The sequence below is a fragment of the Anomaloglossus baeobatrachus genome, assembly GCF_048569485.1.
Source record: "Anomaloglossus baeobatrachus isolate aAnoBae1 chromosome 5 unlocalized genomic scaffold, aAnoBae1.hap1 SUPER_5_unloc_11, whole genome shotgun sequence".
NCBI lineage: Eukaryota > Metazoa > Chordata > Amphibia > Anura > Aromobatidae > Anomaloglossus > Anomaloglossus baeobatrachus.
In genome coordinates this window covers 100,225-244,403 of record NW_027441786.1, presented here as the reverse complement: position 1 = coordinate 244,403, position 144,179 = coordinate 100,225, and the positions used below count along the sequence as shown (strand labels likewise).

At 47.1% G+C, this 144,179-nt stretch overlaps 1 protein-coding gene and 2 long non-coding RNA genes across 3 annotated transcripts; all 3 read left to right on the top strand.

Moving 5' to 3' along the window:
* Positions 1 to 13,494: 13,494 nt before the first annotated feature.
* LOC142258805 (uncharacterized) lies at positions 13,495 to 15,004 on the top strand. The gene is made up of 3 exons (XR_012727872.1): positions 13,495 to 13,593; positions 13,890 to 13,992; positions 14,323 to 15,004. It is a non-coding gene; the product is annotated as an uncharacterized LOC142258805 (long non-coding RNA).
* Positions 15,005 to 51,406: 36,402 nt separating this feature from the next.
* LOC142258796 (uncharacterized) lies at positions 51,407 to 116,873 on the top strand. The gene is made up of 7 exons (XM_075331390.1): positions 51,407 to 51,569; positions 51,699 to 51,878; positions 51,960 to 52,083; positions 52,167 to 52,280; positions 54,098 to 55,486; positions 74,099 to 74,107; positions 115,927 to 116,873. The coding sequence occupies exons 1-7, from the start codon at positions 51,492 to 51,494 to the stop codon at positions 116,802 to 116,804; spliced, it is 2,772 nt and encodes a 923-aa protein (XP_075187505.1). The 5' UTR covers positions 51,407 to 51,491; the 3' UTR covers positions 116,805 to 116,873.
* LOC142258806 (uncharacterized) lies at positions 97,508 to 98,883 on the top strand. Its single transcript, XR_012727873.1, has 3 exons — positions 97,508 to 97,589; positions 97,673 to 97,770; positions 98,432 to 98,883. It is a non-coding gene; the product is annotated as an uncharacterized LOC142258806 (long non-coding RNA).
* Positions 116,874 to 144,179: the final 27,306 nt, after the last annotated feature.

The window sequence follows — 144,179 nt, the reverse complement described above, 5'->3', positions numbered from 1 at the left end:
CCTTCTCTCCATCTACCTGATGATCCTGAGGAACATCGGGATATTCTTGTTTACAGTACTGTGGGAGAAGAGGACGGGGACATCTCTCTGGTGTTGTCCTCTTACTGGATAAAGCTGGAGGAGACACATACAGGGACTGAATTCATTCCTTACATACAGATAATTATAGGCCGTGTGTAGTTAGTCCTGTCTATTACCTGGTGATGTGAGGGGCTGGGGAACCTCCATCATGACGTCCTTGTACAGATCTTTGTGTCCTTCTAAATACTCCCACTCCTCCATGGAGAAATAGACGGTGACGTCCTGACACCTTATAGGAACCTGACACATACAATGATACCGTCACCCCCCGATCCCTTCATAGCGTTACTGTATAATGTCCCAGCAGTGTCACCTCTCCAGTCAGCAGCTCAATCATCTTGTAGGTGAGTTCTAGGATCTTCTGGTCATTGATGTCCTCATGTATCGGGGGGTGAGGTGGAGGCCCCGTGATTGGGCTCAGGGGTCTTCCCCATCCCTCAGACACAGGGGCCTGACAGCGCTCACTAGAGGTCTTCTTCACTACTGTGTAATCCTGGTTATGGAGAGACACAGTAATAAATCTCACTCCAGACATTTCCAGAGTCCTCACCTCTCCAGTTCTGTCCATCTGTTATTCCCATAGATAAGAATGATGTAATGTGACGTCATCAGAATCTCTCACCTCTCCAGTAAGCCGGAAGAGGATCTCTAGGGTGAGGTGTAATATCCTCTCCGCCATCTTGTCCCTGTCCATATCCATCCTTCACGGGGCAATCAGGAGAATTCTCTTCTATAGAGCGATTGTTCTCCCCCAGCATCTAATGTGTATGGAGCCTGAGCCCAGTAATGGGGAATCTCCACACACCTCCACCTGCAGAGCCGCACACTAGATATATGGCTGCTCTGTGCTTACAGGACCTGTGATGATGTCACATGGAGGGGAGGAGTCAGGGGTCACATGATCAGCTCCTCAGTGTATGTTAGTGATCGTTTCACAGTTGGCGGTGTTGTGATGTAACGCTTTGAATTGATGGTTCTCCACGTTGTAGGAAATCCTCATGGGTAACGCCATCTGCGTCCCAAACACTGAGGCCAGGATTTCCCGGCTGAGGACGGGGTCTTGAATGTCTTTTTCTGGGGCGGGCCTTTGTGCTGATATTCCATGGACTGACGTTTCGGCTCCGGTCCGTAGTGGTGTACACAAGCTTCATCTCCGGTCACAATTGAATGCAGAAAGGCGTCACCTTCATTCTCGTAACGTGAGAGGATTTCCTGGTAAATGTCCGGTCTGTGGCTTTCATGTCAGACGTCAGCATCCGGGGCAGCCATCGTGCACAGATCTTCCCATAACCAAGCAGAGCAATAATGTGACTACACGTTCCTGTGAAATGCCGATTGTGCTTACAACTTCTTTCTGAGTGATAGGACCATCATCCTGAGTCTACGTTTTCCATGTGTAACTCCGTGGTTGCTGTCACAGGACGTCCAACTCTTTTTTTGTCACACAAGTCAGATGTTCCCGCCTCACCATTTTTAATCTTACTACTGGCCCAACGACGCACAGTGCACATCAGCACAATCACCATACACGGCTTGTATTCTCTGATGGATCTCCTTTGGGGTGACACCTGCTGCTGTCAAGAATTCAATGACAGCACGTTGCCGAAATCACATTGACCGATCGTCTGCACAGGGTTCATTCTTTACACTGTAATAACACAACCGTTCATTGATAAGGTTTCCCGCCAACTGGAGCTATAGAGGAGAGTCTACTGAACAGTCCAGTACCTGCCCCATACCAGCGCTGCCATCTGAGAGGAGTTATGAAGGTGGAGGCATTACTTTTCATTCAACCCTTGTATTATTGTGTTTTTGGCCTTACAGCCCCATTTCTCTGACCTGCGCTCAGTCCCAGGGGTCCTGCGCTCTCTGTGTTATAGATTTGGGGCGTCTCCGTAGATGCTTTTCCAGGTCTTTCCCTTACACCGTGCTGACACTGTTGTATATTTTCTCATATATCAGACTCGAGTGTTGAGCCGAGTGTCATTCACTATAATTAGATTCCATCATATGCAAGAATCAAATAACAGGTGCGGAGAAGATGGAGAGATTAAAGGGTTTATCCAGCTTTTTAGTAACTATTACGCTACATAGATACATGTAGGTTGATACCAACTTCTTACCTGCTCTTCTGTGAGCTCCTCTCTCTTTGCACAGAGGTCATGTTACATAGTTGCATAGGTTGAAAAAAGACCTAGGTCCATCTAGTTCAACCTTCCTCCAACAATTTTACATTTTGATATTAAGTCATTTATAACCGACAATGTTGTGTACTGAGGAAATCCAACTCTTTTAAAAGCTGTTATAGTATCTGCCATTACTACCTCTTGTGGTAGGGCATTCCAGAGTCTGACTGATTTAACTGTAAAGAACCCTTTCCTGTTTAGCTGCCGGAATCAGTTTTCTTCCACTCGCAGTGTATGCCCCCTGGTCCTTAGTATTGTCTTTGGAAGGAATAAGTCATGCACCAGTCCTTTATATTGGCCACACATGTATTTATACATATAAATGAGATCTCCTCTGAGACGTCATTTTTCTAAGCTAAACATATCTAACTTTTTCAACCTCTCATCATATGGGAGGTCTTCCATTCCTTGTAGTAGTCTAGTTGCCCGCCTTTAAACTGACTCTAACTTCTGTATGTCCTTCTTAAAATGTGGAGCCCAAAACTAGATCCCATATTCCAGATGTGGCCTTACAAGTGATTTATAGAGGGGTAACAATACATTGGGATCACGGGATCTAATATCTCTTTTTATACACCCTAACATCTTGTTTACTTTAGCAGCTGCTGCTTGACATTGAGTGCTGCTGCTCAGCTTATTTGTAATCAGAATACCCAAGTCCTTCTGTTCTTTAGCCCAAGATTACTTCCATTAAAGTATATGCAGCTATAGGATTACTCCGTCCTAAGTGCATTACTTTACATTTATCAACATTAAATCTCATTTGCCAAGTATCTGCCCATTCTGACATCTTATCCATATCGTTTTGTAATATTTTACTATCAAGGTCAGTTTTTAATATCCTACATAGTTTGGTGTCATCAGCAAAGACTGACACTTTACTATCAATCCAATCAACAAGGTCATTAATAAAGAGATTAAAAAGGATTGGTCCTAGCACAGATCCCTGCGGTACCCCACTGCTAATTATAGCCCATTTAGAGAATATACCATTTAAGACTACTCTTTGTTTCCTATCTTTTAGCCAATTCCTTACCTATGAGCATATAGTTTCCCCTAGTCCCTACTACTGGAGCTTTGCTATAAGGCTATTATGTGGTACAGTATCAAATGCCTTTACAAAGTCCAAATAAATCACATCAGCTGCATTACCAATATCCAGGTTTGCACTTACCTCCACATAGAACCTCAACATGTTGGTTAGACATGACTTATCTTTCATGAATCCATGCTGTCTGTCAGTTATTATATTATTTTTTGCAATATTTTTGCATGTCATCTCTTAAAATGCCCTCAAAAACTTTGCATACTACTGATGTCAGAATTACTGGATGGTAGTTGCCTGGATCCACCCTCTTACCTTTCTTAAATATCGGTACCACATCAGCAATCCTCCAATCCTGAGGAACCAATCCTGTTGCAAGCGAGTCTAAGAAGATGAGATACAGTGGTCTGTCAATTACTGAGCTCAGTTCCCTCAATATTCGTGCATGAATGCCATCTGGCCCAGCGGATTTGTCAATGTTTAATTTACTCAGACGCAGACGTACTTCTTGTGTTAAATTAATATCAGGTGGTGAACTTTGATTTTTGACTGGTTGAATGATCCCTGAAACAGTCTGTTCCTTGCTGAACACGGATGAGAAGTGACGGTTTAATATCTCAGTCTTTGCTTTGTCCTCTATAATTAACTTGTTACTATATTTTAATGGACCAATACCATCCTTTGTTTTCTTTTTTGGCATTAATGTATTTATAACAAATTTTGGGATTTATTTTAATGTCCTTGTCGATTTTTGTTTCAGTAGCTAATTTTGCTTGCTTTATTTCTTTTTTACGTTTCCTATTGAGATCCTTATGATCTTGAAATGCTATTTCTGTATTCTCACCCTTCAAGATTTTGAATGCCATTTGTTTTTCTTTTATTATACTTTGTACAGTCTTATTTATCCATAGAGGTTTTGTTTTTATTCCTAGACATTTTTTTACTAGGAGGTATAAGTATTTTACAGGACTCTAGTAGTATATCCTTAAACTTACCCCATTTATGTTCGGTATCACCAGTTACCATGACTTTGTCCCAATCTACACAATGAAGCTCTTCCTTTAATTTGTTAAATAAGCTTTCCTAAAATTCTAGGTTTTAGGATTTCCCCTTTTAAATGTTCTATTGAATATTACTTTGAAGCTTACCATATTATGATCGCTGGTTCCCAAGTGCTCTCGGACCTGTAGATCTGAAATTGTATCCGGTCTATTTGACACTACCAGATCTAGCAGATTATCTCCCCTTGTCGGTTAATCTACCATCTGAGAGAGGAAATTGTCTTGAATAGTAGATAAGAACTTACAACTTTTAGCACAACCAGAAGATTCCATGTCCCACTGAATGTCTGGATAGTTAAAATCCCCCATAAAAAGGACCCAATTATTATTATTATTATTTGATGACGTTTTAATTTGTTGCAGCATTTCACCCTCTACCTTTCAGGTATGTTAGGAGGCTTATAGCAAACTCCAATTAGTAGCTTTCCGTTATTCCCCTCCCCATGTACATTTTCCCATACTGATTCTGCATTGTTGCAGTTCCCCCCAATGTCATCATTGAGCACAGGTCTTAGGTTAGATTTTATAAATATACACACCCCTCCACCATTTTTGTCTTTCTTGTCTTTCATGAATGTAGTATAACCCTCTACGTTTGTCACCCAGTCATGGCTCTCATCCGGTTTCCGTAATGCCCACCACATCATAATCCATGCTTGACATTGGTCTCCAATTCATGCCAAAGGGAGAAGAAAAAGAGTATACCCACAGAGGGATCACCAAGAGATTATAAAAATAGAAAAATCTTTATTACAATTAGGAATACATATGGAACTCCACGCTGGGAGTAAACACACAAAGGACAATTAAAAACATTTAAAACAAACACATATCCCCTATGCCAAAGCACATATGAAATTGGTACTGAATAGATCAATATTATACACCACCCCTTAAATAAGTACAACCAGCAGTGCTATGACCTACTGTAAACTGGACACAGTGATATTTATTACGGTGCTAGAAAATAATAATATACAATATATCCGTATCAAAAAGGCTGAAAATACCCTTAGAAACACATTGGTAAGGTCACAGATATATGAAGCACTCCCATAGCATCTATAGTACAGGCAAAAAAAAAAAAAAAAAAAGGGTGAGTCAGGCTCAGGTTTAGCGTGTAATAAAGCACACAGGGTGTAACCCTGAGCGACAGAGCCTAAACCACAAGATATTATTGATAGGACTTCTGAGAAAGGCTTGGCTATATTTTAGTGAAGTATATAAACAGGATTAGACATAACATCCATTCAACAGTTAAATAAGCCAGATGAAAAATATTAAAGCAGTGCACATTGTCTGTATAGATCAATCCCTGTACAGATAATCAATTCTAGAAACTAGTGCATTCAGTTGGAGCACACAAACGGCAAATAGGGCATAAAGTAAGACTTAAACACAAAAACAGCAGCACATTGGATACGTGCTGCTGCTATGTCAGCTAGCCGAACATTGATACCAAAAACCTTTTCAGTGGCCCAGGTGTTACAGAAAAGCCCATACTCACTATCCTAATAACCAGGGAGCACAGACAAAAACCAGGTTGTAGGAAGGGGGGGAAAGCTTTGGCAGAGTTACCCCACGCGTATCGCCTCCAAACAGGAGGCTTCCTCAGGGGAAGAAAAATAGACAGTGTGTAGTCCAAAGTGTGTCATATTTAAATCATGCAGCAAATTGGGTAATTACTCACCAGCTTGCAGCTTGAGAGAGTGCAGCATTATAGTATAAGGTGTTTCTGCATGGCGGCCGCCATTTTGGCCGAATCACATGATTCGGCTGAAAACCCTCCCTAAGTCTCTACAGCTCATGCGTCCACAAGATGGCGCTGTTTAACATCAAAACTCATATTGCTCTGATGTGCAAGTCCTTATAGATGGAACATAATGGTATATAGGTAAAGTAACACATTTTGATTAAGTAGAATAACTTTACAGGGATAGGTATATCACACTCGGCGGCGCATGCGCAGTAACCGTTTATGGGAACTTAGTGCATAACTTGAGGTGTCACAGCACACTCGTACAGGAAATATCGGTAGCCACCAATATAAAACCCTAATAGTATAGAGAGCTTATTTATGCTTATTTTCTTTTATTTTACCGTCCCACTTCGGATATATAAGGTATTATAGATAACACCCAGCAATAAATACGTGTGGTTAGTACAGGAAAACACAGAAAAAAAAAAAAAAAAAATTGGTATACCCAACTTGGCGGCGCATGCGTAGTAGCAGTTTATTGGGACTTAGTGCATAACTTAAGATGTCCCAGCACACTTGCACAGGGAATACCGATGGCCACCACTCTAAACCCCTGATGGTACACAATACTTATTTATGCTTATTTATGCTTATTTTACAGCCCCACTTCAAATGTATAGGGTATTATGAATAACACCCAGCAATATATAGATAGAATACAATTCTGTTCAACAAAGGTACAGTCCGCCAGCTTATGTGGCATATGTGCAATAACAATTTTATTGGGACTAAATACATGGCTTGTCAAAGCTCCCCATACCATGTGCAGGGAACACCAGTGACAACCACTGGAATACCCCATCACATGTGAGGCTTGTCAAACAGCCTCATCAAGCCTATAAGACAGATGATAGAGGAAGTTTTAGGGATCCATTACAGTCTGATATCACTCAAGGTGCATAGTCTAAGGGGATGGGCCCAGACAGAAGTCATCCTCCAATCCCATGAAAGATAACATTCTGGTACGGCTCCGTCAGTAGAACTCTAGAAACCTTAGGGGTACATCTTGAAATAGTGTAAATACATACAATGTTAAGGTCCCCATACAAAGGCTAGAAGAAAAAAAAAAAAAAAAAATTTGTCAAGTGCCCTACACACAAACACAGTATAGATGTAACCAACAAGGAATCAATTATAACGTCCAGGACAGTATCTTCACTCTCTCCATGACCAGAAATAATGTCCTGCAGATATTGACGAGCGATAGAATGCTCCCAGGATCCTCACTTTGTTGGAGAAGCCTCAGTCGCTAAAAGGTAAGGAACAGAAATTCACAAATGGTCAGAGATCACAAGTCTTTGTAGAATCCAGTATATAACAATTCCTCATTTAACCCATGGGGGGCCAGACTCTTGAGGTTGTAAATCCATTTGGATTCCTTCTGCAACAGCTCCTTTATAGGGTTCCCTCCCCTAATGCCTGTTTTGACTGAATCAACAATCATAACTCTCGCATTGGTATAGCGACCCCCATGGTATGTTAAAAAATGTGAGGCCACAGAGGTGAGTGTCTTCCCTTTCTTCAAATCCGCAGTAGCTGTGTTTATGTTGGAGAAGTGTTGTTGAATTCTCTTTCTTACCTCTTGGCTTGTCTGGCCTACATACAGCTTTGGGCAATTGCAGATGAGTACATAGATCGCATTTCTGGAATGGCAATTAAAATAGGCACTGCTGGAAATCCGCCTAGGAAAGATCGATAAGAGGACATGATCACTCGCCTGCATGTGCGGACACACTGAGCAAGAACCACAGGGAAAGGTACCTCTCAGTCTGGTACCCGTCCCCAGGCTCTGTACCGGTCTTTTAAAATGGCTACTGGAGAGAATACCACCCAAATTCTGGGCCCTCCTGGCCACCAAACTCGGTTTTCCCTCCAAAAAAGGGACCAATTTTCTATCGCTACGTAGAATGTCCCAATTTGATTGAAAGAGTTCATAAAGGTCCTGCCACTGATTATTGAAGGCAGTGATCATACTCACTGTTGCTCCTTTCCGTCGAACTTTTGGCTGTAGTAGGGTCTCCCGTGTTAGGGCTTTGCAGTCCTGCAGAGCACTTGAAACCACGTTCCTCGGATAGCCTCGTTTCCGAAATCTATTGGACAAGTCAAAAGCATGTGACTCAAAATCAGTAGGCCTGCTGCAATTTCTTTTCACCCGCATAAATTGACCCTTTGGTATCCCATTTTTTACGTGGGCCGGATGAAAGCTGTTATAATGCAGCAGGCTATTCGTAGCCGTAGGTTTACGGTACAGGGTAGTACAAATTGTGTCATCCTCCCTGGACACTCGAAGATCTAAAAATTCAACTGAATCTTGCGAGATGCTCGAGGTCAATTTGATATTCAAGTTGTTATTATTAAGAGTGAATATAAAGTTCTCACACTCTTCCACAGAGCCAGACCAGAGGATCAACACGTCATCAATGTATCTGAACCATCTAATGACGTTGATTTTGAAATTGTCCATAGTATACACCTGTGTCCCCTCCCACCACCCTAAAAAAATATTAGCATAAGGTGGCGCACAGCACGCCCCCATTGCTGTGCCAGACGTCTGGCGGTAGTACGTCCTATCGAAAACAAAATAATTCTTATCCAAGACCAGATGAAGTAGGTCCAGTAGGAAAGAATCATGCTTTCTATTGCCAGTTGTCTTCTGGTCCAGAAAGAAGGAGACGGCCTGTAAGCCTAGGGTATGTCGGATTGAGGTGTAGAGTGACTCTACATCCAAAGTGACCAGAAGGGTATTGGGGGGAACCCTAAGACTGTCCATCTGTTCTATCAGGTGTGCAGAGTCCCTGACATACGAGGGAGAAGATTGCGCCAGTGGTTGGAGGTACAAATCTAGGTAAATGCAAGGCCTTTCAAATAAGCCACCTATTCCTGAGACTATCGGCCTACCGGGAGGTTCCGACCTACCTTTATGAATTTTAGGTAGCATATAGAAGGTCGGTGTAACCGGATACCGAGTAGTGAGAAATTTCCTCTCTTTCAAGGATATAATGCCCTGGCCATGGGCTGCAGAGGTAAGTCTATCCAGACTCTTTTTGAAGGTAAATGTAGGGTCTGAGGGCAGAGCCGTATAACACTCACTGTTGGAAAGCTGTCGTTTGGCTTCTCTGATATACATGTCTATTGGCCACAGGACAACATTTCCCCCCTTATCTGCCTCTTTTATGAGGAACTCCTTGTTCTCTTTAAGTTTTGTTAGGGTCCGTCTTTCCTCTGATGTTAAATTATTGGCCCTATTATTATCTACATGAAGCCCCTCAATCTCCCTGCAGACTTTACTAAAGAAGATGTTAATGGCTGGGCATAATGAAAACGGCAGTGTTGCCTGGGACAGCAATCGTCCAGAAAAGGGGATCTTCTTACCTTGTACATTTTCATTCTCCTCCAAGAGGCCCAAAAGATCTTCAAAAATTTGTCTGTCCTCAGGTGGCAGTGTATCCACAAGCTCTGGTTGGCTATCCAGATATTTGAACGTGAGCTGCCTACAGAATAAGTAAAGATCCTTTGTCACTGTAAATTTATCAAGCTCATTCATCGGGGCAAATGATAATCCCTTAGAGAGTAACGTACATTCCACCTTTGACAGTTGATAACTAGAGAGGTTTATAATCTGTAAGTCGAACTCGTTACCGCTACCAATTCCGCCTCCTGCTCCTTGTCTCCCTCTGTGGTGGAGTCTGCCATAATTGATTCCTCCTGCCTCTTCTCCTTGGGTTTGGGTTTACGGCGACCCCTCCTGGTACGCCTTCTGCGTCCCTTGAATCCGTGGATAAAAAATCACTTGAGGACGGCTCTGTTGTCACTTTAGCTGCACTCGGTGCGCGATTAACTGGTCGGCGTTTGTTCCCGCGATGCGTCCACCTAAATGCCCTATTCTCGGCGTGGTCGCCTTTATCGCGCTGAAACTTGTTTTTCTTTCCCTTGATGATGTCCTTTTCGAACACATCAAGGATACTTTTCAGCCTACTCTGGAAAGGGGTCACTACAGTTACAGTATCCAGTTGAAGCAAAATGTGCTCTTTATTCTTAATTTCCTCCTTCAATTCTATCAGGAGAGAGCGGTCATGTTCGATCAACATGTCCATAAGAATAAAGGAACAGGTTTGTAAGCCCTTTTCCCAGGTAAGTCTGAACTGTCCATCAGTCTCCCAAGCTGGAAAAATCTGGATACGTAATCCCCTTGGGGTAATTTTCAACTTCTTATATTCTTCTAGCGTCCTCACATTCCACCATAACTTAACTACCCTTTTATGTAAATCTATTAATTCCTGACAAAGCTGCTGGTTCTCATCACGTGAATCTGATGAAGCACCTGCTACACCCGTATCTGGAGCTGCACCAAATACATCCAAAGATTGATTGGACCAATATTGTTCTCTCGCTGCTATGTCCATATATTCACAAAGTTATACTCAAATAATACACAATATCTTAATATAATATCGTCAGCAAAAAAATAAATTTGCTTAGGCGTGCCTCCTTCCAAGAACGGTGACAGGGCGCACCAATAAACACTATTTAGATGAAGGGGGGAAGGGCACCACCTAAATGGGATCTCCGGGTATACGGATACATATGCCAAAGGGAGAAGAAAAAGAGTATACCCACAGAGGGATCACCAAGAGATTATAAAAATAGAAAAATCTTTATTACAATTAGGAATACATATGGAACTCCACGCTGGGAGTAAACACACAAAGGACAATTAAATTTTAATTGTCCTTTGTGTGTTTACTCCCAGCGTGGAGTTCCATATGTATTCCTAATTGTAATAAAGATTTTTCTATTTTTATAATCTCTTGGTGATCCCTCTGTGGGTATACTCTTTTTCTTCTCCCTTTGGCATATGTATCCGTATACCCGGAGATCCCATTTAGGTGGTGCCCTTCCCCCCTTCCTCTAAATAGTGTTTTTTGGTGCGCCCTGTCACCGTTCTTAGAAGGAGGCACACCTAAGCAAATTTATTTTTTTGCTGACGATATTATATTAAGATATTGTGTATTATTTGAGTATAACTTTGTGAATATATGGACCTAGCAGCGAGAGAACAATATTGGTCCAATCAATCTTTGGATGTATTTGGTGCAGCTCCAGATACGGGTGTAGCAGGTGCTTCATCAGATTCACGTGATGAGAACCAGCAGCTTTGTCAGGAATTAATAGATTTACATAAAAGGGTAGTTAAGTTATGGTGGAATGTGAGGACGCTAGAAGAATATAAGAAGTTGAAAATTACCCCAAGGGGATTACGTATCCAGATTTTTCCAGCTTGGGAGACTGATGGACAGTTCAGACTTACCTGGGAAAAGGGCTTACAAACCTGTTCCTTTATTCTTATGGACATGTTGATCGAACATGACCGCTCTCTCCTGATAGAATTGAAGGAGGAAATTAAGAATAAAGAGCACATTTTGCTTCAACTGGATACTGTAACTGTAGTGACCCCTTTCCAGAGTAGGCTGAAAAGTATCCTTGATGTGTTCGAAAAGGACATCATCAAGGGAAAGAAAAACAAGTTTCAGCGCGATAAAGGCGACCACGCCGAGAATAGGGCATTTAGGTGGACGCATCGCGGGAACAAACGCCGACCAGTTAATCGCGCACCGAGTGCAGCTAAAGTGACAACAGAGCCGTCCTCAAGTGATTTTTTATCCACGGATTCAAGCGACGCAGAAGGCGTACCAGGAGGGGTCGCCGTAAACCCAAACCCAAGGAGAAGAGGCAGGAGGAATCAATTATGGCAGACTCCACCACAGAGGGAGACAAGGAGCAGGAGGCGGAATTGGTAGCGGTAATGAGTTCGACTTACAGATTATAAACCTCTCTAGTTATCAACTGTCAAAGGTGGAATGTACGTTACTCTCTAAGGGATTATCATTTGCCCCGATGAATGAGCTTGATAAATTTACAGTGACAAAGGATCTTTACTTATTCTGTAGGCAGCTCACGTTCAAATATCTGGATAGCCAACCAGAGCTTGTGGATACACTGCCACCTGAGGACAGACAAATTTTTGAAGATCTTTTGGGCCTCTTGGAGGAGAATGAAAATGTACAAGGTAAGAAGATCCCCTTTTCTGGACGATTGCTGTCCCAGGCAACACTGCCGTTTTCATTATGCCCAGCCATTAACATCTTCTTTAGTAAAGTCTGCAGGGAGATTGAGGGGCTTCATGTAGATAATAATAGGGCCAATAATTTAACATCAGAGGAAAGACGGACCCTAACAAAACTTAAAGAGAACAAGGAGTTCCTCATAAAAGAGGCAGATAAGGGGGGAAATGTTGTCCTGTGGCCAACAGACATGTATATCAGAGAAGCCAAACGACAGCTTTCCAACAGTGAGTGTTATACGGCTCTGCCCTCAGACCCTACATTTACCTTCAAAAAGAGTCTGGATAGACTTACCTCTGCAGCCCATGGCCAGGGCATTATATCCTTGAAAGAGAGGAAATTTCTCACTACTCGGTATCCGGTTACACCGACCTTCTATATGCTACCTAAAATTCATAAAGGTAGGTCGGAACCTCCCGGTAGGCCGATAGTCTCAGGAATAGGTGGCTTATTTGAAAGGCCTTGCATTTACCTAGATTTCTACCTCCAACCACTGGCGCAATCTTCTCCCTCGTATGTCAGGGACTCTACACACCTGATAGAACAGATGGACAGTCTTAGGGTTCCCCCCAATACCCTTCTGGTCACTTTGGATGTAGAGTCACTCTACACCTCAATCCGACATACCCTAGGCTTACAGGCCGTCTCCTTCTTTCTGGACCAGAAGACAACTGGCAATAGAAAGCATGATTCTTTCCTACTGGACCTACTTCATCTGGTCTTGGATAAGAATTATTTTGTTTTCGATAGGACGTACTACCGCCAGACGTCTGGCACAGCAATGGGGGCGTGCTGTGCGCCACCTTATGCTAATATTTTTTTAGGGTGGTGGGAGGGGACACAGGTGTATACTATGGACAATTTCAAAATCAACGTCATTAGATGGTTCAGATACATTGATGACGTGTTGATCCTCTGGTCTGGCTCTGTGGAAGAGTGTGAGAACTTTATATTCACTCTTAATAATAACAACTTGAATATCAAATTGACCTCGAGCATCTCGCAAGATTCAGTTGAATTTTTAGATCTTCGAGTGTCCAGGGAGGATGACAGAATTTGTACTACCCTGTACCGTAAACCTACGGCTACGAATAGCCTGCTGCATTATAACAGCTTTCATCCGGCCCACGTAAAAAATGGGATACCAAAGGGTCAATTTATGCGGGTGAAAAGAAATTGCAGCAGGCCTACTGATTTTGAGTCACAAGCTTTTGACTTGTCCAATAGATTTCGGAAACGAGGCTATCCGAGGAACGTGGTTTCAAGTGCTCTGCAGGACTGCAAAGCCCTAACACGGGAGACCCTACTACAGCCAAAAGTTCGACGGAAAGGAGCAACAGTGAGTATGATCACTGCCTTCAATAATCAGTGGCAGGACCTTTATGAACTCTTTCAATCAAATTGGGACATTCTACGTAGCGATAGAAAATTGGTCCCTTTTTTGGAGGAAAAACCGAGTTTGGTGGCCAGGAGGGCCCAGAATTTGGGTGGCATTCTCTCCAGTAGCCATTTTAAAAGACCGGTACAGAGCCTGGGGACGGGTACCAGACTGAGAGGTACCTTTCCCTGTGGTTCTTGCTCAGTGTGTCCGCACATGCAGGCGAGTGATCATGTCCTCTTATCGATCTTTCCTAGGCGGATTTCCAGCAGTGCCTATTTTAATTGCCGTTCCAGAAATGCGATCTATGTACTCATCTGCAATTGCCCAAAGCTGTATGTAGGCCAGACAAGCCAAGAGGTAAGAAAGAGAATTCAACAACACTTCTCCAACATAAACACAGCTACTGCGGATTTGAAGAAAGGGAAGACACTCACCTCTGTGGCCTCACATTTTTTAACATACCATGGGGGTCGCTATACCAATGCGAGAGTTATGATTGTTGATTCAGTCAAAACAGGCATTAGGGGAGGGAACCCTATAAAGGAGCTGTTGCAGAAGGAATCCAAATGGATTTACAACCTCAAGAGTCTGGCCCCCCATGGGTTAAATGAGGAATTGTTATATACTGGATTCTACAAAGACTTGTGATCTCTGACCATTTGTGAATTTCTGTTCCTTACCTTTTAGCGACTGAGGCTTCTCCAACAAAGTGAGGATCCTGGGAGCATTCTATCGCTCGTCTATATCTGCAGGACATTATTTCTGGTCATGGAGAGAGTGAAGATACTGTCCTGGACGTTATAATTGATTCCTTGTTGGTTACATCTATACTGTGTTTGTGTGTAGGGCACTTGACAAATTTTTTTTTTTTTTTCTTCTAGCCTTTGTATGGGGACCTTAACATCGTATGTATTTACACTATTTCAAGATGTACCCCTAAGGTTTCTAGAGTTCTACTGACGGAGCCGTACCAGAATGTTATCTTTCATGGGATTGGAGGATGACTTCTGTCTGGGCCCATCCCCTTAGACTATGCACCTTGAGTGATATCAGACTGTAATGGATCCCTAAAACTTCCTCTATCATCTGTCTTATAGGCTTGATGAGGCTGTTTGACAAGCCTCACATGTGATGGGGTATTCCAGTGGTTGTCACTGGTGTTCCCTGCACATGGTATGGGGAGCTTTGACAAGCCATGTATTTAGTCCCAATAAAATTGTTATTGCACATATGCCACATAAGCTGGCGGACTGTACCTTTGTTGAACAGAATTGTATTCTATCTATATATTGCTGGGTGTTATTCATAATACCCTATACATTTGAAGTGGGGCTGTAAAATAAGCATAAATAAGCATAAATAAGTATTGTGTACCATCAGGGGTTTAGAGTGGTGGCCATCGGTATTCCCTGTGCAAGTGTGCTGGGACATCTTAAGTTATGCACTAAGTCCCAATAAACTGCTACTACGCATGCGCCGCCAAGTTGGGTATACCAATTTTTTTTTTTTTTTTCTGTGTTTTCCTGTACTAACCACACGTACTTATTGCTGGGTGTTATCTATAATACCTTATATATCCGAAGTGGGACGGTAAAATAAAAGAAAATAAGCATAAATAAGCTCTCTATACTATTAGGGTTTTATATTGGTGGCTACCGATATTTCCTGTACGAGTGTGCTGTGACACCTCAAGTTATGCACTAAGTTCCCATAAACGGTTACTGCGCATGCGCCGCCGAGTGTGATATACCTATCCCTGTAAAGTTATTCTACTTAATCAAAATGTGTTACTTTACCTATATACCATTATGTTCCATCTATAAGGACTTGCACATCAGAGCAATATGAGTTTTGATGTTAAACAGCGCCATCTTGTGGACGCATGAGCTGTAGAGACTTAGGGAGGGTTTTCAGCCGAATCATGTGATTCGGCCAAAATGGCGGCCGCCATGCAGAAACACCTTATACTATAATGCTGCACTCTCTCAAGCTGCAAGCTGGTGAGTAATTACCCAATTTGCTGCATGATTTAAATATGACACACTTTGGACTACACACTGTCTATTTTTCTTCCCCTGAGGAAGCCTCCTGTTTGGAGGCGATACGCGTGGGTAACTCTGCCAAAGCTTTCCCCCCCTTCCTACAACCTAGTTTTTGTCTGTGCTCCCTGGTTATTAGGATAGTGAGTATGGGCTTTTCTGTAACACCTGGGCCACTGAAAAGGTTTTTGGTATCAATGTTCGGCTAGCTGACATAGCAGCAGCACGTATCCAATGTGCTGCTGTTTTTGTGTTTAAGTCTTACTTTATGCCCTATTTGCCGTTTGTGTGCTCCAACTGAATGCACTAGTTTCTAGAATTGATTATCTGTACAGGGATTGATCTATACAGACAATGTGCACTGGTTTAATATTTTTCATCTGGCTTATTTAACTGTTGAATGGATGTTATGTCTAATCCTGTTTATATACTTCACTAAAATATAGCCAAGCCTTTCTCAGAAGTCCTATCAATAATATCTTGTGGTTTAGGCTCTGTCGCTCAGGGTTACACCCTGTGTGCTTTATTACATGCTAAACCTGAGCCTGACTCACCCTTTTTTTTTTGCCTGTACTATAGATGCTATGGGAGTGCTTCATATATCTGTGACCTTACCAATGTGTTTCTAAGGGTATTTTCAGCCTTTTTGATGCGGATATATTGTATATTATTATTTTCTAGCACCGTAATAAATATCACTGTGTCCAGTTTACAGTAGGTCATAGCACTGCTGGTTGTACTTATTTAAGGGGTGGTGTATAATATTGATCTATTCAGTACCAATTTCATATGTGCTTTGGCATAGGGGATATGTGTTTGTTTTAAATGTTTTTAATTGTCCTTTGTGTGTTTACTCCCAGCGTGGAGTTCCATATGTATTCCTAATTGTAATAAAGATTTTTCTATTTTTATAATCTCTTGGTGATCCCTCTGTGGGTATACTCTTTTTCTTCTCCCTTTGGCATATGTATCCGTATACCCGGAGATCCCATTTAGGTGGTGCCCTTCCCCCCTTCCTCTAAATAGTCTCCAATTCATTAATTTTCTTTGCAAGACATTGCATTTGCCAGTAGACATTTAATAGTATTAACACATTCCTTACTCTTTGCCTCCCTACTTTTCTTGCATGTCCCAGACCCCCCTAATCCTTCATTGACCCCTACTGTTTCACTGTCTCTATATGCTCTATCTATTCCTTTATTTGTTCCACTACCCTCCCTCCCCCCAAATCCTAGTTTAAAAGCTCCTACATCCGTCTGACCATTTTTTCCCCCAGCACTTCTGCACCCTCCCCATTGAGGTGCAGCCCGTCCCTACTGTAGAGCCTGTAGCTGACTGAGAAGTCGGCCCAGTTCTCCATGAACCCAAACCCTTCCTTTCTGCACCAATTCCTAAGCCACATATTTATCTCCCTAAGCTCCCGCTGTCTTTCTAGTGACGCTCGTGGCATTGGTAGTATTTCTGAAAACACCACCGTGGAGGTCCTGGACTTCAGCTTCTCTCCTAGTTCCCTGTAATAATTTTTAAGGACCTTCCATCTGCCTCTAACTTTTAACTTTGTCATTAGTACCAATGTGCACCATGATTGCTGGATTTTCCCCAGCCCCACCCAGCAATCTATCAGATCCGCAATATGCTGAATCCGAGCACCCGGCAGACAACACACTGTTCGGCATTCATGGTCTCGACGAAAAATAACCTTGTCTGTCCGCCTAATTATAGAGTCCCCTAGCACCATCATCCATCTGGCTTTTGCTGCTCTCCTATTTCCCTCCTTCCTACAGCAGCCATTTTCCTGGTTACTAGGAGCAACGTCCTGCTGTAGTGATCCTAGTCCTGCATTCCTAATATCAGCCACACAGGCATATTTACTAGGTTGTGCCGGATCAGGACTGGGCTCCCTGACACTTTTCCCCCTACCTCTTCTTCTGTTACCCAGCTACCTACCTCTGGGTCCTGACCTTCCCCTCCTCCACCCTCCTCCATAGCACTGGCCCCAGCCAGAGCCGCTCAGTGAGCTCTAAACTCCTCTCCAGGTTTGCAATGCTCCTGAGTGTTGTGAGCTGCATATTTAGATCAGTTACCTGGGCTTCCAAATATGTAACACGCTGACATCGAGAGCAGACATATTCCCCCTCCAACGGCTGCTCAAGGCAGGCATACATCTGACAAGACACACACCTGGCAGCATTGTCCATGGAGCCGCTATTAAATGGGGATGAACAGTGCAGATAAAAGCAAAAAACAATGGGAAACTTGTAAGGAAAACTCCAAACTCTGCTCTTGTCACACTATGATATTGTGTGTAAACTATGCCCTTCCCGGCCCCCTCAGACTTTACTGCCCCTCACAAGCTCAGTGACCCTCGCTTACTGTGGCCGGGGGAAATAGTTCTGGAACAATCTAGAAACAGCTGTGGCCACTGCCCCCTCAGACTTCACTGCTCATCCCTGGATTTCCAGGATATCTGCTCCATGTCCGTCCACGGCTTCCAGGATGTGTCCTGTCTACATACAGCCTCCATTACCTCACTGTGACCCCCTGACATAACCTCCCCTCACCCAGCACCATGACACCCAGCACAGCAGAGCCCTGCATACACTGAGGAGCTGACCATGTGACCCTGACTCCTCCCCTCCATGTGACATCATCACAGGTCCTGTAAGCACAGAGCAGCCATATATCCGGTGTGCGGCTCTGCAGGAGGAGGTAGGTGCAGGGTATTATATATCTGTGTGCGGCTCTGCAGGAGGAGGTAGGTGCAGGGTATTATATATCTAGTGTGCGGCTCTGCAGGAGGAGGTAGGTGCAGGGTATTATATATCTGTGTGCGGCTCTGCAGGTGGAGGTAGGTGCAGGGTATTATATATCTGGTGTGCGGCTCTGCAGGTGGAGGTAGGTGCAGGTTATTATATATCTAGTGTGCGGCTCTGCAGGTGGAGGTAGGTGCAGGGTATTATATATCTAGTGTGCGGCTCTGCAGGAGGAGGTAGGTGCAGGGTATTATATATCTAGTGTGCGGCTCTGCAGGTGGAGGTAGGTGCAGGGTATTATATATCTAGTGTGTGGCTCTGCAGGTGGAGGTAGGTGCAGGGTATTATATATCTAGTGTGCGGCTCTGCAGGAGGAGGTAGGTGCAGGGTATTATATATCTAGTGTGCGGCTCTGCAGGTGGAGGTAGGTGCAGGGTATTATATATCTAGTGTGCGGCTCTGCAGGTGGAGGTAGGTGCAGGGTATTATATATCTAGTGTGCGGCTCTGCAGGTGGAGGTAGGTGCAGGGTATTATATATCTAGTGTGCGGCTCTGCAGGTGGAGGTAGGTGCAGGGTATTATATATCTAGTGTGCGGCTCTGCAGGTGGAGGTAGGTGCAGGGTATTATATATCTAGTGTGTGGCTCTGCAGGTGGAGGTAGGTGCAGGGTATTATATATCTAGTGTGCGGCTCTGCAGGAGGAGGTAGGTGCAGGGTATTATATATCTAGTGTGCGGCTCTGCAGGTGGAGGTAGGTGCAGGGTATTATATATCTAGTGTGCGGCTCTGCAGGTGGAGGTAGGTGCAGGTTATTATATATCTAGTGTGCGGCTCTGCAGGTGGAGGTAGGTGCAGGGTATTATATATCTAGTGTGCGGCTCTGCAGGTGGAGGTAGGTGCAGGGTATTATATATCTAGTGTGCGGCTCTGCAGGTGGAGGTAGGTGCAGGGTATTATATATCTAGTGTGCGGCTCTGCAGGTGGAGGTAGGTGCAGGGTATTATATATCCAGTGTGCGGCTCTGCAGGTGGAGGTAGGTGCAGGGTATTATATATCTAGTGTGCGGCTCTGCAGGTGGAGGTAGGTGCAGGGTATTATATATCTAGTGTGCGGCTCTGCAGGTGGAGGTAGGTGCAGGGTATTATATATCTAGTGTGCGGCTCTGCAGGTGGAGGTAGGTGCAGGGTATTATATATCTAGTGTGCGGCTCTGCAGGTGGAGGTAGGTGCAGGGTATTATATATCTAGTGTGCGGCTCTGCAGGTGGAGGTAGGTGCAGGGTATTATATATCTAGTGTGCGGCTCTGCAGGTGGAGGTAGGTGCAGGGTATTATATATCTAGTGTGCGGCTCTGCAGGTGGAGGTAGGTGCAGGGCAGGGCTGACTCCAGGTTTCTGTGGGCCCCATCCACACGCAGACACGCACATACAGATACATACACATACAGGCAAATGTACATATACATATCTAAAGAGAAATTCAGAAGAACACATATAGACATAAATCTATACACAGTCATACACACTGACATACATAGATATATCCATTATACACACACACATTAGAGGATTGAATATAGGGAAGCCGGCAGCAGCCTCACTCACCTCCTCGCTTGTCTCCTGTCCAGATTCTCCCGGGCATGGGGCTGTACTGCATGATGGCCGTCACTAACAGACATGGTCGTGCAAAGGCACACTGACACTGCACTGCTGTATATACATCACAGGAGGGGCTGGGGGCTACAATATATTCATCACAGGAGGGGAAGCGGGCATAGATATTACTGGGGGGCATAGATGTTACTGGAGTGGCAAACAGCTCTGGGGGCATACACATTACTGGGGTGGCCGACATAGTGTTTGGGAGGCCATACATATGGTTCTGGAAGCCGCACATATAGCTCTGGGGGACAGCACATGAGGAGCCACACACACAGCTCTGCTGGACACACACACACACACTCACATCTTTGCTGCAGATGTATAGACACAAACACACACAGCTCTCCTGTCTTCATGCACACTGCACTACTGCACACAAAACACTGCTGTATACACACACAGAACTCTGCTGCCCAAAGAATACATACTGTATACATACTGTATACAGACAGCTCTGCTGCACACATGCACCCTGATAGCACTGTTGCACACATCTCTGCTGAAGATGTACAGACATAGAAAAACACACAGCTCTGCTGCCTTCACATACATACACAGCTCTGCTGTACACATACATACACACAGCTGTGCTGCACACACATTCACACAGCTCTGTTGCACACACACATACAGCTCTGCTGCACACACATGCGCAGCTCTGCTGCACACACATACAGATCTCTGCTGTACATACACAGCTCTGCTGCACACACATAAACAGCTCTGCTGCACACATTCACACAGCTCTGGTGCACACACACAGCTCTGCTGCACACACTCATACAGCTCTGCTACACACACATACACAGCTCTGCTGCACACACACATACACAGCTCTGCTGAACACACACACATACACACAGCTTTGCTGCACACATACACACAGCTCTGCTAAACACACAGCTCTGCTGCACACACATACAGCTCTTCAGCACATACATACAGCTCTGCTGCACACACATACACAGCTCTGATGCACACACACACATCTCTGATGCACACACACATACACAGAGCTCTGCTGTACACACATACACACAGCTCTGCTGCACACAGCTTTGCTGAACACACACACATATATCTCTGCTGCACATACACACAGTTCTGCTGCACACACACATACACACAATTCTGCTGCACACACATACACACAGCTCTGCTGCACACACATACACATAGATCTGCTGCACACACACATACCGCTCTTCAGCACACACACAGTTCTGCTGCACACATACAGCTCTATAACTCACAAAAATCTTGCCTATTATAACATACTTCCCCACCGGAGTGGTAAAGCTTCTATATCAGAATTAATCACACAAAATCTGTTAAAGGTATACAGATTTAAAAAAGCTCAAAGAAGTCAAAGATTTAATTAAAAATTTTTTTCTTTATTGAAATATCTTCACTTTTTAAAAAAATATATAAATAATTCCACAATATAGTACCCAAGGACAGGATAATGAAGGTCATAGAGTAATTATCCCACACCAGCATATGGATTCAAGACATTAACATATCATAGCACCTTACAATTAATTAGACATGTATTAAGCTGCAGTGAAAATTTAAACCTCCTTTTTTTATATAAAAAATTATTTAGTAACAATAGTCACAGCAGCATACCGTGTGGCAAAACAGTGCATAAATTGACATTTGGTGCAGAGTCATTAATCATTAATATGCAAAAAATATATAGTGCCATAGGATTTATCAGTTCCTCATAAGATATAAAGTATCATATGAATACCGATTCCTCCCTGTGACAATTCTAAATCACAAGAATCAATTGAAAAAGTGCAGAGTGTTATGTATCAGATACCACATGCTAGTACGAGATTTCTGATCATTAAGTTCGTTCCCCGTTCTGTGGACGTGTGGCAAAACATTACTATATTTCAACTTTCAGAATGACAAGCCACATAGCTTGAATGAAGGTAATGAATCCACAGATCCACCACAGAGAAAAAACTGTTCATGTGTTACCTTATTAGAGACCTAAAATCCACGTCCTGCAACCCCAACACGTGTTTCGCCGTTTCTTCTTCAGGGGGCGTGTGTTGGGGTGGGGAGCCATGGTCTTTATATAGTATGCTGCCTAATCAAGTGAACTGCGCTCACTCGTGCTGTATGGCGCGACGTCGGGAGACCGGGACTGGCAAGAGTACACAGAACTTCCGCCCGGCGGCTCTGACCCGCATACTGCGTTCCATCTGTCATCAGACAACGGAGGCAGCGCATGGTCAATTTTAGCCGCCGGACGGAAGCCGCAGTCCGAGCCTCTCCTTACCCGCGCAACACACTGTGAGGGCAGTGCACGTGAATCCATAAAACAGCATTGATTTTAACAAAAAGGGGATATCCCTCTTCTATCCAATATATACATTGGTTCCTATTATACAGGCATATAACTCTTTAAGGAGTGTTACATATCATAGACATCAAATGGAAATATATAAAACATCATATACCAACAATCGTGATCAATATAATACACTAACATAAACATAAAATTCAACAAGTGAAAAGTGTGCAATATTAATATACATAATTATTAATTATTAATTATTAAATATAATGCTATTCATAAAATAGTGATCGTGTGTGAAATTTGCGTGAAAATTAAATGTATGAATAAAGTGAAAACAAGTTTTTTATATAAATATAAATATAAAAAAAAAATTTTATATAACAATATTAATTCATAAATATACAGTTCGTATCTACAACAAATAGTTTTCACCCCTATTAACATTAAACATATAGTTATATTTACACAAAAATTTTTTGATTTTTATTAATATATAATTCATTTAAAATTTTTCACTTGATATTTTTTGTATATGCTCCAACATGCCGAAACCGCCCCAAAAGACGATAAGAAGGGTGTCCCACCTACGCCACCCCAAACTAGGGATGGAAAAGGTAGGACATCCGACCAATCCAATTACATTCAAAGAAATAAACATAATTTATTATAAATAAGAAGAAGGCTTCATCAAATATCGGTTCTTCTCCTAACCAAGGTTTTTTCCTAAATATATGGATATTCTAAATAGAAGAGAGAAAAAATATATATGTTAAAATGTCATAAAAACAAATATAATTAAAACCAGAACAACCCACCCCTAAAAACACAAAGATATATGTGTTCTAGAACTTACAAAAATGCACCAAACCCCATGGTCTCATTAAGACCCTGAGGACTCAGGGATTCTAATCTAAAAATCCACCTGCTTTCTACACGAGGCAATGCTTTCGCTAAATCACCTCCCCTAAATCCCAAATCCACTGTATCTATGCCCCTGAATTTGAGCAAATGGGGATTACAATTATGTTCTTTTTTGAAGTGTCTCGGTATCGTTTTAAGTTGTGACTCATCTTCAATGGTTCTTGCTTTAATTATATCACGGCAATGTTCACGTATTCTGATCTTAAATTCTCGAGTTGTTAAGCCCACATATATCTTATTACATGGGCATTGGGCATGATAAATTATACCTTCTGTTGAACATGTGATGTTTTTCCGGATATCATAGATACGAGACCCATCATGATTAGGAAATGTCTTAGTTTTAATTGTATTTGCACACGCTTTGCAGATGCCACAGGGAAAAAAGCCTGGTGTATATCATAGCACCTTACAATTAATTAGACATGTATTAAGCTGCAGTGAAAATTTAAACCTCCTTTTTTTATATAAAAAATTATTTAGTAACAATAGTCACAGCAGCATACCGTGTGGCAAAACAGTGCATAAATTGACATTTGGTGCAGAGTCATTAATCATTAATATGTAAAAAATATATAGTGCCATAGGATTTATCAGTTCCTCATAAGATATAAAGTATCATATGAATACCGATTCCTCCCTGTGACAATTCTAAATCACAAGAATCAATTGAAAAAAGTGCAGAGTGTTATGTATCAGATACCACATGCTAGTACGGGATTTCTGATCATTAAGTTCGTTCCCCGTTCTGTGGACGTGTGGCAAAACATTACTATATTTCAACTTTCAGAATGACAAGCCACATAGCTTGAATGAAGGTAATGAATCCACAGATCCACCACAGAGAAAAAACTGTTCATGTGTTACCTTATTAGAGACCTAAAATCCACGTCCTGCAACCCCAACACGTGTTTCGCCGTTTCTTCTTCAGGGGGCGTGTGTTGGGGTGGGGAGCCATGGTCTTTATATAGTATGCTGCCTAATCAAGTGAACTGCGCTCACCCGTGCTGTATGGCGCGACGTCGGGAGGCCGGGACTGGCAAGAGTACACAGAACTCTTGTGCCCCCTCGTATGCGAATTTATTTATGGGAGCATGGGAGAGGGAGATCTTCTTCAACAGTGACATCCCAGGTATTAACAATGTACACAATTGGATGCGGTTTATAGATGATGTGCTGTTTATCTGGGATGGAACCATTTCTGAACTTCATGGCCTTATGGAATCTCTCAATAAAAACAATCAGAACATTAAATCAACTTACAAATTTGGCCATAAAATTGAGTTTTTGGACATTCTTATTGACACTCTTTCCAGGGGAAGGCTTTCCACAACTGTCTTTAGAAAGGAAACGGCTACAAATACTCTGCTACATGCCTGCTCAACTCACCCTCAAAATACAATCAAGGGCATACCTATAGGGCAATTTTTGAGGGTTAAAAGAATTTGCTCTGATGATACTCAATTTCTTCATCAATCACAGAATTTGTCACAAAGATTACTGGAACGTGGATATAGCAAAAGATGGATAAAAAGAGGCTTTCAAAAAGCCGGGAACATCACTAGGAATCAGCTTTTGTATAATCCCACTTCCAACAGAGGAGAAAATTCAAATGATCAGGTACGTTTTATCACGAACTATCATAACCAATGGCTACCCATGATGAACATTCTTAGAAAACATTGGAAGATTCTTCAATCGGACCCTATTTTAAAGAAGTTTATATCTGAAAAACCATCCATTGTGGCTAGGAGATCACCTAATTTACGTGATAATTTGGTTCATAGCCATTTTCAGAGGAAAAAGGAGAGTAATGATAGATCCTTAACACCAGGCTTTTTTCCCTGTGGCATCTGCAAAGCGTGTGCAAATACAATTAAAACTAAGACATTTCCTAATCATGATGGGTCTCGTATCTATGATATCCGGAAAAACATCACATGTTCAACAAAAGGTATAATTTATCATGCCCAATGCCCATGTAATAAGATATATGTGGGCTTAACAACTCGAGAATTTAAGATCAGAATACGTGAACATTGCCGTGATATAATTAAAGCAAGAACCATTGAAGATGAGTCACAACTTAAAACGATACCGAGACACTTCAAAAAAGAACATAATTGTAATCCCCATTTGCTCAAATTCAGGGGCATAGATACAGTGGATTTGGGATTTAGGGGAGGTGATTTAGCGAAAGCATTGCCTCGTGTAGAAAGCAGGTGGATTTTTAGATTAGAATCCCTGAGTCCTCAGGGTCTTAATGAGACCATGGGGTTTGGTGCATTTTTGTAAGTTCTAGAAAACATATATCTTTGTGTTTTTAGGGGTGGGTTGTTCTGGTTTTAATTATATTTGTTTTTATGACATTTTAACATATTTTTTCTCTCTTCTATTTAGAATATCCATATATTTAGGAAAAAACCTTGGTTAGGAGAAGAACCGATATTTGATGAAGCCTTCTTCTTATTTATAATAAATTATGTTTATTTCTTTGAATGTAATTGGATTGGTCGGATTTCCTACCTTTTCCATCCCTAGTTTGGGGTGGCGTAGGTGGGACACCCTTCTTATCGTCTTTTGGGGCGGTTTCGGCATGTTGGAGCATATACAAAAAATATCAAGTGAAAAATTTTAAATGAATTATATATTAATAAAAATCTAAAATTTTTTGTGTAAATATAACTATATGTTTAATGTTAATAGGGGTGAAAACTATTTGTTGTAGATACGAACTGTATATTTATGAATTAATATTGTTATATAAAAAAAATTTTTTATATTTATATGAAAAACTTGTTTTCACTTTATTCATACATTTAATTTTCACGCAAATTTCACACACGATCACTATTTTATGAATAGCATTATATTTAATAATTAATAATTAATAATTATGTATATTAATATTGCACACTTTTCACTTGTTGAATTTTATGTTTATGTTAGTGTATTATATTGATCACGATTGTTGGTATATGATGTTTTATATATTTCCATTTGATGTCTATGATATGTAACACTCCTTAAAGAGTTATATGCCTGTATAATAGGAACCAATGTATATATTGGATAGAAGAGGGATATCCCCTTTTTGTTAAAATCAATGCTGTTTTATGGATTCACGTGCACTGCCCTCACAGTGTGGTGCACGGGTCAGGAGAGGCTCGGACTGCGGCTTCCGTCCGGCGGCTAAAATTGACCATGCGCTGCCTCCGTTGTCTGATGACAGATGGAACGCAGTATGCGGGTCAGAGCCGCCGGGCGGACGTTCTGTGTACTCTTGCCAGTCCCGGCCTCCCGACGTCGCGCCATACAGCACGGGTGAGCGCAGTTCACTTGATTAGGCAGCATACTATATAAAGACCATGGCTCCCCACCCCAACACACGCCCCCTGAAGAAGAAACGGCGAAACACGTGTTGGGGTTGCAAGACGTGGATTTTAGGTCTCTAATAAGGTAACACATGAACAGTTTTTTCTCTGTGGTGGATCTGTGGATTCATTACCTTCATTCAAGCTATGTGGCTTGTCATTCTGAAAGTTGAAATATAGTAATGTTTTGCCACACGTCCACAGAACGGGGAACGAACTTAATGATCAGAAATCCCGTACTAGCATGTGGTATCTGATACATAACACTCTGCACTTTTTTCAATTGATTCTTGTGATTTAGAATTGTCACAGGGAGGAATCGGTATTCATATGATACTTTATATCTTATGAGGAACTGATAAATCCTATGGCACTATATATTTTTTACATATTAATGATTAATGACTCTGCACCAAATGTCAATTTATGCACTGTTTTGCCACACGGTATGCTGCTGTGACTATTGTTACTAAATAATTTTTTATATATAAAAAAGGAGGTTTAAATTTTTACTGCAGCTTAATACATGTCTAATTAATTGTAAGGTGCTATGATATGTTAATGTCTTGAATCCATATGCTGGTGTGGGATAATTACTCTATGACCTTCATTATCCTGTCCTTGGGTACTATATTGTGGAATTATTTATATATTTTTTTAAAAAGTGAAGATATTTCAATAAAGAAAAATTTTTTTAATTAAATCTTTGACTTCTTTGAGCTTTTTTAAATCTGTATACCTTTAACAGATTTTGTGTGATTAACACATACAGCTCTGCAGCACATACACATACAGCTCTGCTGCACACACATACATACAGCTCTGCTGCACACACATACATACAGGTCTGCTGCACACACACATACAGCTCTGCTGCACACACATACTGTTTTAGTTATCTCTTTTTTATACAAGGCTTGTAGCTTATGGTGGGAGAAGCTGAGACATGTGCCCATAAGGCTCTGTGGGGGCCACACATAGCTCCAGGGACCAGCACATATGGCTGTGGGGGGGCCAGCACATACAGTTCAGGGGAGAGGGGGAGCTCATACAGCTCACTGGCGCCCATTAGATCTTGGGGGGTAAGAAAAGGGGCACACACAGCTCAGAAGGGAGGGGGACAGAGAGATCGGAAGGGGGAGGGTGTGTGTGGAACATACCGTTCAGGTCTGGTGAAGAGGGAGGCCATACAGCGCCGGACAACAGCGCTGTATTGGGGGACGCTGCAAATCATCTTCATCTATGGGACTGGAGCAGGCTGCGCGGTAGCTCCGGCCACAGATAAACTTCAGAACAGGAGCTGCATGCCAATGTGGCTTAAAGGTTCAGCAGCCACACTTTCCTGCCAAGCACTGCGATCCCGGAACTCGGCCCGGGGGACACAGAACTGACGGAGGCAAGTGGGCCCCCCAGGCTGTCCAGGGCCCCGGCACTTGACCAGGTGGCCGGCTGCTGATGCCAGGCCTGATGCAGAGTCTCTATTATTTTGCTCGGCTTCATTTTCCTGTTACTGTTATCGTCTTTTGTTACTTTTTATGATGACGCTGAAGTCTGTTTCTTATTCAGCAATTATTTTTTGCTATTTATTTGGAGTCTTTTTTACAGGTTTTTATCTACAAAAATAAGTACAATATAATACACTGCAGTGCGGAGCCCGGATGTGAATACACTGAAAAGCAGCAACAAAAATGATAAAACTGGCACAAAAATGGGCATTAAAGTGGCAGCGAAGGGCGTTATGGAAAGGGTTAAAGGACTCCGCACTGCATTGTGCTTCATTATTGTGATTTTTTTGTGTTTGCTGTTAAACCTGTAAAAAAATCCAAATAAGAAACCATCTTCAGCATCGAGTTTTTATTGCTGATGTCGAGCAATACTGGTGGGAAAATAAGGGAAATGTCTGCTATTACCACATATATACCCTGACCCCCGCAGTGACTGACAGCCGCTCAGCATTAGAACCTGCTGTCAGTCAGTGCTGAGAGCATGTATACAACCACTGATCACTATTCACATGAAAAAGAGGCGATCCAGCACAGATCCAGTATTTAAAAATGAAAAATCCTTTATTTGAAAAGCATTAAAAGTCCATTATGCCATGCTGCGAGGATGCGTTTTGGACTTAACGTCCTTACTCAGTCTCTATACATCTCACAATGAATTCAGACTAAAAACATATGGCACAGGACATGAGGTGAGCAATCAGACAAAATTTGAATATGCAAATATACAAATTATTTTGACAATATACATGCAACCAGACAAGGAAATGTACAAAAAATTCAATAGAAATACATTACATCTTTTCTTATATTTAATTCACATGGGACCCTCGTTTCCATCTCAAAAATCCATTTTACCTCTATATATTGGAGCATTATTTTCACATCTCCTCCCCTCCTAGGTAGCAGAACCTTCTCTATGCCGCTCACCTGCAGGCTGCTCAAATCACCTCCATGGACACTGAGAAAATGCTGGGAGGCTCCCGAGGGACTCCTTGTTGAATTATTTAGGACATCTTACACATGTTCCGATATTCGTTTTCTCAGTGTCCTGGTGGTGTGACCTATGTACTGCAGTCGGCATGTAGTACAAGAAATCATATAAATGACATTCACAGAGCTACAGTTTATCATTGTTCTGATGTTATATTGCTTGCCATTAGTATAAAATGAAAAATTATTTTTGTTAGTAACATTTACACAGACCGCAAGTTTTTCCACCGCACTTATATGAACCATTTACTGACAACCAATTGGATTTATCTGCTTTTTTGGACTTGTTCATATGGTCACTGGGGGACAATAGTGTGCCTAATGTGGCGTTCTTTTGTGAAACAAACTTGACACCTCCCTCCAGTATGTTGACACCTCCCTCCATACAGATCCCTGCACGATCAGATGATCGTTTACACCTGGCATCAATTTCGGCAAAATCTCCCTAGATCCATCATGAGGAAAAAATGAATGGGGAGAAAATAGAGTGAGTTTTTCCTCTACAGAGCCTGAAACCCCTGATGGCAATACGGACTTTTCAGAAACTGAAACAGCTATGCCATCGACCTCTGCCCTATCGCCAAAAAACACGTTTCCAGTTTGAAAAAATCAAGAAAAAAACAAGAAGGGCTGGTAGGAAACATTCAAACAGAACGAAATCAACAACATGGGTATCACACCAGGAAACAGCAAATATATCTTCAGTAGTCAATGTATCTGCTACTATTCTTAATACACATGAAATTACATTGTTGGAAAAAAGTTTAACCTTTGAACCAAGTACAAAATTTAATTTACTGGGAACCATTCTTGATGTGAACCGTTTTGTAAGGAGACTGACTATAAAAAAACATTTCTATGATGAAAATAAATCTGTATTGCCGACTTTGTGTCAGGATGACTTAACTCCAATGGTTTCTTTTCAGGAACAAATGGCGCTGCAAAATTTGCGTGTATTAGGGGATAACAGCATGGCTGATATTAATATAAATTACAGAACTGTATTTAGTAGAGTACCTAACTGTTACACGTCATGGCTCTCTTATTGCAAGGAATGAGGTGGTCCCCCATTCCTTGTCGGCCACGAGCCCTCCTGCTCAGTCTGGGAGACTGCGCAGTCTGCAGGAGTTGCCTTCTCAGAGACACAGCAGAAGGGTGACACCTAGTGGTTCTCCCCTTGCAAGGAATGGAGCAGTCTCCCATACCTTGCCTGCCACGAGCTCTCCTGCTCAGCATCACGGAGGCTCTGGGAGGTTGCGCAGTGTGCAGAGAATAGATGCTCAGGGAAGCAGCAAGACTTCCCATGTCTCTGCACATTGTGAAACCGGGGATCCCGCCTTTATGACCCAGAGGCAGGAAGATGAGCATGTGCTCCACGTGACGTCTTCTGATTCGCTCACTGATATCACACGGCCCCATGACAAGGCTGGTGATGTGCTGAATCCTGACTGGCTGGGCCAGGACGTCACGAACCCTGATTGGGTCACGCCCGTCTCGTGCCCGCCCTTGGGTGGAGCTACACCTCCTTAAAAGCTCCCCCTGCCATCATGGCGGTGTGCGACCGTCCTTCTATGTTTGGATGTCTGGCAGCGTGCTGCCACACCACTGCTTAGGCATTATTGTCTTTTGTGGGCTTTGCCCTTGCTGCTCAGGCAGCACCTAGTTTGCAGGTCTTGCCCCTGCCTTGCTGCTCCGGCAGTATCCCATTTAGCAGGCTGTGTTCCTGTCCCAGGTGAGCTCCTCGAGTCTCTGTCGGACTCACTTGGTTTCTGAAGCACACGTGCGTGGGCACCTCTGTGCTACCCCCGTGCCATATTCCTGTGACTCCCGCTCGCACACATGTGTAGGCACCTCTGTGCATCCCCGTGCAACAGGTACACCGTACGAGAAGCCCCGAGCCATACAACCCTCACGGGTTAGGGCGGACCGGTGTACATAGATCGTCTGTGACGTTCCAGACGATCACTAGCAGCAACCCGCTCACTCTTTCCTGACCATAGCAGCGGTCCCTTACACTGCACAGTGGACCTTGACCGGCGTAAGCTGTCCATTTCCCATCTTGGCACGCTTCCCCGGGTCCTCCTCGTAACACCTAACCCATCTTATTGCCCCACCCAAGCCCGTTGTCAACAGATGGAGGATTTTCAGAACCTTGTAGAAAAAGAACTAATTAAATTAGATAAAGAAAGTGGTATAGTGTCCCGTAATTTAACATCAGGAGAAAAAAGGGCTGTAAAATCATTAACAAGTAACACTGTCGCGGGCGGGGAGGGGACGCTGCGCTCACCACCCTCGGGTCCGGCTCGGGGCTGCTTTGCTTGCTGCTCGGTGGCTCGAGCGGTGGGCCGGATCCGGGGACTTGAGCGGCGCTCCTCGCCCGTGAGTGAAAAGGGGAAGGTTTTGGGATTTGAAGGGTATTGTCCGTGACGCCACCCACGGTTGTGGTGAGGTTGTGGCACCACCACTGCTCTAGACGGGGATCCCGGGAGCGATGACAGGGAGCAGCTTGGATGTTGTTTTCCCCCTCCGTGGGTAGGGGTTGGTTGTCCCGGGGCCCGGTGATGGTGACTGGAAGGGTGGATGGCGGGGTTTGGTGAGGTGCGGGGGCAGCGCGGTGCCGCACGGCACGGTGGTACTCACTCAGCCAATGATGAATGCAAAGTCTCCTGTAAAACAAACGGCTGGATGGACGGGTCCCACAGACGGCAGCGGTGGCTTTTCTCCCGGTAGGTTGGCGGTGACTGCCTTTCCCTGCACCTGTAGTATGTTTCTGGTCCTGATGGCTTCCCACCAGTAACCTGCTCCCCAGCTTGGATGGATGCTGAGGGAGCCCCTTTTGCCCGCAGGCTCTGGCCCTGAGAACTGTAGCCTTGGCGGTGACTGTGTTTCCCTTCACAGTTTAAGCGGTTGCCTTCAATCGGGTCTTTGCTGCTGGGAAACCCAGGAGGTTCCCTTCGCTAACGGATTTGACCGGTTTTACGGCGACTCCAAGCCTGGTCGGGGTCCGTAGGCCCTGCCGAATGGTGCTGGCTTCTCTTCGCTCCCCGGTCCGGTACCGGCGGGCCACCGCCCGTCCCTGGTGCTTACGGTTTACGTCAATCGGCCTCTCCTGCAGACGGTCACCACCGTCTGTCAATCCTGCTGTGTGTGCCCGGGCCACGTACCCGGACACGGTAAGTCTGCTCCACTACTACTTCACTCTCTCAACTCCAAACTGATCTGACTTCCTTTTCCCGCCTCCAGGACTGTGAACTCCTCGGTGGGTGGGGCCAACTGCCAGGCTCAACCCCCTGGTGTGGACATCAGCCCCTGGAGGGAGGCAAAAAGGATTTTTGTCTGACTTTGATGTGCCTAGCCAGAGTGTGGGGTGTGTTATTGCAGTACCTGTGACGACCTGGCTTGTCCAGGGCGCCACAACACCAATATAATAATAAAAAATTCTGATAAGGGGGATCGATTGAAGTCATGGATGTGGGTTTATATGAAAGGGAGGTACAGGGGATGTTAAAGGATAGCAGTATTTACAAAAAAATATCCCACAACCCTATTAATGACATCAGAAAATCATTGGAAATTTTGTTAGAGGAAGGGATTTCATTAGGGTTAATAAAGCAAAAGAAAAGGATTACTTTAACCCTTTGCATCCAATAACTCCCCTTATGCATGCTCTCCCTAAATCTCACAAAGACCAGTTCCCGCTGAGTTTCAGGCCCATTATTTCGGGCATAGGGTCTGTCACTGAACATCTCTCGGAGTGGCTGGACAAACAAACACCTCCAATTCTTAGCTAAAGCCTCTCCGAGTTTTGTTCAGGATAGCAAACATGTACTTAATGTGTTAAATGGTATAAAGTGGCAGGTGGGCAATCGTTGGTTAACGTGTGATGTATGCACATTATATACCTCCATCCCGCATTACCTGGCCAAAATGGCATTAAAAACTCAAATGGAAAAATACTCTGACTTTTCACAGGAATTACAACCATACATCCTGGAGGTTACCCTTTTTTGTTAAAAAACTATTTCACTTTTTTGGGGGATTTTTATTTACAGACACAGGGATGGTCAATGGGGTCACGTTTTTCACCATCTTTAGCGAATATTTATTTGTTTTGGTGGGAGGAGGAATTTATTTTTAATTTAAAAAATCCGTTCAGCCCAGACATACTAATATTCGATATCATACGATATTTCTCATATTTATTGATGATATTTTGATTATTTGGAAAAATAGAGCAAATAAAACGGAAAATTTTATTTCATTTATTAATAACAATCCATATAATCTGGGATTCACATATCAGAGTGATCCACTGCAAATCCAATTTTTGGATATGGTACTGATGGGAAACATGGAGAAGGGTATTATTGAATGTAAATTATACCGCAAGCCCTCAGCAGGAAATTCAATCCTACATGTGACTAGTTGCCATCCAAGGTTTGTAGTGGAAAATATCCCTACTGGGGAATATGTAAGGGCTAAACTCTGCTGTACAAAGATGTCTGATTTGGAGCAAGAGTATAGGGAAATAGACAGACGGTTTGTTGCTAAAGGTTACTCCCAAAAAATTTTGTAAAGATCTAAAACAGAAGTGTGCTCCAAATCTAGAGAGCAGTACCTTGAACAGAACAAAAAGGGAAATTCTCACAATGTGCAACCAGTTTTTTCAACTAAATTCAGCAAGAATTACTATGACATAGTGCACATTGTGAGAAAATTCTTACCGGTTTTGTCGGCTGATGAAACTTTAAACCGCATACTGGAGGGAGGTGTTATATTTGTTTAAAAAACGAACGCCACATTGGGCGCATTATTGTCCCCCAGTGATCATATGAACAAGTCCAAAAAACAGATACATTGAATTGGTTGTCAGTAAGTGGTTCATATAAGTGCGATGGAAAAACCTGCGGTTTGTGTAAATATGTTACTAACACAAATAATGTTTCATCATATACTAATGGCAAGCAATATAGCATCAGAACAATGATAAACTGTAGTTCTGTGAATGTCGTTTATGTGATTTCTTGCACTGTACGATGTCTTAAATAATTCAACAAGGAGCCCTTCGCGAGCCTCCCAGCATTTTCTCAGTGTCCATGGAGGTGATTTGAGTAGCCTGCAGGTGAGCGGCATAGAGAAGGTTCTGCTACCTAGGAGGGGAGGAGATATAAAAAGAATGTTAAAATATAAAGAGGTAAAATGGATTTGTGAGATGGAAACGAGGGTCCCATCTGGATTAAATATAAAAAATGATGTAATGTATTTCTATTGAAAATGTATTTGTTTGTTTCCTTCTCTGGTTGCATGTGTAATGTTGAATTAATTTGTATATTTGCATATTCAAATTTTGTACTGATTGCTGAACTCATGTCCTGTGCCATATGTTTTTAATCTGGATTCATTGTGAGATGTTTTGAGACTGAGTAAGGACGGTTAGTTAAAAACGCGTCCTCGCAGCATGGCATAATGGACTTTTAATGCTTTTCCAATAAAGGACTTTTAATTTTATATACTGGAACTGTGCTGTATCGACTTTTTCATTTGAATTGTGGATAGCAAAGGACAGGGGTGACTCCATTCGGATCCCTGCACGGTCAGATGATGGTCTCCTAAACAGAGAGGTGAGCTGGACGCACTTTTGTAAATGCTTTGCTTTATTTTTACTAGCCTTTCATAGAGAACAGTAATGGGTTAATCTTTTAGTAAAATTCCTAAGTATGCCATTGGCTATATTAAAACATATGCAGAAAACCTGTGACGTTTATAAATTTTTTGGGACTTCCCCTCCACCCCCTACTGTGTCTCCAACTCTTTATCTTGCAGAGATTTTGACACATAGCACCTCAGGCCATAAATTTGGACTTTCGCCAGTATTTGTTATCACATCTACATTCCGTTCCTTTGTATCAGTCTTCAGCTGCTGACCTTGATATACACATACTTGCTTTCCTGATTCCAGCAGTAATCAGAAAACAGACTCTTTCTTCTTACTCATATAAAAAAAAGTTTGGTTATAGAAGAGTCATTGTATTCTCACAGTAGAAAAGCACATAGAAAAATATTCTGCATTCTCACAGTCCCCCCTAAAATACTTTTCTATCTGATTCTGTCACGCTCCCTGGTCCCCGTGTCACGCTCCCTGGTCCCCGTGTCACGCTCCCTGATCCCCATGTCACGCTCCCTGGTCCCCGTGACACGCTCCCCGGTCCCTGCGTCACGCTCCCCGGTCCCCGTGTCCTGCTCTCCGGTTCCCGACGGCGCTCCGTGCTCACTGCTCCGGTCTCCGGTCCTCTCCTCCACGGCCTTCCTGCTCCCTCTCCCTCGCCTGCGTCCTCCATCCATCCTCTTCCTCGCTCCCAGCGCTTCTCTGCGATGCAGGACACTCTGCCGGGCACTCCTGCTTTCTCTGCACCGCTTCCTGCCCTGCCTTCTGGCACACGGGCCTCGCGCATGCGCATTAGGGCGCACGCGGTCATTGACCCTCTCTTAAAGGGTCAGCATCCAGAAACAGGATATTGCCTATGCAGGTATAGGAGGATTCTCTTTCCAGGTGGGCGGGGCCTGTTCTACGTGTTTAGTAAGCTAGGAGTTCAGGTCCCCCTTTTGCGTTGTCCGGTATTAACCCTTGTCTGTCTCGCAGAGCCTGTCCTGCCACGCCAACCGGTCCTAACCACGACTGCTCCAGAACTCCTGTCGGGGACTGTCGGCTGATATTCCCCTACCTCTTTAGTCTCGCCAGTCTCCGGTCCCTGGCTCCGTTTGGTGACCTGCGATCTCGCTCAGCTGGTTCCGGATTCCATCTGACATCTCAACCCGGCCTCTGACCCTGAGCCTCGTCACCCGGACTACCTTCTGGAACTCTGTGATCCCAGGGACATCTACTTCCCAGTTCTCCGTACGGACTGTCTTGCTACCAGGAGTGCTTCGGCTGCCGTGCATCAAGGCCCTCTGGCGGGGTGACCGGCCTGGTTGCCTCACCAGGGGAATCCGGTATATGGTCCAGTGTTTCCACCACCAGGACCTAACAGCTAGAACAGGCCATGGATTCCGTCGAAGCACTAGCATCCCAGCTGGCTGGATTGCAGCAGGAACTGGGATGACAACGCGAGACCCAATCCCGCATGCTAGCCTTCATGACATCTGTGGACACCCGCCTGAATACGCTTCAAGTGACTGCCACGTCCCTGGCGACTCAGTCCACGTCCGTAGCTCCCATGGCAGCTTTCTCGGAGACCTCTAAACTCCGTCTGGCCTCCCCACCCCGGTATGCCGGAGATCCTAAGACCTGCAGGGGATTTTTGAATCAGTGCTCCCTCCACTTCAAGCTGCTTCCACATCTTTTTGCCTCAGACCAAGCCAAAGTAGCTTTTCTGATGTCCCATCTAGAGGGTGAGGCACTGGCCTGGATGAATCCCCTGTGGGAGAAGGAGGACCCTGTGACCACCAACATCCAGGACTTCCTGCAAGCTTTTCGCACCACATTTGACGAACCCGGACGTGCCTCCGCGTCCGCCTCATCACTCCTCAGGTTACGTCAGGGGACCTTGATGGTGGGCCAGTATGCCATCCGCTTCCGCACCTTGGCTTCGGAATTAGGATGGAACAATGAGGCTTTAACTGCCGCCTTCTGGGAAGGGCTCTCTGGTCGTATCAAGGACGAGCTGGCCGGCCGCGACGTTCCCTCCACCTTGGATGCCCTGATCGCTCTAGCAACCCGAGTGGACCTCCGCTTTCAGGAACGATCCAAAGAACTGTCCCGCAAGAGACGTCCGGTACAGAACTCCTCTCCTCCGCTGAAATCCGCCGCTCCCCAGGCGGCGTCATCTAGCGTTCCTGCCCACGAGCCTATGCAAATCGACTGAGGCAGTCTGAGCAACGCCGAGCAGAACGGCTCGCCAAAGGCCTCTGCTTCTACTGCGGAGATGGCACACACTTGTTACATTCCTGTCCAGAGAAGCCGGGAAACTCCAAAGCCTAGGGTTGGTAGGAGAGGCCACCCTAGGTAATGGGACTCTCTCAGACCCAGTGACATGGACGGTACTGGTGTCAACAGAAATGACTCGGTTCACGGCGGAGGCATATCTCGATTCTGGGGCGGCAGGCAACTTCATCCAGCAGGCTATGGTGGACAAGTACCAGGTGCCTGTTATTCCACTAGTAAAACCCCTCGTCATTGCTTCAGTGGATGGGAGACCCCTCTCTGACACCATCTCGTTGATCACCAAGCCTGTGGAGCTTCGTATCGGGGCCCTGCACACCAAGAGAATAGCCCTCTATGTCCTTCCGCGCATGTCTCATCAGATCCTGCTGGGACTGCCCTGGTTACGGGCACATGAACCTTCGGTCGACTGGCGTGCTGGTGAGATTACCCGATTGGGCCCCTCTTGTCATGAGAACTGCCTGAAGTCCATACAGCCCATCCGACGACCTCCGGTCTTGAAGTCTCTACCAGGTCTGCCTACCGCCCATTGGTCCTTCGCGGACGTTTTCGATAAAAAGGAATCAAAGGTTCTACCGCCACATCGTCCCTACGACTGTGCCATCGACCTGCTGCCAGGAACCACACCTCCTCGAGGAAGGATATACCCCTTGTCCCCTTCTGAAACACGGGCCATGTCTGCCTACATCACCGAGAACCTAGCAAGGGGATTCATTCGGAGATCCTCGTCTCCTGCTGGAGCAGGCTTCTTCTTCGTTAAGAAGAAAGAAGGTGACCTGCGCCCCTGCATTGACTACCGGGGATTAAACCAGATCACCGTGAAAAATAAATACCCTCTGCCGCTCATCCCCGAATTATTCGATCGGCTCAGAGGAGCCCGTGTGTTCACCAAGCTGGACCTCCGCGGTGCCTACAACCTGGTTCGCATTCGCTCTGGGGACGAATGGAAGACCGCATTCAACACTCGTGATGGGCACTACGAGTATTGTGTGATGCCCTTTGGCCTGTGTAACGCTCCGGCAGTCTTCCAGGAACTAGTGAATGACGTGTTCAGGCATCTCCTCTACGTCTGTGTGGTCATATATCTGGGCGACATCCTGGTCTTCTCCCCAGACCTACAGACCCACAATGAGAATGTGCAGCTGGTACTACAAAGGCTCAGAGAGAATCGTTTGTACACCAAGTACGAGAAGTGCGTGTTCGAACAGTCTCTTCCCTTCCTGGGTTACGTGATCTCCGACACCGGCCTGCAGATGGACCCAGAGAAGGTCTCTTCTATGCTCAACTGGTCCCCTCCTTCCGGACTGAAGGCTATTCAGCGCTTTCTCGGCTTTGCCAACTACTACCGGCAGTTCATTCCACCCTTCCCTGCTCTGACTGCGCCTCTCTCTGCCTTGACCAAGAAGGGGGCTAACCCGAAGAACTGGTCACATGCGGCTGACACCGCGTTCTGCTCCCTGAAGCGGGCGTTTGCTTTCTCTCCTATTCTCCATCGTCCTGAATTGAACTGACAGTTCACCTTGGAGGTGGATGCCTCCTCCTCAGGGGCTAGGGCAGTGCTTATGCAGAAATCCTCCACCGGGAAGATGGTCACTTGTGGATTCTTCTACAAGAGCTTCTCGGCACCAGAACGTAACTACACCATCGGTGATCGAGAGCTACTGGCTGTCAAGCTGGCTTTGGAGGAATGGCGCTACCTCCTGGAGGGAGCAGTATACCCTGTGATCATCTACACTGACCACAAGAACCTGGAATACCTGCGGTCTGCCCAAAGATTGAACCCGCGACAAGCCCGCTGGTCCTTGTTTTTTGCCCGGTTCGATTTCCAACTCCATTTTCGGTCCGCGGATAAGAACATGCGGGCAGACGCCTTGTCCAGGTCCTTCATTTCCGTGGAGCAGGAGGATGAGACGTTCCAGCCCATCATCTGTCCCAGTAAAGTCATTCCGGTGGCTCCTGTCACTCTGGCTCAGATACCCCCTGGGGAGACCTATGTCTTAGATACCGACAAACAAAGAGTCTTACACTGGGGACATGCCTCGAAAATCGCCGGCCATGCTGGTCAGAAGAAAACATGGAGTACGATTGTCCGTCACTATTGGTGGCCGTCCCTCCGTAAGGACGTCGCATCCTTCGTCTCAGCCTGCCCATCCTGTGCCCGGAACAAGACGCCCAGGCACCTGCCATACGGTCATCTCCTGCCTCTGCCAATTCTCTCCATTCCGTGGCAACACATTGCAATGGACTTTATTACGGACTTGCCCTTGTCCTCCGGACACACGGTCATATGGGTCGTGGTGGACCGTTTCTCAAAGATGGCTCACTTCGTTCCCATGGTCGGACTGCCCTCTGCCCAGCAGCTCGCTGACGCCTTCCTACAGCACATCTTCCGATTGCATGGCTTTCCTGCACACATTGTGTACGACAGACGAACTCAGTTTACCTCGCGCTTCTGAAGGGCCCTCTGCAAACACCTGGGAGTGTCTCTGGACTTTTCTTCGGCTTACCACCCTCAGTCGAATGGCCAAGTGGAGCGAGTCAATCAGATCCTGACCTCCTTCCTGCGCCACTACGTCAACATCCATCACGACGATTGGTCCATACTCCTTCCTTGGGCTGAATTCTCCCATAACCATCACATCAGCGAGTCCACCTCCAGCTCTCCCTTCCATGTCGTTTATGGACTTCACCCTCCTGTCCCGTTACCAGTATCCTTGGCTTGAGATGTCCCTGCTGCTGATGCTCTAGTCCGGGACTTCTCAGCTATATGGAACTCTGTCAAGACTTCCCTTGAGCGCGCTTCCCTGCAGATGAAGAGACACGCGGACAAGAGGCGCCTGGATCCTCCGTGTTTCTCTCCAGGTGATCTGGTCTGGCTGGCTTCCAAATATGTCCGACTGAAGCTACCATCGTACAAGTTGGGTCCTCGATACATCGGGCCGTTTAAGGTTATCAGCCGGATCAATGAGGTCTCCTACAAGCTGCAGCTCCCGGCCACGATGCGGATACCCAACTCCTTCCCGGCGCTCCTCTGCAACACAGGACACTCTGCCGGGCACTCCTGCTTCCTCTGCACCGCTTCCTGCCCTGCCTTCTGGCACACGGGCCTCGCGCATGCGCATTAGGGCGCGCGCGCACGGTCATTGACCCTCTCTTAAAGGGCCAGCGTCCAGAAACAGGATATTGCCTATGCAGGTACAGGGTATAAGAGGATTCTCTTTCCAGGTGGGCGGGGCCTGTTCTACGTGTTTAGTAAGCTTTTGCTTTGTCCGGTATTAACCTTTGTCTGTCTCACAGAGCCTGTCCTGCCACGCCAACCGGTCCTAACTACGACTGCTCCAGAACTCCTCTCGGGGACTGTCGGCTGATATTCCACTACATCTTCAGTCCCGCCATTCTCTGGTCCCTGGCTCCGTTTGGTGACCTGCGATCTCGCTCAGCTGGTTCCGGATTCCATCTGACATCTCAACCCGGCCTCTGACCCTGAGCCTCGTCACCCGGACTACCTTCTGGAACTCTGTGATCCCAGGGACATCTACTTCCCAGTTCTCCGTACGGACTGTCTTGCTACCAGGAGTGCTTCGGCTGCCGTGCATCAAGGCCCTCTGGCGGGGTGATCGGCCTGGTTGCCTCACCAGGGGAATCCGGTGTACGGTCCAGTGTTTCCACCACCAGGACCTAACAGATTCCCTAAATCTATCCCTTTGAATCGGACTAGTCCCAAGCTGGGACTCCTAACAGGATTGAGATTAATGATCCCTTTTGGAGTATTCCCCTTTGTACCTGGATTTCTCAGGACCAGAAGATACCCATTATCCCTGTTAGTTCCCTGTACTGTCATTATTTTCCTATGGCATCAATATAAACACAGGGGTCTAAACTTCCCTTGATCTGTACTTCCCTTCTATTTCTATGTATACCCGCAGATTGTGAGGCTCCTGCTTCCTCAGAGATTATGTGAAAAAGATTAAGAACCTTGGCCTGGGTACACTGTCCTAGCCTTGTAGGTCCCCCAAACATAATCTCATAGGGAGTTGGCCCTATAGATTGGCGTGGGGTGTTTCTGACTGAGTACATGGCTATGGGCAATATCTCAGGCCACGGAAGAGACAGTTCCTGACTGGCTTTTAGGATTTTATTTTTTAGGGTCCCATTGAGTGTTTCAAGTCTGCTCTGGGGGAGGTAGGGTGTGTGAAGACCTAAGTTTGCTCCCACTGGGGACCAGAGCTCTCTGGTCACATTTGCTGTAAAGGCTGGGCCTTGATTGCTCTCTATAACTTCTGGGATTCCAAAGAGGCAGACTACTTTTGTAAGCAATTTCTTGATAGTTGTTTTGTCTGTCATGTTGGAGATGGGGTAGGCCTAGGGACATGCTGAGAACATATGTTACCACCAGTATATACTAATTTTTTCCAGCCTTGGGTAACTGCATTTGGTCAATTTGGATCCTTTGGAATGGGTATAGTGGTTTGGCCAGATGTTTAGCCGGTGTCTTCACTCATCCTCCCGCATTAAGTTGGTTAATGATTGAAGATATCCCTGGTGCCAGAAAGAGACCTGCAATCACCGAAAGTGTTTGGTATCTTCCTCGGTGGGTGATCCCGTGAGCCCACTGGGATACCGTATGATACAGACTCCTTGGCAATGAAAACTTAAGAAAGAAAGGACTTAAAGTGCCATGGAACATAATAAATAGAGCCCAAATCATATTTCATGCATATAAAATAATGTTATTATGAACAAGAAATACCCAGAAGTCAAAAGGTAACATGTAAAATGTCTGTAAATATCATGGGACCATGATATTTATAGACATTTTACATGTTACCTTTTGACTCTTGTGTATTTCTTGTTCATAATAAAATTATTTTATATGCATGAAATATGATTTGGGCTCTATTTATTATGTTGCATGGCACTTTAAGTCCTTTCTTTCTTAAGTTTTCATTCCTATTTGGTGGGGCATGCCAACACAGCCTACAGAGAGCTGTCTTAGTGTCCTTTTCCTTACGGATTTGTTTATTAAGACTCCTTGGTAGGCAGACTTTCATCCCTTTTCTCCAAATCCCATCTGTGTGTTGCTCAGCACCTTCCTCTTTCCATTGAGTTTTTTCTTCTGGTAAAGCCTTGTCTTGGAAGATCTTTAATTGGTGTATTCCTCAGACATCTTGTTTGTTCTGTTCATCTTTCTTTTGTTGTCTTGTCATGACATAGACTCCTGCTTCCTCTTGAATGTCACAAATGGCTACTTGTTTGGCTGCTTGATATGCTAGTTGATTCCCTTTAGCTTCTTTGTGAGCCATCCGTAAAGAATTGCAGATCTGCATCTGGCAATAGTGTCTCTGTAGCTGAGGGCAGGAGGGAGCACTCAGATCGCATAAGTTCAAAGCAATCATATTCTTGGTTGTCTGGGTCTGCATAGTCAACCTCCATAGGCCTGGAGAGGATATCCCATGTAGAGAAGTATTCCCTACTTGAAAAAGGAAGCAGAATCGATGGATTGAGAGTAGTACAGTGCCGGAGCGTAACGACGTAGGGAAGGAGCAAGGCACACTGGAGTCATGTATGCCTTTGCGAGGAGATATTTTTCTGTTCACTTGTTCGAGGATAGCCTTGAGATCATGTGGGACAAGAATAGTGATGGGGTGGCTTAGCATATCTTCATTTTGTTTTGTTTTTGTTTGTTTTTCTTCTTTCTGGTTCTTTGTTTGTCTCCTTTACTGGAGAGACAATTTGAATATTTCTTAGAGGGGCGTGGCAGCTATAAGTCCCCTTACCTGGCAGCCAGACTGGCTTGCAAAGTCTCCTTAAGGAGAATAGTGTTCCCCCGTGGTCCCCACATAGCTTTCTCATGAGCCAGATCAGACACCCCCATACTTTGCACTGACGAGGGGCAAGCACCCCGAAACACCGTGTCTGCAAATTGGGATTCTGATCTGGCTTATATATCCTGAGTCATATTGCAAAGGATTGTTGAAAATCCACTTGTGACTTTTAGGATCGCTACTTCCAATAGGTGGCGCTGTGCTAGAGTTTGTCTCCTTTACTGGAGAGACAATTTGGTTCTTTCTTGGCAGTCTTCTTTTTTACCGGACAAAGAGGGGTATTGGCAGGAGAGATGTATCGTATCAGGGCACCGTTTGCAAGGAGGGATTGAATTTGTTCCTCAAGGCATTTTTCTTGGTTGGCCTTCAGGGGATATTGAGGTATTCAAGGTATGGTGACTCCTGGTTTTAGGATAACCTGTAGAGGTGATGTCCAATATCATTTGGGCTTTTTGACCAGAGATGTGAAGGAATTTGATTGAAATAGTATTCAGGTATTGGAGGCGGTGCCGTGGCAATGAAGAGGAGTGGGGCGGCTTCGAGAAGGCAGGCATCTTCTGGCATCAGAGAATAGGGCAGACAAGTGCATCCCATCTTCATTATATACAATTGAAGCTCTGAGATTATGTAGGAGATCTGCTCCAAGTAAATTAAGTGAGCAAGTGGGTAAGACAATTAGCCATGAAATAACCTTTTGTGCTTGTTCAACAGGAATAGGGTAAGTTAGTGGGGAAGAGATGTGCCTACTGTCAACCCCTACACAGGTCAGGCAATCTGGGCATATCAAAGATAGATCTTCTAAGTCCTGGAGGCGTATAACTGATTTGGCTGTGCCTGTGTTGACTAGGAAAGGCAAGGATTGACCATTAACATCAAGAGATACTGTCGATATGGGGCCTTATATAGAAGGAATATTGGTGACAATAATATTTGTAAAAGCATTTGCCACAGGCTTGCCGATTTCCTATGGATGGGATATTTGTTGTGGATGGTTGATGTAGTTGTTCTGTGGGTGACCACTGTTTGTGGCTGGGCATGGTTACTGCATATGGGTCCTGCAGTATCTTCTGACATGTCCATAGTTTCTGCATCTGAAACACATAGTATATTTAAGATTCCTGGGTGGGAGACGTTGCTGGAGCCCGCCTGGATATGGTTGTTGAGGTGAGTATACTTGGAGAGGGGGGTACATCTGGCATTGGGTTTGTTGGTCTTGGTTAACAGGAGCATTATACAGTACATAACCGGGGCAGTATCAGGGGTAGAATTGGTGGAGGCAAATTTTTTCTCAATGGACTTAAGAATAAGAAGAACTTGTTTAGTGGGGAGCTCCAGGTATTCAGGTATGGTGTCCTCAATTTTCAATCTGATAGAGTCCTTAAGTCCTTTAACAAAGGAAATTATGAAGTGAACATGTTGAAACGGGACAGACATGTCATAGCCTTGATCATAAAAGGAAGTGAATAATTTCATGTAGAATTTTTCAGCCGACTCATTGTCTTCTTGGGAAGCATTGGTGATATTGGTGACGATCTTTCGCTCATGCTTGGTCTTGGCAGCAGATCTCAACTCCGGATCTGATCTAAAGTCCCCCGTGGAATCCAGAGCGCTCTGGTCAAGAGCAGATTGAATGACTGGGTAAAAAAACAGTACTGGCTTTAATGCTAGCTGAGTTGGAGAGATCCTTCCAAGTTGCAGAATAGGTTGGACAGATTTCCTGATGTTTTCTGTACAAAGGCATAGGCTGCTTCTCCGGGTTTGGTAACTAAGTGCGTAAGCTATTCACTTGGAGTGGAGTAAAGGGGACATACTTGGGTTTTTCTGATTTAGGAACCAGAATGGTTTCAACTATCGGGGCTTGTGGGAGCATGACAACAGGGGGTGCTGGTAGGCTGTGCAATAATTCATCCGATGCCCCTGGAGGTGGTGATGTGGAAATACGTTCTGATTGCAGTAACTGACTGGGGTAGTTAGGCATCATAGCCGAAGGACGAATTGTTTCTTTGAAGTACCGTGCGATGTTAGGACTTGTAGTGACCAGATTTCTTCAAGTGAGGATGTGGGACAGTAACTAATTATTGCAGCCACAATAGCCTGCGTGCATTGTTTGATTGGGAAAGATCCCAGAGCTGATTGCAGGAATGGCAATGGATTGAAGATATTTCTTCCTGGTCAGTTCAAGTACATGGAGTATGGTCAACTGTAGATCCTCAACACAGTGTTGGTGTTTGTCGGGGTCATACATTGGTCCCACTGCATGTATGATCATATTACAATAGAGATTTCCTGTTCCTGTAACAGCCAGATCCGTGAGTTGGATTTTGCCCTGTTTCTTTATGATGGATAGACAATCAGATTGTATTTCTGGTCACCCTGCTTGTACTATAGCTTTGGCAGTTCCCCCAATATGGCGGAGGGCCAAATTGGCCGAATTGACAATAGCAGAAAGTCTTTGCGCCTCTATGGGCCCTATGGATAGTATTAGTCCATATTTCAGAATGCATGATTGGGTCACAGATTTCGGGCACCTCTGAAACTAAGAAGGTGTCCCTCTGAAGGAATGTCCTCATCTAAAGTTAATGAGGAACGGTTAGGATTGGAGAAGGTTACCACTGCAGGTATCAGCCGACTGCGGGTCTGGGGATAGGGACCTGTTTCCCCGGGAGGGGCAGCTGATGGGTCAGGATCAGGGACAGTCTCACTGGGTTCAATAACATCACATTTTTTGCGGAGAGCATTTTTAAAAGCAGGAGTATAAAAAAAAACTTTCCGGGGAGGGTAAGTGTGGGAACAGGGCTGCTACATGTTCAGGAGGAATGTAGTAACTTCCATCAGCTGCCAAAAATGGATATAAGGGAACATGGCTTGGACCGGGTATACACATTGGGTGAACCAAGACGGCCGTTTGGGGATTAGCTTTTCACATGCGTAACTGCGTCACTGAATGGAGGCAGGGTTACATCAGAGGGGCGGAGGGTGTGGAAATACAGGGTGGTGTGTCGAGGGGCAGGCCGTCACACAAAAAACACAGAACAAAGGAGTGGGAGGATTTTGCTGGGCACAGTGTGTGCAGGTCCAAGAATGTGAACTATTGACGCCATTATAGGGCGGTGGATATGGCAGAGACTTGTAGTAAGCATAACACAATACATTGTCTTCCTTATCACATACATCTTCCAAATATAACATTATTTTACAATTGCACAGGCTACTCTATACCAAGCTTGAGCTGTCCCAAATAATCCTGCATTTTCCAAAGTTCCCCTCTGTTCTTTCAATGCCTTATTTCATTATTCATATTGTAATCAACCACATTCTGACATACTGCAAATTAACATCAACTTTTCATTTTGTCACATGTTTGCTTTCATGTTTCTGGGGGTTAAGCCACCCTCAGACTTAAAAATGGACTTAAAGGCATCCATTTATTGGGGAATTTTCCAACGATTTGTTAATTCTGAGACAGAAACCTAACCCTGTGTCAACTCAGGGGGACACCCAACCAGGACATTGATTGACCTTTACCCACTACTCAGAAGATGGCTAGTCCAAAGTCTGTAGCAAGGGCATATACCTTGAACGAGCTTTATGACATTTAAGTCTGCCAAGAACTACCAATCAAGCGTACCTGATCTACACAATAAAATTCACACACAAAAACCATCGTCAGAAAACACAACTAGCTAGACATATCCCCGAGAACAATTTCAGCAGACATCCACTTACAACCTTTTCGGGTTCTTTAAGGTCGCCCAGGAGGAAGCGAATCCAGTTGTAGAGATAGACTCACGAGACCGACTAGACCAGTGATGGCGAACCTATGGCACGCGTGCCAAACAGGGCACGCAGAGCCCTTGTTGCTGGCACGCGCGCTGTCGCCATATTCAGCCACTCTGCACTGTCGGTGTGGTCGCGCCGACGTGCAAAGTGGTGTTGGAGCAGAGGAGACATCTCTCCTCCTTCTGACACTTCTCCTCTCCTGGGCTGCAGGCCTGTTGCCTAGGAGACGGAGGAGTGTCAGTAGGCGGCGCCGGCGTCTTGTGGCCGCGCGGGACCTGAACTAACTGAGGACGCAGCGATGGAGCGGGTTCTGCAAGGTGAGTTGTTTTTTTTTTTTAATTTTTAAGCTGTGTGCGGCTGTGCCAAGGTGTGGGGGACAGAGCCAGCACGGGGCAAACATGGAGCGCACGTGGGAAACGTGGAGCGCACGGGGGAAACGTGAAGCGCACGGGGGAAACGTGGAGCGCACGGGGGAAACGTGGAGCGCACGGAGGAAACATGGAGCGCACGGGGGAAACATGTGGAGCAAAGGGGGAACATGGAGCGCACGGGGGAAACATGTGGAGCAAAGGGGGAACATGGAGCGCACGGAGGAAACATGTGGAGCAAAGGGGGAGCATGGAGCGCACGGGGGAAACATGTGAAGCAAAGGGGGAACATGGAGCGCACGGGGAAAACATGTGGAGCAAAGGGGGAACATGGAGCGCACGGGGGAAACATGTGGAGCAAAGGGGGAACATGGAGCGCACGGGGAAAACATGTGGAGCAAAGGGGGAACATGGAGCGCACGGGGGAAACATACAGAGCACGGGGCAAACATGGAGCGCACGGGGGAAACATGGAGCGCACGGGGGAAACATGGAGCGCACGGGGCAAACATACAGAGCACGGGGCAAACATACAGAGCACGGGGCAAACATACAGAGCACGGGGCATACATACAGAGCACGTGGCAAACATACAGAGCACGGGGCATACATACAGAGCACGGGGCATACATACAGAGCACGGGGCATACATACAGAGCACGGGGCATACATACAGAGCACGAGGGAAAACATACAGAGCACGGGGCATACATACAGGGCACGGGGGCAAACATACAGAGCAAGGGGAAAACATACAGAGCACGGGGCATACATACAGAGCACAGGGCATACATACAGAGCACGGGGGCAAACATACAGAGCACGGGGGCAAACCTACAGAGCACGGGGGAAACCTACAGAGCACGGGGCAAACCTACAGAGCACGGGGCAAACCTACAGAGCACGGGGCAAACCTACAGAGCACGGGGGCAAACCTACAGAGCACGAGGCAAACCTACAGAGCATGGGGGCAAACCTACAGAGCACGGGGGCAAACCTACAGAGCACGGGGGCAAACCTACAGAGCACGGGGGCAAACATACAGAGCACGGGGCAATCAAACAGAGCAAAACAGAGCACGGGGCAAGCAAACAGAGCACGGGGCAAACATAGCTGCAAGGATGGGAGAAACATGCAAAGATGGAGAGAAACCTGCAAAGATGAGGAAACATGGCTGCAAGGATAGGGGTAAACATGACTGCAAGGATTGGGGGGAAACATGGCTGCAAAGATGGGGGGAAACATGGCTGCAAGGATGGGAGGAAACATGCCAGGATGGGGTACATTTAGCAGGAAGCGGAACATGCCAGTAAGGGGTACATTTACCAGGATGGGGGATACATTTACCAGGATGGGGGGAAACATGAAAGGATGGGGGGAAATATGCCAGGATGGGGGTACATGAACATGCCAGGATGAGGACAAATGCCAGGATGGGGAACATTTAGCAGGAAGGGTGACATTTATCAGGATGGGGTACATTTACCAGGAAAGGGGACATTTACCAGGATAAGGGAACATGCCTGGATGAGGTACATTTACCAGGATGGGGTCATTTAACAGCATGGGGGAACATGCCAGGATGGGATACATTTACAATGATGGGGTAAATTTACCAGGAATGGGGTACATTTACCAGAGTGGAGGACATTTACCAGGAATGGGGTACATGCCGGGATGGAGGAACATTTACCAGGATGGGGCCATGGTGGGGACAAATATACCAGAATGTAGGAAATATATATCAGGATGGGGACATGTTTACCAGGAAGTGGCCTAGGAAGGGGGACATAACTTCAGAATGAAAGGGGAGGGGAGCGACTTGTACATCTTTATGGGATTTCAGGATGTTCAAACTTTGAAATGTAGATGTGGATTAGAGGGTGAAATGTGATTGCATTCCATGCTAAAATCTCTGTCTAATATGCTTCAATTTTTTTCCAGAGGGATCAATCCAACTGCTGTGTCTGGAAAGGGCAGGGGCTCAGCTTCAATGTGTGGTAAGCATGAGCGTGATGCCCCCTGCTGAGGAGAAGAGAAGACGGCAAAGGTAAGGTTACAATCAATTATTTACATAATAGGATCGGTTGGCACTTCGGAAAAAAAAATGGGTTTAGGGCTACAGTTTGGGCACTCGGCCTGTAAAAGTTTCGCCATGACTGGACTAGACTGTCCCAGGCTAATGAGAGACTTCCAATGACACAGATAAGAGAATGATTATAAATCAAAACTCTTACCGTAGTCCGTTGGAATTGATAAGGTTCCGAAATGGGCAGCCCACAGTCACCTCAGGGAGTCCGGTGTCGGTCTCCTAAGTCTCCATTCCTCCCTGGAGCGATCTGAGTCTGGCGCCATCTGTCAAGGAAGAATTCCATAGTTTCGCAAATCTCCTTCATAACCGTGAATGTCTCCTGTAATCTCAAATTAATAGTCCGAGTGCCGGCAGAGAAATCCACACCACACAGATTAGATGATATGAATTCCTTCTCAGTTAAGATGCACATCATAGTGTTTTATTTTTACAAGCCTTTTATAGAGAACAGTAATGGGTTAATCTTTTAGTAAAATTCCTAAGTATGCCATTGGCTATATTAAATCATAGGCAGAAAACCTGTGACGTTTATACATTTTTTTGGGACTTCCCAGCCCGCTCCTGTGTTTTTAACTCCATATCTTGCAGAGTTTTTGGCACATAGCACCTCAGGCCATAAATTTGGACTTGCGCCAGTCTTTGTTATCACATCTTCATTCAGCTTCTTAGGCCTATATAAAACCTATCAAGACATAAACCTGTGCCTTGGTAGTAAGATTGTTAGTTTGTATGTGCTCAGCTACAGTTGAAACTAGAAGTTTCCATCCAATATTTATAAAGACACAACTGCAGGTTTTGCTCAATATCTAATGTAAAATCAGAATACACCTTTCCCATTTTAGGTTAATTGGGAACCAAAATTATTTATATTTGTCAAATGTCAGAATAATGAGAGAGAGAAAGAGAGAAAAAGAATGTCTCCTGGCTGCCTGCGGCTTTTGTACTTCTGCTACTCGTCCCCAATCTTCCAAGACCTCTGCTATGTGTCTGTTTGCAGCTTCCAGTGCCGCACTTTATGACTCCTGACAACACTTATATATAAAAATAAAAATGGGAACACATCATATGCACACGGCCCAATTCCATACCCCTCATATACACACGGCTCCGCTCCATACACCTCATATATACACAGCCCCACTCCATACATGTCAAATAAACACATGGCCCCACTCTGCACACATTGTACACCTGCCCCAACCTCCAGCAGGAATTCAGGGCCTACTTGATTTAGGATAAATGGCAGCCTGGATTTTTCCTTTCCACAGAGAGTTTCCTTCTCCTTACCAGACTCCGTCACTAGAGGATAGAAGTGACTGGAAGTAGCTCACCGCCTCCAGCGTCATACACCTCTCCCCCCAATACTCAGTCTTCACCTCCTCAGTCCTCAGAAACAGACCAAAAGTTTGGACACATCTCATTCAAAGAGTTTTCTTTATTTTCATGACTCTGAAAATTGTAGATTCACATTGAAGGCATCAAAACTATGAATTAACACGTGGAATGAAATAATTAACAAAAAAGTGTGAAACAACTGAAAATATGTCTTATATTCTAGGTTCTTCAAAGCAGCCACCTTTTGCTTTGATTACTGCTTTGCACACTCTTGGGATTGCACCGCAGAGCTGTGTATACAGTAACAGAGAAGGCAGAAACAGTAATTAACGGTTGGTGTGTTATGTAGAGATGGACGGATTTCCTCTCCATTGCTACATGTTTGTTTATAGATGCACTGCTATGTAAAGACATTGTAAAACATCACTGCAGAGTAGGAGTCAGATGGCCCGGACGTGTAAAGTCTACGAGCTCCGAAACCAGTTTAGAATATCTAAACTTTTTTATTTACATAATTTTTCTAGTTTAGGAGTGAAATATAATGTGGACACATTTTGTAATTGGATTAATTTTCACTATTTTGCTGCATTCATACAAGAAATTGATGGTAAATTCTGCCCCTTTTTAACCGAAAATCTGGGATTTTTTTATTTTTGCACTTTTGTATTTTCCTCCTCTTATTCCGGGAACAATTACTCTTTTATTTCTCCATTCACATTGTCGTATGAAGGATTGTGTTTTTTTTATAAAAATAATGTGCTACTTTTATCGGTCGGTTTTACTACTTATATAGCACGTCATGTTGAATTTTTTTTCCTATCCAAATGATATCTCACCTCCCTTATCTCCATTAATTTTACATATGGGTTCATCTTCTCCCCATTCAGGTCCCTACAATATTGGATCCTCTCAGTGGAGATCTTCAATATAAGAGAATTCTCCTGATTGCCCCGTGAAGGATGGATATGGACAGGGACAAGATGGCGGAGAGGATATTACACCTCACCCTAGAGATCCTCTTCCGGCTTACTGGAGAGGTGAGAGATTCTGATGACGTCACATTACATCATTCTTATCTATGGGAATAACAGATGGACAGAACTGGAGAGGTGAGGACTCTGGAAATGTCTGTAGTGAGATTTATTACTGTGTCTCTCCATAACCAGGATTACACAGTAGTGAAGAATACCTCTAGTGAGCGCTGTCAGGCCCCTGTGTCTGAGGGTTGGGGAAGACCCCTGAGCCCAATCACTAGGCCTCCACCTCACCCCCCGATACATGAGGACATCAATGACCAGAAGATCCTAGAACTCACCTACAAGATGATTGAGCTCCTGACTGGAGAGGTGACACTGCTGGGAATGCTGGGACATTATACAGTAACGCTATGAAGGGATCGGGGGTGACAGTATCATTGTATGTGTCAGGTTCCTATAAGGTGTCAGGACGTCACCGTCTATTTCTCCATGGAGGAGTGGGAGTATTTAGAAGGACACAAAGATCTATACAAGGACTTCATGATGGAGGATCCCCAGCCCCTCACATCACCAGGTAATAGACAGGACTAAATACACACGGCCTATAATTATCTGTATGTAAGGAATGAATTCAGTCCCTGTATGTGTCTCCTCCAGATCTATCCAGTAAGTGGACAACACCAGAGATATGTCCCCGTCCTCTTCTCCCACAGGACTGTAACCAAGAAGACCCCGATGTTCCTCAGGATGTGTTAACTCTAGTTCTATCCAGTAAGAGATATCTACTCATGTACTTTATGCACTAATTTTGTGTTTACATTTTTAGGCTTTCTGCTGTTTGTTTGTTTTTTTTCAACTGTATTGTCTTTCCTTCTGTTTGTTTCTAGTGCCTTCTCTATGTTGTTATGAAGGCAACTAAAAGACCTGCAGAGGGTTCATGAATATCCTGTTTCCCTGAAAATTGAACCTAGTCAGAAAATAAGATCTAGCACGATTTTATGGGATTTTTGAAGAATGATTGAAATATAAGACCTACTCCAAAAATAAACCCTAGTTACATTCAGGGCCAGCGTTGGGAGGAGTTAAACTGCACAAATTCTCAAGACCACACTTTCTTAGGGACCACATCAGTTGTATTCTGAGGTTGATTGTTTAAGGACCTTTCACTTCAAAGACATGTGACATGATGTAACCAAAGTTCTCTTAAGAGCAAACTGGGCAATTGCAGTCCCCCTTTCTCCTAGGGGCCCCAGTGTTTATATGTCAATTATAGGTCAGCTTAAGGACCTTTTTGACATCACGGCATATAACCAAAGGTCTCAATTGCAAAAGTCTAAAGCTGAAGAGGAGACAGGCTGATGTCTGTCTGTGTGTGTTTACGCCAATTTTAACCAGTTTTGCCAAAATGGGCTGAGCTTTGCAGAAGGGTGTGATGCTGTTTCTCTAATTCATAGCAAACTGCGACATTCCCTATGCCAGAAATCTCACTCCAGTCCCCGACGTCATTTTTCAGTGTACATCGCCAGTCTTAATGAATTGGAGCCCTAATGTTTATCTGCACAGACCCTGCTACCTGCTTTGGTTAAAAAGCCTAAGGATGGGTCATCAGCATTACAGTCCCAGACAACCCAGTTAAATTTCCAGCATCTGTCTTTATTTTTGTCTTAAAAAAAAACCCTCTTTGAAATTGTCTATGTTGTGGATCAATGTTCCAAGGAGATGTTTGCAGGTTTTGCCAACTCTCATGGCGGCGTAAGGATCTATGGAAATTATAGATTCTGGTACTTTGCATGTTAACTGCTCTGATGTCTGTGAGCAGCGCAGGGAGACGCAGTCGTCGAAACACAGGCTTGGGCAGGCTAGCAAGAGTTATTCTCTGCTGGGCTGCTTGTTGATGTCTTTGATCACCTGCTGTAGAGGAGAAAGTATTGTTCGCTCCCGTTCTGTATATGCTGGCTGGACTATTTCATTAATGCAAGCTATAGTTTACCTATACTGGTCTGGTGAGGTGTTGTGATCCAGACTTACCGGTGGTTGTTGTGCATTATTACAGTGAGCTGTTGTGGTGTTAACCCTTGTTGTCTTTTTGTTGCTGCCTTTCTGCTCTTGCTTTTCTCCTTAGTCTCTCACTGTTTATTTCTGTGAGTTTGCAATGTGTCCCGTCTGTCTTAATCTGTATTTCCATCATACTCCTGCCCCTTCCTTCCCTTGGGGATCACAGATTAAATCTAGTCAGGAGACTAGTAAGGCACGGGACTTCTGCATCTCCATCTTCAGGGGTAATCCATAGGTTAGGAATAGCTTAGGGTCCCCTAGCGTGAGGGACAGTATAGGAGCCCCCGGTCCTTCATTAACCGGCAGTCACTTGTTGACAATCAATCGGATTTTTTACTATAGCACATTCCAGAGAACTGGTGCTACGAATTGGAAATCCGAATTAACGAAGATGTAACTCGTAGATGTCGAAATTGGAAAACAGATTCAGAATACATTTTTTGTTTATTTAATTTCAGTTGTTATGGTTTAAAAAAAATAAATGTACTTTCAAGATAATATTAAAAACTAATAACATTGTGTTTTATTTTTAGCAGATGACTGTATTGGGAGTTCAGATGGACATCTAATATCTTCAGAATTTAAAACAGATGATCAAAGTATCACACATGATACATATGAAGAGCATGCTGTTGTCCCAGATATACCTCCAGTCCTTCCTCGGAAAGCTTTATCATCTGATCTTTTCAAACAAGTCCAAAATTCCGATTTATCACAGAATTGTAAGCAAAATAAAAGTTACAGAAGGGATCTGGAACATGAAACCGCTCCTACAAGGGAGAAACCATTTCCATGTTCAGAATGTGGGAAATGTTTTATTCAGAAATCACACCTTACTAGACATCAGAAAATTCACACAGGGGAGAAACCATTTTCATGTTCAGAGTGCGGGAAATGTTTTATTCGGAAATCAGAACTTGTTGAGCATCAAAAATCTCACACAAGGATTAAGCCGTTTTCATGTTCAGAGTGTGGGAAATGTTTTATTAGGAAATCAGATCTTGTTGAGCATCAAAAAATTCACACAGGGGAAAGGCCATTTTCATGTTCAGATTGTGGGAAATGTTTTATTCAGAAATCAAATCTTGTTACACATCAGAAAAATCACACAGGGGAGAAGCCATTTTCATGTTCAGAATGTGGGAAATGTTTTATTCAGAAATCACATCTTGTTACACATCAGACATTTCACACAGGGGAGAAGCCATTTACATGTTCAGAATGTGGAAAATGTTTTAGTTGGAAATCAAATCTTGTTGAGCATCAAAGAATTCACACAGGGGAGAAGACATTTTCATGTTCAGAATGTGGGAAATGTTTTATTCGGAAATCAAATCTTGATGCGCATCAAAGAATTCACACAGGGGAGAAGCCATTTTCATGTTCAGAATGTGGGAAATGTTTTATTCAGAGATCACATCTTGTTATACATCAGAAAAGTCATACAGGGGAGAAGCCATTTTCATGTTTAGAGTGTGGGAAATGTTTTATTCAGAAATCGGATCTTGTTGAGCATCAAAGAATTCACACAGGGGAGAAGCCATTTTCATGTTCAGAATGTGGGAAATGTTTTATTCAGAGATCACATCTTGTTACACATCAGAAAAATCACACAGGGGAGAAGCCATTTTCATGTTCAGAGTGTGGGAAATATTTTAATTGGAAATCAGAACTTGTTGTGCATCAAAGATCTCACACAGGGGAGAAGCCATTTTCATGTTCAGAGTGCAGGAAATGTTTTATTCGGAAATCAGATCTTGTTGGGCATCAAAGATCTCACACAGGGGAGAAGACATTTTCATGTTCAGAGTGCGGGAAATGTTTTATTCAGAAATCAGATCTTGTTAGGCATGAAAGATCTCACACAGGGGATAAGCCATTTTCATGCCCAGAATGTGGTAAATGTTTTACTATGAAATTAAGTCTTGTTGACCATCAAAAATTTCACACAAAATAAACCATGTTTATGTTCTGAATGTGGAAATGTAATTCTCAGAAATCATATCCTGTTAAACATGTGAAGAAGCCGCACAGGGAAGGAATCTTTTTCATGTTGTAAATAATTGAAATGTTTAACTAATAAATCAAGTCTTCCCGACATCAGAAAACCTACAGAGCGGAGCAGCCATTCTTGCTTTCAGAATTTGCCAAATGTTTTTAAGACTAATTAGCTCCTGTTGTCAGATGAGTCACACAGGAGAAGGCATCATAATGTACCATAATTCAAAGGGTTTTATCAAAAAATCGGTTACAATTGATCAAATAAGAAATGGTCAGGGATAGAACCATTTTCTCTATTTTTAAACTTATCGTATTTTTTCGGACCATAAGAAACACCTAGATTTTGAAGGAGGAATATAGGGAAAACGTTTGACCAAAAAATGTGGTCATGAAGCACTGTTATGGGGGGATCTACTGCTGACACTGTTACGGGGATAAAATGACTCAATTCTATACTAATGTCTCCCATCCTGATCCCCTTCTAGGTATATGTGTCTCCCATCCTTGTGTATATGTCCTTCATCTTCGTATATATGTTGCCCATCTTTATCCCATTCTGGTATATACGATCCCCATCCTGGTATATATGTCCCTTGTCCTAGTATATACGTCACAATACTTGTATATATGGCCTTCATCTTGTGATCGCCCAGCCACAGCAGTAAGCCGGCGGCTGGGTGATTATGTGTACCCAATATTAAAGAGAATGAATATTCACTGCTCCTCATGCTAATAATACTGCCCACCTCTTGGTTGGCGCTGGCTTCATTGCCTAGAGGTGGGTGGGATTATGGCATCGGGAGCAGTGAATATTCATTTTCTTTTTTAGTTGGCACACTGTTAGCCCTTTTGAGAGCCTTAAGGAACATTTGTAAATTGTTTTGATACTGGAATATATTTAGATAATTCACTAATCTCAGATTTCCCATTGATTTATTTACTAAAAAGTGCAGCCCCAGATTGGAGATAGGAACTCTTAAGTATATCACATTGTATATAATTGCATTTCAAAACGTGTTGTTTTGTTAATAAATGCTTGTAAATATACAGTGTGTCCACCCATATCCTGTCCACCGCCATTAACTTGAGAACGGCGACAGCTATAGGCATAGAAGTGATGTCTATGTATAGTAAAGTAGCCATGCGCTACGCAATGAAGCCACCTATAGTGCCAACTGGTGGAAAACAACGGAGTTAGCATTTTTATCTCGAAAACGGAACGAGATAGAGAAAAAAAGTGAATTACAAAGTTGTAGGGCATCATTAATTCAATACGAATCGACACCTTCCATACAGAAATGCTATGATATCAAACCCATGATCCCCCCAAAACATTGAATGCTGGTCACGCATATGGCGCTCATTTAACTTTGATGCTCAAAGTGGCCACCGTCTGCGGCAATGCACATCTGGACTCTGGACAGCATACTGTATCTTGCTGCACATTGTGCAATATGGTAGGTGACACCTTCGCACAAGCATCTGTGATACATCGTCGTAGGTCCTGCAATGTTGATAGAGGGGTCGCATACACCTACTGTTTGATGTAACCTCACAGAAAGAAGTCCAATGGGGTCAGGTCAGGTGAGCGTGGAGGACACTCCACGCAGCCACCATACCCAATGACTTGTAGGAAGGTCTCCACGAGATATCGCTTCATGTCCGCAGCCTTGTGAGTTTTACACGTTCAAATCATAGCATTTCTGTATGCAAGGTGTCGATTCGTATTGAATTGATGATGCCCTACAACTTTGTAATTCACTTTTTTCTCTATCTCGTTCCATTTTCGAGATAAAAATGCTAACTCTGTTGTTTTCCACCAGGTGGCGCTATAGATAGTTTCATTGCGTAACGCATGGCTACTTTACTATACCTAGACACCACTTCTATGCCTATAGCTGCCGCCGTTCTCAAGTTAATGGCAGTGGACAGGATATGGGTGGACACACTGTATATATTCTTCATGCCTAGCTTTCTCTATTGTCTAGATGTGATGATTTTGTCTCAGAACCTCTGAAGTTGAGGCAGAGCTGTAGGCATTTCACACAAAAATAGTGAGGGGAGAATTGAATCGCACTGTATCCTAGAAATGTGGAAGTTGTTAATTCTCTCTGGTCCCAATTTATCAAAACGTTTGTGGCAAAAAAACTGTCACTAAAGTTCTGAAAACTCTCAAAAATTTGGAAAGTTGTGCAAACATTTGGCGGCTTTTGACATTTTCACTCCAGAATTGGCAGGGTTTGGGTGGGACAGAACGTGACACCACAGCTCCTTAAATTCATGACGAGCTGTGGTGTTCCCTATGCCAGAAATTTCACTCCAGTCCCTGATGGGAGTAATATTTCTTACATGGCACAAGGAGGCACATACCACTCGTCAAATGCTCCAGATTCATGAAGAGGCATGTGTGACGCCCTGGACCAGCCAGGTAGTCACAGATAGAGCCCCACACAACACCAGTCCCCTAACAAGGTGTCACCAGCCAACCCTTAAAACTTAGTCACCTCCCTCAGGGCTTAATGGACACACCAGGGGGCGGAGCCAGGCGGTTGGCCGCGCTCACCGAGGAGTTCAGAGAGCCTGAGGCGGGGAAAGTAGGCAGTCTGTTAGTGGAGGTGAAGTTGAGTGGAAGCAGGCCCGTGTGAAGGCCTGAGACCTGTCTGAGACAGTCTGACAGGTGCCAGGGTAGGAGCCCAAGCACCTTTGGCTAGGAGGCATATGGAGGCCTCTGCCTGCAGGAGCCAGGAAGACGGCCAGGCGGAACCGTGGTGGACCGGGACAGGGTAGTGGCCCGCCGGTACCGACCCGGGGAACCGAACTGGAAACTAGAGCACAAGAGGGGGGTGCTCAGACTCTGAAACTAGGTCCAGAAACTACTGGGGGCTAGCTAATTAACTGATTGCGGCCAGGACTATAGGTTCAGTCCCACACCAAAGTCCTGAAAGAAGGCAACAGCCCAACGAGGGGGATAGAAAGCCACCTCCACGGCAGAGAGATCCCACAGGCCAGTGTCTGCGGGCAAAGGGCTCTTCGCAGGTAGCCCAACATCACACAAACGGTGCAGGAGAAAGGCAGAGACCACCAACCGGGTGGGGGCACCGACCATCATCACCTTTGGTTTACCAGAGACTCGTGTGTGCTCCTAATCGTGAGTACCCCGGTGCCCTCCGGCCGCCCATCTCACTGCACCGCCCAGCTCTCACCCCAATGGGTTCTGATTCATGAAGTGGTGCATGTGTACCGCCCCAGGGCTCGGCTGCGGCCGAGCTGCTCAGATATGGGCTCGCTGGTGGGTGGCTCGAGCGTCTCCGGACCCGGGGGTCCTGTGGTCACTCCGATCTGAAAGGGGCTGGCGGTTTAGGGGACGTAGGTGTACGGCCGTGGCTGTGTTATAGTTCGTGACGCTACCCACGGGATGTGGGGAAGATGTAGACACCACCGCTGCAATTACGGGGCACCCGGGGGAGATGGTCGTGCAGCAAGATGTTAACCCCTCCGTGGGTAGGGATGGTGGCCCCGGGACCCGTGTGGGGAGGTGTGTGGCGGCTGTGCGGTGCAGGGCGGCGCACGACCGGATGGCACTGTTATACTCACTATGACAGATGCACCGGAGTCTCTGGTAAACCAAAAGGATGGTGGTCGGTTCCCGCAGCTGGCTGCGTCTGGTCCCCCACCCGGTTTGGTGGTCGCCGCCTTTCTTCTGCACCTCTTTTGTAGATTTTGACTGCCTGCGCTTAAGCGACGGGAGTCCGCTCCCCGTCTTGTATGTGTCGGGAGAGCCCGATCTCTCTGCCTGTGCGGTGGCTTTCTATCCCCCTCGGTGGGCTGTTGCCGTCTTTCGGGTCTTGGGACGGAAAAGGACCTAAGGTCCAGACCTCAATCAGTAAATTCGACGTGGTCCAGTGGCTTCTGGACCTCGTTCCGAGTCTGAGTACCCTTCCTGGTGCTCCGGTTTCCAGTTGGTTCCCAGGTTTGGTACCGGCGGGCCACTACCCTGTCGCGGTCCCTTACGGTTCCACCAGCCGTCTTCCCGGCTCCTGCAGGCGGCAACCACCGTCTGACTCCTGGCCACAGGGTATCCGGGCTACAACCTAGATCCCTGACAGACGTTTCTTCTCTCCTTTCTTACTCCTCTCCACTCCGACTCAACTTGAGCTTCCACTGACTTCTAATTGTTTTCCTGCCTCAGGCCCTCTGGACTCCTTGGTGGGCGTGGCCAACTGCCTGGCTCCACCCCCTGGTGTGTACATCAAGCCCTGAGGGAGGTGGCTCAGGGTTTTAGGTTGGCTGCTGTTACCTTATTAGGAGACTGATGTTTGTGCATGGGTCTGTCTGTGACTACCTGGCTAGTCCAGGGCGTCACATTCCCCCTTGGTTTAATGCAGACCATCCGCGGGCTGCACGACCACCACCGGTTTATTTTTGTTTGCTTTTCAACTGCAAAAGATAAACAGGAAAAACATACACAAATATAATAAACTTTTTACATTCAAGTAAACTGGTTAAATCATCCCTTACGGGAGGCACATTCTTAAACTTTGCACATATACAAAAACACTTTTATTAACGGGAAACGGGACCGGGTCCTTCCAGCTGCCCACTCAAGCAAACCTAGCCTTGATGCTGCCTCTAAGAAACAGGCAGCACCCCTTTTCCCCAGTCCAGGAACAGGAACGGGTCCAGGTGTTGCCCAAACGGGCTGGGTACAAAGTTCCATACCCGGCAGTCCCTCAGAGGCCCCACATCCAGGGGACCTCCTTGCAACCCTTGTCACCGGTTGCATTGGTGACAGGGCCTCGGCCATCACATTCCCGCAGGCCCTTCCTCCAGTCTGCCTCTCCGGAGGCGGTGGGACCGAAAGGGTGGTCCAGGAATTATTTACAAACCCAATAGTTTTTGGGTGGCCTGCAAGTTCTTGGCCTTGTCTATGGGTTAAACGGGACAAACAGTATTCAACAGGGTCCCAACGGGGATGGGCAGTATAGTCCCAATGGGGACTTCAAACATGGCAGCTGGGATCCGCTGCCTTTTAGCACTCTCTGGTGTTTTCCTGGTCAGAGGGTGGCGAAGAGGGGCGGACGTGCAACTGAGCACCCATGTATGCCCTCCTCACACCCGAGGCTTGCACGGAGATCTGGGTCAGCCCCACAGGCAACGCCTCTCTTCTGGGTGCTGGAGCATCTGGGGTTCGCCAGTTTCACTGCGTGCGGGCCCTGCCTCCCGATGGGTCGGCAGGTCTGGAAGGGTTTGCATGGCCTTATCTTGCCGGGGTGCCTGCCAGGAGGCGGGCCTCTCGTTCGCCCGCACCACAGCCACCATCTTTTGCATCTCCTGCTTCCAGCCTAATCTTGCTGCATCGACTCGACCCGTACCTGGATACAGACCTGCGCCAGCTTCCTCTCTAACCACGTCGCCGTCCCTGGCAGCAACCGATCCCATGCCGCCACAGCTCCGGCATCCAGGGTGGTGGCCGCAGCCTCCCCGTCGGTTGCCCCCTCCAGCTCTGAGCTGGCTATTGGGAGGTCGTCTAAGTCGGGCGCTGTTCCTGTCACGGCCGGGCGGACTGCCGGGACCGACATCCTTCCTGCAGCAGGCGGTTCACCGCCAGCTGCTGCACGGGGAGTCACCGCCGGAGCCTCTGGGCCCACCGCTCCTGTGACCGGAGCGGGTGCTGTAACCTCCTTCTCGCCGGAAGCATTCTCTGCGGGTGCCGCCGCTCCAGCAGGCAGTGTGAGGCCGGCATCAGGCTTGGGAGCAGACATCTTTCATCTGCTCCCCCTTGGTCTTTTCGTGGCACCCGGCGCTCTTTCTGCACAGTTTCACTTTTCAGCCGCGCGCTTTCCTGCACCGCTCTGTTCCCAGTGGGCGGGGCTTTGCTCTTGCGCTCTTTTCGCGGGGAAGACGACTCTGGCTGGAATCTTCGCGCCAAAAGATGGCGGCAAGATGGAGGATTCTCCAAATTTCGCAATGGATCACCGCTGACTTCTACTTCAAGGCGCACATTCACCGGTAAGTGGATGGGTTCAATCCTGTTCGTGACGCCAGAAGAGTCGATGTGTACTGCTCGGCCACAGCCGAGCTGCTCGGGTCCGGGCTCGTTTGGTGGGTGGCTCGAGCGCCTCCGGACCCGGGGGTCACGTCGCTCTGCAAGGGGGTTGATGGCGATCTCCATGGTTGGTGGTTGTTAGGTAGGTGTACAGCCGTGGCCGTGTTATAGTTCGTGACGCCACCCACGGGACATGGCGAAGGTGTAGACACCACCGCTGCAATTACGGGGCACCCGGGGAGATGGTCGTGCAGCAAGATGTTAATCCCTCCGTGGGTAGGGATGGTGACCCCGGGACCCGTGTGGGGAGGTGTGTGGCGGCTGTGCGGTGCAGGGCGGCGTGCGGCCGGATGGCACTGTTGTACTCACTATGACAGATACACCGGAGTCTCTGGTAAACCAAAAGGATGGTGGTCGGTTCCCGCAGCCGGCTGCATCTGGTCCCCCACCCAGTTTGGTGGTCCCCGACTTTCTCCTGCACCTCTTTTGTAGATTTTGACTGCCTGCGCTTCAGCGACGGGAGTCCGCTCCCCGGCTTGTATGTGTTGGGAGAGCTCGTTTGCCCGCAGGTGCTGGCCCGTGGGATCTCTCTGCCTGTGCGGTGGCTTTCTTTTCCCCTCGGTGGGCTGTTGCCGTCTTTCGGGTCTTGGGACGAGAAAGGACCTAAGGTCCAGACCTCAATCAGTAAATTCGACGTGGTCTAGTGGCTTCTGGACCTCGTTCAGGGTCTGAGTACCCTTCCTGGTGCTCTGGTTTCCAGTTGGTTCCCAGGTTCGGTACCGGCGGGCCACTACCCTGTCCCGGTCCCTTACGGTTCCACCAGCTGTCTTCCCGGCTCCTGCAGGCGGCAACCACCGTCTGCCTCCTGGCCACAGGGTATCGGGGCTACGACCCAGATCCCTGACAGACGTTTCTTCTCTTCTTTCTTACTCCTCTCCACTCCGACTCAACTTGAGCTTCCACTGACTTTTAACTAACTGTTTTCCTGCCTCAGGCCCTCTGGACTCCTCGGTGGACGTGGCCAACCTCCTGGCTCCGCCCCCTGGTGTGTCCATCAAGCCCTGAGGGAGGTGGCTCAGGGTTTTTAGGTTGGCTGCTGTTACCTTATTAGGGGACTGGTGTTTGTGCATGGGTCTGTCTGTGACTACCTGGCTAGTCCAGGGCGTCACAGAGTGGTTAGGATACATAAAGCACCCGAACTCCAAACTCTAACACTGATGTTTTGTATAAAGTCTGTATTTGGTACAAACACAGAACTTTACTATTTAGGTTCACTCATCTCTGCCCACAAACCTTTATTACAGTTTAGATTATGGGTATAGAAGAGACCAGAACTGAAATGGGTCTATCTCTTGGTAGAGAGGAAATAACATTTATAATACCTATGATGGGATTTTTGTGAATTTAATAGGATTCGGTCACTAAGTGTTTACTACTTAATTAAAAATCAGAATAATGTAGAGACAGTGTCACGCTAGGAACAGTGAAGTACCAAGCGAACGGCAAGAGGGAAGGGAAACCCTGTGCCTAGGGTAAGGGGAGATGAGAGCCCTGACCAAGTCTACTGCTGGCCCCTGAGTTCCCTCACCACCCTATATAGATTCCACACCTATACGCCGAGCCGGATACCTGACTCTAGGCTGACACTGATCTGACCCCTAAATAGGAAACGGATTGGATGAGCTCTTCATCAACCTCACTAGGTACTAAAGGACACACACGGATAACAAACAAAGCAAACAACAAAAAATGTATCACTAGACAACTCAGTAAGAAGTTCATTAAAGAGCAACAACAATCCTACTGGTGTGTGCAAGCCACCTGCTTGCATCCAAACCTTGTGAAGGAACTGAATATCTCCACAAGTCCAGGACACATTAGAATATTTTAACCCAAGAGGAAATACAGATGATTAACAGCTGAAGGGAAGAGGAGCTCCCCAGTGTCCTAAAGTAAAAGGATGAAAACCAAGCAGAGAGGAGATACCTAGTACACAGAATACTAACAGCTGGAAAAATAGAAAGTCAGGGAACATTTTGCACAGCCAAACGCTGTGACCTTCTATTGCCAGACATCACATCACTGTCTGTCACAAGTGACACACCAGTGATAGAGAAAGACTCTGATTCCTATGATGTGTCATTTACTGGGCTGCTTGCTGTAGTTTTGATAAAATCACTGTATTATCATTAGGGGATTATCACTAGAAAACTAGTAAACCTGCTGCTATGTATCCTCTATCTCCATAAGCTATATATAACTCCACCCCTGATTAGCAGCTTTCTGTCTATGATCATTGTACACAGCTGCCAATCAGTGGTGTGGGTGAGGTTATACATAGAGTAGTGTTTCGAGAACTGGTAGATTTTAAACAGAGAAAACTGAATTTCAAAACTTCAGCAAGCAGCCAAGTAAGTGACACATCGCTGGAATCAGGGTCTCTGCTTATACAGGTTGATTGGACACACATTACAAGTAGCTTTGTTCCTCTTAGGCTATGTGCCCACGGGGACATTGTCCTGCGGATATATCCGCAGGACATTCCGCAGGTGCTCCCAGGAAACAGCTCCACAACTTTCGTCTGTTTCCATGCTGCAGAATGGCCTGCGGATATGGTGCGGTTATTCTGCATTGAGGATACAGTACCATGGCTTCGGCACTGCATCCTCAATGCAGAACAAGTGCTGCAGTGATCGGGGAAAGTTCATACTTACCTCCATCATGCAGCACCTCGCTTTCCGGCAGCCGGGTCACTGTCAGGCAGCGTCTGGTTCCCTGTGCTGGAGGTGGGCGGGCCTGAACTAGCTCCGGCTTTCACATGACCGGAGCTCGTGCAGGCTCCGCCCACCTCTTCCTTCCTGTACCTGGCTGGATCCACCGCAATAATAATTGACATGCTGCAGATTTTTCCGCACGGAAAACCGTACGATTTCCGCTGCGGAAAAATCCGCAGCGTGGCCACAGCATTTCCCAAATGCCATAGAAATGGCTGGGGAGTTGCTGTGCTGTAGATTTCTGGAAAATCCGCGGCTTTTCCGCGAGAAATCCGCAGCAAAATCCGCACATTTTCCGCAGCGTGGGCACATAGCCTAAATCTATAAACCACATCCCAAAGACATATGCTATTAAATTTTATATATTTAATCTGAAAAGTAGGCAGTGTTTATAAAAATATACAAAATATATTACAAAGGGGAAAAATAATACAGCATATACAATTACATAAAATAAACGGGAATAACAAAAGGAAAATTACTAAACTTGGGTCACAGTAATGGCTTCAGATTTCTGGAGGGAAGGACTCCAATGGAACGTAGAGCAATCCTACATGGCAATGTTCCTTTCATTTAATGAAGATCATAATTGGAATAAATTTTTTATTAACACAAGTTACACCCACATACTTCCCCTCTGATGACTCATAACACGGCTGGACTTCAGTGAAAGATAGAATGAGTCTAAAGGGTACTTTACATGTTGCGATATCGGTAGCGAGCGTACCCGCCCCCGTCGCTTGTGCGTCACGGGCAAATCGCTGCCTGTAGCGCACAACATTGCTTACACTCGTCACTCGTACTTACCTGCCTAGCGACGTCGCTCTGACCGGCGGTTCGTTCAGCATCATTGCGACGTCACTAAGCGGCCGCCCAATAGCAGAGGAGGGGCGGAGATGAGCGGGCCAAACATCCCGCCCACCTCCTTCCTTCCTCATTCCCGGCGGGATGCAGGTACGGTGAGGTTCCTCGTTCCTGCGGTGTCACACATAGCACATAGTCAACGATTTTTGGTAAGTGAACAACCTCTCCAAAACCAACGATTTTTACCTCTTTTGCGATCGTTTTAGGTCGCATAAAGGTGTCACACGCTGCGATGTCGCTAACGACGCAGGATGTGCGTCACAAACACCGTGACCACGACGATATATCGTTAGCGATGTCGCAGCATGTAAATGGCCCTTAGGTCTTAGAAAATTATGAGATTCCCAAACTTTTTGATAACTTCACCCCTGGAGGTCCTAGGTGTAAGATATTACAGTCATCTTTCCTATCACAATTTTATCTGTACATAGATAGGAGACATTGCATAGATATTGTCATCTTTCTGGACGATATCCATTTGGCGGGAGCCCAGCAATCTACTAATAATGCAGAACAATGGTTTGCATTCTCCACTTTCGCACAAATTCAAAAATGTGACTTTCCTACTGTATCTATTATATCAATGCAATTTATACTTTCTATAAGGGGAAACAAAGGATTTGAATTTCTCTGTTATTTTTCTGTTCAACTGCTGCTCTTATTTTTACTGGTCATAAATCTGTCCTTTCCTGCATTCTTATGCATTTAAGCTGAGATTGGCCTTACATCTGCTAGAGGATTCTCGTTAGTTACCTGTTTCCAAAGGAGGGGTTCAGCTTCATAGTGGTGAATTTTCTAATTTCTATATGACACACTACTATATATTGATGTTTTTCCAAAATCAAGCTTTTATCCCTTTGAAAGCCAAGGTCATTTTTTGAACACTTTCTTATACTTGCTGCTTGAAGAGTTCAATAAAATCAGAAATTTTACACTTCCAGCTGCCCAAAATAACCTAAATAAAAAATACAAGGTTGCCCTAAAATCATTATGCAATGATTCAGATATACTAACTATCAGCCAACAATGGGGATGGAATAGTCATGAAAAACAGAGATGACTATATAAGGAAGCTCAGAATATTCTCTCCAACCCCATACACTAAAGGCCCTGTCACACACAGAGATAAATCTGCGGTAGATCTATGGTTGCAGTGAAATTGTGGACAATCAGTGCCAGGTTTGTGGCTGTGTACAAATGGAACAATATGTCCATGATTTCACTGCAACCACAGATCTGCCAAAGATTTATCTCTATGTGTGACAGGGCCTTAAGGGATTACAACTATGGATCATTTTTTTACATTTAAAACAAAATATGCTCTCCTCATCACGAAAGCTTTGAGAAAGAAATCTTAAAGAGAACCAACCACCTGGCACAAGGATGCTGAATTCAAGCATACCTGTTATAGAAACATGGGTTGCTCAAATATCTCATCAAATTTGCAGAAATGCACTGCATTTTGATTAAACTGCATACACACACACACACACATACAGTACAGACCAAACGTTTGGACACACCTTCTCATAATGTAAGGGGTGGGCAGACCCCTTACAAGGAGGTGCAGTTTCCCCCTGAAGATACCTCACTCTGGGGTAGTTAGGCTGGTTTCACACTACGTCTTTTTAACATCCGTTGAAAACGTTATTTTAGCGGAAATACGGATCCTGCTTTTACAGCAAATAACGTATGCAAACGCATCTGTTATTTTGCAGGATCCTGCACTGGATGTTTAGGGGCGGGCATTGGAGTCATGTGATCGGGAGTGAGGGGAACTAGACTGGGAGCCGGCTTCTGACAGCTGCAGACGCTGGTAACCAAGGTAAACATCGGCCTTGGATACCCGATATTTATCTTGGTTACGAGTGTCTGCAGCTGCTAGAAGCAGGGCTGCCTGCACACGTAACCAACGTAAACATCGGGTAACTAAGATAAGTGGTTACCCGATATTTACCTTGGTTACGAGTGTCCGCAGCTCTCAGGTGGGAGAGAGAGGGAGGGGAGGAAGGGGGAAAGACAGAGATAGAGAGAGAGGGTGAGGGAGGGAGGAGGAGAGACAGACAGATCACGCGAGACTGGTTCTGGGCATGCTCAGTACTTTCTGGGCATGCTCAGTACAAAAGCAGGATCCTGTCTATCAGCATGCCAGCGTTCACCTGCGTTTGCGTGCTGTTTAGTCAGGATCCAGCAATTTGCAGTATTTGGACGCAGCTCAAAAACGCTACAAGTAGTGTTTTTGAAACATGTTAAAAAACTGCAAGTCACTGGATCCTCACTATAACGCACGCAAACGCAGGTGAACGGATGTTAACGCGAGTCCATTGCAAATGCATTGAAATGAAAACGCATTTGCACTGGATCCGTACTTCCGCTAAAATAACGTTTTCAACGGATGTTAAAAAGACGTAGTGTGAAACCAGCCTTACTGTTGATGTTATTAATAAACATGTTTTTACTGTGCAGTGGGTTTTCCCCTAGAGCCCGGGTGGGGCGGCTGTCCCCATAGAAACAGGGCAGGAGAGAGGAGGAGCCGGCAGCTTAGAGAGAGAAGTGTGTGTGTGTTGAAGTCAGTACTGGCTAGAAGGATCTGGTCCCTCTGCCCACTGGGAATTAGCTGACTCTATAGAGAGAAAGCTAAATCCAGTGGGCTAAAGGACCAGGTCCCTCCTTCCACAGGAATTTATCTTTCTCTATCCAGAGCCGGCTATTCCCCAGTGGGCAGAGGGACCATGTCCTTCTGCCCACTGAGATTTAGCCTGCTCTGTATGAGAAAGCTAAATCCTAGTGGGCTAAAGGACCAGGTCCTAATGAGTGTTTTAATACGATTTTTAGTGGGGAAAAAAGGACCAGGTCCTTCTGCCCACTGGGATTTAGCCTGCTCTACATAAGAAAGCTAAATCCTAGTGGGCTAAAGGACCAGGTCCCAATAACTTTTTTAATACAAGACTTAGTGATCTAATGGACCAGGTCCTTCTGCCCACTGGGATTTAGCCTGCTCTCTATGAAAAAGCTAAACGTATATTGTATGTGACAGGTTCCCTTTAAGGATTATGGAGGCTACTGTGCTTTTTGGAACTTTGAGTACTGCAGAAATTCTTTTGTAACCTTGGCCAGAGCTGTGATTTGCTATAATTCTGTCTCTGAGCTCCTTGGGCAGTTCCTTTGACCTCAGTCTGACATGCACTGTAAGCTGTGAGGTCTTAGTGAGGTCTTATATAGACAGGTGTGCTCCTTTCCAAATCAAGTCCTTTCACTTTAATTAAACACAGATGGACTCCAATGAAGGAGTAGAACCATCTCAAGGAGGATCACAAGGAAATGGGCAGAATGTGACTTAAATATGAGTGTCTGAGAAAAGGGTCTGAATACTTATGACCATGTGATATTTCAGTTTTTCTAGTTTAAAAACTTTAGAAACATTTCTCATTTTTTTCTGTCAAGATGAGGATGGGGTGCAGAGTGTACATTAACCCCTTAACAACGTGCGATCGGCGCACATCTCAGCTAATTTTCACAGCTGAGATGTGTGCCTGCTAGGCACGAGCAGAATTGTTATCTGCTCGTGCCGTTTAACCCCTTAAATGGCGCTGTCAATATGTGACAGCGGCATTATAAGCGCGATCGCGGTAAACTTTTACTTACCGCCCGATACCCGAAGTCACGTGACGCGATCACGTGACTTCAGGTAGTTGTCATGGTAGCACAGGGTCATGTGATGACTCCTGTACTACACATGAATTGCTTTCACTTTCGCTGTGCCCGCAGCACAGTGAAAAAGAAAGTGAGCGTATCTGCTGTTTACAGCTCTGTAGCTGTGATCAGCAGATATTGCAGAGCGATCGGACTGCTGATCGCAATAGCCCCCTAGGGGGAGTAGTAAAATAAAAAAAAAAGTTCAAAAAAAGTTTTAAAAAATTAAAAAAAAACAAAAAAACCTAAAAGTTCAAATTACCCCCCATTCGCCCCATTGAAAATTAAAGGGTTAAAAAAATAAAAAATATACACACAGTTGGTATCGCCGCGTTCAGAAACGCCCGATCTATCAAAATATAAATCAATTAATCTGATCAGTAAACGGTGTAGCGGCAAAAAAAATCTAAACGCCAAAACGACATTTTTTTGTCGCCACAACTTTTGCGCAAAATGCAATAAGAGGCGATCAAAACGTAGCATCTGCGCAAAAATGGTACCGTTAAAAACGTCAGCTCGAGACGCAAAAAATAAACAGTCACTGAGCCATAGATCCTGAAAAATGAGAACGCTACGGGTCACGGAATATGGCGTAAAACGTGCGCCACTTTTTTCGGACAAACTTCCGATTTTTTTAACCCCTTATATAAAAGTAAACCTATACATGTTTGGTGTCTACGAACTCGCACTGACCTGAGGCATCACACCCACACATCAGTTTTACCATATAGTGAACACAGTGAATAAAATATCTCAAAAACAATAGTGCACTTTTTTTGCAATTTTTCTGCATTTGGAATTTTTTTGCGTTTTCCAGTACACTATATGGTAAAACTGATGGTTTAATTTAAAAGTACAGCTCGTTCCGCAAAAAATGAGCCCTCACATGACCATATTGACTGAAAAATAAAAAAAGTTACGTCTCTCAGAAAAAGAATGGCGAAAAAAAAAAACGGAAAGCGAAAAATCGGCTGGTCGTGAAGGGGTTAATGAGAAAAAGAGAACTTTTTTGAATTTACCAAAAGACTGTAATGAAACAAGAGTGAAAAATTTAAAGGAGTCTGAATACTTTCCATACCCACTGTATATCAAGACCAGCCAGTGCATCCTTGGTTCTCTCCCAAAAGGTGTCTGCCAGTGTCTGCTCATTCCATCTTAATTCAGAAGCGAGGGCGCAGAACTGAACTGCATACTGACCCACAGTTAGATCTCCTTGACACAAGTGCAAAAGAGAGGACGCAGCCGGGATAACCCGAGCCGGTTCCTCAAAAACTCTCCGGAAGGACTGAAGAAATTCCAAGAGGTCAGTAGTAATTGGGTCATTTCTTTCCCACAGGGGACAGACCCAGGCAAGAGCCTCTCTGTTAAAAATATACTCTTAAATATATTCTTCTTGAAATACGTAAAAGCGCATGAAAGAAAGAACTTCAAAAAATGTAAAAATAAATGTATTTTATATCTGATAAAAATGGTTGCCAAATTATAAAGTTGCAGTTCTGTTACAGAAAGGAAAAATAATATTCTTCGTTAGCTTACGTAAAAGAGATTCAATTAGTCCATATTAATCAATAGAAATCTTCATTCATCTTTCCTTGGTTCTGAATGGTAAGGATGATATGCTGTAGGCCTGACAGCATGTTACCTCGTGGAGGGCTGAATGGAGGGATCCGTTGAACAGGCTTCCAGTAGCCTGACATGTGCGAGAGAGAGCAGCCTCGACATGTGTCCTTCTGCAGGCATGATCCCCCTCTCTCTCTGCCTCCCCCCTGAGAAGTGTCATGGTATATATGTCCAATGCAGCTGCTCATAAGGGCTATTTAAGGAGATCCTACTATACACATGATGTCACTCACTAGCAGTTTGCAAAGAATATTTATATTCCATGCTATGTCAGCATCAATCTATATTCAGTACAGATATTCAATACAGATACCTTGATATTAATTTAAATACTGTTATCAATAAGCTATGCTACTATAGATCTATTATCTGGATGGATTATATTATAAATTATTTAATAAATGTGAACTTTTTACAATCCCCCCTGTGGAGGGAAAATCTACATGAAACCCTCCTAATAAATTAATACATCATTAAGATAACAGATCTTCTTTCCTTCCTTTGGCGATAGTGGATTAATGTCAATAATCATGATGAAAATAATATTCAATTTGCATTATTCATGTTGTATGTTCAATAATATTGTCGTCCTCACCTATTGTACCATCACCCATTCCCTGAGATTGTGAGCCCTCGCGGGCAGGGTTCTCTCTCCTCCTATACCAGTCTTTTTTGTACTGTTAATCATTGTTGTACGTATACCCTCTTTCACTTGTAAAGCGCCATGGAATAAATGGCGCTATAATAATAAATATGTGAGGGCCAGGGAGGACTGGTAGGCCCAGGAGGTGGATCCACTGGACCGAGCACCCCACCTGGAGGGCAGGGTACACGATAGCTGGAGCACTAGCGTGGCAGGAACGGGAAGAACCAGGTCACCAGGGTCATGGAGTCCCATAGGACAGTACAGGAACAGGTGCAGGTATCAGGAAGCAAAGACAGGACCAGGTCACTAGGGTCACAGCGTACTTTAAGGCAGTAATACAGGAAACAGGAACAAAAGGACCTGAGCACCTAGCTCACAAGACAAAGCAAAGAAACAGAAACAATGATCAGGCCCCGCCTACATGGAAAGGCCAGTCTTATATACCCAGCACAGCCTCAGGTCATTTCCTGTTGCAGCAGTGCTGGGCCTATAAGACCAGGTGAGTGGGCGCGGCCTATACAGAAGCATGTGTCTAAGACTCAGACTCAGGCTCCTGAGACCAGGAACAGGATGCAGGGGAGCATGAGCGGGAGCGACAGGCGTCAGCGGTGGACACGTGAACTGGATCAGTGAGCAAGGAGTGGTGGTGTGACGGCGAGACTGGATCAGTGAGCACAGAGCGGTGCAATGCAGGTGCGACCGGATCAGTGGGTACGGAGCGGTGCCTGGATGGTGAAACCGGCTCAGTAGGTAAGGAGCGCTGCTGGGACACCGGGAGCGTGACAGTACCCCCCCTTGAAGCCCCCCTCTCCGCGGCCGGGACATGAAGGCGCACCAAAGAGAGGCAGCAACGTACTTCCGGGACAACCAGGACCGGGCTTCAGGACCGCAATCCACCCAATCGACCAGGAAGGACTGCTTACCCCGGACCGTTTTCATGGCCACTATGTCCCGTATCGGGGAACCCATGTCAGCGGCAAGGGAGGCAACAGAAAGGGAAGGACAGTCAGAGGCAGGACTGGAATCGTGGATGACCGGATCGAGCGTCTCGGACCGGGTACAGGACAGTGTCTCATCCTCAGTAGTCGGTGGACTCAAAGTCTCAACTCCAGAAGGCGGTTGAATCAAAGTCTCAGATGCCTGGGACGGTGGATCGACGCTGGATAGCGTCGTCTCTTCTTCAGGATCCTGCAACTTGACTGAGTCAAGTGCCAGGGGCTGAGGAACAGGCTGCAAGCAGGTTTCGTGGCACAAGGAACTCCATCGGGTAATCGCGCCAGAGCGCCAACTAATAACAGGGTCTTGGAGTTTAAGCCAGGGCAGGCCCAGCAGTAGCGCAGGAGCCATCCTTGGGATCACATAGAAGGCAATGGTCTCTGTACGCAAAGTACCAACCTGGAGTCTCACGGGCTCGGTGTTATACCGGACAGGCTCATAGAGCGGTTTGCCGTACACGGAGGCAAACCAGAGGGGCTTCTTCAGCGGAGTGACAGGGACCTGGTATTTGTCTACCGTGGCCTGGTGGATAAAGTTGCTTGCTGCCCCGGAATCGATGTGGGCCTCTGCCGAAAACCGGGTCCCCTCTGTCGTCACCTGAACCGTCTTTTTTACTGGGACTGAAGGGATTCCGGTGGCAAGGGTGGCGGTTCCCACCATCCCTGGACCTGGGGTATACCAGGTTTCTCAGGGCATGTTCGAAGCATATGTGACCCGTCTCCACAATAGAAGCACAGGCCCCGGGCGAGCCGTTCTGCACGGCGTTGCTTGGCTTGGGTCAGATGGTCCATTTGCATGGGTTCTGGTGACGAATCGCGGAAAGACAGGGATGAGGGTGCAGTAGGTTTCTGCGGGGGCAAGACGTGGCGAGGTGGTCGCTTCTCCCGGACTACCTCCTGGGCACGCTCCAGAAAACGGAGGTCAATCCGGGTAGCCAGGGAAATCAAAGCGTCCAAGGTGCGTGGAACGTCACGGCCGGCGAGTTCGTGTTTAATACGACCAGAGAGACCCTCCCAAAAGGCCGCCGTTAAGGCCTCATTGTTCCAGCCCAGCTCCGAAGCGAGCGTGCGGAACTGTATGGCATACTGGCCGACTGTTTGGGTCCCTTGGCGTAGCCGGAGGAGTGTAGAGGTCACTGCGGTAGTTCATCCGGGTTCGTCGAAGGTACCCCGGAAGGCTCGTAGGAACTCCTGGATATCGGTGGTCATCGGGTCCTCGTTCTCCCACAGGGGATTAATCCAGGCCAGGGCTTCACCTTCCAGGTGTGACATCAGGAACGCCACCTTGGCCTGGTCTGAGGCGAACAAGTGCGGGAGCAACTGGAAGTGCAAGGAGCACTGGTTCAGGAAGCCTCGGCAGGACTTGGGATCCCCTGCGTAGCGAGGCGGAGCAGCAAGGTGAAGTTGCGAGGTCGCTGAGGTACCTGGTTCAGACCTGGAGACTGGTTGCTGCATGGACTGAGATGAGGCGGCGGTCTGCAGCGTATATAACCGGTGGTCCACGGATGCCAAGAATTTCAGCATCCAGTTCAGGGTTTCGCGCTGTTGCAATACAATTACTGGAGATACAAAAGAATCACAGTTTTATCAACAAGAAATCTCCTTCTCTATAGGGAAAATACTGAGAATATAATAAGATGGAGACGACATTTCCCAGTGCAGAGGCCGGAATATCAGCAGAACGTATGTGACCGAGACAGATAGAGCCGCCGCCATTATATCTGAGGAGCAGAGAGGAACCTCCCCCGTCCCCAAATAGTCTCAGAGCTGAAGGGGTAAATGCCGCCTGCCCCAGTAATGGGGAATCTCCACACACCTCCACCTGCAGAGCCGCACACTAGATATATGGCTGCTCTGTGCTTCCAGTATCTGTGATGATGTGACATGGAGGGGAGGAGTCAGGGGTCACATGATCAGCTCCTCAGTGTATGTTAGTCGCCGTTTCACAGTTGGCAGCGTTGTGATGTAACGCTCTGAATTGATTGTTCTCCACGTTGTAGGAAATCCCCATGGATAACGCCATCTGCGCCCCCAACACTGAGGCCAGGATTTCCCGGCTGAGGACGGGGTCTTGAATGTCTTTTTCTGGGGTGAGCCTTTGTGCTGATATTCCATGGACGGACGTTTCGGCTCCGGTCCGTAGTGGTGTACACAAGCTTCGTCTCCTGTCACAATTGAATGCAGAAAGGTGTCACCTTCATTCTCGTAACATGAGAGGATTTCCGGGGAAATGCCCAGTCTGTGGCTTTCATGTCAGACGTCAGCATCCGAGGCAGCCATCGTGCACAGATCTTCCCATAACCAAGCAGAGCAATAATGTGACTACACGTTCCTGTGAAATGCCGATTGTGCTTACAATTTCTCTCTGAGTGATACGACCATCATCCTGACTCTGTCTACGTTTTCCATGTGTAACTCCGTGGTTGCTGTCACAGGACGTCCAACTCTTTCTTTATCACACAAGTCAGACGTTCCCGCCTCACCATCTTTATTCTTACTACTGGCCCAACGACACACAGTGCACATCAGCACAATCACCATACACGGCTTGTATTCTCTGATGAATCTCCATTGGGGTGACACATTTTGCTGTCAAGATTTCAATAACAGCACGTTGCCTAAATCACATTGACCGATCGTCTGCGCAGGGTTCCATTCTTTACACTGTAACAACACAACCGTTCATTGTAAGATTTCCCGCCAACTGGAGCTGTAGAGGAGAGTCTACTGAACAGTCCAGTACCTGCTGCATACCAGCGCTGCCATCTGTGAGGAGTTATGAAGATGGAGGTATTACTTTTCATTCAACCCTCATATTATTGTGTTTTTGGCCTTACAGCCCCATTTCTCTGACCTGCGCTCAGTCCCGGGGTCCGGCGCTCTCTGTGTTATAGATTTGGAGCATCTCGGTAGACGTTTCTTTAGGCCTCTCCCTTAGGTCTGCAACACACATCCGTGCCGCCGGGACGTGTTTGTCATTTTTTACACGTACTGGCGGCACGGAGACACGTTCAGCAATGCTACCCTATTGTAGCAGGCACACACACGTAAAACCACACGGAACGTGTGTCCGTGTGCGTTTGTACGTGTGTGCGTTTTTCAAAGTGCTGACATGTCAGTGTTTTCTCCCGCAGCACGGGTGTCACACGGCCCGCAGCCATACCACACGAGTGTAGTGTGGATGCGGTCCCGTGTGACACGCGCCGGAGAAAACACACGTGTCAGTGAAAAAAAACAAAACATTAACTCACCTTCTCCAGCCCTCCTGTCTCTGCCGCTGCTGCCTCTTGCTGCCGACCGCCGCTCATTAATCTCATAGAATATTCACTTCACTTCCTGGCAGCAGCAGCGGGGAGACGGGAGGGCTGGAGACCGAGGATCAGCACCACGGAAAGCAGCGCGGACATCAGGAAGGACCAGGTGAGTATGTTAATTACCGGTTCTACGTGTGCTATCACGGATAGCACACATAGAACACACGTGTCCTGCACGTACCAGAGACACGTACTTACCTGCACGCAACACGCAGGGGAAATGCGTGTCTCTCGGCACGTGCGTGATTTTCACGTGAATGTGGCAGAGGCCTTAGACCGTGCTCACACTGTTGTATATTCTCTCATGTATCAGACTCGAGTGTGGAGCCGAGTGTCATTCACTATAATTCGATTCCGTCATATGCAAAAATTAAATAACAGGTACGGAGAAGATGGAGAGATGAAAGGGTTTATCCGGCACTTTTTTTTTTTTTTTTTTAAATAATAAGCTACATAGATACATGTAGGTGGACACCAACTAGTTACCTGCTCTGCTGTGAGCTCGTCTCTCTGCACAGAGGTCATGTTACATAGTTACTTAGGTTGAAAAAAGACCTAGGTCCATCTACTTCAACCTTTCTCCACCAATTATACATTTTGTCATTGTCATTTATAACCGACAATGTTGTATGTACTGAGGAAATAATCCAGCCCTTTTTAAAAGCAGTTATAGTATCTGCCATTACTACCTCTTCCAGTAGGGCATTCCACGGTCTCACTGCTCTAACTGTAAAGAACCCTTTCCTATTTAGCTGTCGGAATCACTTTTCTTCCACTCGCAGTGTATGCCCCCTGGTCCTTAGTATTGTCTTTCGAAGGAATAAGTCATGTGCCAGTCCTTTATATCGACCACACATGTATTTATACATATAAATGAGAGCTAAACAGATCTAACTTTTTCAACCTCTCATCATATGGGAGGCCTCAATTCCTTGTAGTAGTGTAGTTACCTGCCTTTGAACTGACTAACTTCTGAATGTTCTTTTCAAAATGTGGAGCCCAAAACTGGATCCCATATTCTAGATGTGGCCTTAGAAGTGATTTATAGAGGGGTAACAATACGTTGGGTTCACGGGATCTAATCTCTCTTTTTATACACCCAAAAAATCGTGTTTGCTTTAGCAGCTGCTGCTTGACATTGAGTGCTGCTGCTCAGCTTATTTGTAACGAGAATACCGAAGTCCTTCTGTTCTGTAGCCCAATCTTACTTCCATTAAAAGTATATGCAGCTACAGGATTACTCCGTGCTAGGTGCATTACTTTACATTTATCAACATTCAATCTCATTTGCCAAGTGTCTGCCCTTTCCGACATCTTATCCAGATCGTTTTTTAATATTGCACTATCAAGGTCAGTTTTTAATATCCTACATAGTTTGGTGTCATCAGCAAAGACTGACACTTTACTGTCAATCCCATCCACAAGGTCATTAATAAAGAGATTAAAAAGGATCCATCTTAGCACAGATCCCTGCGGTACCCCACTGCTGACTATAGCCCATTTAGAGAATATACTGTTATGATTTAGTGACCGAGGAGGTTCAGAAAAAGGACAAAAACTGGGAAACCCAAAAAATAACCAGAGTGGCTGTAACCTTAACGGACTGCAGACCTAATACTGACACACAACTAGACATAGCCGTGGGGCGTGCCTACGATGACCTGGTCGCCTCGACACAGCCGGAGAACTAAATATTCTTACAGAGAGAAATATTAAAAAAGCTATCTGCCTCGGAGCAGTCCCCAAAGATATAGATAGCCCCCCACATGTAAGACTATGGTGATATAGGAAAACACAATACGTTGCTAGAGAATAGATTAAGCAAAGATGAGGCCCAAACTATCTGCATAGGAAAGGATAGGAAAGAGTACTGACTGTAGCCGTAAAAACCCTAGTAAATACCAGCACACCTGATATGGAAAAATACTGAGCCTACACAGGCTCTCTCCCACTATATCAGTACTCTGGTGTTACTGGGATCCTAGAAAAACACTGATATAGAGGAGGGACTGAATTTAGTTCTAAGCATGATAAAATACAATACATAGCAGAACATGGAGCAAGGTACACATATACTCCCAGCAGGGAATAATCCAACTCCACCAAGAACTCCACACAGGCAAAATAACAAGAAAGTGAAAACCATAAGCAGAGGTACAAAGACCAACTTATCTGAGAAGAGTTCTAGTAGACACAGAGAAAAGGGCTGGTTTCAGAATGTCCTTAGCACACAGGAGATACATTGAGCACCGGCAATGAATAGGAGGAAACTACACAGTTACATAGGCCCAATCCGAATGGCCTGATTGCCAATCCTCCTCAGCTGTCTGTTTCCCATTCAGCAAGTCAACTGCACTACCAGCACTGACCACAAGAGGGAGACCCAAACTGGAATCCAATTCAAATGTATTCACAACAATATACCATTTATGACTAATACTTGTTTCCTATCTTTTAGTCAATTCCTTAACCATTTGCATATAGTTTTCCCTAGTCCCTGCTTCTGGAGCTTCAGTATAAGGCTATTATGTGGTACAGTATCAAATGCCTTTGCAAAATCCAAATAAATCAAATCAGCTGCATTACCAATTTTCAGATTTGCACTTACTTCCTCATAGAACCTCAACATGTTAGTTAGACATGACTTATCTTTCATGAATCCATGCTGTCTGTCAGTTATTATATTATTTTCTGCAATATATTTTTGCATGTCATCCCTTAAAATGCCCTCAAAAACTTTGCATACTACTGATGTCAGGCTTACTGGACGGTAGTTGCCTGGATCTACCCTCCTACCTCTTTTAAATATCGGGACCACATCAGCAATCCTCCAATCCGGAGGCACCAACCCTGTTACATGTGGGTCTAAAAAGATGCGATACAGCGGTCTGTTGATCACGGAGCTCAATTCCCTCAATATTCTTGGATGAATGCCATCTGGTCCTGGGGATTTGTCAATGTTTAATTTACTCAGACGTAGGAGTACTTCTTCTTGTGTTAAATTAGTTATATCAACTGGTGAACTTTGATTTTTGACTTGTTGACTGATCCCTGGAACAATCTGTTCCTTGGTGAACACGGATGAAAAGTGACTGTTTAATATCTAAGTCTTTTCTTTGTCCTCTATAATTAACTTGTATTATATTTTAAGGTACCAATGCTATCCTTTGTTTTCCTTTTGGCATTAATGTATTTATAAAAAAATTTGGGATTTATTTTAATGTCCTTGGCGATTTTTGTTTCAGTAGCTAATTTTGCTTGCTTTATTTCTTTTTTTACATTTCTGTTGAGATCCTTATACTCCTGAAATGCTATATCTGTGTTCTCAGCCTTCAAGATTTTGAACGCCATTTGTTTTTTGTTATACTTTGTATAATATACTTATTTAACCATAGTGGTTTCTTTTTATTCCTGGACATTTTATTACCAGAAGGTATACGTTTTTTTACAAGACTCTAGGAGCATATCCTTAAACTTACCCCATATATGTTCGGTAATCCCCAGTTAGCACAACATTGTCCCAAACTACACAATTAAGATTTTCCTTTAATTTGTTGAAGTCAGCTTTCATAAAATTCCAGGTTTTACAATTTCTCCTTTCAAATGTTCTATTGAATATTACTTTGAGCGCACGCTCACACGAGCGTGAAAAATGGACGAGTGCAATGCGAGAAAATCTCGCATTGCACTCTGACCAAAGTTAATCAATGAGGGAGAGCAGTTGGTCAGTGTTTCTCACATTCAGATTCTGGATGCGAGAAAAGCGGCAACACGCTGCGATTTTCCGCGAGAGCCGTAACACTCGCACCCATTCAAGTCAATGGGTCCAAGAGAAACATCGGACTGCACTCGGATGTTATCCCAGTGCAGTGCGATATACGCACAGGCTGACAATGAAGGAGATGGGGGGATTAACCCCTCTCTCTCCTCCACAGCGCCCGCCCTCTGCTTCACAGCTGTGACCCGATTGCAAGATCAGGTCACAGTCGCATGACACTCGCCTGAGCCGAGGGTCATTAGCATATCGCATCCGATGCTCTTGCATCGTATGCCATACGCTAGTGTGAGTCCAGCCTGAAGCTTACCATATTATGATCGCTGGTGCCCAAGCGCTCTTACACCTGTAGATCTGTAATTATATCTGGTGCATTTGACAGGACCAGATCTAGCAAATTATCTCCCCTGATTGGATCATCTACCATCTGAGAGAGGAAATTGTCTTGAATTGTAGATAATAACTTACAACTTTCAGCACAACCAGATTCTGTGTTCCACTGAATGTCTGGATAATTGACATCCCACATAATAAGGACCCGATTATTATAATTATTATTAGCTGCCTTTTCAATTTGTTCCAGCATTTCACTTGCTACCTGTTCAGGTATGTTAGAAGGCTTATAGCAAACGCCAATTAGCATTTTTCCATTATTCCCCTCCCCATGTACATGTTAGGTCCGGGTGGTGGAAACACTGGACCGCACACCGGATTCCTCTGGTGAGGCAGCCAGGCAGGTTACCCTGCCAGAGGGCTTTGATGCACGGCAGCCGAAGCACTCCTGGTAGCAGGACAGTCCGTATAGAGAGCTGGAAGTAGATGTCCCTGGGAACACAGCGTTCTAGACGGTAGTCCGGGTGACGAGACTCAGGGTCCGAGGCCGAGTTGTAGGGTCAGGCGGAATCCGGAACCAACTGAGCGAGAAGGCAGGTCACCAAACGGAGCCAGGGACCGGAGACTGGCGGAATTGAAGAGGTGGTGGAATATCAGCCGACAGTCACTGACAGGAGAACTGGAGCAGACGTGGTCAGGACCGACTGGCGTGGCAAGACAGGCTCTGCGAGACAGACAGGGGTTAGTACTGGACAAAGCAATAGGGGGACCTGAACTCCTAGCTTACTAAACACGTAGAACAGGCCCCGCCCACCTGGATTGATAACCCTCTTATACCCTGTACCTGCATATGCAATATCCTGTTTCTGGACGCTGGCCCTTTAAGAAAGGGTCAATGACCGCGCGCACGCCCTAATGCGCAGGCGCGAGGCCCGTGTGCCAGACGCCAGGGCAGGAAGCAGTGCAGAGGACGCAGGGGTGCCTGGCAGAGTATCCAGCGTCGCAGAGGAGCGCAGGGAGCGGGGAACAGGACGTATGGAGGACGCAGGCGAGGGAGAGGAAGCAGGAAGGCCGTGGAGGAGAGGGCCAGAGACCGGAGCGGTGAGCAGGGGACGCCGTCGGGACCCAGAGAGCGGGGCACGGGACCCGGAGAGCGGGGCACGGGGACCGGGAAGCGTGACAGTACATTTACCCATACTGACCCTACATTGTTGAAGTCCCCCCAATGTTGTCATTCAGCACAGGTCTTAGGTTAAATTGTATAAATATACACACCCCTCCACCCTTTTTGTCTTTCCTGTCCTTCATAAATGTAGTATAACCCGCTACGTTTGTCACCCAGTCATGGCTCTCATTCGGTTTCCATAATGCCCACCACATCATAATCCATGATTGACATAAGAGTCTCCAATTCATTAATTTTGTTTGCAAGACTTCTTGCATTTGCCAGTAAACATTTAATACTATTAACACATTCATTACTCCTAGACTGCCTACTTTCCTTGCATGTCCAAGCCTCCCCAAACCTTCATTGAACCCTACTGTCTCACTATCTCTATCTGCTCTATCTATCCCCTTATTTGCTCCACTACCCTCCTTCCCCTCAGAACCCTAGTTTTAAAGCTCCTCCATCCATCTGACCATTTTCTCCCCCAGCACAGCTGCTTCCTCCCCATTGAGGTGCAGTTCGTCCCTACCGTAGAGCCTGCAACTGACTGAGAAGTCGTCCCAGTTCTCTATGAACCCGAACCCTTCCTTCCTGCACCAATTTATAAGAAACGTATTTATCTCCCTAAGCTCCCGCTGTCTTTCTAGTGACGCTCGTGGCACCGGTAGTATTTCTGAAAACACCACCTTGGAGGTCCTGGACTTCAGCTTCTCTCCTAGTTCCCTGTAATCATTTTTAAGGACCTTCCACCTGCCTCTAACTTTGTCATTAGTACCAATGTGCACCATGACTGCTGGGTTTTCCCCAGTCCCACACACCGATCAGTCCATCAGATCTGCAATATACTGAACGCAAGCACCCGGCAGACAACACACTGTTTGTCATTCATGGTCTTGGAGACAGATGACCCTGTCTGTCCGCCTAATTATAGAGTCCCCTACCACCAACATCTGTCGGGCCTTTGCTGCACTCCTATTTCCCTCCTTCCTACAGCAGCCATTTTCTTGGTTGCTAGGAGCAACGTCCTGCTGTAGTGATCCTAGCCATGGGCCTGCATTCCTAATATCAGCCACACAGGCATATTTACTAGGTTGTGCCAGATCAGGACCAGGCTCCCTGACACTTTTCCCCCTACCTCTTCTTCTGTTACCCAGCTACCTACCTCTGGGTCCTGACCTTCCCCTCCTCCACCCTCCTCCATAGCACTGGCCCAAGCCAGAGCCGCTCAGTGAGCTCTAAACTCCTCTCCAGGTTTGCAATGCCCCTGAGTGTTGTGAGCTGCATATTTAGATCAGTTACCTGGGCTTCCAAATATGTAACACACTGACATCGAGAGCAGACATATTCACCCTCCAACGGCTGCTCAAGGCAGGCATACATCTGACAAGACACACACCTGGCAGCATTGTCCATGGAGCCGATATTAATGGGGATGAACAGTACAGATAAAAGCAAAAAACAATGGGAAACTTGTAAGGAAAACTCCAAACTCTGCTCTTGTGTCACACTATGATATTGTGTGTAATCTATGCACTTCCCGGCCCCCTCAGACTTTACTGCCCCTCACAAGCTCAGGGACCCTCGCTTACTGTGGCCGGGGTAAATAGTTCTGGTCGTACACACACGGCTCTGCTCTGTACACCTCGTACACACACGGCTCCGCTCCATACACCTCGTACACACACTGCTCCCCTCCATACACCTCGTACACATACGGCTCCGCTCCGTACACCTCGTACACACACGGCTCCGCTCCGCACACCTCGTACACACACACGGCTCCGCTCCGTACACCTCATACACACACACGACTCCGCTCCGTACACCTTGTACACACGCGGCTCTGCTCCGTACACACACGGCTCTGCTCCGTACACCTCGTACACACACGGCTCCGCTCCGTACACCTCGTACACACACGGCTCCGCTCCGTACACCTCCTAGATACACGGCTCTGCTCCGTACACCTCGTACACACACGGCTCCACTCTGTACACCTCGTACACACACGGCTCCGCTCCGTACACCTCATAGATACACGGCTCTGCTCCGTACACCTCGTACACACACGGCTCTGCTCCGTACACCTCGTACACACACGGCTCCGCTCCGTACACCTCGTACACACACGGCTCCGCTCCGTACACCTCCTAGATACACGGCTCTGCTCCGTACACCTCGTACACACACGGCTCCACTCTGTACACCTCGTACACACACGGCTCCGCTCCGTACACCTCATAGATACATGGCTCTGCTCCGTACACCTCGTACACACACGGCTCTGCTCCGTACACCTCATAGATACACGGCTCTGCTCCGTACACCTCGTACACACACGGCTCTGCTACATCCACACTGTAAACCCCTCCTGACCCCACACATAAACTTCCCCTCATCCAGCGCCATGACACCCAGCACAGCAGAGTCCTGCATACTAGTGATGGGTAGTTCGTGAGTGAGTAGTTCAAAATGAACTACTCCTCAGAGTGAACTAGTTCATCTATCACCATCCTGACAGAGATTACTTCATTATGAACTAAACAGAAAGTGGGAGGAGACAGAGAGTGATCCTCTACAGCTCCAGGAGGCTCCTGCCCTCACACTGGCTCTTTATAGCTCCTGATGCTGGAAAAGGAGGTAGTAAAACACTAGACCACACATCAAATACAACTAGTAATAATAAAAACTGAAATTGCAGAGTAGACAAGACACTGCTCATATGTGTGTATGAGAGAGCGTGTTTCTGTGTGTGTTTCTGGGCTCAGTGAGATGCATCAGACTGAACTAGGCTGCTCTGATTCATTCTCAATAGAACATTTAGTTCAGCAGCTCATATAGTTCATTTAGTTCACATGATGCATTTCCTGTCAGCTCCTCCAGAGAGATACTGAACTAAATGAACTAATCTTTTGAACTAAACAGCAGTGTGAGGAGACAGTGATCCTCTACAGCTCCAGGAGGCTCCTGCTCTCACACTTGCTCTTTATAGCTCCTGATGCTGGAAAAGAAGGGAGTAACACTATACCACACATCAAATACAAATAGAATAATAATAATAATAATAATAATAAAAACTGAAATTGCACAGTAGACAGACACAGCCCATATGTGTGTATGAGAGAGAGTGTTTCTCTGTGTTTCATGCCCCTCACCTGTCTGTGTGATAAGATCAGCCTCTTGTAGAGGAGCAGCCTCCTGTAGCCTAGATCAGTCTTGCTAAAATCTTTACCACTGGCTCATGTTGTGTTCTGAAAATGGTGGCTGCTGAACTGCTTCTCAGCTCCCTCATACACATTCATTATGAGTCAGTACTCTACACTACCACAGGGGGGCGCTGCTGGGCTCCCTCATACACATTCATTATGAGTCAGTACTCTACACTACCACAGGGGGTGCTGCTGGGCTCCCTCATACACATTCATTATGAGCCAGTACTCTACACTACCATAGGGGGCGCTGCTGGGCTCCCTCATACACATTCATTATGAGCCAGTACTCTACACTACCACAGGGGGCGCTGCTGGGCTCCCTCATACACATTCATTATGGGTCAGTACTCTACACTACCACAGGGGGCGCTGCTGGGCTCCCTCATACACATTCATTATGGGTCAGTACTCTACACTACCACAGGGGGCGCTGCTGGGCTCCCTCATACACATTCATTATGAGTCAGTACTCTACACTACCACAGGGGGGCGCTGCTGGGCTCCCTCATACACATTCATTATGAGTCAGTACTCTACACTACCACAGGGGGTGCTGCTGGGCTCCCTCATACACATTCATTATGAGTCAGTACTCTACACTACCACAGGGGGCACTGCTGGGCTCCCTCATACACATTCATTATGAGTCAGTACTCTACACTACCACAGGGGGCGCTGCTGGGCTCCCTCATACACATACATTATGAGTCAGTACTCTACACTACCACAGGGGGCGCTGCTGGGCTCCCTCATACACATTCATTATGAGTCAGTACTCTACACTACCACAGGGGGCGCTGCTGGGCTCCCTCATACACATTCATTATGAGTCAGTACTCTACACTACCACAGGGGGCGCTGCTGGGCTCCTCATACACATTCATTATGGGTCAGTACTCTACACTACCACAGGGGGCGCTGCTGGGCTCCTCATACACATTCATTATGGGTCAGTACTCTACACTACCACAGGGGGTGCTGCTGGGCTCCTCATACACATTCATTATGGGTCAGTACTCTACACTACCACAGGGGGCGCTGCTGGGCTCCTCATACACATTCATTATGGGTCAGTACTCTACACTACCACAGGGGGTGCTGCTGGGCTCCCTCATACACATTCATTATGGGTCAGTACTCTACACTACCACAGGGGGCGCTGCTGGGCTCCCTCATACACATTCATTATGAGTCAGTACTCTACACTACCACAGGGGGCGCTGCTGGGCTCCTCATACACATTCATTATGAGTCAGTACTCTACACTACCACAAGGGGCGCTGCTGGGCTCCCTCATACACATTCATTATGAGTCAGTACTCTACACTACCACAAGGGGCGCTGCTGGGCTCCCTCATACACATTCATTATGAGTCAGTACTCTACACTACCACAGGGGGTGCTGCTGGGCTCCCTCATACACATTCATTATGGGTCAGTACTCTACACTACCACAGGGGGCGCTGCTGGGCTCCCTCATACACATTCATTATGGGTCAGTACTCTACACTACCACAGGGGGCACTGCTGGGCTCCCTCATACACATTCATTATGAGTCAGTACTCTACACTACCACAAGGGGCGCTGCTGGGCTCCCTCATACACATTCATTATGAGTCAGTACTCTACACTGCCACAGGGGGCGCTGCTGGGCTCCCTCATACACATTCATTATGAGTCAGTACTCTACACTACCACAGGGGGCGCTTCTGGGCTCCTCATACACATTCATTATGGGTCAGTACTCTACACTACCACAGGGGGCGCTGCTGGGCTCCTCATACACATTCATTATGGGTCAGTACTCTACACTACCACAGGGGGCGCTGCTGGGCTCCTCATACACATTCATTATGGGTCAGTACTCTACACTACCACAGGGGGCGCTGCTGGGCTCCTCATACACATTCGTTATGGGTCAGTACTCTACACTGCCACAGGGGGTGCTGCTGGGCTCCCTCATACACATTCATTATGGGTCAGTACTCTACACTACCACAGGGGGCGCTGCTGGGCTCCCTCATACACATTCATTATGAGTCAGTACTCTACACTACCACAGGGGGCGCTGCTGGGCTCCTCATACACATTCATTATGAGTCAGTACTCTACACTACCACAAGGGGCGCTGCTGGGCTCCCTCATACACATTCATTATGAGTCAGTACTCTACACTACCACAAGGGGCGCTGCTGGGCTCCCTCATACACATTCATTATGAGTCAGTACTCTACACTACCACAGGGGGTGCTGCTGGGCTCCCTCATACACATTCATTATGGGTCAGTACTCTACACTACCACAGGGGGCGCTGCTGGGCTCCCTCATACACATTCATTATGGGTCAGTACTCTACACTACCACAGGGGGCACTGCTGGGCTCCCTCATACACATTCATTATGAGTCAGTACTCTACACTACCACAAGGGGCGCTGCTGGGCTCCCTCATACACATTCATTATGAGTCAGTACTCTACACTGCCACAGGGGGCGCTGCTGGGCTCCCTCATACACATTCATTATGAGTCAGTACTCTACACTACCACAGGGGGCGCTGCTGGGCTCCTCATACACATTCATTATGGGTCAGTACTCTACACTACCACAGGGGGCGCTGCTGGGCTCCTCATACACATTCATTATGGGTCAGTACTCTACACTACCACAGGGGGCGCTGCTGGGCTCCTCATACACATTCATTATGGGTCAGTACTCTACACTACCACAGGGGGTGCTGCTGGGCTCCCTCATACACATTCATTATGGGTCAGTACTCTACACTACCACAGGGGGCGCTGCTGGGCTCCCTCATACACATTCATTATGAGTCAGTACTCTACACTACCACAGGGGGCGCTGCTGGGCTCTCTCATACACATTCATTATGAGTCAGTACTCTACACTACCACAGGGGGCGCTGCTGGGCTCCCTCATACACATTCATTATGGGTCAGTACTCTACACTACCACAGGGGGCGCTGCTGTGCTCCCTCATACACATTCATTATGGGTCAGTACTCTACACTACCACAGGGGGCGCTGCTGGGCTCCTCATACACATTCATTATGGGTCAGTACTCTACACTACCACAGGGGGCGCTGCTGGGCTCCCTCATACACATTCATTATGGGTCAGTACTCTACACTACCACAGGGGGCACTGCTGTGCTCCCTCATACACATTCATTATGGGTCAGTACTCTACACTACCACAGGGGGCGCTGCTGGGCTCCTCATACACATTCATTATGGGTCAGTACTCTACACTACCACAGGGGGTGCTGCTGGGCTCCCTCATACACATTCATTATGGGTCAGTACTCTACACTACCACAGGGGGCGCTGCTGGGCTCCCTCATACACATTCATTATGAGTCAGTACTCTACACTACCACAGGGGGCGCTGCTGGGCTCCCTCATACACATTCATTATGAGTCAGTACTCTACACTACCACAGGGGGCGCTGCTGGGCTCCCTCATACACATTCATTATGGGTCAGTACTCTACACTACCACAGGGGGCGCTGCTGTGCTCCCTCATACACATTCATTATGGGTCAGTACTCTACACTACCACAGGGGGCGCTGCTGGGCTCCTCATACACATTCATTATGGGTCAGTACTCTACACTACCACAGGGGGCGCTGCTGGGCTCCCTCATACACATTCATTATGGGTCAGTACTCTACACTACCACAGGGGGCACTGCTGGGCTCCCTCATACACATTCATTATGAGTTAGTACTCTACACTACCACAGGGGGCGCTGCTGTGCTCCCTCATACACATTCATTATGGGTCAGTACTCTACACTACCACAGGGGGCGCTGCTGGGCTCCTCATACACATTCATTATGGGTCAGTACTCTACACTACCACAGGGGGCGCTGCTGGGCTCCCTCATACACATTCATTATGGGTCAGTACTCTACACTACCACATGGGGCGCTGCTGGGCTCCCTCATACACATTCATTATGAGTCAGTACTCTACACTACCACAGGGGGCGCTGCTGGGCTCTCTCATACACATTCATTATGGGTCAGTACTCTACACTACCACAGGGGGCACTGCTGGGCTCCCTCATACACATTCATTATGGGTCAGTACTCTACACTACCACAGGGGGCGCTGCTGGGCTCCTCATACACATTCATTATGGGTCAGTACTCTACACTACCACAGGGGGTGCTGCTGGGCTCCCTCATACACATTCATTATGGGTCAGTACTCTACACTACCACAGGGGGCGCTGCTGGGCTCCCTCATACACATTCATTATGAGTCAGTACTCTACACTACCACAGGGGGCGCTGCTGGGCTCCCTCATACACATTCATTATGAGTCAGTACTCTACACTACCACAGGGGGCGCTGCTGGGCTCCCTCATACACATTCATTATGGGTCAGTACTCTACACTACCACAGGGGGCGCTGCTGTGCTCTCTCATACACATTCATTATGGGTCAGTACTCTACACTACCACAGGGGGCGCTGCTGGGCTCCTCATACACATTCATTATGGGTCAGTACTCTACACTACCACAGGGGGCGCTGCTGGGCTCCCTCATACACATTCATTATGGGTCAGTACTCTACACTACCACAGGGGCCACTGCTGGGCTCCCTCATACACATTCATTATGAGTCAGTACTCTACACTACCACAGGGGGCGCTGCTGGGCTCCCTCATACACATTCATTATGAGTCAGTACTCTACACTACCACAGGGGGCGCTGCTGGGCTCCTCATACACATTCATTATGAGTCAGTACTCTACACTACCACAAGGGGCGCTGCTGGGCTCCCTCATACACATTCATTATGAGTCAGTACTCTACACTACCACAAGGGGCGCTGCTGGGCTCCCTCATACACATTCATTATGAGTCAGTACTCTACACTACCACAGGGGGTGCTGCTGGGCTCCCTCATACACATTCATTATGGGTCAGTACTCTACACTACCACAGGGGGCGCTGCTGGGCTCCCTCATACACATTCATTATGGGTCAGTACTCTACACTACCACAGGGGGCACTGCTGGGCTCCCTCATACACATTCATTATGAGTCAGTACTCTACACTACCACAAGGGGCGCTGCTGGGCTCCCTCATACACATTCATTATGAGTCAGTACTCTACACTGCCACAGGGGGCGCTGCTGGGCTCCCTCATACACATTCATTATGAGTCAGTACTCTACACTACCACAGGGGGCGCTGCTGGGCTCCTCATACACATTCATTATGGGTCAGTACTCTACACTACCACAGGGGGCGCTGCTGGGCTCCTCATACACATTCATTATGGGTCAGTACTCTACACTACCACAGGGGGCGCTGCTGGGCTCCTCATACACATTCATTATGGGTCAGTACTCTACACTACCACAGGGGGTGCTGCTGGGCTCCCTCATACACATTCATTATGGGTCAGTACTCTACACTACCACAGGGGGCGCTGCTGGGCTCCCTCATACACATTCATTATGAGTCAGTACTCTACACTACCACAGGGGGCGCTGCTGGGCTCTCTCATACACATTCATTATGAGTCAGTACTCTACACTACCACAGGGGGCGCTGCTGGGCTCCCTCATACACATTCATTATGGGTCAGTACTCTACACTACCACAGGGGGCGCTGCTGTGCTCCCTCATACACATTCATTATGGGTCAGTACTCTACACTACCACAGGGGGCGCTGCTGGGCTCCTCATACACATTCATTATGGGTCAGTACTCTACACTACCACAGGGGGCGCTGCTGGGCTCCCTCATACACATTCATTATGGGTCAGTACTCTACACTACCACAGGGGGCACTGCTGTGCTCCCTCATACACATTCATTATGGGTCAGTACTCTACACTACCACAGGGGGCGCTGCTGGGCTCCTCATACACATTCATTATGGGTCAGTACTCTACACTACCACAGGGGGTGCTGCTGGGCTCCCTCATACACATTCATTATGGGTCAGTACTCTACACTACCACAGGGGGCGCTGCTGGGCTCCCTCATACACATTCATTATGAGTCAGTACTCTACACTACCACAGGGGGCGCTGCTGGGCTCCCTCATACACATTCATTATGAGTCAGTACTCTACACTACCACAGGGGGCGCTGCTGGGCTCCCTCATACACATTCATTATGGGTCAGTACTCTACACTACCACAGGGGGCGCTGCTGTGCTCCCTCATACACATTCATTATGGGTCAGTACTCTACACTACCACAGGGGGCGCTGCTGGGCTCCTCATACACATTCATTATGGGTCAGTACTCTACACTACCACAGGGGGCGCTGCTGGGCTCCCTCATACACATTCATTATGGGTCAGTACTCTACACTACCACAGGGGGCACTGCTGGGCTCCCTCATACACATTCATTATGAGTTAGTACTCTACACTACCACAGGGGGCGCTGCTGTGCTCCCTCATACACATTCATTATGGGTCAGTACTCTACACTACCACAGGGGGCGCTGCTGGGCTCCTCATACACATTCATTATGGGTCAGTACTCTACACTACCACAGGGGGCGCTGCTGGGCTCCCTCATACACATTCATTATGGGTCAGTACTCTACACTACCACATGGGGCGCTGCTGGGCTCCCTCATACACATTCATTATGAGTCAGTACTCTACACTACCACAGGGGGCGCTGCTGGGCTCTCTCATACACATTCATTATGGGTCAGTACTCTACACTACCACAGGGGGCACTGCTGGGCTCCCTCATACACATTCATTATGGGTCAGTACTCTACACTACCACAGGGGGCGCTGCTGGGCTCCTCATACACATTCATTATGGGTCAGTACTCTACACTACCACAGGGGGTGCTGCTGGGCTCCCTCATACACATTCATTATGGGTCAGTACTCTACACTACCACAGGGGGCGCTGCTGGGCTCCCTCATACACATTCATTATGAGTCAGTACTCTACACTACCACAGGGGGCGCTGCTGGGCTCCCTCATACACATTCATTATGAGTCAGTACTCTACACTACCACAGGGGGCGCTGCTGGGCTCCCTCATACACATTCATTATGGGTCAGTACTCTACACTACCACAGGGGGCGCTGCTGTGCTCTCTCATACACATTCATTATGGGTCAGTACTCTACACTACCACAGGGGGCGCTGCTGGGCTCCTCATACACATTCATTATGGGTCAGTACTCTACACTACCACAGGGGGCGCTGCTGGGCTCCCTCATACACATTCATTATGGGTCAGTACTCTACACTACCACAGGGGCCACTGCTGGGCTCCCTCATACACATTCATTATGAGTCAGTACTCTACACTACCACAGGGGGCGCTGCTGTGCTCCCTCATACACATTCATTATGGGTCAGTACTCTACACTACCACAGGGGGCGCTGCTGGGCTCCTCATACACATTCATTATGGGTCAGTACTCTACACTACCACAGGGGGCGCTGCTGGGCTCCCTCATACACATTCATTATGGGTCAGTACTCTACACTACCACATGGGGCGCTGCTGGGCTCCCTCATACACATTCATTATGAGTCAGTACTCTACACTACCACAGGGGGCGCTGCTGGGCTCCCTCATACACATTCATTATGGGTCAGTACTCTACAGTACCACAGGGGGCACTGCTGGGCTCCCTCATACACATTCATTATGGGTCAGTACTCTACACTACCACAGGGGGCGCTGCTGGGCTCCTCATACACATTCATTATGGGTCAGTACTCTACACTACCACAGGGGGCGCTGCTGGGCTCCCTCATACACATTCATTATGGGTCAGTACTCTACACTACCACAGGGGGCGCTGCTGGGCTCCTCATACACATTCATTATGGGTCAGTACTCTACACTACCACAGGGGGCGCTGCTCGGCTCCTCATACACATTCATTATGGGTCAGTACTCTACACTATCACAGGGGGCGCTGCTGGGCTCCCTCATACACATTCATTATGGGTCAGTACTCTACACTACCACAGGGGGCGCTGCTGGGCTTCTCATACACATTCATTATGGGTCAGTACTCTACACTACCACAGGGGGCGCTGCTGGGCTCCCTCATACACATTCATTATGAGTCAGTACTCTACACTACCACAGGGGGCGCTGCTGGGCTCCCTCATACACATTCATTATGAGTCAGTACTCTACACTACCACAGGGGGCGCTGCTGGGCTCCCTCATACACATTCATTATGGGTCAGTACTCTACACTACCACAGGGGGCGCTGCTGGGCTCCCTCATACACATTCATTATGAGTCAGTACTCTACACTACCACAGGTGGCGCTGCTGGGCTCCCTCATACACATTCATTATGGGTCAGTACTCTACACTACCACAGGGGGCGCTGCTGGGCTCCCTCATACACATTCATTATGGGTCAGTACTCTACACTACCACAGGGGGCGCTGCTGGGCTCCTCATACACATTCATTATGGGTCAGTACTCTACACTACCACAGGGGGCGCTGCTGGGCTCCCTCATACACATTCATTATGAGTCAGTACTCTACACTACCACAGGTGGCGCTGCTGGGCTCCCTCATACACATTCATTATGGGTCAGTACTCTACACTACCACAGGGGGCGCTGCTGGGCTCCTCATACACATTCATTATGGGTCAGTACTCTACACTACCACAGGGGGCGCTGCTGGGCTCCCTCATACACATTCATTATGAGTCAGTACTCTACACTACCACAGGTGGCGCTGCTGGGCTCCCTCATACACATTCATTATGGGTCAGTACTCTACACTACCACAGGGGGCGCTGCTGGGCTCCCTCATACACATTCATTATGGGTCAGTACTCTACACTACCACAGGGGGCGCTGCTGGGCTCCTCATACACATTCATTATGGGTCAGTACTCTACACTACCACAGGGGGCGCTGCTGGGCTCCCTCATACACATTCATTATGAGTCAGTACTCTACACTACCACAGGTGGCGCTGCTGGGCTCCCTCATACACATTCATTATGGGTCAGTACTCTACACTACCACAGGGGGCGCTGCTGGGCTCCTCATACACATTCATTATGGGTCAGTACTCTACACTACCACAGGTGGCGCTGCTGGGCTCCCTCATACACATTCATTATGGGTCAGTACTCTACACTACCACAGGGGGCGCTGCTGGGCTCCCTCATACACATTCATTATGGGTCAGTACTCTACACTACCACAGGGGGCGCTGCTGGGCTCCTCATACACATTCATTATGGGTCAGTACTCTACACTACCACAGGTGGCGCTGCTGGGCTCCCTCATACACATTCATTATGGGTCAGTACTCTACACTACCACAGGGGGCACTGCTGTGCTCAGTGAGATGCATCAGACTGAACTAGACTGTCCTGATTCATTCTCAATACAACATTCAGTTCAGCAGCTCATAGAGTTCATTTAGTTCACAGGTCACATGATGCATTTCCTATCAGCTCCTCACAGGAGAGAAATACTAAACTAAACTATACTGAACTAAATGAACTAATCTTTTGAACTAATCTTTTCAGTGAACTAATCACCAAAATGAACTAGATTTCCCATCACTACTGCATACACTGAGGAGCTGATCATGTGACCCCCTGACTCCTCCCCTCCATGTGACATCATCACAGGTCCTGTAAGCACAGAGCAGCCATATATCTAGTGTGCGGCTCTGCAGGTGGAGGTAGGTGCAGGGTATTATATATCTAGTGTGCGGCTCTGCAGGTGGAGGTAGGTGCAGGGTATTATATATCTAGTGTGCGGCTCTGCAGGTGGAGGTAGGTGCAGGGTATTATATATCTAGTGTGCGGCTCTGCAGGAGGAGGTAGGTGCAGGGTATTATATATCTAGTGTGCGGCTCTGCAGGAGGAGGTAGGTGCAGGGTATTATATATCTAGTGTGCGGCTCTGCAGGTGGAGGTAGGTGCAGGGTATTATATATCTAGTGTGCGGCTCTGCAGGTGGAGGTAGGTGCAGGGTATTATATATCTAGTGTGCGGCTCTGCAGGTGGAGGTAGGTGCAGGGTATTATATATCTAGTGTGCGGCTCTGCAGGTGGAGGTAGGTGCAGGGTATTATATATCTAGTGTGCGGCTCTGCAGGAGGAGGTAGGTGCAGGGTATTATATATCTAGTGTGCGGCTCTGCAGGTGGAGGTAGGTGCAGGGTATTATATATCTAGTGTGCGGCTCTGCAGGTGGAGGTAGGTGCAGGGTATTATATATCTAGTGTGCGGCTCTGCAGGTGGAGGTAGGTGCAGGGTATTATATATCTAGTGTGCGGCTCTGCAGGTGGAGGTAGGTGCAGGGTATTATATATCTAGTGTGCGGCTCTGCAGGAGGAGGTAGGTGCGGGGTATTATATATCTAGTGTGCGGCTCTGCAGGTGGAGGTAGGTGCGGGGTATTATATATCTAGTGTGCGGCTCTACAGGTGGAGGTAGGTGCGGGGTATTATATATCTAGTGTGCGGCTCTGCAGGTGGAGGTAGGTGCAGGGTATTATATATCTAGTGTGCGGCTCTGCAGGAGGAGGTAGGTGCGGGGTATTATATATCTAGTGTGCGGCTCTGCAGGTGGAGGTAGGTGCGGGGTATTATATATCTAGTGTGCGGCTCTGCAGGAGGAGGTAGGTGCGGGGTATTATATATCTAGTGTGCGGCTCTGCAGGTGGAGGTAGGTGCGGGGTATTATATATCTAGTGTGCGGCTCTGCAGGTGGAGGTAGGTGCAGGGTATTATATATCTAGTGTGCGGCTCTGCAGGAGGAGGTAGGTGCAGGGTATTATATATCTAGTGTGCGGCTCTGCAGGTGGAGGTAGGTGCAGGGTATTATATATCTAGTGTGCGGCTCTGCAGGTGGAGGTAGGTGCAGGGTATTATATATCTAGTGTGCGGCTCTGCAGGTGGAGGTAGGTGCAGGGTATTATATATCTAGTGTGCGGCTCTGCAGGTGGAGGTAGGTGCAGGGTATTATATATCTAGTGTGCGGCTCTGCAGGTGGAGGTAGGTGCAGGGTATTATATATCTAGTGTGCGGCTCTGCAGGTGGAGGTAGGTGCAGGGTATTATATATCTAGTGTGCGGCTCTGCAGGTGGAGGTAGGTGCAGGGTATTATATATCTAGTGTGCGGCTCTGCAGGTGGAGGTAGGTGCAGGGTATTATATATCTAGTGTGCGGCTCTGCAGGTGGAGGCAGGTGCAGGGTATTATATATCTAGTGTGCGGCTCTGCAGGTGGAGGCAGGTGCAGGGTATTATATATCTAGTGTGCGGCTCTGCAGGTGGAGGTAGGTGCAGGGTATTATATATCTAGTGTGCGGCTCTGCAGGTGGAGGTAGGTGCAGGGTATTATATATCTAGTGTGCGGCTCTGCAGGTGGAGGTAGGTGCAGGGTATTATATATCTAGTGTGCGGCTCTGCAGGTGGAGGTAGGTGCAGGGTATTATATATCTAGTGTGCGGCTCTGCAGGAGGAGGTAGGTGCAGGGTATTATATATCTAGTGTGCGGCTCTGCAGGTGGAGGTAGGTGCAGGGTATTATATATCTAGTGTGCGGCTCTGCAGGTGGAGGTAGGTGCAGGGTATTATATATCTAGTGTGCGGCTCTGCAGGTGGAGGTAGGTGCAGGGTATTATATATCTAGTGTGCGGCTCTGCAGGTGGAGGTGTGTGGAGATTCCCCATTACTGGGGCAGGCGGCATTAACCCCTTCAGCTCTGAGACTTTATGATGTTTTTCTCTCGCTGATTTCTATGAATCGTAATTTTTTTGTTCCTTTTCCTCTGATAGATACAAACACCCCAACTATGAGAGGCCGGAAGTGAAGAAACCCGTCTGCCCTCGGTCCTCAGCCCCTTTCTGCCCTCAGTCCTCGGCCCCTTTCTGCCCTCGGTCCTCGGCCCCTTTCTGCCCTCAGTCCTCGGCCCCTTTCTGCCCTCGGTCCTCGGCCCCTTTCTGCCCTCGGTCCTCGGCCCCTTTCTGCCCTCGGTCCTCGGCCCCTTTCTGCCCTCGGTCCTCGGCCCCTTTCTGCCCTCGGTCCTCGGCCCCTTTCTGCCCTCGGTCCTCGGCCCCTTTCTGCCCTCGGTCCTCGGCCCCTTTCTGCCCTCGGTCCTCGGCCCCTTTCTGCCCTCGGTCCTCGGCCCCTTTCTGCCCTCGGTCCTCGGCCCCTTTCTGCCCTCGGTCCTCGGCCCCTTTCTGCCCTCGGTCCTCGGCCCCTTTCTGCCCTCGGTCCTCGGCCCCTTTCTGCCCTCGGTCCTCGGCCCCTTTCTGCCCTCGGTCCTCGGCCCCTTTCTGCCCTCGGTCCTCGGCCCCTTTCTGCCCTCGGTCCTCGGCCCCTTTCTGCCCTCGGTCCTCGGCCCCTTTCTGCCCTCGGTCCTCGGCCCCTTTCCGCCCTCGGTCCTCGGCCCCTTTCCGCCCTCGGTCCTCGGCCCCTTTCCGCCCTCGGTCCTCGGCCCCTTTCCGCCCTCGGTCCTCGGCCCCTTTCCGCCCTCGGTCCTCGGCCCCTTTCCGCCCTCGGTCCTCGGCCCCTTTCCGCCCTCGGTCCTCGGCCCCTTTCCGCCCTCGATCCTCGGCCCCTTTCCGCCCTCGATCCTCGGCCCCTTTCGGTCCTCGGCCCCTTTCTTCCCTCGGCCCCTTTCCACCCTCTCGGTCCTCGGCCCCTTTCCATCCTCTCGGTCCTCGGCCCCTTTTTGCCCCCTCGGTCCTCGGCCCCTTTTTGCCCCCTCGGTCCTCGGCCCCTTTTTGCCCTCTTGGTCCTCGGCCCCGCTCTGCCCCCACACAGTACAATGTTTCCCCAGAATGTTCTCATCTTATGTTTCCCCTTATTATCTCCAGTAATTGTATTATTACAGTGGATTCTTTATGATGTTACATCGTCATCTTCTCCCCATTCAGGTCCCTACAATATCGGATCCTCTCAGTGGAGATCTTCTATATAAGAGAATTCTCCTGATTGCCCCGTGAAGGATGGATATGGACAGGGACAAGATGGCGGAGAGGATATTACACCTCACCCTAGAGATCCTCTTCCGGCTTACTGGAGAGGTGAGAGATTCTGATGACGTCACATTACATCATTCTTATCTATGGGAATAACAGATGGACAGAACTGGAGAGGTGAGGACTCTGGAAATGTCTGGAGTGAGATTTATTACTGTGTCTCTCCATAACCAGGATTACACAGTAGTGAAGAAGACCTCTAGTGAGCGCTGTCAGGCCCCTGTGTCTGAGGGATGGGGAAGACCCCTGAGCCCAATCACAGGGCCTCCACCTCACCCCCCGATACATGAGGACATCAATGACCAGAAGATCCTAGAACTCACCTACAAGATGATTGAGCTGCTGACTGGAGAGGTGACACTGCTGGGAATGCTGGGACATTATACAGTAACGCTATGAAGGGATCGGGGGTGACGGTATCTTTGTATGTGTCAGGTTCCTATAAGGTGTCAGGACGTCACCGTCTATTTCTCCATGGAGGAGTGGGAGTATTTAGAAGGACACAAAGATCTGTACAAGGACGTCATGATGGAGGTTCCCCAGCCCCTCACATCACCAGGTAATAGACAGGACTAAATACACACTGCCTCTAATTATCTGTATGTAAGGAATGAATTCAGCCCCTGTATGTGTCTCCTCCAGGTCTATCCAGTAAGAGGACAACACCAGAGAGATGTCCCTGTCCTCTTCTCCCACAGGACTGTAGCCAAGAAGACCCCGATGTTCCTCAGGATGATCAGGTAGATGGAGAGAAGGGGCCATGAAATCTCCCTATGATGTGTAGACGGCTGTGAAGGTCTTGTGCTCAGTCTTGTTTTATCCACCAGTATTGTATGTTTTATACTTGTGTAATAATGTGCAATACAGGGTAATATTGTGGTACCGTGTTAGCCAGAAAAATCAATTGAAATACTATGTCCCAAAAATGACAAAAGTATTTTAGGAGTGTTACCTTTATAGGCTAACCAGAAAAATTATATTAGCAAGCTTTCAGAGCACAAAGGCTCCTTCTTCAGGCAAATTACAAATTAATTATTGAGACTAAACACAACATTTAGGAGGCATCATCTTTCCCATGTCCTGTTGTAACATTCATTTAAATGTTGTGTTTGGTCTCAGTTATTCATTTGTAATTGCCTGAAGAAGGAGCCTTTGTGCTCTGAAAGCTTGCTAATATGATTTTTCTGGTTAGCCTATAAAGGTATCACTCCTAAAATACTTTTGTCATTCTTGGGACATAGCCAGAAAAATCAATTGAAATCCTAACACGGTACCACAATATTACCCTGTATTGCACATTGTAAGAATGGAAGATACCCCATTGTACCGAACACATATGGATCTGAAAAACCCACTGAAGAAACTGGCACAACTGAACAGCGACATCTTCTTTCTATCCAGATACAAAAAAGAAAACTCGATCCCTAAAGGCCTCACAATAAGGAACCCAACTCACTTCACCTACAATACGCATTTTTCACAGAAACTGCTACAGGTCATCTGAGAGACTGCGGAATCACCTCATTGGATTTTTCTACAACAAAAAGAGAACCATCCAAAACAACATAGATGCTTTAAAGGACAGAATACAAGGACCTGGATCACATCTAATTAAGGACACATTACAGGATTTTTACAACAAATTACAATACAGCCTGATTATCAACAAGAAAAAGAAACTCATCAGACTCCGGAAGAAAGCAGGTCTCAATGTAGCTGAAGGTAAGCCCAAGTTCCAGAATAATTTAAATACATTGTCCTCTGTTGTGAACCTTTCACATTATGAGCCAAGCACGGTAGAAATGAATGTTCTATCAAAGGGACTAACATTCTGTCCCACTAAGCAACTTGACACGGCTCGGTTTTGTAGTGATGTTGAAGAATTCTTCCGCAAATTACGGCTAAAAGAATTCTTCCATGACCACACAGATATTACATCACAAGTCAATGTGAAAGACTTATTGTCACAAACCACCGGGGGGGTCACTCAGAAATCCCCCGCGCTGGCTACCAGTACGTCACAATCGGGGGGTAACAAGTGGGGGGTCACCCCTCCTTTATACCTCCCGACCGACAGAGCACGTGACGCGCTCTCTAGCGCCCCTCTTATAGTCAGGCCAATTATGGAATTGCCCGACAATAAGCAAGGAGGCCGCTATACTACTTATGCCGATTATTGAAGGGTCCCCGGTGAGAGTAGGGTATATATTCCCCCGACCTCCGCGGGCGGAATATATAAAATCTCCCCGAATCTCACTGGCCTCCCCACAATAATCCTTGGCACAATTCGCTGCCACCAACCGATTTACGGTAACTATTAGCCGAACACACAGACGTGGGATTCAAGATCGCGATAACAGAACAGCCCAAGATTAATTATATAATTTAATCAGCCTAAAGCACACTAGAAACTACAATATATACAATAGGGAATCTACAGAATATACATATGTCAGAGTACAGTTACAATCAAAGCATGGGTTACAAACAGGCATACACAGTTCCAGCAGTTACCTTGTTGCGTCTGGCCACAGGGGGGCGCTGTAGACCAGGTTTCCAGGAACTCCCTCACAGGTCTTTCCCAACCAGGCCCCCGAGCAGAAGAACACTGGAAAATGGCCGAAGTAGGGTTATCAACCTGGGCAGATCCAGGTCCCCTCCTACCTTCGTGACCTCACAGGGAGCACTGCTCCACCCCTGGCTTGAGTTATGGACAATATCCCAACATGGAATATGGGCATAACTTTGCCTGGGAGCGTCGTAGGCGGACGCCAATGCTCTCATTGTGACAGTTATGAATTTAGCTACAGAACGAGGGGACTCATGACCTGTCTGCCAGTTCCCCATTGGCTGATATCACGCCTGGGGCATTTCCCAATGTCCTGCTCCCATAAAAAGGGGGTGCCGGCATCGTCCACATGCGGAGACACCATTTTTATGGTTGCCATATTTATCGGAAATATGGCTTGCGAGATATGAACCATTTTTTACTGGAGTCGTTCTGTCTGGCTATTTCCATAGCCTTGTAATGAGATACAACTCTTGTTACAGGGTGACGGCAGGGAGTCATCCTGTGTCCTTTGTTCCCACACCACCTCATCTCCATATCACAGGACATGGCCATGGAGGTGTAAGTGGAACACTGAGAACAAGAAGGGAGGGGGCACTGCCAGGGAGTGATGAGCGATTATGACTGGAGTCATAATTCATCTTCATATCCCGGGATTTGCCTCACACCTCCCCCCTTTTGAGGGCGCTAGGGGGCAGCACACTCCGGTGTTCCCCCGTGCGCCCGTCCGCGACCTCTCCTTGTCGGGACAGCCCGTCTGCGTTACCGTGGTCACGGCCCCTTTTGTGGCGAATGGTGAAGTTGTATTGCTGGAGCGCAAGGCTCCATCGCAACAATCGCCCATTCGTCCCAGAGACGGTGTGCAACCAGCTGAGGGGATTGTGGTCCGTCTCCACGATGAAGTGGCGCCCGTATAGATAGGGTTGCAGACGCTGCAGGGCCCACACTATGGCCAGGCACTCCTTCTCCATCGTGGAATAGGCAACTTCCCTTGGTAACAGCTTCCTGCTCAGGTACAAGACTGGGTGCTCTTGGCTCGCAGAGTCCACCTGGCTGAGCACCGCACCGAGGCCGAAGTCACTGGCGTCGGTCTGTACTACAAACGGCCGCGTGAAGTCGGCTGCCTGTAGCACGGGCGGGCTGGACAGGGCGTCCTTTAGGGCCCGGAAGGCTGTCTCGCAGTCCATTGTCCAATCGACTGCAGAGGGCAGCTTCTTCTTGGTGAGGTCCGTCAAGGGCTTTGCCAGGCTACTATAGCATGGAACAAACCTCCTATAGTACCCAGCGGTCCCCAAGAAGGACATCACCTGCTTCTTGGTCCTGGGGGTGGGCCAGGATGCGATGGCTTCCACTTTCTCAGGCTCGGGCTTCAGTGTTCTCCCACCTACCCGGTGACCGAGGTACTGGACCTCGCTCATGGCCAGCTGACACTTTCCCGGCTTGATGGTCAAACCTGCCCGGTGGATCCGCCTGAGCACCTGTGCTAGATGCTCTAGGTGGTCCTCCCAGGTGGGACTGAAGACGGCAATGTCATCCAGGTACGCGGCCGCGTACCCTTCAAGTCCCTTGAGCAGGGTGTTGACCATCCGCTGGAAAGTGGCAGGGGCATTCCTCATCCCGAATGGCATCACCGTGGACTCGTACAGTCCAAATGGGGTAATAAAGGCAGAGCGTTCCCTGGCCTTGCGAGTCAGGGGGATCTGCCAATATCCCCGGCTCAGATCCATGATGGTCAGGTACTGAGCCCCGGCCAACTGATCGAGCAGGTCATCGATGCGTGGCATTGGGTACGCATCGGCGACCGTGACCGCATTGAGCCCCCTGTAGTCCACGCAGAACCGAGTGGTTCGGTCCTTCTTAGGGACGAGGACTACAGGCGAGGCCCAAGCGCTGTTGGATGCCTGGATCACCCCCAGCTTCAGCATCTCGTCAATCTCCTGGCGCATGTGTTGCTGCACCTCCAGGGAGACCCGATATGCTGAACGCCGGATCGGGGGATGATCCCCAGTGTCCACGTGATGGACAGCCAAGTCAGTCCTTCCGGGCTGGTTGGTAAACAACCCCCGGAAGGGGAGGAGGGTGGCCCACAGCTGGGACCGTTGGTCTTCCAAGAGCTGGTGGCCAACCTCCACATCCTCAATGGATCCGCCTGCCCTAACCTGGGCTAGCATATCCAAGAGGGTTTCCGCTTCTCCCTCCTCGGGCAGGTTGCACACGGGGAGCGCACATGCCTCCCGCTCATGATGTGCCTTCATCATGTTCACATGGAAGGGCTTCCGCCTTCCACGGGCAGGGTCCAGGGTGACCAGGTACGTTACAGGGTTGAGCTGCTGGTACACGAGGTATGGGCCTTCCCAGGCTGCCTGAAGCTTGTCCTGTGGTACGGGGACCAGTACCCACACCTTTTGACCCACTTGGTAGGTCCTCTCACAAGCGTTCTGGTCGTACCAACGCTTCTGATCGGCCTGGGCTTGAGCCATATTGTCGTGTACCAGTTGCGTCAAGGCCTGCATTTTGTCCCGGAAGCGCATGACATACTCGATAACCGACACTCCAGGGGTGGCCAAATCCCCTTCCCAAGCCTCTTTCACCAGAGCCAGGGGGCCCCGCACACGTCGCCCGTACAGGAGCTCAAACGGTGAGAATCCTGTTGAGGCCTGTGGAACCTCCCGGTAAGCAAATAACAGGTGTGGGAGATACCGCTCCCAGTCACGCCCATGGGAGTCGACCAACATCTTAAGCATCTGCTTTAAGGTGCCATTGAACCGCTCGCACAGGCCATTAGTCTGTGGATGGTACGGGCTGGCCACCAGATGTCGCACCTGGACTTGCTTACAGAGGGCCTCCATCAGCTGGGACATGAATTGGGTCCCCCGGTCAGTGAGCATTTCCTGGGGAAAACCCACTCGGGAGAAAATCTCCAGCAATGCGGTGGCCACCTTGTCAGCCCGAATGGACGACAAGGCCACTGCTTCTGGGTACCGGGTGGCATAGTCCACTACCGTCAGTATGAAGCGTTTCCCGGAGCTGCTGGGGATGGCCAGCGGGCCGACCAGATCCACAGCCACCCTCCTGAAAGGCTCATCGATGATTGGCAGAGATACCCGTGGGGCTTTGGGGCGTGGCCCCGCCTTCCCCACTCTCTGACAGGTTTCACACGAACGGCAGTAGGCAGCCACATCGGCCCCCATTTTTGGCCAGTAGAAATGCTGGTTTAACCTGGCCTTGGTCTTAGCGATCCCTAGGTGTCCGGCCATCGGAATCTCATGTGCGATCCGCAACAACTCCGTCCGGAACGGATAGGGTACCACCAACTGTCGGTCCCTGGGCCACGCCTCCGGTGAACCCTGCTGGACCGTGGCCCGGTACAGCCGTCCTTGGTCCCAGACCACTCGCTCCGGGTCCGAGTCCGAGGGAGGCTGTGCCGCCTGCTCCTTAAGAGCTTTCAGGCTGTCGTCAGCTTCTAACGCTGCCTGAAACCCCTGACTAGATGTGGCCAGAATCGACGAGACTGTCACATCTTCGGTCAGTACCCCGGGACCTGTGTCCTGGCCTCCACCTGACTCGGCTGCCACTTGGTCAGAAGGGGAAGAGCTATCGGACCTCCGGGAGGCCCCTTGGCTTCCAGCACTCCCACTGCGGGTGACAGCGGCCACAGCCGCTGCGACCGTGGGTCGTGCCTGCTCCTCCTCCGTTCCTGACCAAGTCGCCGGTTCAGGCAGACCGACCTGGCTTCCTGACACCCCGGTTGTGGGGGAACCATGCACCGAGATCTTACCTGGGAGCACTTCCGCTCCTGGACCGGCCCCAATCTCACCTGCCTGTTCCCCTCCTGCAGCAACAGAACCCCGCTGTGAAATCTCTGGGGACCCCACATTTGCTGTGGTAGCCCCCACCCCACACACTGGTCCTCCCCCTGCAGCACCCTGCTCTCTGCTTATCCCTGCAGAGGGCAACAGATCCCAGCTCACAGGCTGGTTACTTGTAGAGGCATTGTCACACCTTTCTCTGACCCCCTCCCCTCCTGTCACAGCTGCAGCTGCGTGTGTGTCTATGGTGTCTGTGCAAGCAGAAATATCAGAGTTCACTCCCTCCTCCCTTACATCATTCATAGATAACACATTAACATTGTCAGGAGTCATGTCAGTACTGGCTGAAGGTTCAGCCCTTGGTTGGGGCCCAAACTGGGAGGTTATCTGCCCCAAATCTGTCCCAAGTAGCACGTTTGCAGGGATCCGATCAGTTACCCCCACCTCCCTCACCCCTCGCCCTGCGCCCCAGTCCACATAAATGTCAGCAACAGGCAGCGCCGGGTCAATGCCTCCAATCCCGGAGACAGCGAGGGTTTTTCCAGGGATCAAGTCTTGGGGGGACACCATCTCAGGCCGCACCAGAGTCACCTCCGAGGCGCTGTCTCGCAGTCCTATGGTCACAGACCGGCCGACGGTGACAGGTTGGAAGCTGTCCAGGGACCTACCACCACCCCCACCCACACAATACACCTTGGGCGGCCCTTGGGACGGGGACGGAGCCGGGGCCTTGGGACGCTGAGGGCACATGGCCTTGAAGTGTCCAGGTAGATTGCACTGGTGGCACCGTCTTGGTTCTGCCACGGGCCTGGAGAGGGGAGTTGAGGGGGACACCCCCTGCAGTCTAGGGGCAGGTGGGGCAGTCGCAGAATTCATCTTACCCCCTCTCCAGGTGCTGCTGGTGGCTGCTCTCCTGGCTTCAGGAGCCCGGTTGTTGGTGTAGTCATCGGCAAGGGCAGCTGTAGCCGTGGACCCCTTTGGCTTCTGGTCTCGGATGAACTGGCGGAGATCCTCAGGGCAGTTCCACAAGAGTTGCTCCGTGATGAACAAGTCCAGGATCTCCGGTCCGGTGGAAAGCTGCAGGCCTTGGGTCCAGTGGTCGGCAGCTCGGGCAAGTGCCCGCCGGTGGTCAGCCCAGGAGTCCTTTGGTCCCTTCTGTAGGCTCCGGAACTTCTTGCGGTAGGACTCTGGAGTGAGGTTGTACTGTTGGATCAGGGCCCGCTTGATGGTGTCGTAGCCCTGATCTGCCTCAGCAGGCAAGTCCCCAAGGACATCCAGGGCCTTACCCCTTAAACGGGGGGTCAGGTATTTGGCCCACTGGTCCTTGTTCAGATGGTGCTGCAAGCAAGTCCGTTCAAAAGCAGTCAGGAAAGAGTCCAAGTCTCCATCCTTCTCCAGCACTGGGAAGTCCTCAACACGGACCTTTGGAAGTTTGGTGTTTTGAAGGTCACATGTGGCTGATGAGGGCCGGAGCTGAGCTAGCTGCAGCTGGTAGTCACGGTCTACCTGTCGCTCTCGCTCTCGCTCTTCACGCGCTGCCTGCCGCTCTCGCTCCGCAGCCTCACGCTCTGCGTGCCACTCTGCCCTGCGCTCTGCCAGGAGTTCCTTGTAGCCCTTCTGGTCTCCAGCCTGGAGAAGGGCCATAGCCATTTGAAGAAGGCTATCCGAGCCTCCCAGGCTCGGTGGAATGGCACGTGGTGATCTGCGGCACGCTGCGGAGCCTGGTGATTCACTGTCCCTTTCAGAGCGGAGGGCTGGCATCTGGCTCGTTGAGGAACCTTGGGTGAGCTCCTCCTCATCTTGTCCAGCAGTGCCAGGTTGCGCAATGTCCTCGGCAGAACGGTTTTCTGGCGTCGAGCTCCTGGAGGACTCGTGGGCAACCTCCTCATTGCTGTCCACAGCACCGTCCTCCCTCTCTTCGGCTCCTGCCTTAGCATTGGCCAGTTGCATAGCTCTGCTCCTGGTGCCATCAGCCATTCTTGCAGACTTTTGGTCACTGACACAGAACTGACACCTGATGCCTCCACACACCTTACAGTATCTGCACTCTGACACTCTAGTGTTGAGCTAGTCTGAAGACCCCAGCAGCCACAGCTGCTGCAGGCAGTCTTTAGTGTCTGGGAGTATGGGTCTCACACTCACACACACTATTATCTCGATCCCACCGCTATGCCACCAATATGTCACAAACCACCGGGGGGGTCACTCAGAAATCCCCCGCGCTGGCTACCAGTACGTCACAATCGGGGGGTAACAAGTGGGGGGTCACCCCTCCTTTATACCTCCCGACCGACCGACAGAGCACGTGACGCGCTCTCTAGCGCCCCTCTTATAGTCAGGCCAATTATGGAATTGCCCGACAATAAGCAAGGAGGCCGCTATACTACTTATGCCGATTATTGAAGGGTCCCCGGTGAGAGTAGGGTATATATTCCCCCGACCTCCGCGGGCGGAATATATAAAATCTCCCCGAATCTCACTGGCCTCCCCACAATAATCCTTGGCACAATTCGCTGCCACCAACCGATTTACGGTAACTATTAGCCGAACACACAGACGTGGGATTCAAGATCGAGATAACAGAACAGCCCAAGATTAATTATATAATTTAATCAGCCTAAAGCACACTAGAAACTACAATATATACAATAGGGAATCTACAGAATATACATATGTCAGAGTACAGTTACAATCAAAGCATGGGTTACAAACAGGCATACACAGTTCCAGCAGTTACCTTGTTGCGTCTGGCCACAGGGGGGCGCTGTAGACCAGGTTTCCAGGAACTCCCTCACAGGTCTTTCCCAACCAGGCCCCCGAGCAGAAGAACACTGGAAAATGGCCGAAGTAGGGTTATCAACCTGGGCAGATCCAGGTCCCCTCCTACCTTCGTGACCTCACAGGGAGCACTGCTCCACCCCTGGCTTGAGTTATGGACAATATCCCAACATGGAATATGGGCATAACTTTGCCTGGGAGCGTCGTAGGCGGACGCCAATGCTCTCATTGTGACAGTTATGAATTTAGCTACAGAACGAGGGGACTCATGACCTGTCTGCCAGTTCCCCATTGGCTGATATCACGCCTGGGGCATTTCCCAATGTCCTGCTCCCATAAAAAGGGGGTGCCGGCATCGTCCACATGCGGAGACACCATTTTTATGGTTGCCATATTTATCGGAAATATGGCTTGCGAGATATGAACCATTTTTTACTGGAGTCGTTCTGTCTGGCTATTTCCATAGCCTTGTAATGAGATACAACTCTTGTTACAGGGTGACGGCAGGGAGTCATCCTGTGTCCTTTGTTCCCACACCACCTCATCTCCATATCACAGGACATGGCCATGGAGGTGTAAGTGGAACACTGAGAACAAGAAGGGAGGGGGCACTGCCAGGGAGTGATGAGCGATTATGACTGGAGTCATAATTCATCTTCATATCCCGGGATTTGCCTCACACTTATCAAAAAAGAAAAAGAGGACAAACTAGACTCCACAACCTGGGCAAAACCAAACTCTGGACCACTACATAGACTGTTTCCGTAAAAAAGTAAAATCTAAAATTTTGGACAAACCACAAAGTACCACACAATATTAACAAGAAGGAAAGAAAAGCCATAAAATCGTTAAAATCTAACAAAAATATCATTATTAAACCAGCAGACAAAGGAGGAGCCGTAGTAATTATGAATATGACGGACTACATCCAGGAAGCACACAGACAACACTTGGATAAAAAATACTACACTCCGCTCCAGGAAGATGCCACCAAAAAATACACAAAGGAACTAACCGATATTATCAATGAGTTTGGCTCTATGTCATCCTCTCTACTGGATCTAATACCAGACAATCCCCAAACAGGTACCTTCTACATGTTACCCAAAATACATAAAGAAGGTAATCCAGGGAGACCCATCATCTCTGGTATTGGGACATTAACTGAGAATATCTCAGGCTGGGTGGAGAACACTCTGAAACCCCTGGTGAGAAGCACACCTAGTTACATCCAGGATACCACAGACATTCTCTGCAAATTGTCAGCCTTGGGTCCACTTCCAGAGGATACAATATTAGCCACCATGGATGTAGAGTCTCTTTACTCTAACATCCCACATGAAGATGGAATTGCTGCATGCAAATATTTCCTCCAAAAAACAATCTGGCCACGGAACCAGCTCTGCAATTCATCAGGTTTGTGCTCCACCACAACTATTTCTCCTTTGGAGATAATATATACCAACAGTGTATGGGCAGCGCTATGGGAAGCAAAATGTCACCACAATATGCTAACCTGTTTATGGATAAACTAGAGGAGGAATTCTTGGAATCTTGTGCTATTAAACCTCTAGCATACTTCCGCTACATTGATGATCTAATAATAACCTGGACAGGCTCAAAAGATGATCTGATTACCTTCCACAACAACTTCAACAAATTCCACCCAACAATCAAACTCACCCTCAACTTCTCAAAGTCCCAAATACATTTTCTGGATACAACCATATACATCAAAGACAATACCATACAAACGTCAGTTTATCATAAACCTACAGGACGTCCGGCATATCTGAGATGGAACAGCTTTCATCCAAGACACATAAAAAAAATCCATCATCTACAGTCAGGCTCTGAGGTACATCCGGATCTGCTCAGACAGTGAGGACAGAAAACTACATCTGCTATTCCTGAGAAATACATTCCTACAACAAGGATACCATCCACTGGTAATAGATGAACAGATCCACAGAGCTACAAGGATCCAAGAAGCAGCCTCCTGGATTACAAACCGAGGGAGGATAACAATAGGGTACTGCTTGTGGTCACATATAATCCCCACATGAGCATCCTAAGGAAAATTGGTGCTGATCTTCAACCCATATTTCACAGGGACCATAGACTGAAAGTAATATTCCCAGAATTACAACTTCTCTCCTACAAACAGCCCCCTAACTTAAGGAATCTCCTTGTTAGAAGTGTCCTCTCATCACCATCAGAGACGGGCACATTCCCCTGTAATGGTAAGAAATGCAAGACCTGTACCCATATTTTACCAACAAATACGGTCCACATAGCCAACACTAATCAGAACTACAAGATCATGGACCTCTTTTCATGTACGTCCTCCAATGTGGTATACATGATACAGTGCACAAAGTGCCCTGGAGGAATGTGTATTGGGGAAACTAAACAAAAACTACAAACAAGGATGAATCTACACAGGCACACAATAAAAGATGAACTGGACACGCCAGTGGGAAAACATTTCTCCAGACCGGGACACAGTATGACAGATTTAAAAGTACTAATACTGAAAGGTCATTTTAAAGATGACACAGACAGAAAAATTTGGGAATTCAAACTGATAAAGATGTTTGGATCCTTAACAAAAGGACTCCATTTAACACCTAGTTTTATGACTCACTACATGGACACACTTCACACCTCCAACAGGAGAACCTCAGAAGTGATCTGAACAGACACCTCCAACTCATCTGCATTTCTAAGGGGTGCTTCACACACAGCGAGCTCGCTGCCGAGATCGCTGCTGAGTCACGCTTTTTGTGACGCAGCAGTGACCTCATTAGCGATCTCGCTGTGTGTGACACTGAGCAGCGATCTGGCCCCTGCTGCGAGATCGCTGCTCGTTACACACAGCCCTGGTTCGTTTTCTTCAAAGCCGCTCTCCCGCTGTGACACACAGATCGCTGTGTGTGACAGCGAGAGAGCGACGAAATGAAGCGAGCAGGGAGCAGGAGCCGGCGTCTGACAGCTGAGGTAAGCTTGTAACCAAGATAAACATCGGGTAACCAAGGTGGTTACCCGATATTTACCTTAGTTACCAGCCTCCGCAGCTCTCACGCTGCCTGTGCTGCCGGCTCCGGCTCTCTGCACATGTAGCTGCTGTACACATCGGGTTAATTAACCCGATGTGTACAGCAGCTAGGAGAGCAAGGAGCCAGCGCTAAGCAGTGTGCGCGGCTCCCTGCTCTCTGCACATGTAGCTGCATTACACATCGGGTTAATTAACCTGATGTGTACAGCAGCTAGGAGAGCAAGGAGCCAGCGCTCAGTGTGCGCGGCTCCCTGCTCTCTGCACACACAGCTAAGCGGTGTGCGCTGGTAACTAATGTAAACATCGGGTAACCATATCCGATGTTTACCTTAGTTACCAGTCTCCGCAGCTTCCAGACAGCGGCTCCGTGCAAGCGCAGCGTCGCTTGCACGTCGCTGCTGGCTGGGGGCTGTTCACTGGTCGCTGGTGAGATCTGCCTGTTTGACAGCTCACCAGCGACCATGTAGCGATGCAGCAGCGATCCTGACCAGGTCAGATCGCTGTTCGGATCGCTGCTGCATCGCTAAGTGTGAAGGTACCCTAAGAAAAAACTTAATTTGATTTCCTTGGCTTATCTTTTAGGAGGCATCATCTTTCCCATGTCCTGTTGTAACATTCATTTAAATGTTGTGTTTAGTCTCAGTAATTAATTTGTAATTTGCCGGAAGAAGGAGCCTCTGTGCTCTGAAAACTTGCTAATATAATCTTTCTGGTTAATAGGTTAGCCTATAAAGGTATCACTCCTAAAATACCTTTGTCATTCTTGGGACATAGTATTTCAATTGAATATACTTGTGTAATGAGAGCGTTGGAGATGGCAGGATTAGAGCTGATCATAGATCTGACTTCTCCATCTCTCTGTGACTTTTGGATCACATTTAGCCCGTTCTCTACACTGAGCACTTACATCAGGGTTTCGACACCAGGTTATCGGACAGAGAGAGGTCGCCCCTATTCCATGGGTCAGAAGGTCACAGCATAAGCCAGCACTAGTTGGATCTGATTTGCCTTCCATTTAGCTGTGCAGACTATCCTTGTGCTGGCGCTGCTAGGGTTAAGCAGACCCTTGTGTCTTTCTTGACTTATCATCCTGTGTTGTCTCAGCTGTTCTGATTTTTTGCACTTCCCCTGGTATAAGTTCTCACCACTTTACCTCAGTAGTTGCCAGTGATAACTTGCTTTTCCATGGTCCTGGCATGGAGGTGTGAGCCATGGAAAGAGAAATTGTTTTGAATTTGATCCTGGAGATTGCTGCTTGGATCTGCTTGTGTAGATGGGTAGGTAGCTGGCTTAGTGGTAGAAAACAAAGAGTGGTTATTAATGGCGCATATTCAGATTGGGCCAGGGTTACTAGTGGGGTGCCACAGTGGTCTGTATTGGGCCCCCTACTATTTAATATATTTATTAATGATCTGGTGGTTGGTTTACAGAGTAAAATATCAGTATTTGCAGATGATACAAAACTATATAAGGTAGTTAACACAAAGGAGGACAGTTTGCAACTACAGATGGATTTGAGTAAATTGGAGAATTGGGCTGAAAAATGGCAAATGAGGTTTAACACAGATAAATGTAAGGTTCTGCACATGGGAAGGAGAAACAGATGCTACGATTACTTACTAAATGGGAAACTGCTGGGGAAATCAGACATGGAAAAAGACTTAGGCATCTTAGTCAATAAGAAGCTAAATTGGAGTGCCCAGTGTCAGGCAGCAGCCACCAAAGCAAATAGGGTGATGGGATGCATTAGAAGAGGTCTGGGGGCACGAGATGAAAACATCATTCTCCCTCTGTACAAATCAATCGTCAGACCACACTTGGAGTATTGTGTGCAATTTTGGGCGCCGGTGCTCAAGAAAGACATTACTGAACTTGAAAAGGTTCAGAGGCGGGCTACTAAAATAATAAATGGAGTGGGTGCATTATAATACACGGAAAGGTTATCAAAATTAGGTCTATTTACTCTAGAAAAGAGAAGACTTAGGGGAGACCTAATAAACATGTACAAATATATCAGAGGGCCATATAGAGATCTCTCCCATGATCTGTTTGTACCAAGGACTATGACAAGAACAAGGGGGCATTCTCTTCGATTGGAGGAAAGAAAATTCCTACATCAGCATAGAAGAGGGTTCTTCACGGTAAGAGCAGTGAGGCTCTGGAACTTTCTTCCTGAGGAAGTGGTGATGGCCAACTCACTGAATGAATTTAAGAGAGGAATGGATGCTTTTCTTGATAGCAAAAGTATAGAGGGTTATAAATAGCATAATCTTACAGGTAGATAGAAGAGAGACCAAGATTATTAGAGGAATGGGTGGGATGCAACACCAAGACATGTTATTAAACTTGGGGTTATTTAGTTTGGAAAAACAAAGGCTTAGGGGGGATCTAATAACAATGTATAAACATATGAGGGGACAGTACAGAGACCTTTCCAAAGATCTCTTTACACCTAGGCCTGTGACTGGAACACGGGGGCATCCTCTACGTCTTGAGGAAAGAAGGTTTAATCATAATCACTGACGAGGATTCTTTACTGTACGAGCAGTGAGACTATGGAGCTCTCTGCCGCATGATGTTGTAATGAGTGATTCACTACTAACATTTAATTAGAGCCTGGATGCCTTTCTTGAAAAATATAATATTACCAGTTATGTATATTAGATTTTATGACAGGGTGTTGATCCAGGGAACTAGTCTGATTGCCGTATGTGGAGTCAGGAAGGAATTTTTTTCCCCATTGGAGCTTATTTGACACATTGGGGTTTTTTGCCTTCCTCTGGATCAACATGTTAGGCTACGGGTTGAACTAGATGGACTTAGAGTCTCCCTTCAACCTTAAAAACTATGAAACTATGAAACTATAAGTATTCTTTGGTGTCTTCCTATTGATCATCTCCCGTTTTATTCATTTCTCTTTCCATCCCCCTTTTTTACCACTTGTTGTTGGGGAATGCGGTTTCTTTTTCCTTTTGTCTGTTATTTTCCTTTTGTGTCATTATCATAAAGCAGGACTAGTGTTCCTCCTGCCCTGCTCACTTGACACGGTTGTGATTAGGGTAAGACAGGGATAGACACGTGATTGCCGCACAAGAGGAAAAAACCTGTCTTGGCACATCGGGGAGCTCAGGGTTGCTCAGAGTAAGTGACAGGGTTTATCCTTCTTGTTCTTCCCTAGAGGCAGTGATTCCCACCCCATCTTTGTCATGATACACCGCTCAGCCTCTTGGTGGAGCACCACAACCAGGGACTGCCCTATATAGGTAACTGGTGCCTACTGTCAGCAAAGTCCAACCTCAGAGGCTCTGGTGATGACTGGGTAGGCACTTAATCATGCCCCTCCTGGTAAGCCTGGTTCAGGGCGCAGTGAGGCTACGTCCCTTCTCCTAAACCTATTAGCATGACAGGTTTACATGTAATTCTTCAAATTACATGATTCAGATGAAACCCCCAAAACATCCATTCACTGTAATAAGGCAGCAGAGTTAGTCTGGACTCCTCATGGCAGCGCGGCAATCATCCCTATCGAGTGAACGGTTATCTCCAGTAATTGTATTATTACACCGGATTCTTTATGATGTTACATCGTCCTCTTCTCCCCATTCAGGTCCCTTCAATATTGGATCCTTTCAGTGGAGATCTTTTTATATAAGAGAATTCTCCTGATTGCCCCGTGAAGGATGGATATGGACAGGGACAAGATGGCGGAGAGGATATTACACCTCACCCTAGAGATCCTCTTCCGGCTTACTGGAGAGGTGAGAGATTCTGATGACGTCACATTACATCATTCTTATCTATGGGAATAACAGATTGTCAGAACTGGAGAGGTGAGGACTCTGGAAATGTCTGTAGTGAGATTTATTACTGTGTCTCTCCATAACCAGGATTACACAGTAGTGAAGAAGACCTCTAGTGAGCGCTGTCAGGCCCCTGTGTCTGAGGGATGGGGAAGACCCCTGAGCCCAATCACGGGGCCTCCACCTCACCCCCCGGTACATGAGGACATCAATGACCAGAAGATCCTAGAACTCACCTACAAGATGATTGAGCTGCTGACTGGAGAGGTGACACTGCTGGGAATGCTGGGACATTATACAGTAACGCTATGAAGGGATCGGGGGTGACGGTATCATTGTATGTGTCAGGTTCCTATAAGGTGTCAGGACGTCACCGTCTATTTCTCCATGGAGGAGTGGGAGTATTTAGAAGGACACAAAGACCTTACAAGGACGTCATGATGGAGGTTCCCCAGCCCCTCACATCACCAGGTAATAGACAGGACTAAATACACACAGCCTATAATTATCTGTATGTAAGGAATGAATTCAGTCCCTGTATGTGTCTCCTCCAGGTCTATCCAGTAAGAGGACAACACCAGAGAGAGGTTCCCGTCCTCTTCTCCCACAGGACTGTAAACAAGAAGATCCCGATGTTCCTCAGGATGTGTTTCCTCCAGCTCTATCCTGTAAGAGATATCTCATGTACTTGTACTCATGTACTTTCTGCACTAATTTTGTGTTTACATTTTTAGACTTTCTGCTCTGTTTTTTTTCAGCTGTATTTTCTTTGCTTCTGCTTCTTCTGCTGTTTGTTTCTAGAGCCTTCTCTATGTCGTTATGAAGGCAACTCAAAGACCTGCAGAGGGTTCATGAATACTCTGTTTCCCAGAAAACACGACCTACACCAAAAATAAGACCTACCATGATTTTATGGGATTTTTGGAGAATGGTTGAAATATAAACCCTAGTTACAGTCAGGGCCAGCATTGGGAGGAGTCAAACTGCACAATTTCTCAGGAACCCCATTCTCTTAGTGACCCCATCAGTTCTATTTTAAGGTTGATTGTTTGAGGACCTTTGATGACTTCAAAGTCATGTGACATGATGTAACCAAAGGTCTCTTAATTGCAGGAGTCTAAAAGAACTGAACAGAAGACAGCCTTTGGGGGAAAGAGTTGAGCAAAGTACTAAGCAATAACACAGGGCCCCTATTCTCCTAGGGAAGAAGGGTGTGATGCCACCGCTTCTCTACTTCATCAAAAACTGCAGAGTTCCCTATGCCAGAACTCTCACTCCAGTCCATGATGTAATTTTTCAGTGTATTGTCTTGATGATTTGGAGCCCTAATGTTTATCTGCACAGTCCGCAAGATCCTGATACCTGCTTTGGTTACAAAGTCTAAGGATAGGCCATCAGCGTTACAGTCCCAGACATCCCTATTAGATATCCGGAAAATGTCTCTAACAGAGGCGGCTCTTAGCCTTTTAAACTTAGCTGTCAATTTTTGACAGCAACCTCACAACTCCAGTCGACAACCTTGTGACTCGATTACGGGATATTGAAGGGTTACTAAGATCCCTATTGCTGCTGTATTGGTACTCCTTGGATGTTCAAAATATAACATTAGTTACAACAATCTATAAATGTTCGAGAAAAATTGATGCTATAAGATGTGTTTTTTCACTACTCCTCCCTGATCAGTCACGCAGCAGCAGGAACTACAGAATGGAGCGGATACAGATGAATTGTCACATATGAGTTAATATTTTTTTATTACATGTGGCTTTAACTATTTTATTTTCGCCCTTAAAAAAAAAAATCTCTTTGAAATTGTCTATATTGTGGATCAACGTCACAAAGAGATTTTTTGCAGGCATCGTCAACTCTCATGGCGGCATCAGGATCTGTAGAAACTACAAATTCTGGTTCTGTGCCTGTTAACTTCTTTGATGTCTGTGATCAACACACTGACTCTAATTAATCTAGCAAGGTCATTCTCTCCTGGGCTACTTGTTAATGTCTTTGATCACATGCTATAGGGGAGCCAGTGTTATTCGCTTCTTTACTGTATATGCCATTCAGCTATAGTTTACCTAGACAGGTGTGGTGAAGTGTTGTGATACAAACTAACTGGTGTTTGGTGTTTGTTGTTGTGCATTATTTTTGTGAGCAGTTGTGGTATTAACCTTTGCTGTCTTTTTGTTACTGCCTTCCTGCTCTTGCTTTTCTCCTTAGTCTCTCACTCTTTATTTCTGTGAGTTTGTAGTGTGTCTGAATTTTGATTTTCCCGTCTGTTTTAATCTGTGTTTCAATCATACTCCAGCCCTTTCCTTCCCTACGGGGGATAACATATTAGATCTGGTCCGGAGAATAGCAAGGCACAAGTCTCTGGAATCTCCTCCTTCAGGGATAATCCAGAGGTTATTGATAGCCTAGGGTCTTCTAGCATGAGGAACAGTATAGGAGCCATCTGTCCCTTGTTATCCTGCAGTCACATTGTGACAATCACTCAGATTATTTATTGTAGCACATTTCAGAGAACTGGTATTACTGGAGAGATATCTTGGATACAGGAATGGAAGGTCTGAATTAACAAAGATGTAACTTTTAGATCTCAAAATTAGAAAACAGATTCAGTTTATTTTTTTCCCTAGTTTAATTTCTGCTGTTATGGTTTAAAAAAAAAATGTACTTTCAAAGTAATATCATTAAATAATAACATTGTGTTTTATTTTTAGCAGATGACTATGTCGGGAGTTCAGTTGGACCTCTAATATCTTCAGAATTTAAAACAGATGATCAAAGTATCACACATGATACATATGAAGAGTCTGCTGGTGTCCTAGATATACCTCCAGTCCTTCCTAGGAAAGCACTATCATCTGATCTTTTCAAACAAGTCCAAAATTCCGATCATCAAAAAACTCACACTGGGGAGAAGCTATTTTCATGCTCAGAATGCAGTAAATGTTTTACTCAGAAATCAGATCTTGTTATACATTACAGAATTCATACAGGGGAGAAGCCATATTTGTGTTCAAAATGTGGGAAATGTTTTATTCAGATATCAAATCTTATTCGACATCAGAAAATTCACACAGGGGAGAAGCCATTTTCATGTTCAGAATGTGTGAAATGTTTTATTCAGATATCAAATCTTATTAGACATCAGAAAATTCACACAGGGGAGAAGCCATTTTCATGTTCAGAATGTGGGAAATGTTTTATTCAGAGATCACATCTTGTTACACATCAGAAAAAACACACAGGGGAGAAGCCATTTTCATGTTCAGAGTGTGGGAAATGTTTTATTCAGAAATCAGAACTTGTTTTGCATCAAAGATCTCACACAGGGGAAAAGCCATTTTCATGTTCAGAGTGTGGAAAATGTTTTATTCAGAAATCAGACATTGTTAAACATCAGAAAATTCACACAGGGGAGAAGCCATTTTCATGTTCAGAATGTGGGAAATGTTTTATTCAGAAATGGCAACTTGTTAGGCATCAAAGATCTCATACAGGGGAGAAGCCATATTCATGTTCAGAATGTGGGAAATGTTTTATCCATAAATCACATCTTGTTACACATCAGAAAATTCACACAGGGGAGAAACCATTTTCATGTTCAGAATGTGGGAAATGTTTTATTGAGGAATCGAAACTTGTTTTGCATCTAAGATCTCACACAGGAGAGAAGCCATTTTCATGCCCAGAATGTGGTAAATGTTTTACTAGGAAATCAGGTCTTGTTTACCATCAAAAAAATCACACAAAATAAACCATTTTTATGTTCTGAATGTGGAAAATGTAATTTTCAGAAATCAGATCTTGTTAAACATGTGAAGAAGCCACACAGGGAATGAACTTTTTTCATGTTGTGAATAACTGAAATGTTAAGGCCCTGTGCGCACTTGCCGGTTTTTGACGCAGATTTCCTGCGGTTTTGCTGCATGTTATGTTCATAACATTTCTTCAGTGATTCACCAGCAAAACCTATGGGGAAAAAAAATGCTGTGCGCACTATGCAGATTTTGACAGCTGCATGTTTTTTATTTAGTTACACCAGGGTATGTTTTCACAATTTTTTCCTTGGTTTCTCTTTGTCTTATGGCCAGTGTGAACATGGTCTCATAAGCTCCTTGTATACCATCTCATACTCCGGCTCACTTTTTTGTTTTTATGTAGTTTTTTGTATTCAGTACAAACAGGGACTGGCCCCCTTTTCAGTGAGCTGGGCATTTCATTCTGTGCATCCCCTGACTGTGTGTCCTGTTGGGACCCGGTCACTCTCAGCCCTTAGCCACATTGAGGCCTATTTTAGACCCATGGTAAGGTTTTAATATTAGAGAGTGTAGGTACTATCCCAACTGGGTACACCTTGACGTTTGGTGGGATAGCTTTATGCTTTTTTGATCAAAAACAGTGTTTACTAAGTACCCTATGTTTATATGCACTATGCTTTTATTTAGTTACAGCAGGGTATGTTTTCACAATTTTTTCCTTGGTTTCTCTTTATCTTATGGCTAGTGTGAACATGGTCTCACAAGCTCCATGTATACCATCTCATACTCCGGCTCACTTTTTTGTTTTTTTGTTTTTATGTGGGATTCCCGCAGCAAAAACAATTGCATGTCACTTCTTTTCCGCAGGTAGCTGCGGCATTTCACTCCATTGACTGCAATGTTATCGTGAAATCCAGGAGGGAATAACGCAGGTAGCAAATTCTGTGCGGTTCATTGTGTTTTCCTGTGTTATTCCCTCGGGTATTTCGCGTTTTTGGGACATAATGTTTCATCGCTGCCTGCGGTTTGCAGGGAAGTGATGTCATTATGACAGGAAGAGGAAGCGGAGCAGAGAGTAAACACACAGAGATCACAGACATAGAATACACACACATCTCACTCACACAGACATATAGAATACACATAGAAATCAAACGGACATATAAAAATAAACGCGGGATCCACTGTATTTTTACCTTCCAGCCGAGGTAAGCACACAGCGGCAGCCCGGTATTGTCAGGCTGGGGAGGGCAAGGGGCAGGGTTAATGCCCCCTCCCTCAGCTGAGAATATCAGCCCGCAGCTGCCCCGGGACTGTTGCATCCATTATGCGGCAGTCCCGGATGTCCCCAGGTCTTCCAGATGCCGTGATGCGGTGGCTATCCAGGTAATAAGGAGTTAAATGACAGCGGATCGCTGCCATTTAAGTCACTGCTTTTAATCATGGCAGTGTCTATGAGACAGCTTTCATGATTAAAACCCGTAATTAAGGTGAAAAAACACACACACAGAGAAATCCTTTATTTTAAATAAAACACAAAAAAGCCCATTTCACCCCTTTATTAACCCCTCCCAAACACACAGCTCCGGCGTAATCCACGTCCTACGATGCTTGCATCAAGCCGCGACTGACACTGTACAGAATGCAGCCTCGCAACAAGCCTCCAGAGAGGTAACCACAGGTCATTTCCCATGGCTGGTAATGTGAACACACTACCGCTGGGGAGAACTAGAGTGATCTGTCATCTATCTATCTATCAAGAAAATTACTTTTTTTTTTCTTTCTTTTTCTCAATGTGCTTTATTGCATTGAATGCATTAAAACATATGTATCAACCTGCAGAAAAACTGCACCGAAACCGCACGAAAAACGCAACAAAACGCATGCGGATTTCGGTGTGTTTTTTTGTGGGGGTTTTTTCTGCGGGTGCAGTAATCTTTCAGTGCCTGCGGAATTTTCTTACTAAAATTCCGTTTTCCATAGCGCACAGGGCCTTAACTGGTAACTCAAGCCTTGCCAACCTTCAGAAAACCAACAGAGCGGAGCAGCCATTCTTGCTTTCACAATTTGGCAAATGTTTTATATCATTAATCAGGTCCTGTTGTCAGATGAGTCACACGGGAGAAGCCATCATGATGTACTATAATTCAAAGGGTTTTTATCCAAAAAGCAGCTACAATTGTTCAAGTAAGAATTGGTGAGGGAAAGAACCATTTTCTTTCTTTTTAAACTTACTGCGTTTTTCGGACCATAATACACACCCAGGTTTTGAAGAAGGAAAATAGGGAAAAAGATTGAAGCAAAAAATGTGGTCATGACGCTCTGTTATGGGGGGGAATCTGCTGCTTTCAATGTTATGTTACAGGGTTAATATCCCCCAATTTTGAACACAATGTGTTTTTTTTTACTTTTCCTTTAAATAGTGCAAATCTGTGGCTGCCTTTTATATTTACTAAAGCAGTGGAGAGCCGCAGATTAGTGAATTTTTTAAATATAATCCAGTACCAAAACTTTTAGAAGTCTGCTCCGAAAGGATTTTCCAGGTTGTGAGATCCCACAACCCTCAGTGATCACTCTCATAGTGAAAGAATGAGCACTATAACCCCAGCACCCACGACTTTATTTTCTAAACAGCGCAGCCCCAGATTCGAGATAGGAACTCTTAAGTATATCACATGGTATATAATTGCATTTCCAAACTTGTTTTGTTAATAATGCTTGTAAAATATACAGTGCCTACAAGTAGTCTTCAACCCCCTGCAGATTTAGCAGGTTTGATAAGATGCAAATAAGTTAGAGCCTGCAAACTTCAAACAAGAGCAGGATTTATTAACAGATGCATAAATCTTACAAACCAACAAGTTATGTTGCTCAGTTAAATTTTAATAAATTTTCAACATAAAAGTGTGGGTCAATTATTATTCAACCCCTAGGTTTAATATTTTGTGGAATAACCCTTGTTTGCAATTACAGCTAATAATCGTCTTTTATAAGACCTGATCAGGCCGGCACAGGTCTCTGGAGTTATCTTGGCCCACTCCTCCATGCAGATCTTCTCCAAGTTATCTAGGTTCTTTGGGTGTCTCATGTGGACTTTAATCTTGAGCTCCTTCCACAAGTTTTCAATTGGGTTACGGTCAGGAGACTGACTAGGCCACTGCAACACCTTGATTTTTTCCCTCTTGAACCAGGTCTTGGTTTTCTTGGCTGTGTGCTTTGGGTCGTTGTCTTGTTGGAAGATGAAATGACGACCCATCTTAAGATCCTTGATGGAGGAGCGGAGGTTCTTGGCCAAAATCTCCAGGTAGGCCGTGCTATCCATCTTCCCATGGATGCGGACCAGATGGCCAGGCCCCTTGGCTGAGAAACAGCCCCACAGCATGATGCTGCCACCACCATGCTTGACTGTAGGGATGGTATTCTTGGGGTCGTATGCAGTGCCATCCAGTCTCCAAACGTCACGTGTGTGGTTGGCACCAAAGATCTCGATCTTGGTCTCATCAGACCAGAGAACCTTGAACCAGTCTGTCTCAGAGTCCTCCAAGTGATCATGAGCAAACTGTAGACGAGCCTTGACATGACGCTTTGAAAGTAAAGGTACCTTACGGGCTCGTCTGGAACGGAGACCATTGCGGTGGAGTACGTTACTTATGGTATTGACTGAAACCAATATCCCCACTGCCATGAGATCTTCCCGGAGCTCCTTTCTTGTTGTCCTTGGGTTAGCCTTGACTCTTCGGACAAGCCTGGCCTCGGCACGGGTGGAAACTTTCAAAGGCATTCCAGGCCGTGGAAGGCTAACAGTTCCATAAGCCTTCCACTTCCGGATGATGCTCCCAACAGTAGAGACAGGTAGGCCCAACTCCTTGGAAAGGGTTTTTACCCCTTGCCAGCCTTGTGACCCTCCACAATCTTGTCTCTGATGGCCTTGGAATGCTCCTTTGTCTTTCCCATGTTGACCAAGTATGAGTGCTGTTCACAAGTTTGGGGAGGGTCTTAATTAGTCAGAAAATGCTGGAAAAAGAGATAATTAATCCAAACATGTGAAGCTCATTGTTCTTTGTGCCTGAAATACTTCCTAATACTTTAGGGGAACCAAACAGAATTCTGGTGGTTTGAGGGGTTGAATAATAAATGACCCTCTGAATAAACTTTTCACAATTTAAAAAAAAAAATAAAAAAATAATTAATAACATTCTTTTTTGCTGCAGTGTATTTCACACTTCCAGGCTGATCTACAGTCCAAATGTCACAATGCCAAGTTAATTCCGAATGTGTAAACCTGCTAAATCTGCAGGGGGTTGAATACTACTTGTAGGCACTGTATATTCTTCATGCCTGTCTTTCTTTGTTGTTTAGATGTGATGATTTTACCTCAGAACCTCTGGAGTTGAGGCAGAGCTATAGACATTTTGCACAAAAATAGTGACCGAGTGTTGGAAAATCCCAGAGATTGGCAGTGCGTGTTCTTATCTGACAGTTTTCCATTTCTGCAGCAGTGGACTCTATGACCCTGGCAAACTGTCAGTTTTTCCTCTCAGTTGTCAGCCTCTGACTTCCTTTATAAACATTACCCTGGGTTGCTTTGGGTGCTGTTTATAGTTGTTCCTGGCTGTAGTCTGCAGCGTTCTTCTCCTTTTGTTGTTCCAGAGACTTCTGTGGTAGCTGCTAAGATAAGTGTTTGACTTTTGTTATCTCGGCTCAGGTGGTAGCATTTGTGTTTCCCCTGTATTGTTTTCTTTTGTCTCCTTTAGCATTAGTGGTGTTGACGAAGAGCTCATACCTACGATCCTTACTTTAGGCCTGAGCTCTTTCCCTGGAGTGAACTAAGTGACACCTCAAAACCCCATTGACTCCAGCCCTTACAAGGGCAGTACCAAACTGAGCCTAAGTGAAATGGCCCTAAAAAAAGGGCGTCAGTTAGTCCACTCCAGGGAAAGAGCTCATGCCTGGTTGCGGACAGCCACCTGACTCACCTATGTTGATGACCCCCCTCCAACAACTGACCCGGATCTAGATATGGGTGAGACCAACCCTTATTATCAACTGTGTGACTGCACATTGTCTTTTATCATTGATCTGGATGTATAACCTTTAGGCGAATATGAAATCATGAATATTGTTGTTATAATCTTACCCACATAAATTTAGCCATAGGACACCGCTGTGACCTGGATTTTTTTTTCTCTCGGGTAATGATTAATGTTTCTGGGACAATATATATGGATATATGTCTTTTTTCTTGATGAAACACCAATTTTATATACTGTATCAGTAGGTCATAATGAGAGGTTTTTGTTCCCACTGCAACACACCTATTTTGGACGTATAAACACACAAAACTGGCTGTTTGCCTATCATTTGGATCAAAGTAGCTTATCAATCTTGCAGTGTCTATCAACAAGAACTGAATCACACTGTGCATCCTAGATACGTGGAAGTTGTTAAGACACACTTGTCCCAATTCATAAAAGCTTTTATGCCAAAAAATTGTCACACAAGCTTTGAAAAGTCTAAAAAATGTGGATCAATTCAGAGAATTTTGATGGCTTTTGGCAGTTTCACTTCAAAATTATAAAAGCCATGGGTGGGACGGGGGCGTAACATTACAGCTTTAATTCATGACGAGCTGTGGCATTCCCTATACCAGGAATTTCACTCCAGTCCCTGATGAGAGTAATATTTCTAGTATGGCACACGAAGGCACACCCCAGATTCATGAAGAGGCATGCACCACTTCATGAACCAGGAGTGTCCCCTGCATAAATTGGGTTTTTTATATTATAAAAACGATCCCTTTACAAAGGATAATTATTGTAGTTAAAAAACCGACAGACAGAATTTTATATGTCTGATATCCAATTGGTTATTTTTTTCATGGGGCTCCCCACAAATAGTGATAAGTGTACCCGTTGAACTTCGGGTTCAGCTTTTTAATCCAGACTTTAGATAAAGTTCATTTCGGGACCCGGACTTGACCTGAATCCCATTGGAAGTTACTAATTGGGCAGTTCGAGTTTTCGCCCACATGCCACCAGCCAAAAAGCAAACATTTCCGCGGTAGGGAGAGCGGGAATTGCGCACACTACATCCTATAACAATGTTTTTACTTACTGTGAAAGCCATTCAAACACTGCTAGGAGCTTGCATCAGGCATACCCGAGCACAGCGATTCTAGGTCGAGTGGTTAGGATACGTAAAGCACCCCAACTCCAAACTCGGTCACTGATTTTTTTTTTTTTTTATGAAGTCTGTTTTCGGTACAAACTTTACTGTTCGGGTTTCCTCTTCTCTGCCAGTGAAGCTTTATTACAGTTTAGATTATGGGTGTATTAAGAGACCAGAACTGAAAGGGGTCCATCTCTTGGTGAAGAGCGAGTAACATTTATGATACCTATGCTGAGGTTTTTTGAATTTAATGGGAATCTATCACTAAAGGGGGCTTTACACGCTGCAATATCGTTAATGAATTATCGTCGGGGTCACGGTGTTTGGGACGCACATCCGGCATCATTAACGATATCGCAGTGTGTGACAAGGAGGAGCAACCTTAAACGATCGCAAAAGCGGCCAAAATCATTTGCCGCGGAGAGCGCGTCCTGAAACAAAAAATAGTTTTCAGGATGTTAGCGATGCTGTTCGTCGTTCCTGCGGCAGCACACATCGCTGTGTGTGACACCGCAGGAGCGACGAACATCTCCTTACCTGCCTCCACCGGCAATGCGGAAGTAAGGAGGTAGGCGAGATGTTACGTCCCGCTTATCTCCGCCCCTCCGCTTCTATTGGACGCCTGCCGTGTGACGTCGCTGTGACGCCGCACGAACCACCCCCTTAGAAAGGAGGCGGATCGCCGGCCAGAGCGTCGTCGCAGGGCAGGTAAATACGTGTGACGGGGGTAAGCGAGGTTGTGTGCCACGGGCAGCGATTTGCCCGTATTGCACAACCGATGGGGGCGGGTACGATCGCTTGCGATCTCGCTAGTGAGGTCGCAGCGTGTAAAGCCCGCTTTAGTGTTTACCACTTAATTAAAAATCAGAATATAAAAATATCCAATGACGTGTAATTTACTGGGCTGCTTGATGTAGTTTTGATAAAATAACTATTATCACTAAAGAACTAGTAAACCTGCTGCCATGTATCCTCTATCTCCATAAGCTCTGTATAATCCCGTCCCACCCGATTGGCAGCTTTCTGTCTATGCTCATTGTACACAGCCAGCTGCCAATCAGTGATGTGGGCGGGGTTATACACAACAGCATTTCTAGAACTGATAGATCTTCAGCAGATAAAACTAATTTTTAGCAAACACTTCAACAAGCAGCTAAGTGACACATCACTGGAAATGGAGTCAATTGTGGTATCTAAAATACACTCCATTTGTCCCACAAATACAATGGATAAATTCTCCTTATTCATGGACCTTTACACAATCATATGTAAATTAACCCTTAAATTTCACAATGAATAAGGATAATCCCCCCAACACCAAAACATTTGATGCAGGATGTCACGAACAGCACGCTGCTGCCCCCAATTGTCAGGACATTTACGCAATTGACCAATGATTAATAGACTAAGCCATGACTGTTTCCACTATTAGGATGATTATTGAAAAGCTCACAGTGAAGGTATAGTATATATACGATCGTTTCTATCTCTGGAATATATCTATACCTCAGTACAGTCACTGCCAACTCCACAATAATGAAAGGAACTACTACTAGCTGCCACCACCAATCGCTCAATTGGACACACAATATAAGTAGGTTTGTTCCTCTTAGGGGCACTTTGCACACAACGACATTTCAAGCCGATGCTTGCGATGCCGAGCACGATAGTCCCCGCCCCCATCGCAGGTGCGATATCTTGTGATAGCAGCCGTAGCGAACATTATCGCTACGGCAGCTTCACATGGACTCACCTGCCTTGCTACGTCGATCTGGCCTTATTAAGGGGGTGGGTCGTGTGGCGTCATAGTGACGTCACACAAGGCAGGCGGCCAATAGAAGCGGAGGGGCGGAGATGAGCGGGATGTAAACATCCCGCCCACCTCTGTCCTTCTGCATAGCCGGCGTGAGCTGCAGGACGCAGGTAGATGTTCCTCGCTCCTGCGACTTCACACACAGCGATGTGTGCTGCCGCAGGAACGAGGAACAACATCGTACCTGTCGCAGTCACGTAATTATGGAATTCCCAGACACTACATTCATGATACGATTACGACGATTTTGCGATCGTTCATCGGATCATCTAGGATTTACACACTACGATATCGAGTGCGACGCCGGAAGTGCGTCACTTTCGACATGACCCCTCCGACATCGCACCTGCGATGTCGTAGTGTGCAAAGTGCCCCTTAATCTATAAACCACATTCCAACGCCATACGTTATTTTATATATTTAATCTGAAAAGTAGGCAGTATTTATAAAAATATACAAAAGATATTACAAAAGTGAACTGAATTGCTTCCTGCAGGTGCAGAACTAGCATCTCTGAGAGAGTTTTGTAGTAAAAATTCGTTAGGCCGTCTGGGCCTGGGGCTTTATTAACCGGAAGGAGGTTTATTGCGGTCGTTATTTCCGCACATATTAGTGGTGCATTGACAGGATCAAGCTGCTCCGGTGAGATGAAGAGGAGCTTTAGGCGGGCTTTGCACGTTGCGACATCGCAAGCCGATGCTGCGATGTCGCACGCGATAGTCCCGCCTCCGCAGGTATGATATCGTGTTATAGCTGGCGTAGCGAAAATTATCGCTACGCCACCTTCACATGCACTCACCTGCCCTGCGACCGTCGCTCTGGCCGGCGACCTGCCTCCTTCCTAAGGGGGCGGGTCGTGCGGCGTCAGAGCGACGTCACACGGCAGGCGGCCAATAGCGGTAGAGGCGCGGAGATGAGCAGGATGTAAACATCCCGCCCACCTCCGTCCTTCCGCATTGCAGCCGGCGGCAGGTAAGGAGATGTTCCTCGCTCCTGCGGCTTCATACACAGCGATGTGTGCTGCCGCAGGAACGAGGAACAACATCGTACCTGTCGCGGCACCGGCATTATGGAAATGTCGGTGAATCCAACGATGATACGATAACGACGCTTTTGCGCTCGTTCATCGTATCATCTAGCATTTACACAGTACGATGTCGAAAGTGACGCCGGATGTGCGTCACTTTCGATTTGACCCCACCGACATCGCACGTGCGATGTCGCAACGTGCAAAGCCGCCCTTAGGCTACATGCGCACGCTGCAGTTTTTTCTGCACACAAATTGCAACCAAAACTGCACCTTGTCAGAGAGAGCCTGGAAATGTAAAAAAAAAAAAAACTGCTTGTAATGTAGGTGTGTTTTCTGGTGCTTTTTTATGCCATTTTTATGACAAAAATGCACCAAAAACACATGAAAAATGCACCAAAAACGCACCAACTTGACAACATAGCATGTGTTTTTGATGCGTTTTTTGTGACAGATGTTGACAAAAACGCTAGAAGAATGAACATGCTGCTTCTTTTTTGTCACAAACTTTTGTCAAAGAAAACACTGACAAATAAACTGCAAGGTGTGTCGCGGGCTGGGAGGGGACGCTGCGTTCACTAACGCTCGGGTCCGGCGCTGCTGTTGCTGCTCGGTGGCTCGAGCGGTGGGCCGGATCCGGGGCCTCGAGCGGCGTTCCTCGCCCGTGAGTGAAAGGGGTGGCTTGGTTTGGGGATTTAGTCCGTGACGCCACCCACGGTTGTGGTGAGGTTGGGACACCACCGCTGCTCTGGACTGGGATCTCGGGAGCGATGACAGGGAGCAGCTGTTTTTCTCCCCTTCGTGGGTAGAGGGTTTTAGTGGTCCCGGGGCCCGGTGATGGGGACTGTAAGGTGGATGGCGGGGATTGGTGAGGTGCAGGGTCGCGGGGGCAGCGCAGTGCCAGACGGCACGGTGGTACTCACTCAGCCAATAACGTGGACGGAGTCTCTGGTAAAACAAACGGCTGGATGGACGGGACCCGCAGCCGGCCGCGGTGGTCACTCCCGGTAGGTTGGCGGTGACTGCCTCTCCCTGCACCTGTGATATGTTTTCGGCTCCGATGGCTTCCCACCAGTAACCCGCTCCCCAGCGGTGTATTTGCCAGAGGAGCCCCTTTTTGCCCGCAGGCTCTGACCCTGGGAACTCTAGCTGTGGCGGTAGCTGTATTTCCCTTCACGGTTGAGCGGTTGCCTTCAGTCGGGTCTTTGCTGCTGAGAAACCCCGGAGGTTCCCGTCGCTGACGGATTTGACCGGTTTAACGGCGACTCCAAGCCTGGTCGGGGTCCGTAGGCCCTGTCGAATGGTGCTGGCTTCTCTTCGCTCCCCGGTTCGGCACCGGCGGGCCACCGCCCGTCCCCGGTCCTCACGGTTGTGCGTCAATCGGCCTCGCCTGCAGACGGTCACCACCGTCTGCCAACCTTGCTCTTGAGTGCCCTGGCCACGTACCCGGACAGTCTGCTCTCGCTCCTCCACTACCACTTCACTCCTCCACTACCACTCTCCTTCACAGATCTCTCTTCCTTTCCCGACTCCAGGACTGTGAACTCCTCGGTGGGTGGGGCCAACCGCCTGGCCCCACCCCACCTGGTGTGGACATCAGCCCCTGGAGGGAGGCAACAAAGATTTGTGTGTGTGACTGATGTGCCTAACCGGGGTGTGGGCTGTGTTGTTGTAGTACCTGTGACGTCCTGGCTTGTCCAGGGCGCCACATTCCCCCTTGGTTAAACGCAGACTGTCCGCGGGCTGCCCGTCCATCACCGGTTTTATTTTTTTTTCTGAAAAAGGTAAAAAACACATAAATATTAAAACAAGCACTTTTATCAATCTTCCCTTAACGGGAGGCACTTTCTTAACGTTATTAACGGTAGTCAACTTTATCAACGGTAACGGCTTCCGCTCTCTCCCGCCCAAGCAACCTGGCCCTGATGCTGCCCCTAAGAAGTGGGCAGCACCCCTTGCCCCACTCCATCACCAAGCTGCCCGAGCGGGTACGGTCTCTTTCAGGGGACCCACGTCCATGGGGGACCCCTGACCCCCGGAAGATGGCCACCGGTCCAGGAGGTGGCCGGGCCCCAGCCTACTCTGCTGCGGGCCCTTCCTCCAATCTGCCTCTCCGGAGGCGGTAACGGATTTATGCCAACAATTATTTACATGCCACAAGTTTGTGGTTGCCCTGCAAGTTCTCGGGCGTGTCCGTAAGCAGTTCCTTACGCAAACGGTGCAGACAGTCCCTACGGGGACTAGTTGCCGGCAACGGCCGGTTCAATCACGTTTGCAAATCAGATAACCTCTTCGGTTGATTTAATCTTATCATTCAAACTCTTATCGGTACTGGTGGTCCCAACGGGGACAACTTGCAGTGGAGGACCGCTGCCATCACTTCAGGTCCACCCCACCGACCGGGGGATGGGGCTGGGCTGGTTCTTGAGGCCCCTGGCCTCTTTTCAACCTACTGTCCAGGGCAAACCAGCCCCTCTCCCCGCAGTGCCGAGTATAGGTGACGAGGTCACCGGGGAGCAGGTTGCGGCCCGGGTGGTCCTCCGGCAGGTGGTCATTCACGTCCCTTCGGGCCACAAAAACTTCAGCCTCCAGGCCCGGCTCAAAGATGAAGCCGTATCCCCTACGGACATCGAATCTCCTCACTTGCCCCTCATATCTCGGGCCCCGTACTCGGAAGGTGGCTTTGCGGAGACTCTCCTCCTGGATGGTGCGGGCCACCAGCTCCGCTTTCCTCTTTTCCCTCTCCGCAATCTCTTGGCCCAGCGAGGTTGGTTCCCTGTCCCAGTAAGGGGCTGCTGCGGGCCCCTGTGCGCGGGTCGGGCCACGCGAGACTTCCTTTACGCTGCCCATTACTGCCATTCTGGGTGGAAGGTCCCGCGGTGTCATGGCCAGGGGTGCTGCCTCACAGCGGCGACCCGGCGCAGCCTCAGCCGAGGCGTGGGGGATAGGTACAGGGGTCCTCTCCCACTTGACCTCCGCCTCCTCCTGCACGGGGCGAGCTGCCGGAGTCGGCACGGGACCAGGCACGGTCACCACATGTGCCTCCGGTATATCTCCGCTGACGGGCTCGGTCTTCAGCAGCTTCCATGGAAGCAGTTCAGGGCGGCCACAGGCCTCGGCTGCAGATCGGTCCGCTTAGGCGGATAGGCAGGGTGCCGCTACCAGTTGCGGTGGTAGCAGGCCTAGTGGCGGGGCAGCAGCAGCAGCCAACACGGGCAGCGGGGGAGGCAGCAGGGCGAGCGGGCGCAGACCGGGCCCCTCAGCCGTGACGACCGACCCGGTAGGGATACAGGGGTGTGGGTCGCTTACCCGCTCCTCCAAAACTTCCTCCACCTCGCGTCTTCGTATGGCCGCCACCACATCCGCCATGTCGGCCTCCCACTCCTCCAAGAGGAGCTGCACTCGGATCTGCAGACGGCTACGTAGCTGGGCGGTCCAGACCTCCACCCACGCCGCGCTGCCGTGCACGGTGGCTACGGAGTTGCTGGTCGGATGGTGCATCGTTGCAGCGGCCTCTTCCAGGAACCAAAGATGTCCGCAGAGTCCTGGCGTCCCTGCTTTTATAGCCGCGGCTTACATGCGGCCAGACGCCATCCATCCCCCAAATGGTTTTCTTTCCGGCACCTCCTCTTCAGGGGCGGAGCTTCGGCTTTCGCGCCTCCACTGCGCGGGAAGACGCTCGAGCGGGGAACTTTTCGCGCCCAAGATGGCGGCTTCTGAAAATTTTCGGCCGGACACCTCCGGCGGGACACAAGGCGCACTTCTACAAGGCGGTAGAACGGTAAGATCCTGTTCGTGATGCCAAATTGTCGCGGGCGGGGAGGGGACGTTGCGCTCGCTAACGCTCGGGTCCGGCGCTGCTGCTGCTCGGTGGCTTGAGCGGTGGGCCGGATCCGGGGCCTCGAGCGGCGCTCTTCGCCCGTGAGTGAAAGGGGTGGCTTGGTTTGGGGATTTAGTCTGTGACGCCACCCACGGTTGTGGTGAGGTTGGGACACCACCGCTGCTCTGGATGGGGATCCTGGGAGCGATGACAGGGAGCAGCTGAGATGTTTTTCTTCCCTCCGTGGGTAGGGGGTTTTGGTGGTCCCAGGGCCCGGTGATGGGGACTGTAAGGTGGATGGCGGGGTTTGGTGAGGTGCAGGGTCACGGGGGCAGCGCAGTGCCAGACAGGCCGGTGGTACTCACTCAGTCAATAACGTAGACGGAGTCTCTGGTAAAACAAACGGCTGGATGGACGGGTCCCACAGCCGGCCGCGGTGGTCACTCCCGGTAGGTTGGCGGTGACTGCCTCTCCCTGCACTTGTGATATGTTTTCGGCTCCAATGGCTTCCCACCGGTAACCCGCTCCTCAGCAGTGTATTTGCCAGAGGAGCCCCTTTTTGCCCGCAGGCTCTGGCCCTGAGAACTCTAGCTGTGGCGGTAGCTGTATTTCCCTTCACGGTTGAGCGGTTGCCTTCAGTCGGGTCTTTGCTGCTGAGAAACCCCGGAGGTTCCCATCGCTGTTGGATTTGACTGCTTTAACGGCGACTCTAAGCCTGGTCGGGGTCCGTAGGCCCTGCCGAATGGTCCTGGCTTCTCTTCACTCCCCGATTCGGTACCGGCGGGACGATTGTGCGTCAATCGGCCTCGCCTCCAGACGGTCACCACCGTCTGCCAACCTTGCTCTTGAGTGCCCGGGCCACGTACCCGGACACGGTCAGTCTGCTCTCGCTCCTCCACTACCACTCTCCCTCACAGATCTCTCTTCCTTTCCGCCTCCAGGACTGTGAACTCCTCGGTGGGTGGGGCCAACCGCCTGGCCCCGCCCCACCTGGTGTGGACATCAGCCCCTGGAGGGAGGCAACAAAGATTTGTGTGTGTGACTGATGTGCCTAACCGGGGTGTGGGGTGTGTTGTTGTAGTACCTGTGACATCCTGGCTTGTCCAGGGCGCCACAGGTGCGCACAGCAAATCTGAATTCTCATAGACTTTGCTGGGAAGTCAAATGTCAGAAAGTTCTGACAACAAATCTACATCTTTGTCAGTGTATATTTCCATTGTTAAATCTCCGCTGCCCCCCTTCAGCCTACCTTCATAACTTGTTACAAACATTACTTATAAACACTATCCCTCCCATCCCCCCCTCCCCTCTCCATGCGACACAACCCCAAACTTAGCCAACTATACTTTCAGCTTGCCCAGGGACCTTGACAGATCTTCCTTCATATACCACTCTGTGGACACAAAGGACATTATTTGTAGTAATTCTTCTCTTGAACAGATCACGCTTATAAACTTTCTCCATTTACTAAAAAATTTTGCTGCCATCCTCTCTTTGCATCTCTCCAGCACCACCATCTCCAACATGAGCGTTTTTTTCAATTGATTAACCAGTTTTTCTTTCGTTGGTATTTTTTTCACCAGCCACTTCTGAAGAATTGCCCTTTTACTTATCATTGCTATATCATGGAAAAGATTCGGTAACTTGTCCCCCCCTTCCTCTCCCTCCTCCTGATGCTGCTAGAGATGGGGGACACAGGGCGCAATAGAGTCTTACCCGGTAAAACATTTAGAAATGAAGAAAAGAGGTACACTCACCTAGTTTGGTTGTGCCAGTCACAACCCCTTATACACGCATGTGAGTGTCTGCGTGGTTCAGCAGCGGCCCCGTGGATAACGTAGTTTAGTGTAGATCACAGAAGGAAACGAGTTTATGCCGCGCTAAAAACCACTGATGCCGGTATATTAAAGAAGGAGACGGGTCATGTCTCTGAAACGCGTAGGATTGTGAAATAAAAAAGAAATTTTTAACATACCGGCATCAGTGGTTTTTAGCGCGCCATAAACCAGTTTCCCTCTGTGATCTACACTAAACTTCCTTCTTCCTCCTGATGCTGATAGTGAAATAACCAAACTTTTAGATCCATCTCCACGTTTCTGTTCCAGATTTTCCTCACTACCCGCTGGACTTGTTTCCAAAATCTTTCAATCCTCCCGCACTGCCATAACCCATGAAATAGGTCTGTTTTTTCCGTACTACATTTTGGACAACTCATCATCTTATCTGGATGTCCAGCATACAATATATTAAATCCATAGATAGCTCTATGTATGATCCTGAATTGGGTATCCCTTAAGTCAGGGGTGGGGAACCTTTTTACTGCCGGGGGCCATTTGGAATTTCCTACTAACCTTTGGGGGCCGTACAACATTATCAACCTGAAAAATAACCCTGCTATATTTGGTCAAACGATTAACTCACCCCTATTGTGGTGGCCGGAGCTGCTTCTCTTTGGTGCGATTGTAATGTTCGGTGATATTGATCATCTTGTTTCTCACAGCTGCTTTTCCAGGTTTGTCTCTGTCTGGAGATGCTGGGGGCATACACATCACAGGAGGGGCCAGGGCGCATAAATTACAGGAGACACTGGGAGTACACATCACAGGAGGGGCTGGGGCATATACATCACAGGAGGGGCTGGGGCATATACATCACAGGAGGGGCTGGGGCATATACATCACAGGAGGGGCTGGGGCATATACATCACAGGAGGGGCTGGGGCATATACATCACAGGAGGGGCTGAGGCATATACATCACAGAAGGGGCTGGGGCATATACATCACAGGAGGGGCTGGGGCATATACATCACAGGAGGGGCTGGGGCATATACATCACAGGAGGGTCTGGGGCATATACATCACAGGAGGAGCTGGGGCATATACATCACAGGAGGGGCTGGGGCATATACATCAGTAGGGGGCATGGACAGCCCTGGCGGTGGCACAGACATGACTGAGGACACGCACAGCACTGGGTGGCAGCACGCACTGCACTGGGTGGCAGCACGCACTGCACTGGGTGGCAGCACGGACTGCACTGGGTGGCAGCATTAGGGAGACAGACAGGTCTGGGGGAACATAGACATCAATAGGAGAGCACGGACTGGGGAGCATAGAAAGCAGTGGGAGGGTACAGACAGCAGTAGCGAGTTAAGAGCACTGAGGGGTGGCACACAGCACTGGGGAGCATGGACAGCATAAGGGGGACACAGGCAGCACTCACCGTGGCATGGACAGCACTGGTGGCAGCATGGACAGCATTAGGTGGTGCGGACAGCACTGGTGGGGGGGCATAGATATCACCCAGGGGGTACAGACAGCACTAGGGGGGGCACGGACAGCAGTGAGGGGTTACACCGCGCTGAGGGGGTACACAGCACTGGGGTGTACACAGCATTAGGGGGTACACACAGCACTAGGGGGTACACACAGCACCTGGGGGTACACAGCACTGGGGGGTACACACTGTACTAGGAGGTACACAGCATGAGGGGGTACACACAGCACGAGGGGGTACACAGCACGAGGGGGTACACAGCACGAGGGGGTACACACAGCATTAAGGGGTACACAGCATTAGGGGGTACACACAGCATTAAGGGGTACACACAGCATTAGGGGGTACTCACTGTACTAGGGGGTACTCGCTGCACTAGGTGGTACACACTGCACTAGGGGGCACATAGCACGAGGGGGTACACACAGCACTGGGGTGTACACAGCACTAGGGGGTACACACAGCACTAGGGGGTACACACAGCACCTGGGGGTACACACTGTACTAGGAGGTACACAGCATGAGGGGGTACACACAGCACGAGGGGGTACATACAGCACGAGGGGGTACACACAGCACGAGGGGGTACACAGCACGAGGGGGTACACAGCACGAGGGGGTACACAGGACGAGGGGGTACACAGCACGAGGGGGTACACAGCACGAGGGGGTACACAGCATGAGGGGGTACACACAGCATTAAGGGGTACACACAGCATTAGGGGGTACACACAGCATTAGGGGGTACTCACTGTACTAGGGGGTACACACTGTACTAGGGGGTACACACTGCACTAGGGGGTACATACAGCACAAGGGGGTACACACAGCATTGGGGGGTACATACAGCACGAGGGGGTACACAGCACGAGGGGGTACACACAGCATTGGGGGGTACATACAGCATTGGGGGTACACACAGTGCGAGGGTATACACAGCACTGAGCGGGGGGGGGGGGCAGCGATGGGTTGAGTACTCGCAGTGAGGGGGAGGGAGAGTCACACACACACACAGCACAGTTTCGGGAGGCTGGTAAACCTGCTGCAGCTCTTCTGTGTGACTTTATCGCAGCTTGCTGCTTACCCGCCCACCAGAGCACACAGGCCGGGGATAAGCCTAGAATGTATGGGCTGCAGTCAGGTCCTGGAAGTCAGGATCTGGAGAGAGCCCGTACATTCTAGCATCTACCCACAGGGCATCAGGCTGTGGGATTTAAAGGGCCGGCAGCCGGGAAAAGCGCGGCTGCCACCAAAGCACAATGGTCCCCGGGAATGTGCCCGGGGGCCGCATAAAAAGTCGTCACGGGCCGTATACGGCCCGCGGGCCGGAGGTTCCCCACCCCTGCCTTAAGTTCTCATTCACAATCTTCTTCCTCCACCTTCTTCCAACCTTTCAAAAACTTCTCCTCCCCCCTCTTGATCTCCCAACTGCCTTGCCCACCCTTCCAAAATTCTTTTTGATATGTTAGGGACTAACACTTCTCTCATAATTCCGTATAAACTTGATATATTTGTAGCATGAATGTCCCTTAATATGATCGCATCCATCTGATTTGCCTCATATTCGTTATTTATGTTGTATAGTTTCTTCATTATCCCTTGTGTCACCTGTTCAAACTGGTGAATCTGGAATCGGCGCAAGTCATACTTTTCTCTCAACTCTTCACATGTCATCCATCTCCGTTCTGTATCATGCATCAGGTTTTTTAGAGTTCTAATCCCTTTTTCCCTCCACTCTTTAAAGAGATCATTTTCCCTTCCCTGTGGAAAGTTAGGACAAGCCCATATATTAAGGAATTTGGAGATATTCCAGGCTAACCCGAACTTTTTCCTAACCGCCTTCAAAGTTATCACTGTGTGTCTACAAATCAGTGAGTGTTTAATATTGGGCGGCAAATTTGGAATGGAGGTATTTAAAATTGAACTCAGGTCCCAAGGCTTACAAAATTCAGCCTCTATATCCCAGTCAGAGTACCTACTTGTTCGTCTAATCCAATCGACTACATGTCTCAAGATACAGGCCAGATTGTACCCCCTAATGTTTGGTAGTCTGATCCCTCCTTTTTCGATTGACAACATTAACCTTTTGGCACTACCGTGTTTCTCCGAAAATAAGACGCCCCCCGAAAATAAGACATAGCAGGAGTTTTCAGGGATGCTTTAATATAAGACATCCCCTGAAAATAAGACATAGCTGCGGTCATTAATGAAGTGTCATGCAGCAATGAAAAAGTTAAAGACACTGCAGGACACTTCATCATAGACAACGGAGACCCACTAAAGAAAGAAGAGAGAAGACGCCCCGATCATACTCACCAGACGCCGACCGGGAGCAGGTGAGCACATCATGGTCCTGCAGCGGAACACACACACACACATCAGATCTCACACACACACACACAGACACACACACAGACTACAGATCGCTTACACACACTCACCCCATCCAGTGATATTGCTTGCTTCTCGGCGGCGATATTGTGCTGTGATCTTCCAGGACCTTGCTCACATGGCCGGAACCATGTGACATCTCCGGATGTTGTGTGTGCGCGAGCGCGATTGTAGTGGTACGTGTGATATCGTGAGTGTGTTTGCGCATGTATGCGATCGGATGTGTGCATGTTTCCCCATTGTGCTCCTGATTCGTGAATGTATAATCCACCCACCACTCTCTCAGAATTCTATGGAAGTTTTCGTCCAAAGTCAAGAATGAGGGGAAGCGCCATATATATTCCTGTCATCTCTGAATTTTATCAGCTACACTGACTGCCACTGGGCTATGATCTGAGATTACCATATTCTCTATAGCTATCTCTTCTACCCTCTGCAATAAATTCTCAGTTGTCAGCTAGAGGTCAATCCGTGACCAAGAGTCGTGTGTAAATTCTCCCTCTTGCGGGTGATGTATTCTCCAGCAATCATGCAGTGTCGTTGTTTTTAGCATTGCTTCCAGCAGCCCCTCCGTACTCCTCCCCTGTTTCCCCTGACTCCTCCTATCTTCTTAATGAGAAACCACTGTGTTGAAATCTCCCCCCACCAGTTTACATACAGTATTTCCCCATCCATCAAAATCTTATTAGTTATATTTTCGAAAAAAGGCCTTTATTCCGTATTGGGTGCATATACTGTATATCGTGGATACTAAAAGTGCCTTGAGTACGTGAAATCTTTATATGTATGGATCTTCCTTCTTCATCTGAATCTTGTGCTTCCACCTCGTGTGCAAAGTTTTTATTGATCAAAATAAGGACCTCTGCTTTCCTACCTTTTGAGGCCGACCCATATACCCACATCTTGTTCATATGGAAGAACTCGTCCTTTTGCAAGTGCATCTCCTGTAATAAAGCAATATCAACCTTAAGCTTCTTGAGATGATGTAGTATCATATTTCGTTTGTGTGGCGATCTGAGTCCCTTAACATTCCACATAATGAGCTTAACCATATTTCCCAAAATCAACAATTCCTTTTTCTGGCCGTGTTGCATGGATTCCCCAACTCCGTTTCCCTCCCCTCTCCCCACCCAACTGTATATAACCCCTCCCATCCCCCCACCCAACTGTATATAACCCCTCCCATCCCCAACTTTACAAATACAATTAATGTCTTCCATTTTTTCTGAGATGATTTAAACTCCTTTCAAACCCCTGCTTCAGGTCAAGCTCTTTGTGAAGTCACCCCACTATGTCACCCCTCCCCCTCTATCAGCTATTAGCTCTTTGTCCCTAAACAGCCTTTATATATTTTTCAAAATCCTAAAACAAGCTTACACCGGTCATTAAGAGAAGAGAAGAGAAAAAAAAAAGAGGGGGGGAGAGAGAGCCGGAAAAGGAAAGGTACAAAATAAGGGTAAGAATAAAAGCAGATGAAAGGATAAAAAGGAAGATGGAAAGAGGTGAGATATAAAAGAGGGACGAAGGAGAAAAGAAAGAGGAAAGGAAGGTAAAAAAAGAGCATTAGAGAGTGATAGAAGGGAAAAAGGAGTAGGCATGAAAAAGAGAGAGATAAAGGAAGAGAAAGAGAGAGGGAAGCTGGTGAGACTTTAGAGAGTTAAGGCACATTTATCACCATATCCCTTCAGCAGTCCCAAATTAAGTCGTCTTGTCCTGCTTTTTCACTAGCTGCTGCCTCTTCCTCCTCTTTCTCCAGCTGAAGTTGCCATCTGTCGCTTTTCCTTCGGACTGGCTGGTCTGGATATCAATTGACTCCACTCTGACTTTTTGTCGGGTCTACCTGCAGATGTTATGTTTGCAGGATTTGCATGTTTCAGATCAGTGGACGTCCCTTCTTTGCCATTCCTCTCCTGTCCCTGTGTGCTCCCCTCCTGTAGTATCCTCTTCTCCACTTCCGAAGGATCCCGGAAAGTCTTTGTGACCCCATCTGCTCCTTTTACTCTTAGTATTGCTTGGTATGAAAGCTGAAATGGAATGTTTTTGTGATAGAGCAGTGCAGATCTGGCTAAATGCTTTTCTTTTTCGTGTGACTTCTGCCGAATAGTCGCCAAATAGTAGAATCTTGTGTCCCTAAATGCGTAGTTTCTGTCTCCTATTCCTGAAGGCCCGTAGAATTTCTTTTTTATCTTTGTATTCCAGGTATTTAATAATAACCTGTCTTGCTCTGGATATTTCACTTTGCCTGGAGGTATTGTCATTATTACTGTGTCGATCTCTTTGCTCCCATCTGGGTCCCACTCTGTGTGATCTTTCTACCCGGCAGCTGTGTGAAAAAACATAAAACTAACATGACATTAGATGGACATCCAGAGCAGATAAAAAACATCTTACGCGTTTCAGGTCGATGTGGCTCTTAATCTTAGACATATGCTGTTTGAATAAGACACTATGTATAGAATATACCTGATCACTCCCTTGAACACCATATCCTGTTTGGACACACACAGGTTGTTCTAATCACTCTCCCAGAGTAGCAGCAGCAAAACATGATGACCCATAGGTCTCTGCAAGTCATTTAACCCATCATAAGCCATTGAACATAGCAAATATGAGATAAAATCTTGGTTACCCACATGCAGTTCCTTCAAGTGCGGCAAAAAACAATGTGGGATATGCGCCTATATGTATAATACCAAAGAAAGCGTTAATTCCATCACGGGAAAGCGCCACAGGATCAATTCTTTTATTACCTGTGGCACGGATTATTGTGTCTATGTTGTAATGTGAAAAATGTCAGAGACAATATATAGGTTGCACGAGCCGCCCTTTGAGGAAACGCATAGGGGAGCATTTGTGTGACATCCTAAATCCTACTTCTAGGAGTTTGTCAGGAGCATCGAGGCATTTTTTTATATGACCACAGTGGTGATGTTCTTATCGGGTGAATGCCATAGAACAAATTCCACTCCCTAGAAGAGGGGGAGATCGCATTCACATGCTGCGAGATAAAGAGGCCAAATGGATTTTAACATACAATTCCTGCATGCCAATGGGTATGAATATTAGAAGCGACCTTATGTATATATACTAATTGCATTAGCTACAAGTCCATTAAATTTATTCAAATTTATTTTTTTTTTCAAAAAAAATGTCAACTTTTTTTGGGATATTGAGAAAAGTAATATGTTATGTCATTTTTTGCTTCTCGAGTAATAAAGTTAATTGATGACTTCATGATTGTAAAGATTTTATCTCATAAGGATTTGCTATGTTTAATGGCTTATGATGGGTTAAATGACTTGCAGAGACCTCTGGGTCATAATGTTTTGCTGCTGCTACTCTGGGAGAGTGATTAGTACAACCTGTGGGTGTCCAAACCAGATATGATGTTCAAGGGAGTGATCAGGTATTTTCTATACATATTGTGTCTTATTCAAACAGCATATGTCTAAGATTAAGAGCCACATCGGCTTGAAACACGCGTAAGACGTTTTTTATCTGCTCTGGATGTCCATCTAACGTCATGTTAGTTTTATGTTTTTTTCTAAAATAAAATGAAATTTTAACTAAACCATCTCTGGACGTGTTGCTGGACAGGAAACACCTTTCCAAAACCTATTGCCATTCCACTCCTGAACAAAGAGCCCACCTCCTTGCACCGTCTTGGACAGAGGAACTAGTTCTACTGATTACCGGGTGAGCTGAAAAAAACCCTTTTTACCTTTATTACCGGCAGCTGTGTGGTAGACCTAGGGACTGGGGTAATTATTTTTCACAGATTGAGTCCAGATATTTTGTCATCACTGACTCAGGCAGGCCCACCATCCTTAGTTATTCCTCCTAGACCTATTTTAAAGGTCTTCTATTTCATCCTTCATGAGCTGAGCATTAGTGTCTAGCTCCTTAAATCTTCCCTCCAGTCTTGTCAAATTGTCTTCGGCATCAGAGATTCTTTGTTCTACCTCTGTCAGCCTCATGTCATGATGTTCCACGTCCTCCTGCAGCACTGCCATAGCCTCCTTCACTGAGACTGCTAGTGACTCCCTAATGTCTGCAGTCAGATGGTCTGCCACTTCTTTTGCCAGCCTTGGGTAATTAATCTCACCCAGTGTCTCTGTACTGCTCTGATTTCTCTGGGTTCTTCTGTTATCCTAGCCTCCTGTATCGACATGCTGCTGCGGCTGCCGTTGGTCTTCCTCTCCCTCCTCCCTCCTCACTGTCGGCGCCATCTTATCTCCGCACACCCCCTCCTCCTTCTGCTGTGATCCAGGCTTGTACAGCGTTCCTACGCTCCTCAGGAGATAATGATCCATGTACTGACAGTTGGTGAGTTTGCTGCCTCTCTAAGTCAGTCTTGGGTGTTGTTTGCTCCTTAAGGGTGCTTTACGTTTTAACCACTCGATCTTTAATTGGTGTACTCGGGTATGCTCAGTGCTCGGCACAGTGTGAGCCGCTTGCAGTGTCTGAATGGTTTTAACTGGGGGTAAAAACATTGCTAAAGGATGCATTGTGTACAAGAAAGAAATCCCACTCTCCCACCCCTGGAAATGCTCTGTTTATGACCGGTTGCATGTGGGCGGAGACCCAAATTGCCCAATCAGTGACTTCCAATGGGGTTCAGGTCAAGTCCGGTTCCCAAATTGAACTTTATCTAAAGTCCATCTGAAAAAGCCGAACCCGAACTTCAAACAGGTCCACTTATCTCTATTTGTGGGTAGCCCCATTAAAAAAAATAAGCACTTGGATATCAGACATATAAAATCCTTTCGTTTTTCAATTACAACAATTATGCTTTGTAAAGGGATCATTTTTATAACATAAAGGGCCCAAATTATGCGGTGGCCACTCCTGATTCATGAAGTGGTGTATGCCTCTTCATGAATCTGGAGCGTTTGACAAGTGGCATGTGCCTCCTAGAAATATTACTCCCTTCAGGGACTGGAGTGAGATTTCTGTCATAGAGAACACCACAGCTTGTTATGTATTTAAGGAGCTGTGCTGTCATGCCCCATCCCACCTAAGCTCTGCAAATTTTGGAGTGAAAAAGCCAAAAGCCGCCAAAGTTTGGCACAACTCATTTATCTAAATTGTTGTGACTTTTCAAAGCTTTTGTGCCACTTTTTTGGCATAAAAGCTTTGATGAATTGGGACCAGAGTGTCTTAACAACTTCCACATATCTTGGATGCAGTACAAATTGCAGTCAATTCTCCCCTGTCACGGCTGGGGATAGAAGGTATATTGGCCGTATAATAAAATATAAAGGGAAAGGGAAAAGAATGCCCTATTACTACGGAAAGGGGGAAGTGGTGACCCCTGATAATAACCTGCAGCTCACCCTCACTGTCCTCACCAACCCTACACAAGTTCTGCACCTGTCGCCGAGCAGGAATACCTCACCCTAGGCAAACCCTGATCTGGGCCCTAAGTAAAAACGACAGGTATGAGCTATTCGTCAACACCACTAACGCTAAGGGAGACAAAAGGACCCGATACAGGGGAAACACAAATTCTACCACCTGAGCCCAGGTAGATATCAAAGGTCAAACACTTATCTTAGGAGCAGCTACCACAGAAGTCTCTGGAACAACAAGAGGAGACAACCGCTGCAGATCACAACCAGGAACAACTATAAACCGCACCCAAAGCACCCCAGGGTGAGGGATCTCTGGGATTTTCTAACACTCGCTGCTACTGGATTGTCCACCGGCCATGACACCTCTGTGACATCCCCTCACTATTTTTGTGCGAAATGTCTACAGCTCTGCCTCAACTCCAGAGGTTCTGAGGCAAAATCATCACATCTAAACAATAGAGAAAGATAGGCATGAAGAATATATATTTTACAAGCATTTATTAACAAAACAAGTTTTGAAAGCAATTATATACACTCTGATATACTGCACTTTTTAGTACATAAAGCAGTGGGTAAACTGAGATTAGTGCATTATCTAAATATAATCCAGTATCAAAACATTTTACAAATGTTCCTAAAGGCTCTACAAATACCCAGCTTACTAGCAGAGTTGAGCCCGAATTTCCATTTTGTGGGATCTCAGTGTGCAGAGCGGGATCCCACAAATCTCTGCAGCTGCTCTAAGCAAGAGACACTGATCTCTCAACTAATCCAGCGCGGTCACATACTCTTTAAGGCTGTGTGCGCACGTTACGTTTTTTCATGAGTTTCCGCAGCGTTTTGAGCTGCAGCGTTTTCATGCCAAATTTCATGCGTTTTGATTTCCAGGCAAAGTCTATGGAAATTTGGGCTTTCTTGTACGCACAATGCTTTTAAAAACGCAGCGTTTTAGGTGCGTAAAATTTGTCAAAATCTCTACATTTGAACAAGCAACATGTCAATTGTTTTTGCCATTTTGGCAGCGTTTTACTAACATTGAAGTCAATGAGAATTATCAAAACGCATCCAAAATCAAAATTCAAGCATTTTACATGCTTTTGTGATGCTAAATGCATGCTTTTTTAACAAAAGTTAAAGCATGCATTTTTAGCATTATAGTGAGATCAAGAGGTTTCCTTTTTGCCCTCACATGCAGCCCGACTTTAAAAAAAAAAGAGTCAAACAATAAGAAATTTATTTTTAACATACCGTATTTTTCGGACCATAAGACGCATTTTTTTCCCCCCAAATGTTGGGGGAAAGTGGGGGGTGCGTCTTATGGTCTGACTATAAGGTTGCGGGTGCGGGGAATGAGGGTGCCGCGGTGGAGCGGGTCATCGGCGGCACCAGCAGGCTGTGGCGGCACCAGCAGGCTGTAGCAGCCTGCAGCAGCCTGCCGTGACCACGTGGGCCCGCTCATTACATATGCACGCCCATCCTCCCGCCCATCATCTCTCAGCGAAACTGGCGCTGACAGGTGGGCGGGGTGATGGGCGGGAAGGGGGGTGTGTGCATAATTAGCAGCCGGCCGTGATCACCCCTGGCAACTACAGCCTGGAGTGATCATGTGCGGCTGTATTCACTGCCCCCCGTGCATCATTATCAGCGCGGGGTGCAGTGAATCAGTGTACTCACCCGTCACCATGTGTGGAGCCGCCCCCCTGCAGCATCGCGTCTTCCTGTCTGTGCCGGCGGTCAGCTGATCTGGACACTAGCGGCGCACACCGCGATAACGTCATCGCTGTGCGCGCCGCTAGTATCCACCAGAATCGATCAGCTTACCGCCGGCACAGACAGGAAGACGCGATGCTGCAGACAATGGTGATGGCTCCACACAGCGGCGCTGCAGCTGAGACAGAGATCGGTGCTTCAGGGAGTGAGGAAAGGTAAGTATAAACGTTTATTTTTTTTTTCCTGTGCCACAGGATACACGCCATTTACCAGGATGGGGGTATATCATGAGCAGGATGGATGGGGGTATTTCATGAGCAGGATAGATGGGGGCATTTCATGAGCAGGATGGATGGGGGTATTTCATGAGCAGGATGGATGAGGGCATTTCATGAGCAGGATGGATGGGGGCATTTCATGAGCAGGATGGATGGGGGTATATCATGAGCAGGATGGATGGGGGTATATCATGAGCAGGATGGATGGGGGTATATCATGAGCAGGATGGATGGGGGTATATCATGAGCAGGATGGATGGGGGTATTTCATGAGCAGGGTGGATGGGGGCATTTCATGAGCAGGATGGATGGGGGCATTTCATGAGCAGGATGGATGGGGGCATTTCATGAGCAGGATGGATGGGGGCATATCATGAGCAGGATGGATGGGGGCATATCATGAGCAGGATGGATGGGGGCATTTCATGAGCAGGATGGATGGGGGCATATCATGAGCAGCATGGATGGGGGCATTTCATGAGCAGGATGGATGGGGGCATTTCATGAGCAGGATGGATGGGGGCATTTCATGAGCAGGATGGATGGGGCATTTCATGAGCAGGATGGATGGGGGCATATCTTGAGCAGGATGGATGGGGGCATATCATGAGCAGGATGGATGGGGGCATATCATTAGCAGGATGGATGGGGGCATATCATGAGCAGGATGGATGGGGGCATATCATGAGCAGGATGGATGGGGGCATATCATGAGCAGGATGGATGGGGGTATACCATGATCAGGATGGATGGAAGGTATATTATTAGCAGGATGGATGGGGGGTATATTATTAGCAGGATGGGGGGTATATGAGCAGGATCATATACAAGGCAGGAGGATCCTTATCAGAATGGGGTACCTTAGTAGAGAATTTGGGGACATTACCCCCATAACAGTGTCAGCAGCAGATCTTCGCCCCATAACAGTGTGTCATGACCATATTTTTTGGTTAAAATTTTATTTTCCTATTTTCCGCCTCTAAAACCAGGGTGCGTCTTATAGTCCGAAAAATACGGTACATATTAAATCTCAATAATCTTTTTATGAAAATTATCATTATAATGTTTGTTTTAAAGGTTGGGGGTTTTTCCATTTTTTTCTTAGTGTTGGAATGTGCAAACTTTATTTAGTACTGTCTTTGTATTGAAAATGCATCCCATTTTAAGCACTGAAAAAGCATGTAAAACGCGGTCAAAACGCGGCAAAAACGCAAGAAAAATGCATGCATTTTTAATGTGTTTTTGTGATCACAAAGAAATTTGACATTGACAAATTCTGCCAGAGGATGCGTTTTTAACTGCATGGTACAGAACGCAACGTGCGCACATGGCCTTAAGGTTTTACTGAACTGCTTAAGAAGGATGCTGCAGCGCTGGGGCCATAGAGCTCACTCTTTCACTGTGAGAGAGATCCATGAGGGTTATGGGATCTCGCAACCTGGAAGTTCATTTTGGGTGACATTAGGGACACTTCCAAAAGTTTTGGTACTGGATTACATTTAGAAAATTCACTAATCTGCGGCTCTCTTCTG

Coding starts and splice junctions, on each gene's coding strand:
- LOC142258796 (XM_075331390.1), top strand. CDS start 51,492: ATGGATATGGACAGGGACAAGATGGCGGAGAGGATATTACACCTCACC. Junction 51,570..51,698: donor TCTTCCGGCTTACTGGAGAG/GTGAGAGATTCT, acceptor CTCCATAACCAG/GATTACACAGTAGTGAAGAA. Junction 52,281..54,097: donor GTTAACTCTAGTTCTATCCA/GTAAGAGATATC, acceptor TTTTATTTTTAG/CAGATGACTGTATTGGGAGT.